Source organism: Nyctibius grandis, chromosome 5 (genome assembly GCF_013368605.1).
Source record: "Nyctibius grandis isolate bNycGra1 chromosome 5, bNycGra1.pri, whole genome shotgun sequence".
In the NCBI taxonomy this organism is placed as follows: domain Eukaryota; kingdom Metazoa; phylum Chordata; class Aves; order Nyctibiiformes; family Nyctibiidae; genus Nyctibius; species Nyctibius grandis.
Window position 1 is genome coordinate 68,692,180 of NC_090662.1, and position 144,179 is coordinate 68,836,358.

The 144,179-nt window shown below is 41.7% G+C and overlaps 1 protein-coding gene across 2 annotated transcripts; it reads left to right on the forward strand.

Annotated features, from left to right (window-relative positions):
* The first annotated feature begins 1,226 nt into the window (after window positions 1–1,226).
* PTN (pleiotrophin) lies at window positions 1,227–76,520 on the forward strand. 2 transcript variants are annotated; one of them, XM_068401849.1, is made up of 5 exons: window positions 1,227–1,448; window positions 56,700–56,809; window positions 58,804–58,977; window positions 60,034–60,195; window positions 75,410–76,520. In XM_068401849.1, exons 2-5 carry the CDS (start codon window positions 56,701–56,703, stop codon window positions 75,460–75,462), a joined length of 498 nt encoding a protein of 165 aa, XP_068257950.1. In that variant the 5' UTR covers window positions 1,227–1,448; window position 56,700; the 3' UTR covers window positions 75,463–76,520. The 2 variants fall into 2 exon arrangements, with proteins under 2 accessions (XP_068257950.1, XP_068257951.1); XM_068401850.1 differs by having other exon boundaries at window positions 60,037–60,195.
* The last annotated feature ends 67,659 nt before the right edge of the window (window positions 76,521–144,179 follow it).

Here is a 144,179-nt window from a genome sequence, read left to right on the forward strand (position 1 = left end):
TGCAAATCCTGAACAGCCATGCCAGAACTGAACACATAACTGCATGATGAAAAGAAGATGCCAAGGTGTGGATGGAAGGGAGTAGTTTACTTTACCAAGAAAGACTCCAGGTGGGTGCAATTGCCCACGCTGGGACTAGCCGCACAGTGCTTTTCATTGTCACAGATGGTAGGTGTTAGATGATGCAATGTGTATGGTGCCAGACAAATTACTTTTTTAGCTCATTCGTCAGGAAACAGGAGAAGAATCTGAACTGGATTTCCGTGCAAACCTGGAGCAGGAGCTGCAAGCTGCAACCCCAGCTGAGACCCAAGCAGTCAATGGGCTCAGTCTTTCAAACCAAGGCAGACACTTGCTCTGGGGATCAGGAATTACACAGAAATTGCCTGGAGTTTGGAACAAGTCCACTTAGTTTTAAGTTAAGCTGTGGATTGGGGAACGTGCTTATTCAATGGATGTAATGAACCTAAAAGTTGGAAAAGCCTGCTCCTAAATGAAAGCCTTGATAAAACTCCAGCAACCACGACAACCAGAACCATTGAAACGCCATGACAAAAGTTCAGCCCAAGTTGAAATTAAAAGCTGTGGTTTTTTGTTCTTTTTTTTTTATTTATTATTATTTTTTCTTTCTTTCTTTCTTTCTTCCCCCTCTCCAGCAGCATTTCCAGCCCAACACAGCCACGGTCTAAGTGGCAAGCTGGTCAGCGAGGCTGAAGTTAAAGCTCCCCACACCCCGACAGCCAAAGGCTACCGGGCAAAAGCTGTGCCTGGAAAGGTAGCTGCAGCCCCGGCGAGCCCCCGCACCGGCCGGGGGGTACCGTGAGGCGCCATCCCTCGCCCCCGGCTCCCCCCCTCAGCGGCCGGGGGTGCCGTGAAGAAGAGGAGGGGAAGTTGCTTGGCCTTAAAAGCCTGTTGCCGGCCGGCGAGCCAGGGTCCGTGCCGCCCCGCCGTGCTTTCCCTCGGCGGCGGGCGCACGGGGAGCTGCCGCCGAGCCCCCTCCGCCGGCGGAGCGCCCCCGTCCCGCCCCCTCCACCCCCCCGGCGGTGAGGGCGAGGCTGTCCCGCGGGTGACCCGCCCGGCGGGCGCGCCCCCACCGCATCACAGGAGTGGGCAGCGTGGCCGGTCGCTCTGCCCCGGCGCCCGCCTGCCTCCCTCCTCTCGCTTGCTGGCTGCAGCCCGGGCTGTGTTGAGTCAAAGCGCGGATCAGGTTCCCTGCCTCCAGTATAAAAATCTCGGCGAGAAATCTCCGGCGGGAGAGAGAGACGGGGCGCGGGGCGTGAGGCGGCGGCCGGCGAGCCCGTCCGTGGGGAAGCGAAGGGTCGTGCTGCTGCGGCGGCAGCGGCAGCGGCAGCAGCAGCAGCAGCAGCAGCACCAGCAGCCGCTGCTCACCGGGGACGGCCGCGGCTCGCCCCTCTCAGCTGCGGGAGAAGAGCCCTTCGCCGCCCGAAGTAAGTCCGAGGGGGTGGCGGGGGCTCCTGGCGTCCGCCCGAGGGATGGTGCTCCCCGCGCTCGCTCCCCCAGGAGGGAGAGTGGGAAGGCTTCCCCCTTCCTTGCCCCGACTCTGGGGCACTTGTCCCTGCGGGGCTCCGCAGCCCCGGTCCCGTCTCGCCTCCTCTCGCCGCCCGGCGGGTGCCGGGGAGAGGGGCCGTGGAGTTGGGTGGGAGCCGGGACCCGGCGCGGTGGTGGGGGACACATGAGGCCCCGGAGACACCCGAGGGGCAGGCGGGGAGGCGAGGTCTGGGGGTACCCGGGAGCAGGAACCGGGGCGAGGGTCTGGGGGTGCCGGGGGCTCCGCGGTCCCCGCCGCGCTTTGCCGTGGTGCGGAGCGCTGCCGCGCCTGGCCGCCTGACGGCCGCCCCGCTCGGGTGCTGGCCGTGGGTCAGTACCTGGGAGCGTTAAACAGCCAAGGCAGGGTGAGAAGGATAGAGGTGGCGCTGGGGGACGTGACCCAGCGGGGAAGGGAGGCAGGAGCCCTCTGGCTGGTCCGTTTCGAGAGGACGAAAGGGCAGCGGAGTGACCCCGGAGCCGCAAACCCCCTGCAGGTCCCGGTTGCCCTGTGTCAGGAATGTCCCGGCTGAGACTCGGGATAATGAGGTTCAATTGTACCCTCAGACCGAGCGCTTGAACTGATATGTTTCTTGGGACTTAGCCTTCTTATCCCTAGTTTACCTTTGGTGGAAAAAATGAATCTAGCAAGTGCTGATAGTTCTTTTTAAAACTGCTGTCGTTAGTTTACGTCTTCCAGTTGTTTCAGAGGGATGGGTTGGGGGAAAATCTGAGTTACCAATGGTGAAAATACAGTTTCCTCCTGTTGAGCATACAGATTATTCTGCAAATGTGTTACAGTCTCCAACACTGATGATTCTAACTCCTTACCCTCCTTCATCCTCTCCTTTTTAAAAGTAGAGCTTTTTATAGGGAAAAAGTAGTCTTAATTCTTCAGGAGCTCATCTGCTCTTCTTACACGTTCCAGTTGGATGTCGCACACCTCTCTCTTCCACACTGCAAGTCGTTTGACTTGGCGGTGAATGCCTACCATGCATTAGCTTAGTGGTACGCGCGGAAGCTGGATCCTAGGATGTAAACCCTAGGGACTAGTTGGTTCTTAGGAGTATTGTGGAAATGTTTGTGATGTGCATTTAATCTGTCTTTGTGAGATAACCCTGCAGCTATGGCTAGTGGTAGGTGTTTTAACTAGATCCTGTTTGCTCTAAATGACTTTGTATTACAGTGGAAGAACGCTTTACCTGTGGCTCATCAACTCTTGAACTCTCTGCCCTTTCCTTGTTTTCCCCTTGGGGCTTGTTTGGCCTGAGTTTTTAGCAAAGTTCAACTTTTTGGAAAAGAAATAAGACTGAGTGTGTACCGCGTGTATTAGGGAGGAGGAGGGAAGGGATGGAGAGAGAGAAGGGAAGGACATGGGAAGTGTTGTTACAAAGAAATACTTGTCTTCTACACTTTCTGGACAGTGTGCTTGAGCTGATCTACAAAGCAAAATTTATCGTTTTTTTTTTTTTTTCTGTGTATTTCTGTTTTCTCCCTGCAAAGAAATAAGAATAAAAAAAAAAAAAAGAAAAAAAATCTGAACTTTTAATTACGAGAAATAGTCTGAAGGGGAAAAAGGATCTTGCATATTTGTGAAAAAATTGTTAATTTGCTGTAGTAATGAAAATTTGGCAGTGAATGGAGAGGGTACTTCATTGAAGACAAACCAAAACAACAAAAAACCTGCTGCATAGTTTAGTGTCTCTCCCTAAAGAGAAGGAAAGCAAGGGTTTAATATACCCCTGTCTCCAGGCTAAGCTAAACTCTTTGGTGATTTACGAAGCTTTGGATTAAATTGAAGGACAGAAACTTAATGACTTTAGCGTGCTCCAGAGCAAGCTCTTAGGTGGAAAAAAAAGAGAAGCCAGCGAGAAATCTTTCTTTGTTTATAGTGTAGAAGTGGCCTAAGAAAACCAGACTTTTTGCAATTATCCAGATGGTCTCCCACAGCATCCTTGCAGCTAAACTGGGGAAGTGTGGTCTGGATGATCGGGTAGTGAGGTGGATTGTGAACTGGCTGAAGGAAAGAAGCCAGAGAGTGGTGGTCAACGGGACAGAGTCCGGTTGGAGGCCTGTGTCTAGCGGAGTCCCTCAAGGGTTGGTACTGGGACCAGTTCTATTCAATATATTCATTAATGACTTGGATGAGGGATTAGAGTGCGCTGTCAGCAAGTTCGCTGATGACACAAAACTGGGAGGAGTGGCTGACGCGCCGGAAGGCTGTGCTGCCATTCAGAGGGACCTGGACAGGCTGGAGAGTTGGGCGGGGAGAAATTTAATGAAATATAACAAGGGCAAGTGTAGAGTCCTGCATCTGGGCAAGAACAACCCCATGTACCAGTACAAGTTGGGGGCAGACCTGTTGGAGAGCAGCGTAGGGGAAAGGGACCTGGGGGTCCTAGTGGACAGCAGGATGACCATGAGCCAGCAGTGTGCCCTTGTGGCCAAGAAGGCCAATGGCATCCTGGGGTGTATTAGAAGGGGTGTGGTCAGCAGGTCGAGAGAGGTTCTCCTCCCCCTCTACTCTGCCCTGGTGAGGCCGCATCTGGAGTATTGTGTCCAGTTCTGGGCCCCTCAGTTCAAGAAGGACAGGGAACTGCTAGAGAGAGTCCAGCGCAGAGCCACGAAGATGATTAAGGGAGTGGAACATCTCCCTTATAAGGAGAGGCTGAGGGAGCTGGGTCTCTTTAGCTTAGAGAAGAGGAGACTGAGGGGTGACCTCATTAATGTTTATAAATATGTAAAGGGCAAGTGTCATGAGGATGGAGCCAGGCTCTTCTCAGTGACATCCCTTGACAGGACAAGGGGCGATGGGTGCAAGCTGGAACACAGGAGGTTCCACTTAAATATGAGGAAAAACTTCTTTACGGTGAGGGTGACCGAACACTGGAACAGGCTGCCCAGAGAGGTTGTGGAGTCTCCTTCTCTGGAGACATTCAAAACCCGCCTGGATGCGTTGAGATGCAGTCTGTGGCTGATACATCCTTGCCGGTAGAAGGTTGGTCTTACTATAGTATTACAAAACATAGTGCTGCTGTCCCTGTGCCATATGCCTGTATTCTTCTATGGCCATACTGACACTGAGGTCACTTTGGAGGCTTATTTTAGTCCTGACACAGCTGTACTGATGGATGTTTTGTGTAGATTCATCTTTCTGTCGCTAATATTATGACTTTGCTGACTTCCAGCAGTCACAGCTCCAGCAAGGTACATCTTTGACACGTCCTATGTTTCATCTTGATCATTCTTGGAACAGTTGTTCCTGAGTCCTCAGATAACAATTAAAAATAATCTTTTACAGGAGCTCTGAAAACGCACTCATTTAACTCATACTCTATTTTATTTTAGTGTGTTTTTGCAGTGGGGAAGATATGATTTATCAAGTGTTATAGTGTAACAAGTGTTTTAGTGTAACGCCAGGGCATTAGAGATGGAGCTGGCATTGCTCATGAAACATCCTGCTCTGTTCAAGCCCCCTCATTACCTACGCTCCCAAGTGTGGTGTTTTTCTGTGGGAACTGATCTCTAACAATGTACACGTTGCTTCGATATTTACAACCTCTTGCTGATCAGTGTATCAAAAGCATTTTCATTTAGAGGATTCATTTCAGGACTTTAATTGAGGAAATCTCTTTGTTTCAAGCCTCTATAATAAACCATTCAAAATGCTGTCTTTGAACGAACTAGGTCACTGTAACGTGCACACACAGAATGATTCTCCTCTGCTTAGGGTAGCCTGCATTTGGTCGACCCATATCCCTGGTGAGCTTGTCCCTGATTTATCCTTCTTGGACTGGCTTGTTCACAGGGAGCTTATGCTGAAAATTCACTGCTGGAGGTCATTCTCCATTCTTGGCATCTCTGGCAACCTTAAGCTTAAATTGCAGCCTCATTTTCTATCCAATCAATACCACTCTTATGTCGCTGAGTTTCCATGGTGCCCCCAATCTTCTGTCTACATATTGATGTCTGACAGCAGGAATAGCATTCTGTGTCGCTATATATACTTACTAAACCTGTCAAAACTATTTAGGGTCTGTCGCACTAATTTATATCCATATCCTGATATTATTTGTATCTATTGAGCTTTGACTGATGGAACTCACTGCACTAAGGATTCAGCCCCAACAGTGCACTCCAGGGATGGCTGAGGGGATGGATGTTTTGAGAAAGGGGAAAAAGATTCTCTTCTAGAGTAGCTGGGGTAGTCTAGAATCCTTTGAGCACAATAGAGTCATTTTGAAAACATCCAAGTCTCAATGGCTCCAAGTTAATGCTTTGGAAATCATTCTCCATTGTGCTGCTCTGAATGCATAGAGTGTCCTCTCCGATGGAGCCCTGGAGAGGAAAAAGAAAAGTGGGCATTGTCGAGTGTTCAGTGTGTGTTTGAGGAGAGTTGGGGGAAATTTGTTGTCTCACATCAACTTTCTTCAGCAGAAGCACTGTGGAAAAATGAAATTAAAGGAGCGAGCAGTGTCGTCTTTAATGTGGATGTTTGTGTTTTACTACAGTAACCCACAGAGCATTGTAGTTGCATGAGAAACGGTATGACGGTGTCTCTGTGGATTGACACAGCAGCAACTAAACAAGATGAGAAAAGGCATATCTTCTGTGTGTCATTAACTTCCAAGGGATTGATACCTGTTATTTGTGCCAACAGTAACAGACACTAAATAAAGACCAGTAAATTTTTTTTTATTAAATTTAAATATGCTTTGCAAACCATGGATCTTGTATCAAACAGAGGTGGTCATCAGCTGGAGAAACTCTTTAATCCCGCTACCTTTAACATGAGCTTGATCTAACCCATGAAATAAGAGTTGGCAGTCAGTATGGAATTTGCTGCTTAAAATTTTGTTTGCTCTGAGTTGCCAGAAGAACCGGTTTTGTGATGCCAAGTTCATGAATACTTTTCAGACCCTCTTCAGGCTCCTACAGTCTTTTCAGTAATGAAAAGTAAGAACCTTTAAGACTTAAAAGGCCCTGTTGCAGGTGGTGTTTGACATAATGGTATTAAAGTAATACAGTTTGTTAAGTTTTCAGCAATGGCTTACCTTATTGTGGTAAAAAGAGTCAGTGGAACTTTACCAGACTAGACTCCCTCTTGGCCAATATGTCTCACCTTATTTTATTCCAAGGAATAGAATCACTGAACCATTTAAAATATGTGGCTCTGCCTCCTGCAGTGGCACTGTGATTTTTTTTTTTTTAACTTTTCTCATTTCCTTGATTGCTTACATACGTGGGAGTGACTTTTTAAAAACTGTAGTCATCTTGCAGACTGCTTTTTAATGTCTTTCAGATCGAAGGTTGAGAGAACACAGCTGTAGGCAGTTTCATGGGAGATGAGAAGGGGGAATGTGAATGTAATAAAGAGCTAGATAATATTACTGATGCAGCCAGGTGATTTCCACTCCCTCTGTCCCTCTGCTCCAAAAAGCCTCTGCCCTTCCTTGCCTTCCCAGAATAGCAGATTCTGATTGCAATGTGGATAACCTCTGGAGGCAAGGAGTAGAGCTGACTATGAGGCAAAATCCAGTTTTGTTACATTAAGAAAAATGTATCGATATGTTAATTTGGGCCCTAGGAGCATGGTAGCTGCAACAGAGGGGTAAAGACTTTCAGAGCAGAAGAGCATTACAGGAGCTGGGGATTTTCTGATTAAAAACAGTCTCTGAAAATAAATAGTATGTGGGGCTCCAGTCCACTGCCATTTAGTAAACTGCAAAGTTCAGTTTTAAACTGGACCTTTTTCTTCTGAGGCCTGCCAGCCCTATTTCACAGCTTATTAAATGTTTCACGAGAACGTTGTAAAAATCTTCCTTCCTCATTAGTTTCTACAGAGTTCCAGTGTAGCTTGGACCTTGTAAACATCCCCTGTTTAGTTGTAGATGATGCCATCATCAAGTGCCTGTGGGGCAGGGAAGAGAAAGAGGAGAAATTCTCTAATACCTCGGTCTAAATGCTTGTTTTGGGACTGGTCCACAGCTAGCTAACAGCGTAAATGAAATCAAATTTTTTGCCATCTTCAAACAATATTTTTGGAGCAACTCACCATCTGCACAAGTTCTCCTCCCAGGAGTAAAACCAGACAGAACAACTGGGAGGGAAAAGGAAGCTGAATGGGCTCTTCTTTCCTTCAGCAAGGCTCTCTCTATGCACCTGGGCTGATGCTGTCTTGTCTTGGTGGGGCTGGTCCAGCTGGCGGTGGAGACGGGCACGGCACTAGGGATGCTGGCAATGAGGTGGAGGTAGCCTGTTTCTCAGGCTTGAGTGCAAAGTTGGTCTTGATCTTCTGAGCTCATTAAGGAAGATAGACCACTCTGCTGTTGTCTTCACCATCTGACTTTGCTACCTGCAACTGCCTGTTGTCTTAGGCTGTCCCTAAGGATTAGAAAGGTAAAAACCAGATAATTATGCTCTATATAATGTGTAAAAGATAGGAGGAATTCCCTGTGTATTGACACAAGCAGTAAATATATAGATACCTGTGGAAGTCACAATATCCCTGTCTGATCGCAAGAAACGAAAATGACTGAACTGGCTTCTCAAATTCAGTTCCATTGGATATCAGGCACAAAACCTGTTTTGTTCTTGTGTTTTGTTTCTCAGAGCCGTGTGAACAATGGCATTGGTTTCATAACCAACTAAAGATGATCTGACTATTGCATTTAAGGCTTCCTTGTTTCGACTGGATCACTAGTACAACAGATTTATTTGTGTATTTATTTTTTCAGCTATAGTTCTCACACATCATGTATCTCAAAATGCAAAAGAGCCTTAGAAGTGCAGTGCAAATGTATGCGCCCATCTGTAGCCAGCAACAGAAGGCTCACAGTCTGGAGCATCTTTATCTCCATGACAGGAGCATCCAAAATGTGCTTAATACGGTGTGTAAATAGTTCTCATATCAAAAACTTTGTATTTAAAAATAACTATTTTACAGGTGTTTTGTCTTTTTTTACAGGTTTACAGCATGCAAGCAACAATGGGAAGAGTGACATTGGCTCAAAATGCCTACTTTAACATTTCTGTGATGATTTTCTAGGCACTTCGTTAAATGGTATTGGATGGATCTTTTAAGAAAGTTCTACTTTCTATCTTTGAAAGTGATATAGGAAGGGACTTGGAAATAGCCTTGGTAGAAAGATGGCGTCTCTAATATGATGCCGCTTCTGCAGTGTTATGGCACTACATGGTCACAGCTTGCTTTTGGACAACTGAACTTTTTCCATTTCCATATTGTTATCTTTTTCAGCTCACTAAGAATCATATTCTTCCTGTCAAGCAGAGATTAATACTAAACTAGGCACACCTCCTTCAACCATTATTCAGGCGAAGTTGGTGCTTCAGCATGAGCTTCATCAGAATAAGGACTACAGAATTCAGCCTAAGATTTAGAAAGGGTGCCCACCCCTTTGTTTTGGTGACAAATTCTTCAAAATAAGACACACATGAATTATGCTGGTAAATGGTTGTGACTCTTGCACTTCTTGCAGCAGAATCTCATTACTTTCATTGAAAGTGCCTTTGGAGTGAAGCACCTTTTAGTAAATTAGAGATAAATCAAGAGATCGTTCTGATACTCTGCCTCAGTTCTGGTAGGAAAACACTTTGTTCCTTTAGTTTGAACAATAAAAATTATGTGTTCAAAAGTAGCCTCCCCGCCCCCGCCATATTAAACAGAAATAATTTGAACTTCTTGTTCTGCCTAGGGTGATTTCTCCTGGAAACCCAGTCTTCTATGGTAGTGGCTTAGCTTTCCTTCTGGTGCTGACGAAAGGCCCCTGAGATGCTCTGATTTCTTCCCAATAGCTTGTGCCACCTGACTGCCTGGTTGTTTGCTTGGATTGCTGCCTTCCCAGAGGTCACAAAGATGTTTTTGTTTGTGCAAGAGTCACTTGCTTTTATTAGAAGCCTGCCTGGGTGCAACTGATATTCAGTAGGGACCGAGGGATGGAAAAAATCTACTAGCTTTCCCTTTAAGGCTGACACATAGGATTTTCAGCAATCTTCCAAAAACACTACAAGCTTTGGTTCAGGAACTTCATGTCACTTCACTTATTAAATCCTCACTTTCCTAAGCTGTCCTTTCAACCCATGTTTCTTCCCTGATTTGCGCGCTGTCAGATGCTTTTGCTAATCTCTGTAGTTGATGTTTGCTTAAGTGATTATTTGGCAGAAGCGTGTGAGCGGGTGTGTGTGTGATTGCTGTTGGCATGGCAGTTGTTAGTATGATATGGCATTAGCATAGTTGCTCCGTGCTGCAGGCCTCCTCCTTTTCTAGATTTATTTGTGCAGCAACGGGACAAAAAGAAAAAAAAAAAAAATGAGAAAGCCGTGGGGGAGCCAGTTATGGTATGGTGATCCTCTGGCCAGTTTGACCAAAGACCTACAGAGTTCAGAGGAGTCTAAAGGCTGCTCTCGTTTTCCTTCTATTACTAAACATAAATGTATCATCCACCAGCAGAGGCTTTATAAAGAGCTTCAGGGATTATGGGCTGACTAAATAGGGGTATCTACATTGAATCTAGTTTTCAGGAATTTCCCTGTGCTCGCAAAATATCATGGGAACTGTGTTTATGGGGTGATAAGAAAAAGCAAGCTCTACTGCCTTTGTGTTTGTTAGCTCGAGAACCTGTCTTTAAATGGGACATGGAGTTTAGTTTGTGTTTTGAACTCATTCATATTGAGTGGCCGTTGGGATTATAGGTGTATGTGTTTTAAGAGGCATCAGTCTCTTCTCTCAGTCGCTTGTAATTTGAGGTACAGTCTCATGCATTGGAACAGATTTATGGGGTATGAGTTACCTCACTGAGAACAGTGGGATTTACTTAGACAACGTAAATGTAAAAGTGCATGTGAAACCTTTACTTGATTAATCAGTGCCTTGATTATTTCTGCTGTGTTAAACTTATTAAAAAATCTCTGATGATACAGTATGTGTTCAGGTGCATGCCCTTTATGAGTGGGTGGGGATGAAATCTCTTGTGGTAAGTTTTATAGCAATACATTTACCTGTGGGGCCTTTGGCAGCTTCACTTGATATTTTTCTGGACATCTGTTTAAGCATGAGCTGCTCTTGTATTGTGAGGTTTTTTTTTTTGGTAAAAGTCAAACTATTGGTGATCTGGTTTTCTCCACTTTCCGATGTAAACTTCTTCTGCCGGTCCATGTTAATAACTGTACCTTTCCAAGGCACGGTGTGGGCCGGGCATAACCTCTTGCCAAAACCTGTCCCAGTATGACTGTCTGGTGCTGTGAAGGTTCTGGCTTTATCCTGATGAGAGGTGGAGGCTACCATCTTCCCGCTGGGATCAGCCCTTGATTTTACCTCCAAAGGGAGAAAACTTCTGGGTTTAACATCTGAAATGGTTTTGTAAAGCTGTCTGGAATCAGAAATGTAGGAAAGCAGGGAACATTTTCTCTCCCTGTCCCTAACTACCTGCAAAACTGGTCATGTTTTCATGATGAAAAAATCTGAAGATCAAAAAGGGATCGGAATGGGAAGAAAAGCGGGCGAATTCCCTGCTCTTACTCATAATTTTGATCTAGGAAATTTATTTTAAGGCTGCTTTCAAAAACTTTTATAGATCCTTTTAGTATTTTGCAACTGAGATAATATTTACAAACACGTCTTCTTATTCGGTAGCATAACGTACTACATGATCCTGGCCTTTCTTTGTCTGCTTCTCTGTGCCCAAATACAGCATCTCTGTGTGAATTTTCTCAACGGGTGAGAGCTCTTGGAAATGGCTGGAGATTGAATACTGCCTTGCAAGGAAAGCACTAAAAAACAAAGATGGTATATTACAGCACGTACTTTGTTCATTTAATTGCTATGTACTATAGTTTAGTTTGAATTATTTATTACTATATCTACAAGGAAGTAGTCCTTTACATAAGAACACTTCTTGTGCTAACCGCAACTGTAGGTTGAGTGGATATGGAAACTGCGTTTTTAAAGAGAAAAAATATGAGATGTGTGGACACTTTGTCCCAACATTGTGCTTTACATGTCAGAAGTGAGTCTCCATTTGGAGAAGTTTTCCGAACTGTAAGGATGTGTAGCAAAAATGTGTAAACACTTTAGACTTTCCAATTGCACAACATGTACCGTAAATGACAAGTTCACATCCTTCTGTATTGACACTTTCAGCATGTGCAATAAGGCTCTAATTCTAGTTGGGATTTTACCAACTGATATTTCTCAAGTAATTGTAGGTGGGAATTTTTTGTCTTATTTAAATATGAGATTCTGAAACAAACAAAAAAAACAAAGCAAGCAAAGTCTGTGATGTGTAAATTATGTGTCTAAGTCAAGAAAAACAGGTTGAAATATTTCACATCAGGCCTATTGAAATGGAAATTCTTGAGTTACTGAATCCAAGATTTCTAATCCAGGTCAATGAAATTCTAGTGTGTATCTGAACACTTGCAGCACTTAGTGGGTGTTGAGGGAAATGGAAACAAGAACTTGAGCCTATATGTAAGAGAGTTACATTGGCTACAGTAAGCTCTTCATGATGCCTTATGATGTCCAGCTGATACTGTTCATTATGGCATTTTGGATTATCATAATGTCTCACATTATGGTAGTGGTATAGTATACATCATTGGGAAATGAGCAGCATTTTCTCAAATTTATCCTTTCCTGATAAGTTTAAATTTTTTTTCGAAGTATACCTTTTAAAATTAGAATATAATTGTAATAATTGTAAACACTTGTAATAATTGTAAATTATTGCAAAATTATTTGTATTACAAAATTATTTATTCACAAAACAATTGTAAGCAATTGTAATACTTTATAATTATTATTTACAATTATTACTACTATAATTATAGACTTTAATAAAAGTGGAATTTTGATTCCATTTTTTCCCAAAGACTTCTGCATGTTCTGTTCAGTTGCTCCACAGGACATGGTGTTTGGGATTTTTTTCTTTTTTTTTTTTCCTCCCCATATAATCATAGCTTTTGTTGCAAAAGACATTTTAGCCTTTGTTCAGTGTAAAGTAGACCCTTAACCTAGAATAAGTATAGTTTTCACTGCCTGATGCAGTGTGTGATTTGTGTGAAATGAAAGGGATATTTTTTTTAATCATCTCATTTATATCTGTCTTCCTTGAAGTTTAAAAAAGTATTCTAGGCCTAAAAACTTTTTGGAGTAGCAGAATTTACAAGCTGCGTCAGCTGATCCCAGGTGAACTGCTCGCATTGCGCAGCCTCACCTACTTCACTTACTTTCCTTGCTCAGATTCCTGTCTGGTCCCAGTTTTGGTGCCTTGCAAAACTAAGTCATTGAAGGCTGCTACTGCTTCTATAGCAGAAGCTGTATCAGGTTGAGAACTCGGTCTGGATTTTTCTAAGGACATGGATCATGCCCTGTGAGTAGCAGTCCAATTGTACAAGATACGAATATGGATGGGAAGAGCATGGGTCAAGTTCTGTAAAACCAGGGTTATGTGGACTGCTTAAAACTCTTTGCAAGTAGCGTTCATCTTCCTTAGCTTTAAATGTGCATAGATCTGAAATGGATTTTTCCCCAAACAGATAAACCACACCCAAGATGTTTTGGTTTTGAAAAGATGTATTTCCATAACTCTGAACAGCTGAGGTTTCCTTAATCTTAATTCTGAGTTCCTGTGTCTCTAATGTCCTTATTTTCATAACCCTAGCTTTGCTTGGCTTTAACTTCTCTCCTATTTAAATAGTGTAGTAGACCTACTACATAAATATTTCATAATATTATGAATTCATAAATATTATACATTTTCTCATGTTTCTTGTTTTCAGTGGCCTTTTACAGCCCCACGCCTAGCTCTAAATCAGCAAAATGCTTCAGCTTGTTTATTTCTAAGTGTGCTCACAATTCATGCCCTTATTTTAGCAAGCACATTTAGTTGAAATTTAACCTGGCATTCTATAATTGCATTATAATTTCCGTAGTGAAATTTTTTTTCATATTAAAGTTTAAAATTTTAGAAGTGCTATTCTAAAGTTTTGTCTAGTCTGAAATGGTTCTTCCGCTAACCACAGGGATGTGACATCTTTTGTCTCCAGAGCTTTTTTGATGTCTAGAAGTTAATTCAGTAATCATTGGTATATAGTGGTATGTAAGCATATGCATATATTTGTTCCATTAGACTTCAGTGTGTCTGTGATGAATTTTATCTGATATTTGTGTTGTCCAGTGGCCTGGGTAGTTGCAAGGACAAGGACCACCACACTGTTGACTAATACCATTTTATATGGGCAGCACATTTTGTTACCTTGTTTTTCATTCTTTCTTTCAGATACTTCATAAATGCACTTGACAACGCTCATCCTAGGTTGAACTTTGGGTGCTACAACCAACCCCCTCTTCCGTACAAAGAACTGATGATTGTTCTTACCCTGGGATTCTCAGTTCCTTGACTAATATTTAAAGACTGTCAGGACCTTACCTCTTATCCCAAGATTACCAAGCTCTACTAATAGCTTTATTCAAAGTCTTTGAAAATCCAAACAATTTACTTCTAGTGAAAAATAGCCAGGATAAGTTTCCAAAGGATTCTTGTAAATTAGCGAGGCTTGATTTATCCCTGTGAAAAATGTGCTTTTCTAGACTTTTATAGTTTGTGGGGCTTCTGTTTCAGTCTAGCTGGTTTACACCTGCCTTTAACTGATTTTTCTCAGCTCTGGAAATACAATTTAGTGCAATCGAATTACTAGAGTTGTTTCTTTTTTTATTTACTTTATTTTATTTCCCCTAACTCTGTCTGACAGTTCTGCCTCGAGTTCTTTACTTGTATCACTCTAGGGCATGCATCTCTTTTCCCTGCTTTGAAGTGAAAACTGAAGCAGAGGAGCCATTTAACTTCTGTGCAATCTCTTTTTCCGCCCTCATTGACTTTGCATCAGGGTAGTTTGCAGTACAGTCTGCAGGACCCACCAGCTCTTCTGGAGTTCCAGTTGCCCATGTGTTTAAGGAATGCCTTATTACTTGTCACTATGTATTTGCCTCCTTGTTCCTCAACCTTGCTCTTGGACCTCTTAATCTCCATTCTGCGTCTCTCCTGCTGAAGTTGTTCTCTCCCATTAGTTTCACTTGGGCTGGATTTCCATTTTCTTTCTCTTAAAGCTGTTTTGTGAGTGAATAAATTCTTAAACTGCATTTGAGAAGTCTCTTTTTTTTTTTTTTTTTCCTTTCTTTGAGGCTAGGGGTATCATCAATGATTGCACTTTGCATCCTTTCAGAATATCCTTGCTCATTCCTTGCATGCTTTATTACAGGAAGGCTCACAGGGAACAGAAGTGACTCCCAAATACTGTGCTTCTTGAAGCCTGGTTCTCTTAGGACTGGTGACGACCTCCTAGTTGTAGCACCCACCATAATAATGTAGTAACTTTGGGGTGATGATTTCAAAAGTTTGAGATAATTCTATATTTATATCCCATGGAAATGTATCCAAACTGTGGCAATTTCCCCTTTGGAAATTAGTCTAGGAAAGTAGCCCTGTCCAATTCCGGAATCAATTATTTTCCATTGTCTGGCACTAAGTCATTGTAGCCTTTCCTTCTGCAAGCTTCAAACCAGCTGCCACAATAGGAATTGGTTATGCTGACAAGAAAACATTTATAAAAATTATCGCATTTTCACATTTCTAGAAAATGGTAATGTTGCCATCATTTGATCACCAAGTATTTTACATCAATCGTCTCTGGGATGAATTGGAGGCTTGTATTCTACCATCCTCGAGACCGTAGCTCAGAATTTGTAGTTAGAAACTCTCCCCTAAAGTACCTCCCTGTGAGGAGATGCTCATTGAAGAGAGCCTGAAAAGTCAGATTTGTACTTCAGACTTCTTCCTCTTTCTTACTTGGTGTGCATGCAAGTACAGCCCAAGATTGTATGTTTTCTCCTTTTAGAAGAATCTACTCTAAGGATTTTAACTAAAGGCCTGACCTAAAGTCCACTGAAGCAACTAAATACATATATAAATGTATAGATTCATTGTGATTTAGATTGGGTGTATAATTTATCATTAACACTTTTTATGTTACTGCCTTTTTTTTGATTAACACTTGAGCAAACTGTGCTCCAGGAAGCTGTTGTGATACCAGAAATGCAAGCTGATTGCACTGGTGTACGTCTAATTTGATGCCCTGATGCTTTCCAGCTGTGGTAAATGGACAACTATTTGAAAATGAGTATGTTGTCAAGAGTTGGAATATCCTGTCAAAACTATCCATTTTCCCTTAAGTCTGGCTGTGTTCAATTAATCTGATGCTGACTTAGTCTCCCTGCATCTCACAGAGAGTGTTTTTAATATTAACTTGTTGTAGTAACACTTATACTTCTAAAACGTCTTTCATTTAACTCCTAGAATTATTCACATTCTGGGCAAAATTGATGCCTCCCCTCCACCCTGATTTCTATTATGGAAAATCAAGACTTAGCAGGTTGAGGTTACAGGTACTTTAAGGTTATTACCTTTTAAGTAATGGAACTCAAAGCAAATCTTTGTTTTTTTGAACAGAAGGAATCTTTTGTTGCACCCTTCATTTCGGAGCTATCCCTTATGCTCTGTGGTGGTGGGGAGGAGAGGGTTTGAGGTGTGTATGTGTTTGCTCCTCAGCAGAAGGTCAGGAACAACCCCCTCCCCAGGCTGCATCTCTGTGCCCAGATGGAGTGAGGGATACAGGGGACAGTAGTGTGTTATTACCAACTAATGTCACAACAAACAATCTCAAAGCCTCTGTGCATCTCTTTTTCTATTTTAATGCATGCAGGCATTTTTTTTAGCAGAAGCAAATCCACTTACACAAACATATGCAAGAGCAGGAAGGGAAGGCTAATTGATCAGGAAGACAGAAATGGGCTTCTGTATTTAACAGGATTTTTTTTTTGTGCTAGTGGAACAAGATTTATACTAATGATTGCTAATCACAGAGGTCACTTGAGCCCTTTCTTCAATTTGTATCGTTAGAGAAAAGCATCTGTAAAAGAATATATGGAGAGCAAAGAGGCACTTGTGAACCTCAGCTAGGCAGTGCATATAATCGTTCTGCCTTAATTTTTAGCAAACTAGTGTGTGCTAGTTCAGTGCATTGCCACTTGTAAGAGCTGTCTCTCAGCATTTCCATATAAGCCTGTTAACTGGATTGGGCTGGACTTAAGAAAGAGCTCATTCCTATTGATGACCTCAGGTGGCTTTTATGTAGGGTGTTGTGAATGGGCACAAAGGCTTAGTGCTCCTTGTCATCACGTGAGTTGCTAAATGTGGTACGGCTTTTGCAGTGACACACTGAGCATCAGGAGTAACAGAAGCCAGCCAAGGTTGCAGTTAACCTCCTGCTTCTAACGATGGTGCTTTTAGATCACTAGTCTACAATGCCCCTGAGTGTGGCAAATGAAGGGGTGTCAACAAGTAGCTTTTGTTTAAAGTAAATCATTGTTTAGGTGGAACGAGAAGAAAAAGGTGCCTGGTTTTAATGGTACTGCACTGCGCATAGGCTTTGGAAATGAAATAACTTGACCTTTCTTAATAGTACACCCGTGTTTCACATCCAACTGCTATTGCCGTGGGACTTGAACCACACAGTTAGGGGATTTGGTGGGGGAGGGAAGAGAATAACTTAGTGTGCTGATCAGAGCTCAGCGGAAATGTTTTTGTCAAATGACAGGTAGAAACAAAGACCACTGGCCTCCTGGGACTGGAGTGAGCCTTCAGGTTTAGATGGTGGGTCTATGGGATTTGGCAGCTCTGTTAACAAAGCAGTGTCATATTAGCCCACTGATAATGCTAGTGTGCTCTGGTGTTCATCTCCTGGCCCATGCAGGATTCATGACATTGTCTTACGGTGTGCTTTTCCATACGTGTGGTTTGCAGGCTGCTGGCAGCTCTGTGAGGTCCCGGTGTAGCCTGCTATTGATCCCTTTCTCCTCCTTCCGTTTGCATGGTGGAGCAGAAAGCACGCATGTAGAACTTGCAAATCACAGCAACAGAGGTCACAAGCACAGTAAAAGTTGAAATGATCCTGGCAAATCGGACAGTTTCTCTGCAATTGAGAGAGTTTTTTCACAGAGAAATGAAAGATGCTGTCCTTTGGGGTTAATAAAATGTGCACACATAAAGTTTGGAAACATGGTTATAGGATAGCAGGAGAAGGTCTGACAGCAGTTTCTGTATGCTGCTGAGGATGCTGAGTGTTTATCTGTTAACCCCGTCACTCAGGGACAGCTGAGCTCTAGTTGTGGTTTGTATGGGTCACTAATAACTTCGATGCACAGGGACTAACCTAGCTGCTGGATGCTTTCAGTCATGACACGTTTTGGCCTGAGAATTTGTATCTCCAAGTGAGAACTGAGTGTAGTGGCTGGAATGTGTTTGACCCCATTTGATACTACTTCATCATCTGACCCTTTGAAGGCTGGGTTTTTTAAGTGGAGACCTCTCACGGCATTTCGGTTTGGCATTTTTGATTCTTGTGACATCTGCCGTAGCTATCAAGGCAGATGAAGATGGTGTCCAAGAAAGGACCAAAGAGGATTACAAGGTGCTCTAAACCTGAGGACAGAGAACTTCTATGACGTGCCATGACAAACCAAGGCAGGACAGACCAAGAAGCTCCCCCCTGCCTGACGTTCATTGTAAAACCAGCTGAGCTGCTGTGCTTTTATGCCCTTTTCCCAGGGCCAGGCCTGGGACTGAGGGTGGAGCGGTTGGGCTGGGCTGCAGGGCTGTCACCCTGCGGGGAGTAGCAGATACTGCAGATAGTGATTAAGAAATGCTGGCAATGTGGTGGTAGGGACTACAGTGGCACAGATGGCAATGCATCATTTTTTTTTCTCCTTGTGGCTAGAACAGGACTGTGAATACAGAGGAGGTGCTGTAGGAGAAGACACACAGTTTTATGGAAGTCTAGGGCAAGAGGAATGAAATGGTGCAGACACAGTGTGAAACACATTTGCAGAGCTGTGCGTGGGAAGGTTGCATTTCATTTGCCTGCAGCCAGCTTGGTGTAGCTAATAGTATTTAATGCTCTGTTTTTTGTTTCTTTGTTTTTGTTTTTGTTTTTTTTTTCTCCCTTTAAGCAATGTATTTACCTCATAAAGGAAAAAGAAATCTTATTCATGTACGTAGTACCTTCCTGGGAACTAGGAAGAGCACAGGGCAGTTTGCAGTTGACACAAACAGATTTATTCCTGGCTGAATAAGCTGTTCCTGAGATGCTGCGGGCCTGTTCCTAAGCAGGCGTGTGATCGGGCTTCCATGGAAATCTGCCTTTCTGTGTCATGATGTCAATTCAAAAGATTTCAGAAGCTTTTTAAAAGCTGGTCGTGATCTGGGCCCGTTTCTGGTTGTTATCCCACATTCCCTTGGCCATTCTAACTACTACTTTTAATTTACAGCACCTGAGGCTTGAGGAGAAATCCCATCACAAAACTACCTGGAGCCTCTGGATTCTTTACTGCATACAGAGTTCAGTCTTTCTCTTGCTCTCCATTGGGGAAAAAGAATAATAAAAAAAAATCTATTGCTGACAGCAAATTGGGTTAAAAAGGCAAGAGATGAAATAAATATACCTTATGCTCCCTTGGATGTAAGGACAAGTGGGTGGAGTACCAGACTGCAAGGGAGATCAGAGGCAGAGCTCCTTCAAAGATGATTTTCCAGGCAGGTGAGGAGCTGACTGGTCTGATGGCAGAAAGTTTGCAGACTCTTTGAGGAGGCTGGAGTTATGGTGCTCCTCAGAAGCCTGGGTGTTAAATAGCATCTCTTTCCCATGTCCTTGGTCACATGGCTGCATAAGATAAAAGCTTCATCGAGCTCCTAGACCTTGGACTTGTCTTGCAAATTCCAGCCAGCTGTTGCAAGAGGGGTTAATTCACACCGTTGCCACAGAAGACAAAATAGATCTTTGAAACAAATGTGGTGGTGGGGGTAAACCCATCAATCATGTGAATACTGCTTTACAGTAGTTCACAACTGCAGTTTTTTTCTTAAGCAAGGGCTGGCCGAGTCCAATCAATCCCTTAGCTCTCAAATAGGTCTCAGCAGGCAGTAGCTTGCTCCTTGTGGGTTTGTATGTACATGAAAGCCCACTTTATATTAACTCTGTGGAATAGTATTTTTTTCCCTCCCTCTAACCCCCTTAGCTCTAATTCAGTGTAATTATACTCATTGAATACAGTCCTGACAGCCCCACTCCTCCCCCTTTCCTGTCAGGATATTGGCCTAAAAATCACTAGATGAAGAAAATCCAAAACAACGATGGGATTCTTTGTTCTGGCTTTCTACATAGGTTTTTATTATTTTAATGTAACCCATTGGTCACACTTTCAAGTATTTTCTTTAAAGCTAAAGACTGAAAATGTATTTTTATTTTTTTTTCTTTTAAAAATTAATGAAGAATTAGGCTTTAGTCTTTAAGGAAAATGCTAAATATTGCAAAATTTGTTACTAACTAGAGCATTGGCATCGCTATTACCAGCCTGAGGCTGCTGAGGACCTCCTTCTACCTTTTTGGAAATGGGGAAAGGTGCCAGGAAAATGCAGGGAGCCTCTTTCCACCTGTTCCTTCCTGTGTCGATGTCTGTGTCTTAGGGATGGGTGACATTTTCCCCGTCGTGTTTTCAGGGCTGAAAATAAAGATGCAGGTGTCTTAGCACAGCATGTTTTAGTCTTTTCTAGCTCCATATGTATGAATGAAACTTATATGGTGGTAAATGTCTGGAAAGCAGAAATTAAAAAGGATTTTAGGGGTCATAGGAAGCAGGCATTGGGAGATGAGCTCTAAATATAATGCTGTAGAGAAATGTCTAAAAGCAATTCTCAGGCATATACATGAGAGGGCCAGACTAGGGCGATGGTGCTGATGAGGGAGATACCAGGGTAAGGCATTCTGTGTTGGTGTTTTCAAAAGGTGCAAAAAAGAAAAAAGAAAGGAAAGAAAAAACTCTCCAACAAACTAATGTCAGGAGAAAGTTTGCTCTGTGGCTTAAAGAGCTTAGTCTGCCTGACAGACTCAAGAAGAACAGATAACCACATTATAAATAACTTTTAGGGAAGAAAAATAACAAGTACTGAAGGCCTCTATAACTTACTGGGGAAAGCCATGATAAGAAAAATTCAATTACAAACTTAATTTACTGTTTTACAGTGTCGATGGGGGAAGGCAGGATGATAATTTCACAAAAGCTTTCATGGAAGACAGCGAATCCCTCATCTTACGAAGCGTAGATGGCGAATGTGGAGTTGTGGATTCCAGAAGATTGGTACAAGGAACTCACTTGGGGCTTTTTCATAAGGACATGCATTTTGTCTTGACAGAAGAGTTTTTCTCAGCTGCTCAGAGGTGAAATGTGGGTGAAACAGAAGTCTGTGTTTTAAAAGATAGCAAATGTGTCCTGCTTTAACAAGTAACGGTTCTCTTTTTAACTGTAATAAACAAATACTGTAATTTAGGTGCCAGTTTGCTTCCTACAAAGGCTGTAAGGTGTTGCAAGTCACACCTTCTGTGTTGCCCTTTATCATATCAAATTGTAACTCAGCAGCTGTAAACCTAGTAGAATAGAGCCAAACATCATGTGAAAAACAAAGTGAACAGGGAAACACGCATTATAGAAACTAAAAGGGCCATGCTGGGAGGGCATTTACCATCAAAGTATAGTGTTGCTTACTCCTTCCTAAGTGTGTGAGGGTGGGTTTTTTTTTTCTTTTTTTTTTTCCCCCTGATTACCTTGCCTTAGTGGAATGGTAGCTTTCCTTTCCAATCAGGAATTATTTTCTTAGCAGACAGGCAGGCCACAGCCCTTATGCCTGAAACCCTGGTCCTTTAGCACAAAAGATCTCCATCCAAGCATTGTCTTACTGTCTTCAGGTCTTGCATGTGTAAAGCCTCTTGGAAAAGTGAATCTCAATGAAGAAAAACATTCATTTGTGAGATAGGTAGATTGTGTCAATTTTTTAATGTAAACAAATCTGTTTAGAGTGAAATAAACTAGATCAAACTAAGGTGTTGCCAGTTCAAAGAAGAGTATCCACACCATTGTGTGCTATTTCTTGCCCACTTTTAGTTGGGGAATGTGCAAGCTATGCAGGGATAAGGAAGTCATCTGGATTTTGCAAGACTGAGGAAACAGGCATTATAGAGGAAGAGAGTGTCAGCTTTATTGTCTTCCTTTGCTCATGGGATTGAGGGATCTTTATTTATGCTTTTCTAGTCATGTGGATGAGCTAGTTCTGTTTCCAGAATCAAAAGAAATGCTGTTTTTTCTCTCATTGAGAAGAATGAAGGAACTTAGCAGCTTCGAACTCTAGTTCAATTTGAGCACTGGCTATAGTTGTAATAAATTGCTGGCTTTATTTAAGAAGATTCTGAAAGATCAAATCCCAAATAGGATTTTCCCAAATGGGAAAAACTTGTTTGTTCCTCTCTCTGAGAATATGGAACTGTTCCACAAAGTACATTTCCGTAAATTGGGTTTTCATGTGTAATACAACTTGCGGGGGGAGGACAGGAGGCAAAAAGCAGAAGTTGTAAGCCTGTGATGTGGAAAGTGGTTATAGCCTACATCAGTTCTGCAGACCTTAGAGCAGCCTCTGTTCTTTCTTTCTCCTGCTTTGTTTTATGCAAAGGTCATGCATCCCCAGTGACCATTAGGACCCATTACCATTTGTTTTATCTCAGTGATTAATGTTGCCTAATTTAATAATGATGTTGATGTAGTGGGACCATCTGGTGATTCAACTTCAAAAGGCTGAAGCTCTAGGCTGAAAACTTTGGGTAGAACTGCCAGCGTTGGGCCAACCTGGCTCCTGTGGAGCAGAGGGAAAGTCATTTTGGGTTTCTAGAGCTGATGAGATATTTCTTCTCTAGCTTTATGCAAGTAGCTCCTTCTATTGCTACAAAGTGTTTTCTACATGTTTTGTTGTTTAGGTGAGGGAATGTTAATTTTGAACTTTTTTCTGTGAGTAGTTGCCTAGATAGCAAACCTGCTAGCATAAGAGGGAACTTTGTTTAAACAACACAGACAATAAGTATTACCAGAGTCAGATAATTGCAGGTAAGCAGGCAACTTGATGAGATTAGAAGGGCAGCAGTAGATAAAACAAACAGAGGCATATACGTTATGAGCTATTCTGATTAGCTCCTAATCCTTAGACAGACTTTACTGAACTCTGCCTTGTTGAATTGTTTGCTCTTGGGACACTGTTTTTTGATTTGTATTGCTGACACAGAAGATCCATCCATGCTACCTTTTGGGTAATCGTGAGCTGCAAACCCTGGAGCACACTGAATTGGGGAACAGCAGCCAGGAGCTGGTGCTCTTGCTGAACAGATGGTGACCCAGAAAGCTGTATGCTCAGCATTAAGTACTTAATGACATGCAGGTGTCCTTCATGGTTTGGAGCACTGAAGTTTTAAAATTTACTGTAGGAAGCTGGTTACTTTGAAGACCAAATGAGGCTTCCCACCTCTGTGGAGCCATTTGTGGCACAATTTACTGCTACCAAAATCTGTCTGTTTAACGTAAACAGATGTGCAGCACAGAGCTGACCTGAACTTCCCTACAGTAGGAATTAAGCATGGATCAACCAGAGACATCTTCATTCAAGACAATTCAAAACCTTACCCTGAGGCCACCAGAGAGAAGAACCATTTAGAGGGTAATTCCTCACTGAGATATTACTGTTATCTGTTCTTAACACTAACACAAGTTGTTTCAGACCAGAGCTGTGTGGTTGCTCTGCCTGTGTGGACTAGCATCATCCTATTAACTTCTGCCATACCCTGAATAAACAGTCATTTTTTATAACTAGCAAAACCTTTCCTCAGTGATCCCTTTCTTTTTGTTTGCAAGCCAGCTTTTGAAGAGGCGAAGCTACAGGTCCATGGGGGTAGTGAGGGAGGAAGAGGTCTGCAGGTCAGAGGAGTGGGGAGGATGAGACAAGGTCCGAGGAGCAGCACTGTAAGGTTGCGTAGGCTCTTTCCTCTTTTCCTCTACCGTGTTGCAGTGCTATGCCTACTGTCCTCAATCTATGAGCCTGTAGCATTACTTCTGGCTCTTCTACATCTGCAGAGCTGCTTCTCATGAAGGGTGAGGCGTAGAGAGGTAGCAGTGATTCTGCATCGTGCCTTCAGTGCTGGCATCCTTCTGTAGTGAAATATGCTTCACTAGCTTTAACAGGTGATACCAGCAGTCTTAGCAAGCCTTTGAGTATTTGGAGGGAATGAATCCCCAATAATGGGAAATGAACAACAAGGTAAAAACACCACCTCAATCGTAGGCATTCAGCAGGTGAAAAGGAGCGTAATCTGTGTCTGCTTCCATTTTTGATAGACATGTTCAGATACCTGTGAAAGAGAGATTTGGGAGCAATGGCGAATGCCAGCTTAGTTTCAGTTTATTTGTATACAAGTTGTCACTTCTATTTTTGTTTTTTTTCAGAAGGCTTTGTGAACATACTGGGTCCCTCTTACTGTGACTCACGGGCTGTATATACTATATATACTGAAGTGAGCATTTCTCCTTGTGTGCCTGAACTCCCCTCCTTGGGGAATCTGCAGGCAGCTCAGGCTAGAGCTACAGTATGAGACACCATGGCAGGTCATACAGATTATCGAAAAGCTGAAGCTTAAGTATGAGCTCTGGGTCTGAGCTTACTGGCCAGCAGAGGTGCTAATACCACTCCCAGGAAGCTTGGCTTGGCATTTTGTTCACTGAATTAACAATGAATAAAGTTAATGATTTCTGCCTCTTGGGTGATACATTTTCACTAGGACACTAAAAAAGGAATTAAATTGTGGCAAAGGGATTGGGGGAATGAAAGAGAATCATGCCTGATTAGCTTTTGGAAGGAGGAAAAAGAATCTCGTGGTTCAGGATAGTAATTGCTCTGCAAGGGGCAGCTATCTCCTGGAGTTATCACTTAATCTCTAGGTAGGCTCTCTTCTGAGTTGTACTTAATGGGTAAGCTTTGAACTGGTCTTCAGTGAAAAGGAGAGCTGCATTATCATTTCTCTGTCAGGCTAAGGCAGGAAGGCAGTCTTAGGTAAGAATTTGCCTCTTACTGAGATCTTCCCTTTACAGCTTTTCTCCTATAACCATCCCAAAGTGCCCTGCTGGCTTATGCCTAATTTTTGATAGGCTTGAGATGAATTTTGACTGTTTTTTCTGGGAAGTCATCAATGATATAAATATTTCAGTATAATCTATGACACACTTATCTAATACCTTTGCAAAAGATTCTGGGTTTAGGGAATAACTTGCCACTGCTTCTTGCCTGCCTTCTGTCCTGCTTATCTCTTTTTCAAGTGATGCAGGCAAATAAGCTCTTTGGAGCTGCTGCATCTCAGACTTCCCTTTCTTTCCCTCTCCCTTTCTTTCTGTCACTGGCATCGTCAAGCTCCCTCAGCTCTGTAGGACAGCAAGCAGTAGCACATTTTCCTTCCTATGATGTTGTGATACATGGTGTCATTTAACTTTTTTTTTTTCTTTTACTGTGCATCTGTTTCAGATGCCCTGAAAGAAGGAGCTCTTTGCCAGTGCAGTTGTAGTGAGGTTGTGAGAAATGGGGAAATTAGAGGAACACACCAGAAAACCAGTTCTATGTCTGGGTGAATAAGCTGTTGCCTCTTAAGTACATTTGCTCCTTACTGCTAAAAATTGCCTTGATACTTGATTGATATCACATATCAAGACAAATCAAGCTATGTGATGCAGAGATGATGGGGAGGAAAGGCTAGTATTTGCACTGGGGGCAAAATACCTCCAAAGTAAGAGATTCAATGAAGGGAATTTCAACACTACAAGCACACCTTTGTTTCTAATTATATTTTTTCCTTGCAATGAGTTGCCCATCCTTTAAGTATTCACTGCAATTTCTTTTCAGGCATTTCTCCCTTCTCGCCTCCATTTTCTATCCTTTCCTGGTAATCTGACAAGAAATTCTATCTCGGGAAGGGGCTGAGGGAATAACCCCTCCTCCTTAAATAACAGCATCTTTCTCGGTGAACTCTGTAGTTTTTGCAAGTGGACTATATTCCCTTACACCTCCTGTGCTTTTCTTTTTCAAATCACATAACTTCCTGCATGAGGTAACCTTTTCTATCTTGGTCTGTCTCTCTCCCTTGCTTGCTCTCCCTATGGCTTGCTTTTCAGTCAGTGTTGCTCTCTGGATCCCTTGCTCAGGGATGAATGAGTTTCATTCATCTTTCTTTTGGGGGCTCTGTGAAAAGCTTTAGACTTTGCCTGCTCCCATTTTTTTGCTTGGCTATTCATTTCCATGGCAATGGAGAAAGGAGGGGGGTGGCAGTGTGGGTGGCAGTGGGGCCAGAGGTCAAGAGTGGCCACTTTCTGAATTAAAGCTTTGAATTCAATTAAAGGTGACACATCGTAACCTGGAGTAACTCTCCAAGAACTTGGCTGTCAAAGTCATCAAAGCAAAGGGAGAGGGAAGCAGGAGAAAGAGAGAGATCAGAGGAGGAGGAGGAACTCAAGCGCTTGGAGTTGCTGTCAGGATTACATCTGGTGACTTAATATAGGGGTAGTTCATTTGTGTTGCCATACACTGGGCTTCAGTGAGGCCTGCTCTGAAATCTGCATGTAGATGGGGTGTGTGAGGTAGAGAGGATTCCCCTCATTCTTTGATCAACAAATGTAATCTTCTGATTAAGTAAATAATCTTTCCCCTCCAAGAAATGGGAGGGGAGAATTGAATATAGATAAGTATCCTGGCCCACTCTGGGATTTCGTTAGGTTATTTTTTAATTTCTTTCGCAGAGGTGCCACGAGGACTCAGCCAACAAAGTTGAGGGATGTTTTCTTGTACAAATAGTCACTGAGAGAAATTCTGTGTCCCAGAAGACAGCATGTGAAGTAGAGCAAAGTGTATCAAGTTGTTTCCAAACATCCAAAATTTAGGTGTTTTAAAAACATTAAATTTGGAAACTTGCCAATCCCTATATTAAAAAAACAAAACCAAAAGAAAATCTACGGAATTTTGTCGTTTGCAGATGTTTCTTCTCTGAAGTTTGATTACAGGAGGGAGGAATCGGAAGAAGGCACCAGGACCTCATGCCCTGTGTGCGTGATATGTTCTGAATTCATGTCCCCTCTTTGAATGGTCTCATCATGGTGGTAGTAATCAGGGTCTGTGTTACAAGTCCCCTTTCTTACTTGTGCCACCTGATGAGCAAGTGGTTCAAAGTAGAATTTTCTGTTAGTTCCCAAGCGTGTGATCTTGCTTTTGGCACTGTTGAGTTTCAGAACTTGTTATCCCTCCATCCCCAAGGTTATCCAGTTCTTTTATGGTGACCCAATCCTAATGTGTACTAGCAGGAAAGCCTGCTAATTTTATAGTATATAAAATTTTTCATTCTTGGTCTCATGTTTTCTGTATTAAATGAAGATGCAAAAGTTTGGGGCTAAACTCCTTGTGGAACTCACTTTGAAACCTCCCTCCAGCATTATATTTCTCAGCTTGCTAAATCTATCTAGATCCCAGACTGGACAATACTGTTCCTGCCAGTCCTGAGTATGCCACTAGCAAAAACTGTGCTGTGCGCTCAGCAACCAAGATTTATAAAACTCTCTCTGTATTCTGAATCACACTTGATGTGAAGCCTTCAGCATCCAGGTCAAGTTGGGATGTCTGGAAAGACTCATTTTCTCCTCTTTCAGGGTGCTTGACATCTCTTAGCTGGGTCCTTCTAGTCATTATGGTTCCTCTGCCTATGTTACCATTCACTAACATTCCTGAGCTTCCTTGCGGCACTGTAACAAATGGCTTAACATGTTTGAGGTGAAGGAGGATTCTGGGTTTTTTCTTTGGCTAGAAAATTGTGGCTTTTATTGCTGGAGGCTGTTAGGGTTCTTTACCGAAAGTAAACTGTGACAGACTGTGTCTTCTGTGTCTTGCTGTTGTGTTTTTTATTATTATTTATTCCTTCATATGAAAAATTATTTGCAGAATCTTTTAAAATAACCATCTTAAAGAATCTTTTTTATTTTCCAAGTCCATACTTTTGTCGTCTTTACCCCCCCATGTGTGGTATATAAGACAGGAGTAGCCAGTAATCGGTCTAGTAAGATAGTGAAGTATTTTTTTCTCTTTGGCATTTCTTCACTTGCTTCACTAGCAGCAAGGAGGGACTCAAATCAAAAGGAACACTGGATTTTTCAGAACGAATTGCAGAAATCCTGCATCTTTTTGATGCAGTAAAAGTAAGAACTGGGACTGTGTATAGTGACCACAGGAGGTACAAATGAGGAATTAGGGAAGTTATTAAAAAATTTTGACATTCATGTGTAAGGTGTTTTTTTTTGTTTGTTTGCTTATTTTGTTTTTTTTAGGGTAGAGAACATAGGGAAGGAATAGCTTGAGGTGCCAGAAATACCCTAAACTGAGAATCAAAGGAGGAATGGATGCTTACATTACTGAATGAATGAGAACTCTGTCAGTCATATGTAACTCTGAAGATGTTAAAAGTCCTCTAATTAGGGAGAGAATCAGCTGTAATATGTATTATTCCACACTAAAGGAGAGACTGCTGACAGAAACACCTCTGACTTTGGAGACATGCTGCTGCTCATAAAGGCAACTAAACCAGCCAGGGAAAGGATCAAAACCGTAACAGCAGCCACTGGTTCAGATGTATGCAAACTTGGGCCTAAGGGACCTCAGAAATAGGGCAGAGACAAAGTGAATGGAGAATAAAGGCATCATAGGTCTTTTTACATGAGAGGTAGAAGGAAGCAGTGCAGGGACTGAGGGTGGAGAGTTTCTTGTTTCTTTGTTAATAAGAAAGATATTGACCTACTTTAGTAGACTCAGACTCAGTCTGCTGGCACCAGAATATGAGAGGAGTCACTGTCATATTTGTAATTATGGCATTTGATATGGTGATCTCTCTGTACCTGCAGGATGGTGACATTTCTTGCAGCATATTCTCAATGCAAGGGTGCTGTGAACGGCCCCAACAGCAGCTCTTGTACCAAGTGTACTGGTTGGTGAACAAGGGCCATTCTCTTTTCCCCCTTAAGAGCTTTGGCTCCTTTTTTAATCTGCTTTTGCTGGTGACACGCTTGTTTGAAACAAAACTGCTCCAGCAGGACTTTCGGTTCTGTTTGTCCTCTCTCCATTCCTTCACCTGAAACAGAATAAACAAGAAATTAAGACAATGTGGGGCAAGCGTAGAGAGTTGATTTAATGTGGAGACTTGATTTACCTGTTCTGCTGTGCTTATTGTACTTCTCCACATACACTTTCCTTCATGAGACAGTCCTGTAGTTTCACCCTCAGGGGTGCTGCCTTGCTTACTCTTCTTACATTTTTCTGTATTTTCATACCTGCTTGTAATACATTCTTCCCCTCTCTGTAGCAAACCCAGCTGTTAATGTTGACTCGCCTTTCAAAAGCCAGTACCAGGAGTAATCACAAAGCTGACCTCGTTGTTAATCTGTGTATTATCTGAGGAGTTGGAGTAGTCTGCCTTGCAGAGGCTGTAATAGGATTGATTAGGTAAAGCATGAGCAGTTTCCCTTCTTCTGTCAAGCCATTTTGAGAATTAAAATGCAGACATACAGCACTAGGTAAGCTGTAATAATTATGACTTCCATTTAGAGATGTATCTTGCTGAAGAGTAGACATGACAAAACTTTAAATCACAGGACTTTTGCCTCCCTGTCCAGTTGGGTCTTCACTGTAAAACTTGCACATGTTAGCATGGATGCCTTGCAGGGATGTGAATGCTCCAGGACTGGGAGAAGTAAAACCCCACACCACACTAAGGGAATTCAACCAGGTCTGTGAGTGTCCAGCCTTGTAGAAAACCAGGCCTGCTGGTGGTGTCAGGAGTAACTGAGACACTGGATCTCTTCCTGGCCAAGCACAGTGCTGGTGACCGAGCACTGGCACAGGTTGCCTAGAGAGGTTGTGGAGTCTCCCTCCTTAGAGATATTCAAAAGCCATCTGGACATGGTCCTGGGCAACCGACTCCAGATGGCTCTGCTTGAGCTGGGGGGTTGGACAAGGTGACCCTCCCAGAGGTCCCTTCCAGCCTCAGCCATGCTGTGATTCTTGTACAGGCTAATTCTGTGACTCTTGAGCAATTGTCTCATTCAGGCTTGTACCCCATCTCTGTCCTTCTGTTGGTCAATTTGTATGTTATGGAATAGCGGTGTATGCTAGCAGAGGTGAGGAGCAGGGCATGCACTGTGTGTTGTGTTAGAAGAGAAAGGGGGAAATGATACTAAACTAGCTTTTTACTTGGAGGAACTACTAGTAGAAACATTGCCATTTCAGCTACTGTTCCAGCCATGTGTACAGACTGACATTCCGATGAAGAGTCGTGTCTGGAGGGACACTGTTCTTACTCCTTCAAAGAGACTTTATTGCAGTGTAAGACAGCCTGGACCTGCAGGGAAATTAGTCCTGTGTTGTGGTTTATACTGATGTATCACTTAAGACTGGAATGCTTTCTAGGCATCCTGCATGTCTTCTTTGGCCACAGAGCAGGGAAGCCAAAGTTGCCAGGGGCTAGCTTTGGTGGAAAGCTGTCTAAATCAGAATTGTGTTTGCTTTGGAGGAAAGCAGAGGCACATTTGTATCTTTTGTGCGATCTGGGTGGTGTGCAGAGGTCCTGACTGCAGGAAGTGTTTAAACGCAGCTTTCATGAAGCTGACGAGAATGAATTGCTGCTAGAAAAACTGGTAGGAGTGTCCTGGGAACAAGGCTGCTGTCAGCTGGGCACTGGAATGGCTTGAACTCCTCAGATGGATTTGCTCCTTCCTGCACCTAGTCTCCAGCCTTTGTCACTTAGAGCTCTGCTTTTTCTTTCTGAGGTAATTTTTGGGTCAGTAAAGAGGGAAATATAATCCATCAGCCTTGTGAGGTAGGTAGCTTAATCATCCAACCTTCTTCTGGCAGAAAGCTGCTTACAACAGCCTATCCTGTGGCAGTGAGAAAGTGGGGGTGGAAATGAGGTGGGGTAGCCTGGATCACAGACCTGGAAACAGGTGCTGGAAATCCCCGTCTTCTGATGTAGAACCCCCATCGTTAAATCCCTCAGCAGCGTCTGACTTATGTGTTTATATGAGGGGGAATCAAATTACTCTGATCTTCTAGCGGTTGGAAATCTGACATCTACCTGTAACAGTTTACAGTTAAATTCTGTAGGGTTTAGGAGTAATATCTGTTAAATTCTGTTTCCATCCTTTGAAATCTTACAGGGTACTTCTCTTTGAAATCCAGCCCTTAATAAGTTCCAGCATAATTAAGCTATCGTCATCTTGGGTTGAGAAGAGAATCTTTGGAAGGGTTTATTTTTCTCCATTTCCTTCAATGAGTTTCTAAAAATGTCAGAACACAGAAACTAGTTGCCTGCTTTCGAGGTGTTTGAGCAACTGCCTCAGCCCCTGTGTCTTGAACATAGTTGACTGTGCTGATCTTCTATTCAGATAGTTTCTGTGTCAGCCTTCCGCCACAATGCGCAGCCACTTGTCGCTGTGTCTCCTGGCCCGCTCCATTCCTGATCATAATCTTCTTCCAAGTCCTTTTCATCCCATCTGTTTTAGGTCTTTGCCATCTGTGACACAGTCCTCTACCCTGAAAGGTTTCAGAGTCTTTTCCTTGAGTGACAGAGTTGGGACTGATTGTTACTCTGTTCAGTGTATCTAATGTATAGACAGCTTTTGTCCCATCCCTGTCAGCTTTTGGAGATTGTTTCACATAACATGTCTGCATAACATATATATGCAACATCTGTAGAAGCAGAGCCTTATTTTTTTCCCCCTTGGGAATGTCTTAGCTGTAATAGAGAGTCATCATTATGTGTTCTTTGCTGGCTCACTCCCATGGGGTGGCTGTAGCATAGACCCTGCGTGCCACTGAAGCAAGGGCCCTGTTGCTCTTCCTCTGCTACAAATGTCTGCAGTAATGCAAATATGGGGCGTAAGATGAAGAAAGGGACATGGCACTAGGCTGCATCTTGGAATTGTATCCCTGGGAGAGAAGGATTGGTCTGACACTCAGCTGAACTGAGCCTTTGTTTGTGCCCAGGTGCAGTCAGTCAGCAAGGCAGCATTCACTGGGAAATAGGTCCAGGTCTGGGGGCTCAAGGAGTGGGGGGAGGAAGGTTACAAGCATCACAGCCAAACTGTGTGAGATCCAGCCCTGGCTCTGGGAGGGCTTTTGGAGGGAATCAACTCTTAGGTCTCATGCTTCATGTGTGACACTTGGGAGAGATCTGTAAAAACAGTTTGCTGGGGCTGCTTGCATGCTTACTTCTTTCACATCCCAGATATAGATGGTATAGGTGTAAACTGTGCCATGCTGTCTACATGCCTGCTTTTTTTCCTATTTATAACTTGAACAGAAGTGCCCTTTTTGCAGGTGAGGTGTGTGTGCTGAGACTTTACATTGTATCTTCAGGAAGGAATAAGATCTCGGGTGACAGGTCCTGTAGAATTACAGTGCTATAGGATTTTTGCCTTTTTTTTTTAATTAAAAAAAAAATCTGTCTAAAAGGATTAGTAGACAAGGAATACAGACAAATTTGAATCCAAGTACCTGTCCACTTCTCACCCTATTCATTCTGTGAGGGAAACATGACTTTTCTCTGCTTCTGGAAAACTGCAAAACAGGCAAATGTTGACTCAGAGAAGATCAAGCAATCATTTCTGCTCTTCTTTGGTTTGTACTGTTGCAGCATGAGGGCAGATCAATGGAGTGAATCAGAAGTCAAATGTCTGCCCTGGCCCATAAAGAAACATGGTCCTTGGGGTGGAGAAAGATGCTGATAGAAGACACGCTGTCTTTATTCCCATCCATTCCAAGGGCAGACTGCTGTGAAAGCCAGTGCTAGTATGGTAGTGAGGACGTATTGCAGGTCTCTGTGCATCAGAGCATCACAGTAACCAGCAATGCTGCTCTAGGGATCTAGGAAGAGCATCAGACTAGCTGCTCTACCGAAGCTCTAATTTGCTCATCACTTTTGGCTGACGTGATTAGCAGTAAAGGCTAATTACCTGCAGGAATGCTCCCTCTTGCCTCCGTGAATCCACACATGAGAAAGCTGGTGTTATGATCCTTGGCAATATAAGCTGTTCTTCCTTCTTGCCATCATAGAAGATGATTCGAATATTAATGAAATGGAGACAGGGGAATGCATCAGGATCAAACGCTGGCTTTCCTCAACTTTTCTGCTTTCGGTGTTCTGCTTTGTGTGGTTTTGTTTCTCCTGTTGCTAGAACAAAGAATGGCAGAAGTATTCTCAGAAGCAGTCCCATATACCCGTTATGTGAACAGATACAGGTATGCTCCATGCCAGCACTTTCTACTGTTGCTGAAGAAAAGAGTGAAAGTAACTGGCAAACAGATATACAATGTGTTTTATTTCCTTGTAAGTAAATGTGATGCAGTGACCTAAGGAGAGGGTGGTAGAGAAGTTAATTGAAATGGTCTGGAACTTCAAGCAAGTCTGAATTTAACCCCGCCTTTCTGCGTGCATGTATGTCAGCTTCTCTTCGTCAGACAGGGAGGCAGTCTTACCCAAAAGCTGAATTTCTCTTTTCTTCGCAAAAAGTAAAAATAGAAAAGGTCCAACAGGTTTCAGTATACCCTGTGGATCACAAAGTATCCAGAAGGAAAAAACTAACATGTCTAGGCTGGGTTTGGGGTTTGATCCCTTCTCTCCCATGCCGGCACACGTCGCAGAAGGTGCTTTCAGCCTTGTTGAGCTAATTGTTTAGATGTGGAATCAAGAATCATTAAGATTGATGTACAGGGAGAATTAAGAGCATATGACTGAAATCCATAAAGGCCTGCTGACTGAGCCGTAGCTTGGGTGCTGAAGATTGTGTGGCTACAGTAATACAAAAAGGTAATGAGGTAAGTTAGCTTATAATGAACCCTATGAAGCCAGCGATTTCCAATATTCTAGCGATTCAGGATAAAGCTGCTACATTTATATTTAGCTATTTTTAAACTGCGTTGCCATCTGAGACATTATCAGCACTAGCTGGTCACTGAGCAGAGGTACAAAAGACCCACATCTTATCAATCTAGGTGTCTCACATGCTAGTAAGGTCATAAGACCCTCCAGACTTTGTATCTGAGCACTTGCCTGGTTAACCCTATCAGCACAACAAGTTACCAGAAGAAATCATGGAGTTTGTGGGATCTCCGCACTCATTCATTAAAGGCAGCAAGTCCATTTAATGTGGGTTTTTACCTTCTAAGGTATGCAGCCTTACAGAAATGAACATGTGAACCTGTAGTTGCATATGGGAGACAAGATCCGATACTAGGTCCGTTGAGTGTTTTTGGTTTTTGATTTGTTTTGGGTTGAGTTTTTTTGTGTTTTATTTGTGCAGAAGTTGAGATGGGAAGGGAATATGTGTGCATGAAATTGTCCAGTACTTTAGGCTTTGTTTGTAAGCAAAGCACCTTTCAGCTCTGCTTTCTCTTGGCATGTAGTGAGCAATAAAAATAGCATAATTTTCAGAAAGTTTCAACAGTGGAAGGTTGTTCCTTGCCCTTTTATCAGCATTGCTCTTCCATTTTGGATTGAGAATGGACTGAGAGCAGTCCTGAGGAGAAGGACTTGGGGGTGTTGGTTGATGAGAAGGTCAACATGAGCCAGCAATGTGCGCTTGTGGCCCAGAAAGCCAACTGTAACCTGGGCTGCATCAAAAGCAGCGTGGCCAGCAGGTCGAGGGAGGTGATTCTCCCCCTCTACTCTGCTCTCATGAGACCCCACCTGGAGTACTGTGTTCAGCTCTGGGGCCCCTAACATAAGAAGGACATGGAGCTGTTGGAGCAAGTCCAGAGGAGGGCCATGAAGATGACCAGAGGGCTGGAGCACCTCTCCTATGAAGACAGGCTGAGAGAGTTGGGGCTCTTCAGCCTGGAGAAGAGAAGGCTCCAGGGAGACCTTCTAGCAGCCTTCCAGTACCTGGAGGGGGCCTACAGGAAAGCTGGAGAGGGACTTTTTACAAGGGCGTGTAGTGATAGGACAAGGCGGAATAGTTTTAAACTGAAAGAGGGTAGATTTAGATTAGATATTAGGAAGAAATTCTTTACAGTGAGGGTGGTGAGACACTGGAACAGGTTGCCCAGAGAAGTTGTGGATGCCTCCTCCCTGGCCGTGTTCAAGGCCAGGTTGGATGGGGCTTTGAGCAACCTGGTCTAGTGGAAGGTGTCCCTGCCGTTGGCAGAGGGGTTGGAACTAGATGGTCTTTAAGGTTCCTTCCAACCCAAACCATTCAATGATTCTGTGATTCTTCAAATTTCCTTAAGAGTCATGGTGCCAAGAAATCTGGGTGGATGTAGGTCAGTCAAAAGGTTTTTCTGGTTGAGCTTGGACTGTACTACCTTACTCACACCTTACTGCAGTTGAACTTGATTCTTATAGGTATTTTCTCTGATAGGGACTAAAAGAAAGTCTCAGGAAAGTTTAACTACCACTGCCTCTTTCAGGCAAGATATTTTGAAATCCACCTTAAGACTTTTTCCACCTGCTTGTTGGCAATAATTTCCAAATTCAGTTACATGGTGTGGCTATAAAGAGAACAAATTATTTTTTTCCTTCCCTTCCCTATTGGCAACAGTTAACTCGAAAGGAGTCTGCATGTTGCCAGAGTCCTCCCACTCCAGTCCTGGCCTCCAGGGACTCTGCTTTGGAATGTGCCAAGACCTTTGGGACAACTACACCCTGGGAGAGAAAAGAAGGATCAGCAGTTTGGTAGCTTTCTTGCATTGGTTTTCTGACATTGCTATTAAGAAGTATCAGGGATATATTGTCACTGTTCTATTTGTGGCCTTGCAAAGTCTTTCTTTTTCTTTTTTCCCCTGTGGATTTTTACCTGCAGATAGGTTCAAGACAGGACAGTGGTCACGTGGAGACTTTTCACATTCTGATATATCGTCATCGCCTATCATTTTCCAATTTAAAACACAAATAGCTAACGTTGTAGAAAATGTGTTATAATATAATCAGTCATGATGTACAGTGTGTCTGTAGTTGAAGAACATAGTCTTAAGTAAATTTTGTCTTTGCAACTTACATTTTAAGTAGCAATGTTTTTTCATTTGAAAGGTTGTGCTTTAAAATATAAAGTAGGGAATGCACCTGAGTGTGACATGTTCAGAATTTTATATATTCCCTTGCATCTCTGACTGCTTTGCTGAACCATTTGAATTATGAATTATTCCCTCCATCTTAAACTGGAGATGTCTGCATCACTGGCCATAGTGACTGCTGATAATTCCAAAACAATTGATAATTGGTACTGTTTTGGAATTACTGCTTATTTAGGTTTCTGCCATCATTACAAGATCCATTTTATGGCTTTGCATGTTGTTCAGTCACTGGTTCAAGGTGAGTATAAAATGTTAATGGATCATTTTGCCTGCTCATTTGCACAGGTATACACAATTAAATAAAGCACAAGGCAGTGAAAAATTGGGCTGATGCTGTAAATTGTGTTATTTAATGCCTGCCTGATCCATAAAACTCTATTTTGGCATCTAGGTAAACTTTGTATTTAAGGATTGAGTTCTGGATAATATGAACCTTATCACCATTTTTTTACCAAGTGTATAATTCTTACCTTCCATCTGTCAGTCTTTTAGTACATTCTTCACATTTTCATGTCTGAGTGCTTTCATATGTAGTGACACAGACCTTTTATTACTTTGGGAAGTAGGAAACTTAACAGTTTGTAAGCTGAAGTTGCTAAATTATCAAATCTTCTTGACTCTTGGTCCTAACTTCTTTCAAGAGATTGCACAAAGTGGAGTTTGTTTTTTATTTTCATTACATGTGTCTGGGGTTGATAATTTTCATATTAAAACCCACTCATTGCCCTCAGCTTGACAGTACAGGGAGGAAAAAAGAAGCAGGAATAGGGCAAAGTGCTGTTTGATGCTTTGGAAATGCAGCATAATGAAATGGTGAGATGTTATGGTGGCAAAATTTAATTAGCGGTAACATAAGAGAAAATAAATCATGACATTTATTTTTTAGGAAGAAATTTCCCACAGAGAACTTCAGAATACCTTGCAGGGAGAAGCAGACTAGAGAGAGCTTTTTAGATACTCTCATCAAGCAACAAAGCAAGAAAGTATCTTTGGAAACTGAGTTGTTTGTTATTATTGTTGTTATTATTATTAACACCACCACCCATGGAGAAGAGAGAGTTGCTCCCACAGCAACCAGTGCAGAACAGATACATAACAGAGTTGGAATCCTAAGAAAATGAGGGATATAAGCAGCTGCTTTTGCAGACTAGCTGTTCTGAAGAGAATATGCAGGATGTATTTTTGGTGGAAGAGGGAAGAGAGTAAAATGAGTAAAATGTTAAAACGAGACTGGAATGGGAGAATAAGGTAAAGACTGAAAGAGAGAAAGAATGGTGGGAAAAGCAAAGTTAAACCCAATAAAGGACCATTTAAGAAGGACAAGGGTAGACTATGGTTTGGAAATTAGTATAAATGGAAAAGAGCTTTCTTTTTGCACTTTCTTTTTTTCTGAAAGAGTATTTTGCTAACTCTCAGTTTCCCATATATTAGTCTGAATTAGCAGATGTCCTGATTCTCTGGATGAGGTCCCATTTTGCACAGCATGAAGCTACAGGATGCAAAATGCCCTGCTGTGTCTTTTACATGATCAGCAAGAATAATAGCTGAAGAAGTACAGAAATGGGATTTGTTGGCTTTATCTAAATCATATGGTTATAATTAACCCATCTCAGGCAGCTGTGTTCAAATATGTATTTACACAGATAGGTATACCTGTATACCTATATATATGTGTGCATTTGGTTAGTTATATCAAATGTCAATAAGCCAGGGAAGAGTCAGAAAATGATAGTTGCTGAATAGCAAGAACAGATGAAATGATTTGCCTTACATTGTAGTGCTGCATCCAGTTTGCCCTTCCTTGTTCTTGTCATTCTCATTATACATCAGTCTACACTGAGGTAGTTTCCATATTCATACCTATGAAAATATTGTAAATAGCACTTGACTTTTCATCAGCAGATAGACAGAAAGGAGTTGGTGGCAGCAGGCTTTTCTTTAGCAGGAATGCTGTGTGCTGGGAAGCACCTAGCTGGATGTGACAGTCATGTAAGATGGACCACTGTTGTAGGTACCAGAACTGTGGTATGCGTTTAGCCAGAGTTCATATAAAATTCAGCCTCTGCCTATTTAGATGTTGTGGATCTGATTGTGCACTGATTCTGTTCAGTGTTTGGACTCTGGGGAGTGCATAGTAGTCTGTGACTGTTGCTAGACCAGGCAAGGGCTGAATGAATCAACGCTGGCCGTGTCTGAAGGAGTGCTAGTCCTGTGAAAAAAGAAAGACTTAGGAATAAGCATTAATTCACTATTTCATTCCTTATTTGGTGACACGGTATTCCCTTATGATCGTGCTTGTTTAAAAATCATCCTTTATAGCTAAGCCAGAGGCAACTTTTGCACGAGTAGGCAGCTTAAAATCCAGCAGAGGGCAATGCTGTATTGCACCTATACAGATATCGCAAGTGAATCTACCTCGAGGATCTTTGAATTATCTTCCCTACTGAGAAATCATGCATTTAATTAATGATAGATTGTATAAACTTGTGGTTGCGGTTTTGCAGTGAAGTCTTGGAGCATTTCTGGGGAAACTGCTCCCATTGGTGGTAGGTGTGTTGCCAATACAAGAATGGACTGATTGCATTACATGTTTGAGCTGCACAGAAATAAAACAATCATGACTTGTCATAGCTTTCCACCATATCAAGAGTTAACATCCCCCACTTTTTCTTGTTTCCTTCCTCCAACTCTCCCCAGTACTTGCCTATTAACTTCTTCAGCTATTGCAGTTTTATTAAGGTTTTTTTTCCCCATCATTGTTTCTTGCAAATTCACAAACATGAGAAATGACAAAACTCAGTAGTTAAAATTGACCATGTTCTTGGGAGTCTCATTGAAACTGAATTCTCATTTTACAGAAATTGTAACAACCATGCATACCATAATAATTCTCTGTCCATGAAACATCTGGGAAGACATTAAAAACAAAGGACCAATGGGAATTGCCATTTAGAGTTACAAATATATTCAGCGCTCTACTGCCTCATGAAGAATACAAAAAGCAGTGGAGATCTTACAAGGTCTGGTGCTTTTAGTTTCATTTTTAGACAGCTGCAATTTCACAGGTTCCTATGACTCTGATTTCATTTGAGGTCAATTGCACATTTGCTGTCTCAGGACTCAACTGTGTGTAGTTCTGGTGTAACCGAAGAATCCAGAGCCTTCAGGAGCTCTTTGCTCTGACAAGGGTCCCTGGACCCAGAGAGGAGCCCATGAAACTGGTCTTTCAGCCACACACCAACTGCCCTTTGTTACCACTATGGCAGCTCACAGTAGTAGTGCAGTCCCTGGAAGGCTGTTTTTGCCATGCTATTCTCCAAATTCCTCAACCAGCAATAACAGTAAAGGGCTTCAGTTGGGTTTATGGGAACACAAACAAAAAGTGTTCCCAAGGGATTCTGTCTGGAGTAGAAGCACCACTGCGAGAAACCTTCTGTACTTTCCCTGTCCTTCCAGGTTGGACTGTTCTCTGTAGCAACCTGCAAAGTGACTAGGAGTAGCAAATGGAGAAGACTTTAGAAGTCCAAAATACATATGTGTTTTTATCACACTTTTTTGGTTTTCTCCTGTTCCTACTTCCAAAACAAGTCAGCAGTGACTTCCACATCTTGCAAGCCAGTTTGTTCCAGGGGACCAGCCACCCTTATTAGGATGTAGGGCAGATATTCCATTTTCTGTGGTTTGCATATCTGATTATAATTGCAGAGAGCAAAGGAGAGGAGAGCGTAGAGGGGATGAGAATGTGTTTCACTGGTGCTTCTCTCTAGGACAGTAAGGATGGCATGATATTGATGGATCATACATTGGAAGGGAAGGAACATAAATACAGTGTGAAGCCTTACTAATTTCATCTATGGATGATACACCTTTTTGCTAAATGTTGGTTTCCAGAGTCTGCCACCGTAAGTACAGTAGCATCCAAACTGTACAAAGAGAATTTGCTGCAGAAGAGCAGACAGATGCAATCCTTGCTGTGTCTGAGGTATACATGCCACTATTCCTGCCCTGCACAAACCCAGCTCTCTTTACGCAGCATAAAGACATCCAGCCTGGGGCCAGTAAATTGCTACGATTAATGGCTTTTACAGCTCTATTGTGAAGAATAGAAAATCAAGAACATGTTAAATATTAAGGGATTTATGACAGTGAGGTACATGAGGGAGGTGGCTGTGAGCTTTTTCAGTGGCAAATGCAACAGTCCTGAGGTTTAAAAGTAATCTGTGGGCAAAATGTTTTGCTTAATTGATCTGTGCAGCAACGAAGTTGACTTTGGTTCCTTAAAATTCAAGGTCTGGAGCCGGTCACCTTCCTAATTCAGTGTGTGTGTGGTACCCTTAGTGATACAGACTGCCTGCTGTTTTCTAGAACTGAGGTGCCTGGATGAAAGCTGTAAAGCCCGTGCTGTACAGATAAGCAGCTTGAGCTGCCTCCTCAGTAGACACCAGGTCAGTGGAGCAGCCGTGAGTTGTGCCCCAGGAGGAGGAGCTGTCTCAGGTGCTGTCACCGTTCGGTACCTACCTCAGTGGGAGCTTCAAGGTGCTTTTGTGTTTTGGGTTTTTCCCTCCTGAAAATCTAGCCCCAAAAGTAGGTGGTTAAAAATGGATGAGAAAATGAAATCTTATTAGTGCTGTAAACAACAGGCATATGCATGCAAAGAAGCATGAAGGCAGAAGACTGCTGTCACATTTCTCTTCTAGTGAGAACCAAAGCTTCCAAGTGTTGTTTATAAAACAAGCCTCAAAATCCAGCTTTTCTTAAGTCTTTAAGAGTGCAAATATAACTTGGAGTCAACGAAATTCCATTGTCTCTACTCTGTGGCAAAATAAGTGTTTTAATTAATTTTTTTTTAAGGACATTCGGACTGGGTCCCTGAATACCAAGTCCCAGCTGAGCTTGAATTCAAATGACTGAGGCCTGAGCCCCCGATAATAAGGGTTTATTAAGGAAGCACTAACGGAGCTGAACTGGAGTGGACAGAAAGGCCAAACTGAAATAATGGAATGCTTGTGGCAACTAGAAAATGATTGTTTATTGGCATAACCCCATGATAAACTTCTGCCAAGAGCACACAGTCTTTCCTTGCCAATTTCTTCATATGGGGAAATACAGTACTGAATTTCTGCACATAATAGCAGTGCAGAAGAATGGGAGGAGGAGAAGTGGCAGTTTGTAAGAGGAAGGGAAAAAATGTACATCCCAAATGGTGTAAACAGTGTGATCCCTAGAGCTCTGCTCATCATCAGGGTCTAAAGAGACCACCTGGGTTTCAACTTCAGGAATATAGTCTGAAAAATGGGTTTTAGGCTGTGGAGTTCTCACTTAAATCTCTAAGTATCCCTGAGCGCAGCATCCAGGGAAGGGAAAAATTTGGAACTTTGTTCCAATAATCCTGCCTTTATGATGGTTGAAATGCTTGCAAGCAGTTTCTTTCACACATGAAAAAAGACAACTGTCTTGCAACTCTGCTGAGAGACACGTTCTCAAGAAAATTCTGTTGAATCACACCTGGCAAATATTTTATTCACTAAGAAATGCAGTTATGAGATGCAGCTACACTTAACTGCAGGTTAAGTTAAAAAGTTTGTGGAGTAACTGCTGCTCATGCAAGGGAGAAGAGAGCAGTGAAGCTACTCTATATTGTACTGCCTTGCCCTTATCTAGTGGTCTTTTGTATAGGATATTTAATGAGGGAGTCCTGATTCACATCGCCTTTCTGTTGGATTGGAAACATTTTTCTTTTCAGCCAAAACTGCATGTATCTGAATGCCGTAAATACTGTTCTACAAGGCACTTTATAGTGGTACTCTCATCACATCTCCTGTGGAAGCTAATCATGTGGTATAAAATACTTAAATATTCACTAGGGTATAATAATCCTGCCTTCCAGGAAAATGCCTTTGAGGCCACTAGAAATATCTGTAGTATGAGACAAATTCTCTACATGGGTGATCGCAATGCCCGCCTGAGAAATCTTTGAGATGTCGCTAGGGCTCTCTTGAGGAGTAGGAAACAGTAATCAAAACCTCAGCTATCAATCACAGACAGGATCTGAAGACAGATCTTCCCAGCTTTCAATTTTTGTTTTGAAATCAATACAAAATTCAACAAAAAAAAAGCATAACTGTACATGATTTTTCTCATTCTTTTAATTTCTGCTGGTGAATTAGCACTAAGTTTGTGTGACTAACTGATTGTTCAAAGTTCCAAAGGGGTGGTTCTCAAAGAGCTACAGCAGGAACTTGGTTGCTGTGATGTAAGGTCCAAAGCTGAAAAATAGTCTAGTTTTGAGAGAAGTGGGAAAGGATATTGTCTGGAAACAATCAACCAGTAGATCAACAACAAATCTGAGCTGTTCTCAGCCTGCATTTTTTCTTCTAGTTATGAAGAATATATTTGGATATGACATAGATATAGCTTTTAAAAATTACCTTATTTATATGTTAATAAGAACTCAATTTCAATAAAACCTGCCTTACAGCAGTAGTTGAACCTTCTCCAGGGCTGCAGTCTCCCTTTGGAGGTTAAAAATGCCAACTTCTTTCTTCCTAAATGCAATCTTACCTTTCTGGCATCTACTGGCTTATTCTGTGATACTGTGATGATACAATATGTCATAAATATGACTTGTGTCACACAAGTCTGTGGAGAATCTGGACTTTATTTTAAAAAAAGAAATAAAAAGGGAAAAAAAAGCTCTTCAGCCATTGTGGTTTGGAAAGACAACTCTGGGGAAAGCTTTTCATGTGTGACCTGTTGCATTTTTACTTATCTGGATCTTTAGTAAACCAAAAAATAGTCCTCGGATCATTTTGTTATTCTCAGCCAGCTATTAACTCTCTACACCAAAGATGATGGTCTTAAATTCCAACATGCTTAATACTTTTTTTTTCCTTTCTCTTTGAGTATACAGTTCTCTTGTTTGGACCCCCAGGATAACAACGGGTCCAGTCCTCCCTCAGCTGCCAAAATCTCCAGTTGTCTTCCTGAGAATTTCTGTCTCCTACTTGCACAGTGAAGGCAGAGATCTCTGCCAGATGCAAAATGAAGATTATGGGAACAGTGTGAAATATGTGTCTGCCTGCCCACATTTTAAGAAGAGTTTCAGTTTTGCATTGCAAATTTTGCATTACTGTTACTCAATGAATTTTCAGTTCTCTTATTATTGGTGTGTATGATCTTCCCAACCAATGAGTCTGTTAAATATGTAATAGTATAAATAAATCCTCCTTTTTACTTTTTTTCCTTGTGTTCTTGCTCAATGTTCTCCCAGTGCTAGAAGGTATTCTTTGTTACAGAAACATAGATGGAATAGGATATGTGTCTAGTTTTGGAAGGGCATGGCTTCCCTTAGGAACTCTAACCTTCCAGTGGTTTGGTGAATGCTATCTTCCAGTTTGGAGAGAGGACTTTGTTTATTTTTTGTTTAAAAAGAGTTTGTTTAGTTTAAAAAGAGTGTTTTAGAACTTTGTGACCTGAAGCAGCCATAAGGTGGAGAATGACTCATAGGAGATTCTCTTTAAAAATGTGTGTACAAGGCACGAAGAGGAGGGGAAGCATCATCTGGAATTAGAGAAGATGAGACTTGGAAGGGTAATTGAAAGAACAGGGTGAAATGGTGACCATCAAATTACAGCCAGGATGTCAGATGTCAATAATTTTTAATTTGAATGGAGTTTCTTCTTTTTTTCCAATACCTTCCAGAAGATGAGTATGATAGCAGAGAAGGCTAATCAGTCATGAAAACACATCCCCACTCTCCCTGGGTAGATGAAAACAGGCATTTTAAAAAATGGAATGTGTTTTGACCTGTTGCATGGCTGGAAAGTAGCTGTGGCACAGTGTCCTTTGAATAGTACCCCTACAGCAGCATACAGGTTTGTTCTGTAGCTACCAAAATTTTGCTGCAAGTATGTATTGACTTCCAAAATTGAAAGATTTCATGGAATATAGCAAAAGAGCTCAACAGTCTAAAAGCCAAAAAGGCTGCTCTGAAGTCTCACCTCTTAATGCATTGCACACTGTACAACTTCATCCTCTGCTACCTGCATCAAATAATATAGCTACAATATCCTTTGACATTTTTCCTTGGATAGAAATAAGAAACTTATTGCAGATAAGGTAAGTAACTGGAGCAGGGGCAACTCTGTCTTCCTGGCCATATTTGAAAGTGGGATTTTATGTCTAGGATGTTTTTCTGAAAACTAAATTTGACTAAAATTTTCTGAAAAAAGTTCTCTCTCTGTCACACACGTTTTTGGATAATTACAAGCAAGTCAATTTGTGTCTCTCAACCTCAGTTTCTGTTCTGCCAAGTGAAGGTGATGGCACTTTCCTCTCTTCCCCTGGCTTGATTGTTTCTAGGACATTCTTCTGTGGATGGAGGCACCACTTTGAGGTGCTGTCACAGAATGCAGCTGTTCACCATCAGTGCCTGACAGTGCTTCACTGCAGCAGTTGAAAGGTGTTGCTCATTACTAGCACTAATATGGTCATGCTGGACATTGGACAGGCTCCCTTACCTGAAAAGGGAGTAGCACTGCATCCCAACTCATTTTTTGCTACCATTGAATGCCACAGTACATGTCCTTTTGTGAATTCAAGGTCGGGTCCGTCCTGAGTGGTTGTTAAATTGCACTGGAATAAGAAAGGCAGTTCTTAAAGCCCTAACTAAGTAGGGCTGTGAAGTACCTGAAAGGAGGTTGTAGCAAGGTGGACGTCGATCTCTTTTCCCAAGTAAGAAGTGATAGGACAAGGGGGAATGGCCTCAAGTTGCACCAGGGAAGGCTTAGATTGGATATTAGGAAAAATTTCTTCACTGAAAGGGTTGTCAAGCGGTGAAACAGCCTGCCCAGGGAAGTGGTGGAGTCACCATCCCTGGAGGTATTTGAAAGACATGTAGATGTGGTGCTTAGGGACATGGTTTAGTGGTGGACTTGGCAGTGTTAGGTTTATGGCTGGACTCGATGATCTTAAAGGTCTTTTCCAACATAAATCATTCTGTGATTCTGTGAATATCAGTTGCAGAAGATGAGGTCTGGGCTTTTCTCTTTGCTGACTGGTATCATACTGGAGGGCATATGTGCCTCAGAGATGCCATTTGCTTTCTGACTGGCAAAGAGGAGATAACATCCTACACAACTGCTGCCCTCTGCTCACTAACTGCTTTTGGAGGAGCATGATTTAAAAAACACGTTCTAGCCCTGTATTACAATGTGGCCAAAACACAAATTTCATTTGCACGTTGCATTTGTTCTGGTTGAATTAATTTTTTTGTCATTCATCTTTGCATAGATGTCCCAATATCCTGGGATTTGTCACTTGAATCAAAGAGATAATTTCTCTAAAAAAAAAAAAAAAAAAAGTAGTCCCTCAAAAAGATTAATAGAGGGCATAGGTGAGAGGCCATGTGCTTTCAGCTTAAATAGGTTTCTAGGTTTCTGACTGCGTTGTGTGTTTTGGAGTGACGTCTGAATAGACAGACAGCAAAGGAGATGGAATCATAATGAGTAAAGGAAATAAAACGGGCCATTTTCTTTAGCAGTACAGAGTATTTCCTGATAGGAAATACTCTGATAGGAGGGGAAAAAAAAGTCTCCAACCTGACAGTCAGCTCAGGCAAATCAAAACTTAAGTATTTGACAAAATTTGATTACTTTCAAGGAAAGATAGTTATCAGGGATAAAGGGGTTCTGCTGTGTCTTGCAGCTTTCCCTCAACAACATGCTGAGCCATTGGGAGATGCACAGTGTTGCTACTGCTCTCCTCTGCTTGGGGGAGTCTGGCCACCCTGTTCAAAGCCTGGAACCATGGAGGCATGAGATCCAGGAAAGCAGAGCAAGCTGCAGCTGATGCTGGATAATAAAACTATCCCTCCTTCATGTAATCATTTTTATTATGGGTTTCTCAGTGCTTTTTGAAGGAGGTAAGTGCTGTTTTCCCATTTCATAGATGGAAAAACGAGGACAGTGATAGATGCTGTGATTTGCCTATTGCCATTGAGCTGAAAATGTCCTCATTGGGGCAGAGGGAGAAAAAGAAAAGGAGAATACAGTGGAGGCATCTGCCTGGCTTGTACAGTACAGCTGTTCATTCTGAAAATCATGTCACAGCTTAAACAGCTCTCAAATCATGATGCATTCACAATAATGGTATGACCACTGGGGCTATGGTGACATCAGTGTATACGTGCAGTTTTTTTCCTCATAGTAGTAGTAATAATGATCTTTGGCTGTGGACCTAATTACAAAAATAGTTATATTCATTGATTGCTCCTGTTTTTTCTGACTGTGGTACCCGTAGGACATTGTTACAACTGCTGCAGTCAAGAAAATGAGGCTTCATAAATTTATTCTGTTTCAATCAATGAATTTATAATAGTGAAGAAAACTTTCTCTTGGCCAGACAGGGACAATCAGAGACTCTGTTCTGCCCTCTGTTTAGCAAGTGGATGGGAATATGCCACTCCTTACTCTAACACTTTCAGAAGGTACTCAAATTCACCTCTAGTAGATGAAAACACATTAGCTGGCCAAATAGATGTCAGCTGTATTCCTTATACCAGAAGACTCTATTACAATATTTATTTGCCCTTTTCTGGTCCTGTAGTGTCATGGTGTCTGAGTAGTAGGGATCTGAACACTTGTCAGAGGCATTGCAAAATGTCAGAGGCATGAAAAAATACAGAAGAACATTAGGTAGAGCAAAAACACTAGCCAATTTGGGGTGGGAAAGGAGGCAGAAAGAATAACTGTAATAAGAGCTTGTTTTCCCTCAGGTAGGCATGCTTTGTCCCTCTGCCATTATCAGGTAATTATGTCTTTTGCACATTGGGGGAGTGGTGAAGATGGAGTCAAAAGAGAATAGAGAGAAAGGATGTACCACTAGTTATGGCTGGGGAAGCTCATGACCACAACACGTGGATTGTCCAGGGGAGACACATTGATGCAGATCGTGCACAGGAGAGTAGAGTCAGCAGCTTGGTCTCGATCTCTCTGAAAGGAGAGTAATTGGAGAGAATGGAGGTGAGTCTCCTGTGGTATTCCTGGTGGGTTATTGGCTGGTCAAATCCAGGACTGTTTAATCTTATCTTTAGTCTTGGAGAAATGAAAGTGCAAAGAACCCAAGTATGACTTTGTAGATAGTGACACAGCAGCTGTGATCGTTGTGGGAAGAGCAGGGGGGGAGAAAAAAATCACAGTAACAGAAGTGGCTTAAAATGTCTTTTGTGGTTAGGATCTGGAAATACAGCAGAACGAACTGAAATATCAGCCTTGGTTTGGGTTTTTTGTTTTGTTTTCTTCAGCCTCTCAGCTAGAGCAGTGGGAGAGGAAGGTTAATAGAAGAGGCAGTTGCAGAAGTCTGTATTAGTTATTGCTCGAGAGCGCTGGCTCGCTCAGAGCCACCACGAGCAAAAGAGAGGAAGAAAATGTCTCCATTGTGGATGAGAGCAAAATAAAAGCTCGGGGAAGAAGGAGAGAAAACTTATTTCAACAGTGGTGTTCATTTCAATGATGCAGTTTCTAAGAGAAATTTTGAAGGCCAGCACTAAGAAAATGATCTCTATACACTGGCTGGGGACCAACAGAGAAAATATCAACTACCCCTTTTACCTTTAGTAAATATAATGCTTCTCTGGAAAGGACAGCATGTTTTTTCACCCTTTTATTGACATGGCTAATTTCTTAGCATCAGCTTATGGTACTGAAAATGTGGGGATTTTTTGCAACTATGACTTTTTTCAAAAAAAATAGATGTGTTCTCTAGGCTTTCTGAAAATAAAACCACTTCTGTAAAATCTTGTGTTGGAAATTTGGAAAGAGAGAAGCATAAAATTTTTAATCCCCTTTGGAGAGTTTTGGTTGTCTCCATTAGATTTTTAGCTCCCTGGCCTTTTAACCATCTGTGTCGCCTGTTGTGTTTGTTTAGCACTGCGTTTCCACTTACTGCGCTTTTCCTCTCAGGAAGAAACTTATTTGTTACCACTATATTTTTGTTCACAACACTACTGCATGAATGTTAAACTCTCACCCAAAAAAATGACGCCTTTTATAATTGGTTCCTTCTTCTGTGATCAGATAAAGGCTTGTAGTGTCCTGGGTTGGCAAAATTTTGGTTAAAACTTGAAATGAAGGAATTGCACAGCTCTTGGTGCTTCCTGAGAGATAGAGCTGGCTGCTAAGAAGTCTAAATGGAGGTTCAGATTTCTAGATCCAATATTATGTTGCAGAAGTATCTGGAGATTCTGCCTATGAGAAACAGTAGGATCCTTTGTAAAGCTTGTGTAAAATTATATTTTTAATGGAAGGGAGTACAGTTTAATATTAGTGAAAAAGAATAAAAATAATTATTCATTAAAAATGCTTTCAAAAACTTGCCATCTTGTTGAAAATGGTGTTCTCCCATGAAACATTTTAATTTTGGCAAGACATTTTGGAAAAATGGAAGAAATGTTCTGTCTGTATTTGTTTGGATGGCTTTTTACTTGAGTCTCGAGTCAGTCTAAATTATACTCAGTACTAAAAGGCAGAATTCATGTGCCCAGGGGTATCTCTTATCAACTTGAACCATTAATTTATGTCTGGGGAGCTAGAAATATAAAATACCCAGTGTGTGTGTTTGCCTCAGCCTGATGTGAGAGACAAACATGCAATCAACTATGCAAATATCAAAGATTAGGGAACCATTATCCACAACTTAACTAATTACTGTAGCTTATTTACTTGAACAAAGCTAGATGGGGCATCTTAATTGATCATTGGTTTTGAGTTTTTGTTGTTTACATTTTAATAATTTTCTTCAGTCGTGAAACTCTTGGTTCCCTGCATATTTTTATGGCATTGGCATAACTCATTTTTCTGGCCCTTAATAATGTTCCTGTTGAAAAGAGAACATGAAGTTGATTACATATTGAAAAATGTTGTCCCCGAGCTGCACACTGCAATTTTTGAAGTGTTTGACTTGGGCTTGTCAGAAGGGTCATGCTGTGATTTTTTTCCTTTTTAGCTAACTGTTTAATCCCTGTGCTGTAGCTGAGCATAAATGCTGGTTTAAAAAAAAAAAAGAAAGTTTGCCAAATATCATTTCAGCCTTTTAGTGTTTTCTCACTTCTCCCTGGCTGATCTGCAGCAAGAAACAGATAGTTACACTTGATTTTATTTTTTTTGAACTTGACACTATAGTGCTGAATAAATTGCTGCTTACCCAACTCCTTCCAGTACCAGCTCACCTTACAAGCAATTGCCTCTTCCCTACCAGCTGCTGCTTGCTAGCTTCCCCCTCCTGCATGAACAGAGAGCATCGCTGGAGCTGCCTCCGTGTGGGATGGCCCTTCCCTCCCCCCACATACGGAAGCAAAGGAGAGGATGGAAAAAAGAAAAGCTGAGAAGCGCCTGCTAGTTGAAACTCCCTGTTTCTCTATCATTTTGCTAGACAGAGTGACCTGCCGCTGCACTGTGTCATGCGCGTTGGAATGGTGACCTGGAGGCTGGTGCTGAGATGCTGGCCCCGCTACCCAGCCATCCTCCTGTGGCTGAAATGCAGGGAGCTTTTTTTTCAATAGGGTTTGGGGTTTCCTACACCGCTTTGAACTAACTTGTTAGCACACAGACTCAGACTACTGGTGTCCACTGTTCAGTGTTGCTGATGCAGCTCAGAAAATGTCATGACTATATCACAAGAGAATACCAGTCCTTCACAGGAAGGTCAAAGGAGTAAGGGAAATGAGCACACCGAGTTTGCTTTGGGCAGGATTGCAGTAGCTACAGATCTCTGAATTAATTTGAGGGGGGGGGAGGGTTGGTACATTGACTAGCCCACCCCCACCCCCTAGTCCCCCCAAGAGAAAAATATCATTTCATTACTTAATTTGACCAAAGAAGGAAACTTGGTGTTTCATCATTATTCTAGTAGGTTTTCTTTAATAAAATCGTTCTGAACCATAGCCATGGTTAGAAACGAGAATGAGGCATGTTTTTAGTCAGAGATAGTATCATTTGGTAGAGCGATCAGTTGTTATAATTAAAGGTTCTTTCTTTCCTTAAACCTTGGCTCCTTTTAGGCTTAGACCACTAAGGCTATAGTAGTAGTTCTGTTTGAAATGAACACAGCATTTCTTTGATCCACGAAGGTGCAACTAAATGGTGAAGATCAGCAAGTTGGCTCGAGGCTTTGTGCTCTGAGGAGAGTTTGGGGATCTTTAACCATAAGGAAGCATACAGAGAAATGTATGTGGTGTCCATGTCTACTATTAGTACTCAGGAAGGACAGATAAGGTGAATAAAGGTTTAGCATGAACAGATAAACAACATTACAGTGGAAGGGTAGCCAAGACAAAGAAATAAAGTTACTGCTGTTGAAAACTGCAGTAGTCAGGGTGGAAAGACAGGCATTTGGGTGAGATCAGAAAGAAATATCAGATGCAGGTGGCCTGGGGAATTAATTGTAGAAGCTGGAAAGAGGTGTAGTATCTCCAAATGGATATTATTGGGTTAGGCCACACATACTCTCTCATGGTAATCATGACTAGTAGGCAGGAGTTGAAGGTCCAGAAATAGGTCCAGAAAAGACAGAAACCAGAGTAAAAGTCATATAGCTGTAATGGAAATTAATGATAACACTGTAAATAAATAAGAGCTACTGGTATGCCTAAGATAGGAGTCATATGACTCCTCCAACTACTTTGGAGGACTATGGAAAAATATCTACTGGTTTTGTGTCGACCCAAAGTTGGATGTGAATTTAGTTAGAAGTCCTTGTGGTGTTATGCATGAGGAGGTAAACGGTGCTAATAATAATAGGGGCTAGTTATTTGTGGATGTGATTTCTTCACTACCTACCATAGGACTATAAAAAGTTGATGCTATTTTAGAATTTAATTCAGTATGACCTTACAGCTCATTCTTAAAGCTCATCCTTAAAAATAACCACTTGTATCAAGTGTTAACAAACTGATTCAGTTTATATTACATAGGATTATGAATGTAAATCTAATTAAAGTTTTCAGTTTTAAAAGTTGATTTGTAAGAAGTAAACTGGTGATGTGTGTTGGACCAATGCAAGATTTTTAATAAAAGATTACTTCAAATCTCTTTGTATCAAAGTAAAAAAAAAATGAAATTTGTTTCCTCAAGAAAAAAGAGGGGAAAAAAAAGCCTGTAGAGAGGAATTCCAAATCTAACTGGGGATCAATCCACTAAAGTGCTATCAGGAACTTGCAGGAATTTATGAGAATGGTACTGATCATCCAAGAAAGTAGTGTCTTGGAAGTCCAGAAGTGGCAGATTGCTGAGACTCACCAAAAAGTAAGCTGACTTAAATCTTGCAAAGGAAATGAAATGCAAATCTAGATGATCCCCACCCCCCGCCCCCGTTCTGGAAATAACGAATATGTGTATGTGTATGTGTGTGAGGGAAGAGGGAACATTTTACAGTTGGAAGGTTACAGTTCACAAAGGTCTGGCTCCAAAAGTGCTTGAGCATTTGCCTTGGTTTTCAATATGGGAGATCAGGTAGGCCATAGGGGCATGCACCAGATGGTGAATGGGAAAGAGACCTGGAGAAGCAGAAGTCTCTGCAACTGTTACAGACATCAAACTCCTAAGAGCCGAATGCTCTTAACTTCTCTTTTATAGACAAAACTCTGTGTTTCCATCTCAGAGCACTGTAAAAATGGCACTTGACATTTCAGATTCATTAAGACTGTTAAAACATGCATCAAGTACTTCCTGCTGTTGTACAACTGGAGCATAGCAAATATAATATTTATATTTAAGAAGAGGGAAAGAAAGAGATCCAGGTAACTGCAGACATGTTCATCTGCCCTCGATGGACTGCGAAATAGAACACATTTTGAATAAGAGAATAATTGAAGAAGCAGAGGTAAATGTTAAGTTTCATTAAACAGAGCATGTGTTTACTGAAAGGAGACTGATTTCCCAAACTAGCTCATTTAAAAACTGATTTTGTAGACATAACTAATCTGGGACTAATCAAACTGTAATTTATTAAAGTATTTGTTATGGGACTTGATGAGAAATTATTCATTCAAGCAAGAAAAAAAGAAGAAATCATGCAAAAGGTAGTTCTAACATGGGTAAGGAGCTTAAAGAGGACTCAAAATGAGCAGTGTTGTGAAGAGAAATAATGGACTGTAAGAATTTCTTAAATATGCTTTTGGGGTGCATTTTATTTATTCATGATCATGGGATGAAAGTGATAGTGTACTAAAAGGTGAAATTGGGAGTCACAGTTATGCTCAAAATATTGTTTATGGGCAAAGAGGAACAATATCTTTTATATATATTTATATAAAGTAAAAAGTTTATTGTTAGTGTAATTGAAATCTTAACAGTCTAATCCAAGAATCATTATTAGTGTAGATGTAATTATTACAGAAAAAGAATATGTCTATGCAGATGTTATAATAATAACAATACCATCACCACCACAGTTAAAATTGTTATACATGCACTTAAATTCAACTGCTTTTCCCAATGTTATGCTGACCCTTCCCCAGCTCCTCTCAGCCCTAAGGTTAGTGGTTTCATTATGGTATTGGCGGTAAGAATGGTTATGGTGACTTGTCATCATCTGGAGTCTTCAGCCAGGAGGATGTTCATATTGATGGTTTCTTCTTCCTCACTTTAGGATCAACTTGGGGTTGTTTTTTGATGTTTGCTAGCATGCTTTTATGTCTTTTTCTTTCTTCATTGCTCTGCGGCTCCGTGTTATATCCAAACTTACTATATAAGTGTCTTCTCTTTCTTACTCCTCTATCCAGTTTTGTCCAGCTCCAGGTCTACATTTCTTTATCCGGACGTGGGTGAGTTGTTTATAGCTGGGGGTTCTCCACTGTCAAGCCTGTGCCCCATCTCGTATCTCCCATACCTGTACTCCTCTACACTGCATCCTGTGTCTCCACTTCTCAAGGCCTTTGCTAAGATACCAGTGCTGTATTTCTCTATAGTAGATTATTATAATAGGGTCGTAAAACCTGGGTAGCTCCATATGATAGCAAAGAAGAGTAAATCAAATTAGCCATAGCTAGCTAGTCAATTAGAAAAATTGCTGTTGCAGCTAACTCAAATGTGACGAAGCTGCGGACAGGCCAAGGAAAGCTCAGACAGAGCAAGCCTCGATAAACCTCAATCCTGAGGCCTTGCAGGCTCACTACAAAGCCCGTGGCCTGTCATTAGTGATGGCAAGACATACTGTATTGCAATACATGTAGGGTTGCAGGGTACAGCATTATCAACACAGCTGATGTTTGACATATTATACTGGAAGAGCTGGAGGATACGGGTGGATTAAATCATCTGAGAAAACCTGATAGTTCAGAGTGGGAGATTGCACTCATATGGACTAATAAAAAATACTTGCTGCTATAATCTGGGACCTTGCCAGATGCTTTGGAAAGAACAGATGAAGGGAAGGGCTTGTGAGTAATAGTTATTAACAGCAAAAAAACCACCTGCAAAAGGCATATGTGATCCTAGGATGTGCTGCATATGCTAGCTTCAGTAAGGCTAGGAAAAATAAACACTTGCTCACTGATAGAGCTTCATTTAAAATTGTCTGGGTTGTTCTGGATGCTTGTGTTCAGGAAAGACTTGTTCAGACGTGAGAAATGGAGAACCTGTGTATGAGTTAATTGCATGAGTGCAGAGTCACTCCAACGAGCTTGACTTGCACTAACTGAGATCAAAAGGTCTAAGAAGCACAGCATGAAAACACCTAGGCCACCTTGGGCTGCCAACTTGGGTACAAAGGAAGCAAGCTGTCTTGGGTTGTAAGGAATAAACTTTCTCATGGGCTAAAAAAGCCTGGCACTGCATGAAAGTGTCTATAGCATTTCTGGACCCAAATGGAAGTGTCTGCATGCCACTGTGCTACGCTACGTAGATACTGGGTCTTGGTAGAGCTGGGATTTGTGTGCTGCGGTCCATAGAGTAGGTATTTCCTAAAGGTGTTGGTACACTTAGTCATGTGGACTGTACTCGTCACAGCAGATGAATGATTTAATGAATCAGGTTCAGGAGAGATGAGTGTGATTGTAAAATCAGGTCAGGGGTAGTGAGGAATTTGGACTGGGAGGCTCAAGCTCCACTCAGAAGGTCCTTTAAACTGCAGGCGTAATGTGACTTCTGCCTGACTCTCTGGTGCTTGACATGCAGTTGAACTCATGGATGGATGGTTGATGAACTCATTAATTTTCTGATTGCCTACCATTTTTTAATTTTCCTTTCATTTTTGCTCCCAGCAGAGATTGACTGTGAAATCAGCTGTGAGACTGAAGTAATTCCTGTGCCTCCTTTTTGTTGGGAGAATCCACTTGCTATGGTGCATCTCAGCTGGGCTTCACTTCTCACCTCATTACATACTTCATATTTTCCTAACACTCTTTGTTTCAGTGTTTAACCATCATTAACTACTTATCTCTCATTCCTGTTTTGGTATTTTTTTCATGATCACTCACTCTCTTTTTCTGGTCTAGTTCCAGCTTACCATTTAAGCTGTTCTAAACTCTCTTTATCTCTTCTGAAGTTTCCTGAAGCTCCCCCCACCCCAAATGTCTCTTTTCTTTCCTTCACTTTTATTTTTATCTCCTCCTTTTTGTTGTAAATGCCACTGCCATTTGTTTAAAGGCTGCTGTCTTGCTCTGTTTGTTTTCAAAAATAAGTCCAGTCTGACAAGTTTTTCCTCTTCATCCATATTTTTAATGGCCAGATGAAATATTTGCAAGGAAAACTGAAGATTGAACTCAAAATGATTACTGATAGGTGGGATTTTCTGACCTTCTGAAAAAATATCTAATATTTAATGGGTACTATGTATAGGCCATTTGTAATTTTGTGGGAGCACCTGCCCTTGCTGATCTATGGTGTGCAAAACAATTATGCAATTTTCTGTAGTTATACTGGTTACATCAAATTCAGTGTTGGTGTGGTGTGAGGCAAGGCCTCCATCTGTACAACATGGCTTTTTGCTTGTTGGTAGTTAATAGCAAAGACACTTCAGGAAGCAGCCTGTCTCTCTCTGCCAGAGGGATATATATATCTCTCTGCAGGTTTAGTGTTTGCCTTAGACAGCTTGGCAAGTGTTTTGGCTGTAGGGAGACTTGGAGTCTTAGGAAAACATGCTATATTAAGGCTCTGTGGGGTTTTGTTTATAGGGTTTCTGGAACATTTCAGACTCCAAACCCCACTATTTTCCCTGCCTGTTTTGCTGAAAATAATGTTGATCAGATTTGAATTTGAGTCTCTGTCCACTTAATAGAAGGCAGCTTCCCCACAGACAGTTTATCCATGGCTCCTGGTGACTGCCAGCAGCCCGTGGGGTACGTGTGACCCCATCCAAAAGGCATATTTATTTTTTTATTGCTGGTTTTATTTATTTATTTCATTTTCTGTAAAACACGAGAGGCTCTACATGGAAACATGTAGCCGAAGAAAGGAAAAAACAAACCCAAGCTCATGCAGGACTCATGTGCGCTCTAGCTCTGGGCTCTGTTTGAGTTCACTGGAAACACTGGTGGTCCTTTCTTCACGATGGAAAGTGGTACTTTCTTTTTAAGTAAACCAAACTGGTGTTAATGACAGCCCTTTCAGACATTTGAATGCCAGGTCTCTTGCACTCTTCACATGAACTTTATTTCAACAAAACTATTAAGTTTTCTCATCTGGCTTCTAGTATGATAATAAAGTTGGATACTTAAAAGTCTCTGTGTTTGGGATTCCTCTCCTGTTTTCCATGTCAGTCACAATTATGTTGCTTTTGAGCAAGAGGTTGCCAGCAGGGAATACTGAGGATTGCCAAGTTAAATTTCAAATATATTTTGGGTTTTGTTCATAGTGAGAATTAATTCTCCCCTAAGGTGGCAAAATGAGATCAGGGTGCCTCTAAACTCGCTGTAACATCAGTCTAGTTGAGTTTTTAAGGCCATCTTAGTGGCTAGCAGTGTTGACACCTACTTGGAGGGCTGGTGTAGCATGAATGTCAAAGGCTGGAGAAACCTTCCATCCCAGCAATCTCTAGTCCACTGTCTTGGTACCCAGCCGCCTACTAAGAGGTATCTCTGGGAAATGGGGAGGTTGCTTATTTTTAACATATGTATTTGTTATGGCCCTGCTTTCCAATAAACAATGCCAAAATGAGACAATGCCAATTGTAGCAAAGTGAAAGGGGAATACGTGTGTAAGCCGTTGAAGTCAGCCAGCTCTGAATAACTTGATGGTTGGCTAATAACTGATGCTTCACCACCAAGCAAATGTTTTTAATACCTTTTTATATTTGAATATTTGCTTCCCAAATCCAGAATTTGGGTTCATTAGCATGCTATGGATAGCCTCTAGCTGTGTGTGCAAGTCCTATCTCTGTGCCCATTTTGCATTTCAGGCAATTAGCTTAATTTATATTAGGAAGAGACACTAATTGGAGGGGAAGGAAAAGGTAGGTAGAAGCATGCCAATAACAATTAAGATAATACATCACATATTACCTATATAAGTTTTCATGAAAGAAGCTCTTTTCAAGCGTCAAGTAAGCCTAATAAGAACTTGAACCCTTGCAAGGTGGACAGTGTAGCATTCCCTGCTTCATGTGAATGGGTAAACTGAGACACAAAGTATATGTTACGTTTAGTTTTGCACAATAAATCACAGCTGGAGGTCAGGAAAGAAGAGAGAAGTTCCAGGCCCATCAGGACCCTTGATTCTCTGACAGGTTTCTAGAAGGTGAGCAATAATTGCTGACCTTCCTGTGGTAAAACTCATCCGTAACATCAGCGATGCAGATCAGGGATTTGGTACACAGGCTGAAAAATAATTGTTAAAAATCTTTGTATTCTCTCTGGAATGAAGATAATTGCCCATTCTGCCAATAGCTAATTATGTTTGACCTGCTTGTTTCTTGTGGGCCTGAAGCAGAGCTTCCCAAAAATGCTGTATCTACACTTTAGATGGGGTCCCACTTTTTACAGTCTAACCAACCTTTTTTTTCCTCTCTCTTGTTAATCCCCAGAATGCAACAGCAACAGCAACAACGTCGAATGTTCACAGCTGCCCTCCTGGCACTTGTTTTCATTCTGGCAGCTGTGAGTACCACCGAGGCTGGCAAAAAAGAGAAACCAGGTAAGGTCCAGCGTAATTCAGAGTTAATTCCTGAGATAGATTGCATGTGTGGGAGAATCACAGAATCACAGAATGTTAGGGATTGGAAGAGACCTCGAAAGATCATCTAGTCCAATCCCCTTGTCGGAGCAGGATTACCTAGATCATATCACCCAGGAACGCGTCCAGGCGGGTTTTGAATGTCTCCAGAGAAGGAGACTCCACAACCTCTCTGGGCAGCCTGTTCCAGTGTTCAGTTACCCTCACTGTAAAGAAGTTTTTCCTCATATTTATGTGGAACCTCCTGTGTTCCAGCTTGCACCCCTTGCCCCTTGTCCTGTCAATGGATGCCCTGAGAAGAGCCTGGCTCCATCCTCATGACACTTGCCCTTTACATATTTATAAACATTAATGAGGTCACCCCTCAGTCTCCTCTTCTCCAAGCTAAAGAGACCCAGCTCCCTCAGCCTCTCCTCATAAGGGAGATGTTCCACCTCCTTAATCATCTTTGTGGCTCTGCGCTGGACTCTCTCTGGCAGTTCCCTGTCCTTCTTGAACTGAGGGGCCCAGAACTGGACACAATAATGTCAAATGCTTCTGGTTTTGTTATGAAATTCAGGTAATTCGTTAACCTTTTGACGTAGAGGGTAAGGATTTGTGGCTGTGACATATTGTTCTGTGTTAAATAGGAAAACAAAAGATAGTTTCCATGAAAGCTGGCTGCTTGACAGCCCTGGAGCCTGGAGTCCTTAGTTTATCGCAGAGTGGGTATTGCACGGCAGTTTAAAATTTGCTCTGGGAATAGGTTCGTGCTTGACTTAAGGAGAACCAAACAGGAGTGATGAAAGAGCAGTTATCGTGTCGCTCGTTCAGTGTTGTATATGACAATGCTACGCCAATGCTGTGTGATGTGGAAATCCTCTGACAAAGAACTGAACTAACTCGCTGCTGCAGATAGACAGCCGCACATCCAGTGGTAATTACTTTCTGTCAGTGATGAACTCAGACCTCATTATAGGAGAGACAGGCCTGGGGTGAAAAATTCATATCTACCGAACCCAGTTTTGACATTTTTTAAGGAACACATCTTTTGGTGTTTTTCTACTTACACACCAGTTAATATGACCTGTGAGTCTATCAGAATTAGTGTTCCCATTAGAAAAAAAAGGTGTTTCTAACCATTGTGGCTGAATGGAAATATGAGAAAATGTGAATGTAAATATGCAACAGCTAGAAGGAAAATAATTTTATATAAGGTTATTTAAAGTTACTTGTGATGTTTTGGGAGCCTAACTATTTTTGTGAACCCTTGGGTTTGATAACATTGCTGTCTTTTCTTGTCAGACTTGGGCTTAAGGATTTAAATGAAATCATGATCCTTACTTTTGTCCCTGAGCAGCAAACCCACTTATATTAACAGCATTTTGAGTACACTTCTCCATGTAGGTTTTTTTTTTGCCTTTGGAGTTTTGGTCATATTCTGACATAAAATGTGTCATGGTATACCAAGTGAAAAGTTCATAGCCCACAGCTGTTCCCTGGAGGTGCTCAAATCCTCTGATGCACAATGTCAACACATACATTTCTGATCTGTATAGTGTGTAGTGCTTCAGTTGGAACTGAAAATATTTGCATACAATCAGCTACTGGAGACAGAGGAGTGTCCTTTCCGAGTGAGTCCTCCTGCATGTTTTGATCAGTGATCCCTGAGGGTTTCTAGATGCTTCCCCATTCTGAAGAAGAGGATCCACTTGAGAATATCTAAGTGGACTAGTAGTCATGGTAGTGGGACTGAATTTGAATGACCCTGCTTTGGAGTCAAAGAGGCTGACCTGTCTCTGCAGAACTGGGAAGAGGATGCCAGACCTTTTGCTTTTGAAGCAATTGTTTTACGAATGTCTTCCTTATTCACCCTTTTGGTGCTGTGACCGTTTAGTGAAGTTTAGGAACTTCTCCACAGGCTCTGGGTACTGACCAGTTCTCTTGTTTGGCTTTGGTTCCTTGTCTTCATCCAGAGAAAAAAGCAAAGAAGTCTGACTGTGGGGAATGGCAGTGGAGCGTCTGTGTGCCCACCAGTGGTGACTGTGGCCTGGGGACACGCGAAGGCACTCGCACTGGAGCTGAGTGCAAACAAACCACCAAGACTCAGAAGTGTAAGATACCCTGCAACTGGAAGAAGCAATTTGGAGGTAAGCATCACTCTCTCAAGAGATTTGCTTTGGTGTTTACTTAAGTGTGGAGAAGGAAGCCTGTGTTTTCTGCTTAGCTCTGCAAATGTCTTGGTGAAGGGGCTACTTCTGTATTTCAAGTTCATCGCAGCTAGAACACGTAAGGCATCAGAAGGCAGCTTCTTCAGAGCAAAGCAGCTCCTCTGCAGAGAATCCACGTAGCCTACTTATTGTAAACTCAGTGTTCCAGCAGCATGTTTAAATCTGCTCTCCTGTGGTGTACAACCCTATTTAAGGCAGCAATATAAGTGTTGTGTGTTCTCTCACAGCTGTGAATCTCTGTGATGGTTACCACAGGCTTTACGTGACCTTGCGACGTGATTTACAGTATGCAGCATGAGTGGCTACCAGTGCGTGCAGTGAAAGGAGTGAATGAAGGCTAGTGTATTTTATCTATATTATTCAGTTCAAAAAGTTCATCTATAACAGTTCAGAAAGATATGTCAGATCTGTCCTGGACAAGATGTCTGTGCAGGACTCAGGTCTGATTACTCTTGCAGACTTGGCTTTTTTTCTAGTAAACAGCTTTTATGGCTTTGACATCATTGTGACCTTACGAAGGCAATCAGTGCAGCAGTTTCAGACTTGACAAGTTCACAGTTGCACATACATTCTTGAAACTACTCAGTCCTTATTTGGTAACCTTTGGCATCACACAAATGGAGGAACAACCATATAGAATGTGAATGACATTTCCCACTGCTCTTGTTTGTTTCTTTTTTAAATTTATTGTGTATCTTCATAGTTGAATGTATTTTCCTTTATATGACAATAATGCAATATCCATGCAAAAGCAAGAGGATTCCATTTTAAAGTCTTTTTTTTTTGGGCGGGGCGAGGGGGAGACTGCAATTGTCACTGCAAATCATCTTCAGATTTTTCTTGGGATTCTTTTCTTGCATGATCCTTTTGTCTACAAGCGCTGGCTGTCCATTGTATCCGATTAGACTTGTAACATTTTTGTTTTCACACTCAGTCATTCTGGTTTAAATATTGCCATTTATTTATTCATCGCAGCAGAGTGCAAATACCAGTTCCAGGCCTGGGGAGAATGTGACTTGAATACTGCCTTGAAGACTCGAACCGGGAACCTAAAGAGAGCCCTTCATAACGCTGACTGCCAGAAGACTGTCACAATCTCAAAGCCCTGTGGGAAGCTTACTAAACCCAAACCTCAAGGTAAATTCCATTTGCTGAAAGCTGCACAGCAGTTCATTTAAATCACTGGGTTTGTGAAGTCCCACATGCTTCAGTGGGAACTCAGTATTATAGGAGATTGTACTTCCATGACCTTTCCTCAGTTCTGCACTGCTCCTATCTCCTAGCTGTCAGACAGACAATATTCCTGAGTTTCTGTAGTCAAGGCAGTCTCACACACAAAAGGTGAGCTGAAGATTAGAGCTCTGATTCTAACCTTAGACCACCTGTACTGCTACCAGTTTGCTGATGCTCACTAGACCTCCAGGGTACAGGTGCTTTTCATAACTCACCTGTTGATGGGAACAGGCCAATAATACCATGCAAATGTCTTTTGATAAAGACACCTTTTATATAGGTTTTGTTTGGTATCGAATGATGACTAATTGAAAAAGGGACTGCTTTCTTCTTGACAGGTAGTATTGAAGGGATATTCTGCTCATCGCATGCTGAAAAGAGGATATGTGAATGTTCTGCACCCTTGGGGTTGTATATTCTTTATTCAAAGATAGCAGAAAGGAGAGTACGGAATGTGTATGTCTCATTTAAATGTGAGTGACAGTGTAATTCCTAGCACGCAGAAAGGCATATGCCCTGCATTTGTGTTTCCAGGTGTCCCTTAGACAAACTTATTTTCTTTCTAATCATTAAAGCCTTTTAATGTACTCTTTTGTTGGAGTAGCAGGTGTTATGTGTGTAGGATGATTTATAGTGGGAGCTAAAACTGAGAGATCTTGTTTGAGATACAGAAGTAATGTGTTTTAAGTGGATTATACCAGCTATGCTACCCTGGCATTTGTTTGCTTAAAACCATCTAGGTTTAACACATTCCAGGCTCTGCATATACTTGGGTAATTGTAAAAATAACTGTGATTAGGAGTGACAGGTGCAACTGGGACGAGCAATTTTCAAATTGTGGATGGTGGTGCACCACTGATCTGAGGGGTACCTGCAGGTGGCCTGCTCAGCTTGTGCAACCAGAGACACGTCTGATGAGGTTGCAGATGCTTTCTGTGTGTGTGTGTGCATCCGTCTGCTTTGCAGTCAGTACAGCTGTACCTGGTCTTCCTCGCACACCATCCATGGAGTTATCAGATAAGCACTAAGTTATCAGATAAGCACTAAGATAAGCAGTTAAGAACCTGCGTAGATAATGACAAGCTGTGAAGTAGAATGGATACAACTAGATTTTGAGAGACCAGCTGACTTAGTTGAGTTGGCAGCAATAAACGTCTTCATTTGGGGATGAATGTGACTGGGTGGGAATGCAGGTAGGGCTTTGAGCTGTGTGATTGTATTGTTTATTAGTTTGGGGGGAAGGACTTTTTTTTGGTGGTGTTGTGGGGTTTTTTTTTTGAGTAAGTTTCCATGCCTAAGTGGCATTTGGGAGTTTATTGAATGAAGCTTCCTATTGTGCTGCCAGAAGGCCTCTGCCACTCGGGCCACTAGTAGCTCTCTGCCTTGTTCTGCTCCCGCTGAGCCCGTATATTCTATCAATGGCTGTTGGGAGAGGGGAGAGGGAGACAAAGCAGAGTGTTGATGCAGCATTGTTTCGTGAGAACAATGTGTTGGGTGGTACAGGGTCGCTTTCAAGTTATAGTTTTAAAGGCAGAGCTTGTGAAATTGCTGGATTGGAGTTAACTTTAACTGAATCTAGATAGGAGTGAGTTATAGCTGAGACTGAAACTCAGATTGGGACTGACCGCAGCAAACATAGTTATGTGGTTTGACTTAATTGGGAAACCTGACTTCATTTGATTTGAAGGAATGCAAAAGGAGAAATAGGTACAAATGTAGGTTTGTGATCATAATAACTGTGGGTAGAAATTCTGCTCTCCTGATTTGCATTAGAAGTCGCACGGCATCTTCCTGCATGCCACCTGCTCGTTCATCTGCTGTTGGCATTAGTAGGAGCGGCACGCATGGAAGTCATGCTTGCAGCCTGCCTGGGCCCTGAGCTAAAGATAAGAAATCCATATTGCAGATCTGTGGGTATAACTACGTAGGAGCTGTACCAGACAGTATGTTGGCAGCAGTAGGAGAAACAAGAGTAAGAAATTAGATCAAGCAGATTAATACTGTGTGAAATGTTGTGCCCTACTGAACTTTATTTCTGAGTTAAAAATCTGAGTGCTGACATGTTAGCTGGAATGCGAGTATTTCTGTTTTCTTCCTCAGGTGAAGGAAATTATAGGTTGGAGGTAAGTCCCCACCCACATCTAGATAAAGGGAAAATTAAACTGTATTCAATCTATAGTTAGCATAGGACCCAGTTTAATTCTTTGGAGACAAGAAGTAAGATCTAGATTATTGTCTGAGCACTTGGAATGGACTGCAGCTATATATTAGCCTCCCTTTACACCCATAGCTTCACATCAGTGGCTCAAGACTACAAGAGAAAAAGCATATGATACATTATGTTCAAGTGCCGTACATTCCTACTGTGATTGCCTGGAGTAGCAGGGCAGTGGCTCTCTGGCATATGGCAGCTCTGGCAGCAGAATAGTAAGCGAGGGGCTTATTGATTACAGGAATCTGTTGTACTGCTAAACGGTTACCTTTCTGACTGGTATGTTCTTCAAGAACCGCATCACTGAATACATCTCTGACAGCAATAGGTTGGGAGTACCAAAAGCAGATGTGAACTGACTGAGAATATTGCACTGAAAAATACCAGTATATTCAGAAAAAAAAGGGTTGTTTTCATTATTTTCCTGACTAACCTCCTTTCCTGTGCACTGAAATTTTCCTTCTATTAGTTCGTGTTTGTAACCTCTGCATTACATCGCTTTTCCTTTTGATTTCATATTGTAAATGGGGTGAGTAAAAGCCCCTATTTAGCTTCTCCAATCAATTGTAGTTTCATATATCTTCTGTTACTTTTTGTCACTTGCCATCTTTTAAAGCTAAAACCTCTGACTTAAGTATTTTGTTGTATAACAATTTATCCACAATAAGAATACTCTCTGCTGGACTTACCTAAATTCCTTCTATTATTGCAAAATCATTTTTGAGATGAAAATTGTAATTGTAATACTTCCTTTATTGTTCATAACACCCACTAAATAACTTAAATATGTTTTTCTTTTGATCATTGCTTGCATGTGGAGTAGATATCTTTATCTGAGACCTTCACAATTCTCCCTAACTCTTATATTTTTTTAAAAAGTTAATTAATGCGGTTAGTTAAGAACCCAAGAAGGTGTGTGGGTAGGGCAGATTATTTTGTCTAGGCTTGCCCAGTGAAGTATTGTGTATCAGACTTCACCTGACACATTTTCTTAGTGTGGCTTGATGTCTTAAGTTTCTCCTCACCTTCTCTGTTCTTTGAGAAAAATGCAAATAAATTAATGTTACCTGTAACTGCTGCTCTCCTGTTGCTTATCCACCTTTCCAGCTCATGAGCATGCAGCAACTTTGCTGATAGGATGAATCCTGTGTCTCCTTCCTCTCACGTAACTATTTCGAAGGTGACTGCTGTTTCACAGGAGTTTGATCTATGCTTAACAGAAAGGAAAATTATACCTGCAGAAAAATCCCAAGGGTTATCATTTTGCAGATTTGCTGATAAAACTATATTTTGGTTTTCCAGGAACTTCTATAAGCATTGGCAAAACTTCTGCTAAATTAAATCAGGAGATGCTCATTAACCTTGGGAATCACTGCCTGCCTCATAAACTGGTGATCTAAGTGTTATGGATTTGTTTTATCATTAGTCAGCATTCATGGATAAGCCTGAAAGTCTTTTTGAAGCACTGTCATTATTTTGGAAGCTAAAAAAAAAAAATAATAAAAAAAAATAGAATTTTTCTTTATAAGCAACTGCTCTGATGAGTAATTTTTCTTCTGAGCAGCTGACTTTAAGTATGGATTGTAGTCTGTGACACTTGGACATTTTGGAGCTCACTGCTTGCAAGAGGAGAATTATTAGAGACACTCTGCTGTAGGAGAGCAGATGATGAATCAGGAATTTGAATTTTATCTGGATTTCTGACGAGCTCATTTCTCCATATCTTTGCTGAGGTGTTCTCAGATTGAAAGACAATAGCTTGGTCCTGGGCTGCTGTGCTGAAGTGTAGTTAACACAGGATGAGAACTGTTGTTCGTTCTTGAATATTGTGCATTTGGACAGAGACATTGTCAGTAACGTGACAGTGATATCCCAGACACCATGGTTTGTGTATTTAGTACACAAATGAGGTCATGAGAAAGCCTGTCACAAAGGCTGGAAAGGATGAATGGATAATTTTTATCACAAAATCCCAGCGGAGGCAGCCACCTCTCCTCTAGCACACACAATTGCATATTCTAATCAGTGTCTGCAAGGCCGGGGATGTTCAAGGTCTCCCTAAACTATCTTGACAGATGTGAAAGACTCAGGCACTTCTGTCGAGTGACTGCTCTAATGGCCAACTTGCACCAAAGAGCAGCAAACGCTTCCGACATACTCCATCTGGCCTACTTCATGGCCACCAAAACTTGATTGATGGTTGTTCGGGTTCCAGCCAGCCAGAAAGTAAAAGAATGGGGTATTGTCAGGATTCAGGAAACATTTTGCTTTAACTGCTGAGAGAGGAGGAATTTATTTTTATTGAGCTGGGTTGCCTGATAGGCTTTATTTCTTTTTTCACTCTTTCCGTCACTCTCATTCCTCCTCTCTTTCTCCCATAACTCTTGTACTTTTAGCTATTTATTCTTTTGATTAAGATAAAATAAAATAGAATAAGCAGTCTGCCTGCTCTTTCTGCAATGTACCCTTCATTTTTTGAATTATGGCTCCTTTCTGATAATTTCTTCACCTGGTTGTATTTAGTTCTTTTTAATAAATCTCCCTTCTCAACTTTTTATCCGTTTACAGTATATCTGATCTATGAGTTACTTTACCCTGGCTCAGCTCAGTCCTTGCCACATAGGAAAATAATTCCAACTAAGGTTGGCAAACATTAACACTGCTTACACCACTGTCATCTTTAATAGTTGGGGTGGCACCCAAAGATCACACCCTCCAACACGCAGTGTTTGGAAAGGTTTCTCACATGAAGGCAAGACATACTGGAATTGTTAACAGCTGTAATCTCTTTCCTGGAATGCAGACCAGGTGTATCATTGGAGGGTCTAGCAAGGTGTCAGTGCAGTTCCCTGTGTTTGGCACGGCGTGCGTGCTACTGCAGTGGAGGAAAGACTACACCTTGTATGTTTTTAATAATTTCATATTGTTTGAAGAGTTTTACTTAAGAGTTTAGTGCAATGTAAATAATCTGCACTACATTATTTCTTTTTATCTAGCAATCTTTACAGGTAGCAATTAGCTAATCCTCCTGTCACTCCTTGGAGCTGAGAAAGTACAATTTAAGAAAAGTAATAATTCAACGTCAGAAAGGCTGAATGGTTTTCCAGTTTGACATAGTATTAGTGGCAGGTTCAGGCACTCAGCTGGAAGCTGTTGACTCTTGGCTCCATGCTCTGACTAGTAGCTGCTTCTCCCCTTTTCCTAGTCTGCAATTACAATTATCAGAATGTGATGATTTACTTCAAGGTGCGTGTCTGAATTGCAGTCTTTAACTAGGGTCCTTGGTTTTGACATTAGTAATCACAGTGGACTTAAGACAGTGTTTGACACTGATTTACCTTGTGTCTTCTTAGGGAGCTTGGTGTCAAAACATAGAGCTGGACTTTTGTTAAGTCCTGTCCTTACTTTGGTGCCAGGAGCAGAAAACGTGGTTTTTGAGCACTACAGTGGCAGCCTTGATTTCTACCTGCAGAGAGAACATTTTACTCACAGTGCACTGCCAGGACAGACTGACTGTGCTTTGGCAGGATGACTTGGCTACTGGCTGTTGCAAGGAGCTGACAGTGATGTCTGAGTGAATTGCTCACCTGATAAGAAGCTATTCATTGCTCGGACAAACTTTGTGCTGCACTGATGAAAAGGACCACCTGTGGCCCACTCCATTTTGCATGTTGGACAATCTGCTTTTTCTGGGGTGCCCTCCCTCCACTTTGCCTTTGTGTAGCAACAAAGTGTCTGCTTCTAAAGAGTAGCTGGAGGGGACACAGGGGGAGAGGAAATTATTATTAGGACTGTGATTTTATTTTGTTTTGTTTGAAAGGTGCTGGTGTCTCCTGTTTTGGCATCACAGTCGTGCTCTATCTCCCTCTGTAGGTTTCAGAATTCCCCATCTTTAATGTAACTCATTAGTCGTGCAGGCATGCAGCTAGCGTAATAATTAGTATTACAGGAGGCAGAATAATAGGATCTGCTCAAACTAATTAGATATAAAAATGAGGGATTTTCTCATATTAGGAAACAGCTGTGATAGTTAAACAAAAATCTGAAAGGCAAAACTGGGAGGTTTTTCTCTTGCTGTAAAGGATGAGGCAGGTTTATTCAAGAATGGCCTGTGGCACTGACCAGTAGCCTGCAGAGAAATACAGTGACCTGAGCTCTGTGGGGCAGACACTGGCAGTGGATGCTCAGTGGCAACAACATAGCTGGCTGTTATTATTGTTGCTATCATCACGATTATTTGTATTGCATGAGTGCCCAGAGGCCAGAGGCCCCAGCTGAAAAATGGTGCCATTGTACTAAGCACTGCATAAACACTATGAGAGGCAGTTCTGCCACGAATAATTTATGCCTTATGGAGCTGAGAAATGTGAAAACCAAGAGAAGAAACAGTGGTCCAGAGGGGTGAGACCGAGTACTAAGTGCTTGGTTGTGTTTCCCTATGCCCCTTGCTAGTCTGAGGACAAGGCTTGTTATTTCAAGATGAAGTAAAACTCACTGGAAACTTTAGGCTCTGAGACACGTCTGTGATTTGGCTTCTGCTGCCATAACGTGAAGAAATAAGATTTTTCTCAATTTAAGTGGAAACAAGAGTAAGCCATATAAGAAAAATAAACACAGTGATGGTTACAATGTGGACCAACATCAAGCTGCTAGTAGGCTGCCAGTGCAGCCTGTAACTAATAAAGTTTGGAAGTCTTCTGTTGGTATTTCTTCTGTTTCCATTTCCTTATGTTTCTTGGAGGCTTTGCACTGTGGTCTCCCTTGAGACTGCTTTTGTACCTTTGAAAAATTATGCTGTTTGGATAAATAATTTGAATGCATCAGATCATAACATAATATCAATTTGATTGACACGGCCCTGATTCCAGGGAGCAGGAAATGCTTGTAGGAGAGGGAGAAAGAGAAATATTTTTTTAAAAAGAAATAATTTTAGATTTTTAGTTGTTCTGCAGCTTTTATGGGTGTTTTTGAAAATAAAAGGTTGGGAATATTCATGGAAAACCTAGACCTCCATGTTTTCTCACCCCCTGGTTTGTATTTCGGACATTTTTTTTCTGTGCTGCCCCAAAAGAAGAAAAACTGGATGTGACAGATGTTCTTGTTTAACCCTCTTGTGCCTGCAGGAGTTTCTTTTAGGGTTTAATATAGACCTTTGTGGGTGAAAGTTTAAATAGCCTTGTGTGTGCCAATTCTGTTACATGCTCATTGTCTCACTTTCCTGGCTTGCAAGAGCAGTCCAGCCTACTTGGCATTAGTCAGTGCCCTTGAGCCATGAAAATGCCTGAGGCTGTGGGACTTGCTGTGATAAAAGATATGCCATCAGTAAATGTTTACACTCATTACTGTTCCCAGCAGTGAAACAGAGAGAAAACTCTGTTCCTTCCTTTCTGTCCTTTCCTTTCTTTTTCTACTTCTTCACTTCCTTTCCTTTCAAGCTTTTTCCCCCCTTCTTTATCCCCCCATCTCATTTTCTATGTCACTGTCTCTCTATCTTTTCTTCTATCTATGCTTACTGCGAAAGTTTTGCAGGCAACTTTTCAGAGTGTGGAACATGGATCAAAGCAAAGCCAGTGTCCTTTGCCCTGAGTGTAGATCTCTTCTGGGGCAGATGCAGAAAGCACAACTGAGAAATGTGTGTGCCTGGTTTTCAAAAATTGCCTAAATAAAATAGAGTCTCTATTCACAGTGAACCACAAATAACTTTCTGCTAAATAGCTATTTGCTGATCTCAGTTTAACATATAAACTGCCTCAATGTGTGATCTTTTTGCTTCTCTGTGGGTACAGGTAAATGCCAAATTCAAAATGGATTATTAATACTTTTTGTTTTCAGCAGTCTCCTGCAGACATGTGAATGCAGAGAGTAAACTCTGGATGTATCAGTCTGTGCCTGCACCTGTCTCGCTGGCATTAAGAGGGATCTTGTGTACAGCCTAGTCAGAGGGCTGAAGAGCCAGCTGGGACTGGGTCCCTCTTGTGCTGAGCATAGAACATGACAAAGAACAGTAAGAAAGTCCATACCCTGCAGAAGCAGCAGTACAAATGTACCAGAGGCAGATGAGAAGCAGCAGCAAACGGAAGAGCAAAGTGAGTTACTTCTGAAAATCACTTTCCAGTTAGCCAGACCTCTTCAGCAGTCTCCAAGTGCAAAACAAGCTTCACTTGAAAAGTTTATCCGTTGCAATCTTCCGAATACTTACTCCTAAGGCTCTAATGCCTTAGATACCCGTGACCCAGAACTAAAGAAAACGAGATGAAACTTTCCTGATCTTTGTCTTTGGGCAATTAGGCCATCTAGCAAAATCAGAAAATGCATGTGTCTCTGTGTAGGCAATTTTGAAGCTTTTTCTCCTAAATTTTTCAATTAAGGAAATCACCAAAATTAAACTTTTCTGATGAAAATCCTTGGCTTCAACAAATTACCTCTTAAAAAAAAAGTTTTCTGTAATTCCTGATGAGTTTTATGTAAGGATGTTAAAAGTGCACATTTTTTAGGTCCTACATCCAAATGTCAGGTTCAAGCAATGGCATGTGACTGTCTAAGATCATTTCAGAGCTTTGTGGATGGTTTTAGAAGAAATTGGATTAATTTTTCCCTGCATTTATTTCTTTTGCAATTCCAATGAGAAAGAAAATGAGTGAAACTTTATATGAGTGGCTCATTGGTCCATTTCTTTGTCAGATATGTTAGTGTTTGTTACAAGTATAAATCTAGCTGTTTCCCATTCATAACACACATTGCAGTGTGCCTTCCTGGTTTATGCAGTACAGTTCCACCGTTTAGGTTTGAACTGGATTCATCTTGTGTTCAACTGGGAACAAATCCAAGTCTGTCCCAAATGAATATTTAGCAAAGTGAGAAGCAGAACCAAACCTGCTGGAGAGGAGTGACTGGAAGAGTGGAGACATTAAGAAACACTTAGAACTAGAGAAAGTCATTAAACAGCACAGAGCTAAAGTATAGGGGTTATAATCAATTGTAATATATTAATGAAGTAAAAGTCACATCAAGGTCATTGATTCATTGGCGGGTTGCCTTCTACTGCTGTTTCGCTAGTGGAGTATTTCTTTTTTTCCATTCGGTAGAACTGCTTGTTGCTTAAAGAGGCTTTTCGGAAGAATTAATTCTGGAAAAAAATTGCTATTTTAATATAGTTTTTCTTTCTTAAACTCATTTGGAACACATAAATGCTTTACATAAGGCAGGAAAATAGGAGGAAAATTGATTAAATGTTCATGAAAGGTTCTCTAGAAGCAGAAGAAATATCGTATTTAAAGAGTATTGCAGAAATCAAGTGATTTGTTTCTACAGTCATGGAAATCACAAGGGAGTACAGTTTCTGCTCCTAGAGAACAGAATGAAGCTCTTTCGGGTGAGATTTTTTTCATTAAGTGATAAAATCCTTGGCTTCGTCAAAGTCAAGACTGCTCTGTTCCACATGGGTTGGCATTTCATCTCCAAAATTGAGAAGTGCCCTGGACCCAATGGCACCATTGCCCTGCACTGCCATAGCAGCAAGGCGCTTTGGAAAATTCGCCCCAGTGAGAGGTAGAGAGCCCTTTAGAAAACTTGCCTTCCTCTCTACTCAGTGAGACTGAGCGCTAGTTCCTGGGAAAACTGTGTCCTGAACACCTGGTGTTGAAATTCTTCGCTCTAACCTTCCATCAGCACAGCTTTTGCTATTTCAGATGATTTGTATTGCTTTTGGAGACACTGCTTGACTTTTATGTATAGGAGTTCATCAGTGCCATGAGTGAATTGTTACCTTCTTCTCAACAAATGAAAATAAATACCTGCAAATCTTGTCTTACAGAGCTTGGCTTCCATTAAAATGTAATTACCTCCCTTTTGTGCCTTATACATTAAGAGTGGCTTCAAATGGTACGTGGCTCCTGTTCGACATAATTACTTTCCTTTGCTGCTTGCATGGTAAGAATGAGGCTGCAGAATAAAGATGACTATTTAAAGAGGGCTGCTGCCATTCCAAATTGCATAGAGAAAGTTCTGCTTATCAAAATGATTTGTTTACTCTGTAAGATCCTCACTGGAATTTTTGTTACCAGTCATCATGGACCCACAGAAGCAGGTCCAGTGCTAATCCCGTGACCACACACCTTTTAATCCTGCAAATAATTCTTAGGCATACAACTATTCGTAGGGTTATTCAGGTGATGAATGATTAGATAATCCAGTGTGTGCGCATCGACACAGTTTGCTCTTGCAGGGGTATTTGTACAACGCTATGTAGGTGTTTTTGTCTTGCTGGAAGTACTCTGGGTTCCAGGGGGGAGTGGGGTGGCTGTGCAGTGCTTGGTTACTGCTCCCTAGAGGGACTGCCCAGTATTCTGAATTTGCTTTTTGCATGTGCCCCTGTCCAGGATCCAGGCCTCCATCTGAGCAAGAGCACCGCTGGGCAGCCTGTCACTGTGGGATAAGAGGGACGGAGAAAAATATATGCTGTAAAACAGGCACAAAAATTGACAACTGGTTTGTCATCCTCATTAATGTTCTGGAGCATACATAGCTCACTCTTCTGGTGCTTTTGTTTTGCTGCAAGGCTGCGCAGGGATGGTAAAGCTAAGTGTTTCCTTGAGGCGAAGAAAGCCCAGTCCAGAGTGGAAAAGGCATAGCTCCTGCTGCTGCTTTCCTCAGTGTGGCTGTGTGCTGAGCCACACCTGAGGTGGCAGGACAGTTTGGCTGGGGCACTAACACACAGTGCCCTTGGACTGCTAGGCAAACAGCTACCCTTGTCCGTTCCCTCCACTGCACAACCTGCTCGCCTCACGAATTGAGAGACAGCGAGCCATAGCACCCACTCCCACCTCAGTGCTGACCCTGCTAATGGTATCCGTAGGAGAAATACCTCTGATAAGGCATTTAATATTTTTAATGTGTTTAACTGTAAATATCAAACATATTTACATACCTTTCATAAATTCTTATATTGAGATGTTCCAGTTTGTGACCCGTGAGCCAGATGTGGCTGTAGGATAATTCTGTCACAGTTAGGCCCTTAGCCCTGCTGAGCAGGTCCCTGAACTGGCTGAAGTCTGCTCTCCTGAAATCCAGGGTTCTCATCCTCCTTTTTGCTTTGCTCCTTCCTCTACAGATCCCGAACTCCACTATGTGTAGCTCATAAAGATACCTCCAACTGGTGTCTGGCTCAGCACTGAAAAGACTGGATCCACCTAGCTTTAAAGCAAATGGTTCAGTGAGTAGATTCAGATTAAACTTCTGCCTGGTCTGCTGTGAACCTGGATTTCATCTGATCAGGTGATCTCATCATAGTGGCTCTCGATATTATTGGTAGCACTTGTTGGCAGCAAACACCTTCCCTGTAGCCAATGCACAGCTGATGAACAGATGCATGGCTCTGTCTTTGCAAATATTGCATTAATCAGGTAGGTAAGATGAAGGAGGCTGCTGTTGACTCAAAGTGCTTTCAAATGGCAGTGTTCTGCCCAGGGCAGTCCCTGTTTACTGTGTTGCTTTTCTTGCTTCCTTCTGGCTCAACAGTGAGAGTTGCTGAGATCAAGCTGCTTTGCAGCGCCAGTGAGATGTGGAGAGCAGCATAGTGGCTTCCCCATCATAAAGGCTGTTTCAGTGAGCATTGCTTGGCAGGTTACTATAACTTCTGATGGCAGGCTGGGGCCACGTGAAGAGACATGATAGGAAATGGCTGAACCGAAGGTCTTTCGTCCAATCTGTGCTAAGCTGAATTGAATTTTGATAATTTTCATGTGTGGAGTAGGAATCTGAATGGAATTATTGTTGACAGTGTATCTAGGGGATCTTTCCCTCACTTAACTAGTAGATGCCTACAGCTGGTGCCAGGGCATGGCTTTGTACACTCAACGAGTCAGGGATTTTGAGCACGGTGTCAGTGCTGGCACTGCTGGCATGCTGACCCTTTCAGTTAAGCCTGGCTACCCTGGGAAGAGAAGTGTTGGCAGACCAAGGGATCAGGGTGACATGGATCCCAGTGTGGCTGTGTGAGCTGACTAGATAGCACGTCATAAAAGTTGAAATAGTAGTGTAGGGTGAAGAGAGATGAGGACAGTGAAAGCCTGAATGACACAGATGCAAAGAGTAGGTCTGAGCAATGAGAAAACATGAACGAAGTACATCTTAAAGCAACTTTATACTTTGTTAGCCATGGATATACTGTAGTCTGTAGCCTGACCATAGTCAAAACAGGTGGAGGGGAGCTGTGAACAGACTTGGGCATGAGAGTATGAACAGCAACATTTTCATGGGTCAGTACCTGGGTATTGGTGTCTGTGGTAGGATTTTTAAAAGAGTGTAAGGACTAGGAAATATTTGAGCAGTTTTCTTTTTGTCTTTTTTTCTATTGCCACAACTCTGGGGGTGCATGTCATTTCATGGAGCAAATATGCTTTGAATCAATACAGCTTACCTGTCTGAAAGATTAAGCTGTGGTGGTGTGAGTACCTTTAATGTGAGAGGAATTACGTCCCACACATGAGGATTTTACTCTGCTGAGACACAAAGAAGAATCACATGTCTCTGTAGGTAGATGGGTTTGGCAGTTTGAGTTATATGCAGATTATCACAAGGTAGACAACAGGAAGGACTGAGCTTTTGCTAACAGGAGCAGATACAGACCCACAGAGGACAAGTGCAAATGAATAAACAAAGAGTTGTCTGGTACCTCAAGTCAAGTGAGGATAGGGACCTGATGCAATCACATTAGTCCAGACCAAAACCTTCTCCTGGTGGTGACTTCACCCCTACCGTGAACTGCACATACTCTTCAGCAGAGTCCTGTTAGTGGTCTGCCCACACTCATATATCTTGTTTGCTTTTAGTAAATTTAGGTGAAGTCTCCAGAGCACATTTCTGCTTGTGCTGGGTCTAAATAGATTTTACAGATTCCAGTGGTGGTCTGATTGATAAAATGCTGCTGTTTCTTTCAGAGAAGGCGGTGTTGGGGGGGGAAGAAAGAGTGTGAGAGAGAGCAATCAATACAGAATCCAGGAGGGTCAGTGATACAGAGGGAAAATTAGAGGAAGAGGCAGACGCGAGTAAAAGAGGATAGGAGGGAAGATAGCAGATTTGTAGGGGGGAAAAACCTTTAGCTGAAAGCAAATTTGTTATTAACTTCATGAAAAATGACATTTTGGAATGACAGCTTGTAGATTAGTGCCAGATTCTGTGAATGGCTCTGGTCCACGGGCGTGCATATACATGCACACACAAACACGGACATACATACAAAGGTGGGGAAATAAAAATAAAATAATAATAAAAAAATAGCGTTCACATTTTCAGACTAAAAAAAAGTACTTCTTGTTTTAAATTATTATCCCTTTAAATGTTATGCAAAGATTTTAAGGGAAAGAGATTTTAGAGCAGATTATGTGACTAAATGTGAAATAGGTATTTTATTTTGCTTTGACTAAAGGATTATTGGAAATGATTTTTTTCGTGTTGAAAAAGTTGAAGAAAAAAATGTTTTGAAACAGTAACAAACGGGAACAACAACTATCAGAGAAATGTGATAACCTCAGTCTGCCTTCTGCTGGAAGTAACCTGGCTCTATCCAACCTGGTGCTGAGAGATGTCAGTGTAGCTCCCTTGGCTGTAACACAAGTAAGCTGGTTTTACCAGAGCTGATGATTGCCTGACTGTCTATGTTACCCAAACTGGTCAGAGAGAAAAGAATAGTATCCACAAAGAGTACCACCCTAAGGGCCAAGTCCTTGTCTTCTCATTCATGGTGATATTTGTTATTTAACCTGACATGGTTTTTGTTGGTTTGCTTAGTTCTGGGGTTTTTTTTGTTTGTTTGTTTGGGCTTTTGGCGGGGGGGAGTCTTTTTTGAGAAGGAAGAAACAAAGGTAGGATTCGAAGGAGGAAAGTGAAATCTGGGTTAAGGCAAACATAGGTCTGCTTGCTTGCTATTTTGGTTCCAGGAAAGCTGCTTCACAGAAACACAGTTTCTGTCTCTCAGTAGTACCTGTTGTGCTGTGTTTTGTGGTGGTATCCACAAGGATTTATTCATGTTCCCAGTGAGACTGTTATTTCCCTCATTACAAGGTGTGATATAAGGTGTGATTACAATGTGATACAAGAATACCTAATCTCCTTAATTCATATTAATTTTTTAGGCCCTTCTCTGAATTTCCTCTACCTGTAGAACACTGCACTACCCTATAGCATAGTGAAAGTTGCTGCAGATGGTAGTATAATGTATAAACTTTCACTTGTACCTGCATATCATTCCCCTATTTACCTCTAATTAGTGAGAGAAGCAGATGCTCCCTAGTCCCTTCCCTGTTCTGTCAGTACCAGCTGGCTGGACAGACCATGCTCTCATGACTCCAGGCCAAACTTCAGTTACCTCTCAAGAGTATGTAGGTGTTTGTCCCAGGCGATGCGGGAAGGGTTGGCAATGGAGAAGCAGAAGAAACAAGTGAGCTTTCTCACCACGCTGGAGTTGCTCTCGTATTCAGAGAAAGCCAGAGACTAACAATGAAACAGAAAGGAAGCAAGGGAGGGGTATGTGTGTGGGTAGTGTGTGCAAAGCTTTCTTCCAGCTCTCCACTGAGCCATGACCCGGTTTCTCCAGGAGCTGCTTGCAGTTTTCTTATTTTCGAAGCAATTTCCTGAGACAATGCTTTGCATGCCAAACAGGGTCAGCTGCTCAGATAGGAAGGGTTCGGAACTGGGCATGCACCCCCCTTTCCATCTTCTCTAGTGCCTCGACGGCTCCTTTTTTTTTCTTCTTTTCCTCCTGTTTTCCCTTTCCTTGTTCAGAATGAGGAAAGAAAATTATTTCTTACGTGCATAGAGAAAACAAGGGGAACTTTCAGGGGTATTGAATTAAATTTATTCCAGTGACTGCTAAATGCTAATTTTTTGTGGTTATTGTTATCTTGACAGAATCCAAGAAGAAGAAAAAGGAAGGCAAGAAACAAGAGAAGATGCTGGATTAACGGAGCCAACTTGGGCAATGTGAGAAAGGGACATCAGCAAACACGATCAGTTAACAGTTTCATTTATACCTAGGCATTTTATCCTAAAATTATTTATAGCTTAATGGTACCATAGAAGGAAACAAATAAACACAGAAAAAAAATCCTTTTTTTTATTACTTTAGTATTTTTGATGTATAACCCTAACAACAATTTTTAGAGGCCTGTAATAAAGGACTCCAAACTCATTTAGAAAATTATGTTTATTGTATATTGAACAATGTAGAAGTTTTTAAAGTATTTTTTTCTCAAGTCTGCCATAGATCTCAATTTGGTAATTATTCCATACAAGCAGAACCTGAACCTGTGTGGAGCTCCACTGAAGCCAGAGGTGCCCTGTGTGAACATAGGAGTCTGGCTGGATTCAATTCTATTTCAGATTGGGACCTTATATCTGGAAGAACCCAGACTTGTTTCTTAACTTCCTATTACATCTGGGTAGCTGTATAAAATTTTTGTTTAAGGAAAGCATGGGGCATTTTGTTGAGTATTTACAGGCATAGATTTTTTTTGGATGTGTGGTGAGTGTTCATTCCAAAATGCCTCCATCTCTGGGTAAAAACCAGGAGCACTCCTATCCTTGGCCATATTTTGGATGCTGGCAGTAAAAATTCTGCAATCTTTTAACAGCTGGGTATAGAAGAGTCCTAGTTTTTCACGATTTTCTAGCAATGATTTTTCCAAGTGGAATGATAGCAAAACTTTCGATTTTTTAGCATATCAGCGCTGGTGGATGGTAGCGTTCTCTGTTTACCTATAAAAGCTGAAAAATACTTTCTTTTATTTGTTTATTTTGCCAGAAGGGAGAATATCCTTTTCCCAAAAATCTAGTTAAAATTGCTGCGATTCTGCCTGACCCAACTCCCTTTTGTATCAGTGGGAATCTTCCTGTTGATTTTAATGTTAGCTGGTTCAAAAATAGTATGTCTGGTGGGAAGTAACAGAAGAAATCTGTTTGGAAACTGTTTGAGATAGTTCATATTTTTGACTAAAACAGGGACAATTTGTGGGACTTGAAACCAATAGGAATGAAATTAATTTTTTTTCTCTGTTAGTAAAGCAGAAGGGAAATATAAAACCAGTACCTTTTGCTTTCTTCCATTTTTATATAAGCAAAAAGACTTTGGAAAAGCTCAGTCAAAATAAAAATAGTTCTGTGATTTTTATTTTTTTTTAAATGGTCTGCAGGGAAAAAAAAAAGAAAAATTATGACCAGCTGGTTTTCAGTTTCTTCAATTTTACCTATTTTAAATGATAATAAGTCCTGAGAAAAGTCACAAAGTAGAAAAAAGATCTGACAAAGGGCTGGTCTGTCCACAGGTGAAGGGTTAACAAACTAAACAACCAGCAGACCAGACTTTTTAGAGGAAACATAAGGGATTTCAGTGCCCAAATTTCTTTCAAAATCATTGCTTTTAAATTCTAAATCTTAAAATTCAAGAGCAAGAAATAAGCTTTACCATTTGTGTAGGCTGCACGCTTGCCTGCTGGTCAGGAGAAATAATCTCCCTTGTACTCCTGCAGATACCCACTGGCTTCAGTAAAGCTGCAGCAAGGTGTGTTCATCTGAGTAAATCACATTGCTCTTTTGGGATTAGCTTGTAGACAAGCAGGGAGTCTTTTTCCAGACTAATTTATCACTCCCCTTTTCTATGCAAAAAAAAAAAAAAAAAAATTGCAGAGATCGCCCTCTTTTTTTTCTCACATAGAGGGCATGGCTAATCTGAACTCACAGTGAGGCAATTCCTTCTGTAGACATTCCCAAACCCTTTTGAAGCCAGCTAGCCAAGGCTGCACATAGCTCAAGATAGATTAGCTGCACAAGTATTTCCCAGACTCCTTGGGTGTGTTTTGCAGTCTGTATTGATGTCCTTGTTATTTTGACTACACTGTTACACATACCTGAGCCAGTGGTATAGCTAAAATGTCCCCAGCGTGGTGGACGTGCAATGACCAAATCCAAAATATATCATAAAGGCTCATGTTTGGGTAGTTCTGGGTGCTATTCGGTTTGTTCATGGTCTAATCAGGTCTACCAGTGCTTGTGCCTCGGCTTAAACTAATGGATTGGTAGGTCTGATTGAAAGCAAAGGGAGAAAGCAGCTTTTTCACTCACCAAAGGTTTGTCTGTCTAAACGCTGCATCAGTTCACTTAAAGTGGTTCAGCTTTGAGTGCAAACACTGTTGCACAATTGTCTTACACTGGTTAATCCAGTCCATGTTTCATAGGGAGCTGGCAGGAATTGGGAATGATGCTGAGACCTTTGACTATCCTTTAGCAAACCTTAGATGTGACTTCTGATTTCCACCTCTGTGAGTAAGAAGAAAATAAATTCCCCTGTGTTTCCTCTGACACCTTATGGCCCTTATTAACTCCCCATCTGGCTTGTTAAAGGAACATTCCTAATAGTTTTTGAAGGAGGCCAGTCAAGTTCCCATTGTTGCTATGGTGGTGCAGGGCCTCCATGGAGAAAGTTTACAGAAAACAAAGAAACAAATAAAAAAATACCATGTTAGGACCAGAGGAAAGTGCAGCACTCCTGGTAGCAAATGGTGTGAAATAGGAGAATGCTTCCTCTGTACTACTCAGTCACATATGTTTGGATCTATATTGGCAACTTATTGTTGACAGTAATTCGAGTTGTATCTATCATAGTTTATAAACAATGAAGAAAAATTTAAAAAAAACAGCAGAAAACATTCTGTGGAAACTCTGGCTGTGAAGATAATAAAAGTAATTCATGGCAGAACACAGAGGAAGGTTGAAAAGAATAGGTCAGTCAGGTCAGCTCTGAAAGGAAGTACCAGGTACCTAAAAGGAGCAGTTCCTTCACTAGTGACGTTATCAAGAAAGCAAGAGGCAAGTATCTGAACAAAACCTCTTCCCACCCCATCTTGCTCAGTTTCCACTTGAGTCATTCTGAAATTTCTCCTTATTTGCTTTCTCATCTTCTAGCCTCCCTTCTTTGGGAGGGCAAGCTTGTCTGACAGTGCTGTGGGGGCAGCTACTTCAGATGAGATATGTATTTTGCCCTCTTGGTGCTATCCTGTTACCATGGAAAATGACTTAGCATAGACGTATTGCTTAGCTAGTTTAACTGACTGAAGCTTGTTTTATGAATGTCCCTCTTGAGAAGTGGTTTCCATCTTCGTTTGCTACTGGTATAATAGGGTATGGGGAGATGATAGAAATCCCCCAAATGACTGCCTTTTTCTGAGTGCTCAGATCTCTTAGAAAAGAGAGCGGTGAGTCATTGAGCATAAGCTAAGGATGAATCTGCATCCAGACTCTGGATTCTAGCAAGTTTAAACTTAGGGGAATTTGCATATAGCTCCTTTCCCTTCCTCTAAGTAGGCTGAGCTGTGCTTCTAAGCAATTAGGCCTGTCTGTATCTTGATTCAAAACAATATTTGAGGATTGGGGCATTTTCTGACTTCGACATGTCTTCTGACAGAAGTGCCCATATTGGAAGAGAATCGTTGCTTGTCAGCCTGGCATATTTAACAGACTATTAAGTGCAGCAAAACCATAGGGCAAGGCTCCAGGAAGGGAAAACATTTGTTGTACATGCAGGTAGATACTAAGTTGTAACTTACTGATTCTCGTCTTCTATTCCATAATGACATTCTGGACTGTACTGTTTTACAAGGGAGAAAAATTAGGAGAAATGAAAAAATAATAGTTATGAAACATATCAACAGACAGTGTTGGAGGCTTTGTCAAGAAGAGACAGATAGGAAGCCAGGAGCATTTTATAAAAACTTCTTTTGCATGCTCCTTGAGTAAGGAAGGCAGGATTACTGGCTGGCACATTTGATTTTATTCTTTGCTTGATTTGTGCCTTAATGAAAACTAATCAAATGTAGAATATGAGTAAAAATACGAGAAGTAAAGTCCCACTCCAACCACAAAAGATCATGTCCAACAGGAGGCAATGTCAAAAGGAGACATTAGTATGTCTGTCTTTTCTAGTTTAGGAGTGCAAGTTATGGTGATGTTGATAGGAGAAAACATAATGTATTTCTTTAACTTTGATGTATATCCTTCACCACTTCACAGAATCACAGAATCAATCAGGTTGGAAGAGACCTCTAGGATCATCAAGTCCAACCATTGCCCTGACACCACCCTCTCAACTAGACCATGGCACTAAGTGCCATGTCCAGTCTTTTCTTAAACACATCCAGAGATGGTGACCCCACCACCTCCCTGGGCAGCCCGTTCCGATGTCTAATAACCCTTTCTGAGAAGAAATGTTTCCTAATGTCCAACCTGAACCTCCCCTGGTGAAGCTTGAGGCTATGCCCTCTTGTCCTATCGCTAGTTGCCTGGGAGAAGAGGCCAACTCCCACTCCACTACAACCTCTCTTCAGGTAGTTGTAGACTGCAATAAGGTCACTTCTGAGCCTCCTCTTCTCCAGGCTAAACAACCCCAGCTCCCTCAGCCATTCCTCATAGGTCATGCCCTCCAGACCCTTCACCAGCTTGGTCGCCCTCCTCTGGACTCGCTCCAACACCTCAACATCTTTCTTGAAGTGCGGGGCCCAGAACTGGACACAGTATTCAAGGTGTGGCCTCACCAGTGCCGAGTACAGAGGGACGATCACTTCCCTAGACCGGCTGGCTACACTATTCCTAATAAAGGCCAGGATGCCATTGGCCTTCTTGGCCACCTGGGCACACTGCTGGCTCATGTTTAGCCGGCTGTCGATCAGCACCCCCAGGTCTCTTTCTGCCAGGCCGCTTTCTAACCACTCTTCCCCCAGCCTGTAGAGCTGCATGGGGTTGTTGTGGCCGAAGTGTAAGACCCGGCACTTGTTCTTGTTGAGCCTCATGCCGTTGGTCTCGGCCCATCTATCTAATCTGTCCAGATCCCTCTGTAGGGCCTTCCTACCCTCCAGCAGTTCAACACTCCCACCCAGCTTGGTGTCATCTGCAAATTTACTGAGGGTGCACTCAATCCCTATGTCTAGATCATCTATAAAGATATTGAACAGCACCGGCCTCAGAACTGAGCCCTGGGGAACACCGCTGGTGACCGGCTGCCAGTTGGACTTTGCCCCATTCACCACCACTCTCTGGGCTCGGCCATCCAGCCAGTTTTTAACCCATTTAAGAGTCCACCCATCCAAGCCCTGGGCAGCCAGTTTGTCTAGGGGATGCTGTGGGAGACAGCCCTGCCCTCATCTACTAAGCGGGTCACTTGGTCATAGAAGGAGATCAGGTTGGTTAAGCAGGACCTGCCTTTCATGAATCCATGTTGGCTGGCCCCGATGCCCCGATTGTCCTGCATGTGCCATGTAATGGCACTCAGGATGATCTGTTCCATCACCTTGCCTGGCACCGAGGTCAGGCTGACAGGCCTGACACTTGGCACATGGCAATGGACAATTCAAGTAAAACAACAGAGCATCAGGATGAACTAAGGGGAGGTAAATGCTTATGGAGACTGTTTATGGAAACAGGCCTGTAAAACCCCTGAAACTAACCATGCTGCTAGCAGGGAGCATCTGAAGATAAACATTGTGTAGCATTCCCATTTGTTTAATGGAATCCCTTAACATATGATGAACTTTAGCTAAGTTTCTTTAGTCTAATGTCAGTGATGAGGGTGGCACAAAAGCCAACCTGACTTTCCCTCAGTCTAGGAACTGCAACAATATTAACAATATAAACCTGCCACTTTTCTAAAGCAAAGTATTTGTGAGGTACACGATTTTGACATGACACAATAGTCTTTCACATCTCCCAAATTCTTATAGGAAGGGGAAGCAGTATGTCAGTGGAGGTGGGTATCTCATATTCAATCTTTTAAAACTCTCTAGGACAGCATCTTCTGTGAACTTCTGACTCTGTTCTCTCCTTTGTGGGGGCAGATTATACCTGTTGTCTGCCTTCCCCCCACTCATCCCTAATTTTGATAGTATTAGTAGGTTTTCTGTCAATTTTGCTAAGGCACTCTACGTCTCAGCCAAACTTCTGCGGATATTGTTGATCCTTCCTCATGCTTGAGGCTGTATTCTCCATTTCTTGCTGGATTGTTGCAAAACAGCCCCAGCAAGCCCCTATCATTAGATACCTCTCATTGTGTCCTTCTAAGATTAAAAGACACAGTAGCAACTTGTTAATCAGAAGATGACAAAGAACAAGAAAATATGAGAATGAGCAAACAGATTCCCTGGATTCTTTGGAGGGTGACTTGCTGGTGAAACCTTTGTCATAGCTCAAACTGGGCAAGACTTCTGCCCTCAAACAGAAAAATACCTTAGCTAGATAAACAGTGGCAAGAAGCTGCATCCTTTCCCACTGTGTCCTCTTTTACCATCAAACTAAAGGGAAGACACATGGCTCATAGAGCTGCAGGGATAGTGGAAGACTTGCCGGAGCTAAGTAGAGCGCGGGGAGAACCTTTTGCACCCCATGGGTATTTGCATTTGGAGAAGGCCTAGGTAGTCTTGTTCATAGCAGCAGAAAACTCTGTGTGCTTTTGGATCGAAACTAAATGATGCTGAAGTCTAATCATTCTCCTAATGTTCCCTTTCTGCTACTCTTCAAAAATGGCATTCTGCCTTGTGGCCGCATCGCTCTGACCTGAGCAAGAATTAGGTATTTCAAGGAAAACATGGGAATTCAACTATATTGAACTATCATTATCTCATTGGTGGGGCTGTGCAATCCTTTTGCCCTTTCTGCAGTTTGCCATTTAAATGTGGAGTGTCTTGGGGTCCCAAATGGCTTAAAAACTCAGTAGGTGTCTCCTAGCCTTTAAATCGCTCATATTTGAGTGAGTTGCCTATGAAAAAACTGTACCTACACTTCTTATTCCTTTCTTAAAAAAACCCACAATAACAAACAAAACCCACAACAGAAATGAAAGCATGTGTCCAGTGTATGAATTTACTGATGAGATAAAACAGAGGCTCCCAAGTATTCCTATTTCAGAAGGTCATTCAAAGTTAAAGACTGTACAAAAGCTTTAGCCCTGAAATCTGTGATGTAAAGCTAGGAAAATGGATAGCCTCTGCAGGGCTGTCTTACCCATAGCCAGTTTCATTCAATTAATTACACTATTTGCATTCCCTCAGCCTAATCTACCTGGCAACAAGGCATTATTTAACTTTTCTCATTAGGTCATTCATTACACTTCCTATATGATAATTACGTAGTTCATCTACATTTTTACAGCTGAAGGAAATGGCTCTGATAATCCAGAGTGTGTTGTGGTTGCTGAAGAGATCTGAAACAGAGGCAGGCTAGTACTGCTGCAGCTTGGAGCCAGAAATCACCTAATGAGGATGTCAGCATCAGACACAGCAGCTCTCTAAATATACATGCATACATACTGCATATATATATCCATATATGGAGAAGCAAAACTATAAAAAAAGTGCATCTGTAACTCAAAATGTGTCTCACAACTAGTGCTGCCATGTTCTCAAGCTAAAGTAGATGTGAAAGAGCTTTTTGTCCTGTGTTGTTATTTACACGAGGATACAAGAGTAGTATATAGGATGAAGAGCTAGATTTCTTTCCACTCCCCAGCATATCAGTTTAAGGATAGCAAGGAAAATGCAAAACACATGCCAATGAAATGGATGATAGGAATTAGTATCAGAGGGATGTTCTCTTCTGACACACCAAGTACATGGAAAGACTTTGTTTAAAGCTTCAAAGTGAATGAACTGCGTTAGGTGTGAACACAGAAACCCAGGCAGAAAAGGGCTTTTTCTCTGCCAATATAAAGTGAGGAAGATGGGAAAAAAAGATGGAAAACAAAGTAAAACAGAAATAATCTTGATACTTGTAGTTTGGTTGTTAAACAGAAAGAAGGAATGAAAGTCAAAATAACAAATTAAAGCCTGAACGTCATGTTCAATGGATTCCTATTTCTGTATATATCTATTAAATCAGTGCTATATAGTATCTTCTCATGGGTTACTCTCTTTTTTGTGTTCCTTTTCCTTTTTTTTTTTCAGTTTGTATATTGATTTTGCAAGCTAGCAGTGTGTTACCTTTTTGATTTTTTTAAACTTGTATGAAAGCCATATATCCATATTGTAGAATGAAAGCATTAATCCTGTAACATCCCTTAATGTTTCCCTTAGCTCTGTGGGATTGTGGGAGGCTCTAGCGAATGTATATGTTTACCAATTGTATCGACATAATTTACTTGCTCTTAGTGGCGATAAAGAATTAAATAAACTAATACACAGAAGCGTTGTGTTTTCATTTGTTTGTGGAAACTGTAGGGGACTTCTGAAGTTTCTTAATTAATCTTAGTGATCTTTCTTTATTGTATTAATTTCCCATCAGCTATAGGTGTTGTTTGTCACAGAAATACTTTTCTTGGTAAATTCAGAAAAAGTTTTAATCTGTAGACAGAAATCTGCCAGAAAAGGATTCTAGCAGAAAACAGCTCTTTGGTTTGTGCATACTGAAGTCTGTCTGCCCCAAATTCCTGACAGTTATCAGCTCTGTAAAGCAGCTTGTTTCAGTATACAGTTATTTCAACCTGTATAATATTGACACAATGATGGGTTACAGATGAGGAGTTTGATTTTTTTAAAAAAAAATACTTTATCAGCTAAGCAGTGGGAAAACCTTATTCCCAGCCCTGTCTTGCTCAGCTGTGTTACTTTAAGAGTGTCTTTAATGACTGTGTGTGTTCAGTGAGAGATGATTAAGCCTCAAGAGTAGAGCAAAGAAGTTAAATTACATTAATGGAATAAATAGAATTATGGAGAAATTCAGGTAATGCTCATTGTATATTAACATTTTCTCCTTTCTTTTTGTTTTTTTTTTCATTATCCTTTTTTTCCTAAATCTACTTTCTTTTCCAAATACTTTTCCTCGTTTTGTTTCTGTGTCCAACTATTAGTTAAAATGTTAGAATAATTAATTACTCCATACAAGCCATTCCATCACTCACTGCCAAAAGAGAGAGATTCTTTACACTGTTTACAAGACTAGGAGATTTATACAGGCTTCTGAAATTGTTTGGAAGAAAGTGAAGTATTATAAGGTATGAAAACTGACAGTGCATTCTTCAAACCACTAATGGACTCAGCAACCTAAATCCTGTCATTGGAAAGGAGACCAAGTACTCACTGTTGTTTAATTACAAAAGAAAAATTTTAATTCCTTTTTAATATGCTACTTAGCAGTTAGTTACTTTTTTAGGTTACTGAGTAATAAGAGAGTTTTATGATGCTCCTGTTCTTCCATGGGAGACATTTGGTCTCATCAGTAAGCCCGAGCTGCTCGAGGATTGTCTCAAGTCATGCTTAGCTTCCCAAAGCTCCATGATGCAGGGCACACAGGTCTCTGATTATTCCTGTCCTTTCCACCTCTGTCCTCAAATGCTGACTAGGCTATAAACAGGCCTGGCAAAGAGCTTTTAGATCAACTCTTTTCTGGTGGGTTGCCTTTATGGAACAGGGTCTTAGAAGGCCATCTCTGTCTTTATGTAGCTTCTTTTTGTTATATGTGGAGTATATGAATGGAGAGAGCTTCGTGCAGAAGAGACCCGAGCTCTGCTACCACTCTGTGCTCCAAACTTCTGGGAGTGGTGGTTCATTAAGTGGGTCTGTGGATGCAAGGAGGACCACCAGTGGTGAGTGGGACGAGATGTCCATGCAAAAGTAGATACTAGTAGTGCGAAGGCCACTTTGAGAACCGTAAGACCCCAGAGCTCAATCTGTGCACTACTACAGCTGAAGTTAAAAACCTGTTTGTACTTCATCGTCCCTTAGGTCTTGCACAGGGTAGAATTGTAATTAATACTCAAATGCATGATAGTCGCACATGCACACACACAGACACACTCACTTAATCCCTTGCCTTGTAGATGACAGAACAACACTTGATTTTCACTGAGAACAGAGAATTTGCACAATCAACTGTTCACGTTCAAGATGAAGCATTCCCACAAAGTAATAATGCAACCCTTTGTCCATTGTCATCTTTTATGGTGATGTGGGAAGTCACATACACAGAGATCCTCTCTCAGTTTATCTTACTTAGCCTGTACTAATCGTCTCTGGAGAAACCCAAATGGAAGAAAAAACCCTGTAATCTTATAGTAAAACAAGTCTGTTATAAAATCTTCACTGTTTACTGAGAGCATTTCATAAGAAAGACCATTACACTTGGCTTGTGGGCAAATGAGATTTGACATTAAATATAAATATACATACACACACACAAACGTGTATACACATACACACAGAGTGTCTTTTATAGAAAGTATTTCCATCCCTTCTGGGTACCCTGAGTTATAGAAGGCTCCATTGCTATACAATCACTGTTGAAACTATTGTCTCCATTGGCAAAGAATATTTTTTATTTGTATTTTTTCAATCTCTGTTTCAATCTCAATTTCTTAGTTACACTGTAGTCCTTTTAATTTGCTTCTTCACTCCATTTCTACCACAGGAGCAAGAGATGAGCATGCATCTGAAAAGGTCAGTAACTATTTTTTGTCCTGGTCAGTAGATAAATCTTCTCAAGACCAGAACACAAGAAAGAATCCTTCTTTTTTAAAAAAAAAAAAAACACTTAGTAAAAAGATAATATATATGAAATCATAAATGTTTTCAGTTAATTGATAGCTATTTAGCAGTTGCTAAGTGTTTGTTACTGGAGGTTCTGCAGGCAGAGTAAGAGAAAAATGTAGTATCCTGGGGACAGAGGAAAGGAAAAGAGTTTTCCATAACAATGATAATTAACTTGTATACTATTGCATTTTGAAATACAGGCTGTTGTTTTCTTTTGTTTTTTACCCTGATACACAACTTCAAAAACCTACTGTTCATAGTAAAAGAGTTCTGCACCCAAGTAATTATATTTTTTTTTCTGTCTGAAAAACTTTAGTTTTTCTATTGCATTAATTCTTGTATTTCTGTTGTTACATAGCACTACAGATGCTCATGGGACTTTTAGATATTCAGCCTCAGTCGAGTGCAGTTGGTGTCACTCCAGGGTGCACAGTGTGCCTCAGTTTGACGAAGTGTCTGCCTGGGATGTGCTTGATGCAAAGGGAATCTCCAGCTGCAAGAATGGACCGACTTCCACTTTCTCCTCAAAGCATTTATGGTAGAGGTAGTGACCAAAGAGATGTAACACAGGGCGATGTTACCCCTATTGGCCTTTCTCCCTCTCTTTCTTTCTCTTTCTTTCTTTCTTTCTTTCTTTCTTTCTTTCTTTCTTTCTTTCTTTCTTTCACTCTCTGCTTGGGCTTAGGCCACATACTGCTGACCCAAACTTGGGGAGTAAGTGATTACCTGGGGAAGGAAATGTCCATGATATCTGCAATTGCATGGAACCACTGCTGTAAATAGTCTCCAGACTTCTGTGGGGCTGGGAGTTTTGGGAAGTTTTGGGAAGAAATGCTGAGGAGGAGAGGTGATTTTGGAAGGCAGGAATAGAACCCCTGATCAACACAACAAAAAACTAGGTACACATGTCAGAGAAAGACATAAAAAAGGGCCCAGACTGAGGTGCTGAAGAGTCCCGTCCCAAAAATAGGGTTACCTGGGCAGTTGATGGAACTGGCTGCAAGGAAAGAGAGAGATTTCTCCTCTTGTCTTCTGACAAGATATACTAAAGAAGATTTATGTTGAATTCAGGACCTGATTTTGGATATATTCTGAATGTGAAATGGCCCATTTTTAGCCTGCAGAAATGACTTGTGACTCATGATATAATGTATAAAGATCCTAAAGTACACAACTCTGTCCTGTAACAATTTACACAAGTGCTGTGCTTTATACGCTGCAGATAGTCCTACTGATTCAACAAGACACTTCCCAGTGCAAAAACCTGAGAAGTGGCAGGACCAGGACTGCATTTATCCTTAGCTGGCAGTGAAGTACAACATTGTTCTCTTTGCCGTTCTCCTTTGATGACAGGGGTCCATCAAGCCGCCTGCACAACTGAGTGTTGCAAAGACAAAACATACACTCCCTGTGATAAAGACTGTTTTGTAAGTAGTTGAATTTGACTTGGGCCTGTGTATCATCACTGCTACTTGCTGTCTTATCAGGAAAGCTCCCTAAATAAGCCACTGCTCCATCTACCAGCATGGGAAGAAAAAGACCAGGAAATTTTCCTTCAGTGCAGCGCGTACCCAAAAGAGTAAGTGCTCTGCAACCTTAACGTAAGGGTCACAATAAAGTAGTACAATAAACAAATAAACAAGCTCTTAGAGGAAGAAAAAACAATGGAAAAGGCAGGCACCTTTCTACTTTGTAACATTTATGCTACGGATTCCTGGAGTAGATGGATTTCATCAAGGGAGATGAAAAACACTCTAATCTTAAACCCAGAAATATACTTTATTTGCTGTTGTTATTAGTGGCAATGACAACAACAATTTAAGAGCCTTTATTGTGCTTTGTGATGTGGCTTAGTAATACACCCTCAGTTAACACCTTTGATTCAAAATCTTCTATATGTATTTTGTCAATGCTAAGTGCCCACCATCGCTGCGTGTGAGGTGGAAGGTTAATCTCAGAGGCTGTCCTTAGACTCCGTCTGTAGTCAATGGAGCATGACAAGTCTATTCAGAAGGTGATTCAGAGTAGAGGGCTAATTTAGCAAATCTGAAAGATGTCACGAAGGACCTCTTCTCTCTAGCTGTAGAAGGAGCTTAGGGAAATGAAGTGTATTAGGCTGACCTGAGTTTCACCTGGTAGTTTGCCCTCCCATTAAGATAGCAAGCTGCAACACTGAAGGCAAACACTTCAAAGGTACTTATGAATTTTAGAAGTACGGCGTCTTAACAGCTCTGATGACAGGGGCCAAAAAAAAGTAAAAGGCAAGTGGGCTAAGGCTGTGGATTGTGGCAGCGAGTGATTGGATCTGAAGCCCCAGAGTAAATCTTTCTTGTCAGAGGAGAGGACTGCCCACACAGCATGGCCCCGAGCGGGACTGGAGAGACGGAGAGCTCGCTGCCTCCTTCTTGGCCCTGACATCGCTACTGAGGCAGAGGGGAGAGAAAGTCCCTGCTTTTGTCTGCTTGTTTGCCTGAGCCGAGGGAGGGAGGGAGGGCAAGGGGCTGTGCCCCCCCGCTGGGCTGCGGGTCCTTTGTGCTACGCAGCAGGTGCGAGGGGAAGCTCCTCTCCCCGGATGAATGCACTTGTGGATGCGGATGCCCCAGCTTCTTTCATGGCCGCACTGGGAACCAGAGCGAAACCGCATTTCTCAACAGCAGGCCAGTAATTCCTGGAAACAAGCGAGCGCAGGAAGGGGCCATGGAGCGAGAATGGGGATGGTTTGGGAACAGCTCTGCAGGACCACTCCTTATCTAGCATTGCCCACTGACAGATTTAGGGCTTCAGCCCACAAGGCATTCAGCATCTCCTGAGAGACCTAAAACTGGTATCTTAACTACTTTTCTCTGTGAAAAGATGATCTGGCCAAAAAATCTCTCTAAATTCTTCAGTTGAAAGGGGCTACATAAACTTAAAAAAAAATTATCTTAGGACCCACAGGCCCCCTCTTATTCACATCCCAGTTCCTTGCTTGTTCTCTGTTTGGCACAGGCGAGCTCTTGCCAGCCCGACGCTCTTTGCCCTGCATCCATATCAGCTGCTGCAATGACAAGAGCTCTAAGCCAAATGCCTGGTGCGCGGGAGCCTCTGCCAGGACAAAACCACGTATTTAGATCTGTGCTTTCAGTGCCAGGTGGGAGGTGTGGGCGTCAAAGGAAGGAGCCCTGAGGCTGTGGCTGGCAGGCTGTGCTGTTGATCCAGGGGGCCAGCCGCTGTCAGGGAGCTTCAGAAAAACAGAATTAAACTATGAGTTAGAGCTGATGGGTTGGGGTGCTGAATTTGCCACATGCTTCCCAACACGTTTCAAGTTGGTTCTGTTTTCGCCTCAAAGCCAAATCATGTCATCTCTGAAAAGAAAGGCTGAACTTCCTTTTAAATTCATCGTATTATTTAGCTCCAATGGCTGAATTAAGGGACCCATCCCCCAGGTGTGTTGAAGCACACAGGACTATGTCCAGATAGCCATAACTCTCCCTGTGTCCCTGAGAACAGTATTCCCGGCTGGTTGGGCTCTTCTGGAGGTGTAGAGCACATTGACAGGAACACGGGGTTCGGGACCTTAAGAAGGAACTCATCCAGATGAACTGGACCCTTAACACAAAGTCCTGAGCAGCGTCCACCTTCAGAGTGGGGAGAAGCTCAGAAAAACTTCTGGGTTTACTGTTTCCCTAGATCTAACTTCTTCTGCTGACGATGTGAGGATTATAGTCACCGTATTTTTTTCTTTTTCCTGAATCACCTGCTGAAACATTGCAAGACTTTAATTAGATCCCTAAAAATACCTTTGAGGGTATAAGCCAAAACTTGGAAATCAGAACAGACTTGTGTTTTTTTATGGATCAGATGCACCTAAAGATACAAAACTTTCCCTTCGTAAGTTAAAGAAACATACTTCTCCAGCATTTTGCTTTGCAGATATCTGAGAATGGAGCTGGAAAGAATCAGACCGTTGGCTGGCAGGATCGTTGTCAACTAGTGCAAAAAAGTGCTTGAAACTTTTGAGACATGGTGGTCAAGAAGCTGAACAGAGATGATCCTTTCAATAGTATGAATGTAAAGCTCTGTAGTCAGATGATTGAGTGTGATATGGTATTTGATGTAAAGATCAGGGCTGAGTGGGACAAGAGCAGGCCACCTCAGGCAGTAATTTCCAAAGGATGTGATCAGTAATGTGTTTTGGAAAAAGCACCTGATTTTCAGCATATATAAGTTGGTCTGGCTCAATCAGCGATGGAAGAAGTTTGTTAGTAAGCATAGCGGAAGCCTTCAAACTGTGATGGGGAATATGCTGCATCCTTAAAGGCAATAGCAGGAGTTGTTACTCCTGCTATTAGTTGTTACAGGCATAGTGGTTACTTTGTGCACATGTGAGCAGGAAAGTGGAAACCAAATTACATGCACATATTTATTTAAGCAATTTTGTTATCACAATCCAAAGTGTAGAGAATGCACATGGAGCACCATAGTAACATGGTCACTGGCTTTCAGAGCTACTTTCCTCAGGGGCTACAGACCTGATGACTAGCACACCAAATAAAAGTACCTTTATAAGGTCACTGTTCCCTCAGTGAGGGACTTCCACCTGGAAAGCAACAACAACAAATCAAGGCTGCTAATAAACTTCTTATACTTTATATCCTATATAATATTCCTGCAATCTCTTGTATTCCTGCCACACTAGTCTTGGTGCTAATATTTTTGTACACAGTGCCAGAAAAACATCATTCATTTTGGCTTTGGCTTACATTCCTGTGTGATATCTGAATTTGAGCCTTCTCCTTCTCATCTGTGCAAAAGTGGCTTGGCCTCTGACATATGAAATCAACAGGTCCCACAGATCTCTTGACAGGACCCAACAGTCCAGATTTTCAGGGGGGTGGAAGATGGAAAAAGGGATAGGAAAAAGACAACACACACAAATTCCCACCAGCAACAGGTACAGCAGAAGATAACACTACCATTGCACCTGAAGACACACTTTATACATATACATGGAAAAAGAATGTGTGTAAGAATCTGAATTTTTATAATGCCAACCATGTAATTTTGGAAGTTCTAAACTGATATTCCTAGAAGTCACAGCTTTCTATTTACAAAAAAAAGGCATTGAACCTCAGCCATGTTGTGGTAACAGAGCTGGGCAATTTGTAGATGTAGTTGGTCATTTGCAGTCATTCTACCCCACTGACAGAAGGGATAACCACTATCCACACCAGAAAGTCATCTTGAATTATGTGAGGAAAGGACAAAATGGTAAATTCTGAATAAACACTGGATGAGAAAGCTGACAGATTCACAGTGAAGTGCACAAAGAAAATGAGCCAAAAGAAAACCAAACTTGCAATCTTGGTCTGCAGTTTCAAGGAGGTTTCACCTGGCAAGTTGTAGAGATTACAGGATAAGTTTTCTTCCTATTTTTATCTAGTGCTTGCAGTGCACACCCTGGTCTCCTGCCAGAGAAAGCATGTTTTCCTGGAGAAATTTGTTTTCATAGTCTTCCAGGTAGGCTTGCAAAACAGCACTCATAAAATTAGACAGACTACTGCTCAAAACAGTTAGCAGATCTGCATCAAGAGACTTTAATGGGGAAGAGAATGGATTACAGATACCTTTTGGCTTGGAACAAAAAGCTGAAACAAACTCTGCTTCCTTGGCATCATTTGTCCCTGTAAACATCTAGCAAGACTTGAGCATGCCAGGCTCATACTGTACCAACGGCTTAGGGAGTTTAGCTCACTGTTCTTTGGTGAAAGACCTCTGCTCAGATATTCTGCTCTCTGTCATAGCACATTATGCCTCTTCAAGCCACTTTCCTTCTAGTCTTCGACTCATCAGAAGAGGCTGCTCCACGAAACATATTCAACGGTCATGGGATGGAGCTAAAGGCTTATCCATACTCATTGGCTTTCTCAGTGTGAGTTCTTTAAATTAAAACCTTCCATACTCCTTTTTAACTGCTTGCTTGCTGAAAAATTTTAGAACATCTGGATTTTTTTCCATGCAACTGAAAGAAACCGTAGCCCCTGAATGAAGAGCTAACACTAGTTGCTTTTAAAAAAGCTGGTCTGGAAGATCCCTGAGCCCTGCTTCAGATAGCTTACCCCATAATGACTCTTGGCCCTCTGGGAAATGCCTGGATTTGACCTAATCCTGGATATTCCTTTACCCAACTGCAGCATCCAAGAGGCACGACACTCTGCACTCATGCTGCTATTAGTTTCCAAAAATGCCCAGTACATGCAACTACCACCTAGACCAGGAGGTCAGCTGGAAACGTACCCCAGTAGCTCCAGCCAGGGAAGCTGTCAGCTACAAGTAGGGGAAAAACATAAAACACAATGGAGGAGTGGAATGTGAGTCATCAATGTTGTTTTCATGTACACAACGTAGGAGACAAAAGTCTGGGTGAGACGGGGAGCAGCAAGAAGCGGGTTTACCCAGTACAGAGGTTAATGTCAGAGTAGTAAAAGAGCCATAGGACAACTGGGTCTTCTGTCCTACAAGCTGGCCAACGTGCTAAGACTTGTACTGTATGAGACATACTGAGATGATCTAAGACCAACTTGGTTATGGATGAATATGTATAAGCATATAAATATGCATATATATAAGGCATATATACATATATAGATTTTAATACGTAGCCTATATCTAAATATATTTTTACATAGCCTATATATGCATTTTGTAGGTTCTTTTTTTGAAAACTTTGTGTTTGCTCGAGTTGTGGGACTATTTCTGACAGGCTGTTATGACAGCTAAACATTTAAACAGGTTCAAAGAGTGGTTGGACAAATTGATAGGAAAAAAAAAATCCATTCAGGACTGCTAAATGCAAAGTTACTGCCTGTAATTTAGGAATTCACCAAGATGCAACTATTGGGTTGGCAGTATACATGAATTAGGAATTGAGAGATTGTCTTACTCGCCCTGACCTTGTTCTTTCCCCTGGTGCCACTGGACAGTGTCTGGATTGACAACTCTTAGGACAGGGCTGATGCTTGACCTCTAAAACTACTTCACATAACCATCCCCACCAGGCAAAAAAAAAAAAAAGAGCAAAATATAGCTGCTAAACCAAAGGTGTTGAGGCATAATAACCAAAAAAAAGAGAAAGAAAAAAGACCACAAAACATTTTGGCCATGTGGAGGCAGCACACAGAACTCACTGGACTTCAGCTCTTACCTGGTTGTCTGTCCTCATGTTTTCTGTAATGTTTCCAATGTTTAACTGTAAGCCATTGAGTCCCTTACTTCAACTTTATTAAACAAGTTTTCCTTCTCTGCAACAGCAATCTGGTGTCAGCGAGCGTAGTGAAACAGAGCTCAAGGAGAGCAAAGAGAGCAGACAGCCCAGAGGTACCAGTGCCCAGAGACATGTCCAGGGAGCCTGGCAGTGCATCCTGCTGCTGCAGAGCACAAAGGTGAGGGCTGCTGCCACCCTTTCACATCTTCTGCCCTACTCTCTTCTGGGCATGAAGGAGAGCCTTGCCACAGGCTTGGGTAAAGCCTGAGATGTCATGTATCAGCCCTATGTTAGTGTTTTTAAGCTGTTGTATTTATTCCCCATTCACTAGTATTTTTTCAATGAGCAAATAATTGTCAATTTTTTCTTTTGTTTCCACTCTTCTATACCTCTGTTGTTCCCAAACAGCTCTTACTTGCTGTTCTGCATGGGAGGGATTCATTATTGGAAGTTAATTGCAAGCATCTTCCTGCAGGGATTTGCTATGTGAAATCTTGTGCTGCGTTGGCTGTTTTTTAGCTGAAGATATGCAGTATGTCATGGGCTGTGTCTCTGTCCCTAAGTGAGTCTGTGAAACTATTAGAATTGCCTCACTGGCAGGAATTATAACATTTTCAAATTCAAAAATTGACATAAATGAGCTATTTATTCTGACATTTCTGCCAGCAAACCACACTGCTGGATTCTTTCCAGAAAGCAAACAGAAAAAGGGCATCTGTGCATTCAGAGTGAACCCATTTATAATCTGAATTAGCATTAGTGGAAGACATTTTACACTTGATTTACTGAGAGGTTTTGCTTTTATCTGGGGCTCCCTGACTTTTTGCTTTTGGCTAAATTTCCACTGAGCTACATGGGAGCCTGACAATCAGAAGAATTGAACCATCATGCCCTCATTTTCATCAGTTATGAAATGCTTCGTTTGAGTTCTAGTAAACTGGCAAGTTTCAGTAACAGGTGAACACCCCTGTATAGCTAGTTATTTTGCCTTCTCTGAAATATAAACTGGAAGGTTGTCTTTCTGCCTAGGGCATGAGCTTATTTTTTTTTTTTCCCCATAGTGTAGTTACAATTTGAACTTGTGCTGATTTTATAAAGTGGTGGCGTATACTCTGAATGCAAACCAGCCATTGCTGACAGGGGCTGGCATGTACTGTGACCCCATGAGCAAACAATAAAATTTTACTACTGTGTCAATATATTGCTGAAGAGAACATGAGCTTTCCAGGAAAGTGGAAAAATCCAGGTGGTTCAGTGGGACTAGTAATAAATTGAAGAATTTCTGTTCAGTCATTGCTAAAAAAAAAATAGCTGGCCTATCATGCAAGTGAATTTGATCAAAAGACACATCGTTAGCTTATAATGAAATGATATGGTCTCCACTTATTTCTGTCTTGAATACATCATTAATGATTCTTTTTTTCATTACTCTCATTCTTTACATTGTCATGTAATTTTCAAGACAGAGTGCACTCCATGAATTTATCCCCTCTCATTATCATAGCTGTGAAAACACATTTTCAGCATTTAGCCGTCTCTATCGTGTGAGATGGCCTCCTTCTGCAATCACACTGACACCAAGTCAGTCTGCTCTGATTTCGCAGGCTTCCAACCAGGAGCCCGAGGGCTGATGGGCTCTTCCAGAAAAACCATCATCTCCTCCCCACAAGGAATAGACTAGAAAAATATCATTTGCTAGGTGGACTAGACAAGATGTTTTGGTGCCAGCCAGGCCGTGCCTGTTGTGCAAGCACACAACCTTTATTTTTGTTTTCCAAAGGTGCTCTGGCACACAGTGCAGTGCTTTGCACTGCTCAGGGCGGTCTCTGTCTGGGACACCTTCATGCTTGCTTTTGTCCCTTCTGGTCCTCCCTGATCTGGCAGCACTTGTGGCCGTGCTCTTGCTGCTTTGCCACCTCCAGGAATTCCCTGTTGCACTTGCGAAGAGGTAATATGGTCCCTCCCATCCCATTTTTGCATCTGGCACAGTCTTATCCCCTGCCATCTTTACTGGAAAATCAAGTGAGGATTGAGATAGTGTTGGGGGGAAAAACATGACTGAAAGTTATTGTATTGTGCTTATAAAACCTGAGGTAAGTGAGGGCAGATCTACCTTATGATCTAAGTAAAAAAAGCACACTACCGTCCTAGGCATTTTATTTTATTCAAAGTCCTTTTCCCATCCCAATGTCATTTGATTCTGACATTTATAGCAGGAGAATAACCAAAAAGCTTTCTCTCTGTATATTCCTCCATAAACTAACATTCTCTATGGGCAGTTAGGTAGGAGACCAGACAGATTGCCCTGGAACACTAATTAATGCAGAGCATTTACTGGCATTACATCACATTAAAACCTATTACACTTCCATTACACTCGTCTACTTTACCCCTTCCTGCGTATGTGCCTGTTGAATCCAGTCCATATTTAATTTGAGAGTGGCTTAGCTAATGAGGTGGTAGAATCAGTTACTAGCCTGGCAGCAAAGCAATGAAAGCCATCCAGCAAACACTTTCTGATTTGAAAGTTTTCTCTGAAGGATAGCAAAGAAAAAATAAATGGGAGCAGTCCCTCTTCATTAACCCAGCTTCCCTTAGGAATGATCTGACCATAGTTCCCTCGTGCTGTGAATTTTCTTCTCTTTCTTCTATCTTGTGGTAGTGTGGGGTGGTTGGAAGAATAGCTACTGAGCAAAAAACAGTTGTGCAATAACTATTACAGAGTAGAGAAGAGGTTTACATCTGCACAAACTGACTCCAGAAAAATCTGCTTCAGTCAAACAATAAATATTCTGGGACCAAAGTGATGGTCCAGAAATACTCTATCATCAGTGGAATTATTCTGGAATAATTCTAGTGCTGTATCTTTGTTTCCAGCTCTGTTCACGTGATTTTTACGTAGAGGCAGAAACAGAGCTTGCAGCATTCATAGCCAAGCAATCATGAGCGGCATCGAGCAGATCTGTGTCCCACTTTCTGGAAAAGAGCACACAGTGGCAATTAAAAGTGAAGCTCAGAGGTCCCAGAAGGGAGAGGAATTAGGAATATGTTAGGGAGGAAAGGATACTTGGTGCTACCAGGGAGAGAAGAGAAATGAGCCTGGGTCCATCTGGGACAAATAGAGTAGAAGGGGTGGTGGCTCCCGTCACAGCAGATGAGCTCTGAAGGCCACACGGTGCCTCAGGTATGTGAATGAACTTGATTTGAAGAGGAGCTCCGTGTGCAGGACCAGTGGAGCGTGCATCTCCAATGCTGTCCGAGCTTGCTCGTTGAGCCATATTAAGGGCGCGAAGGATAGCAGAGCTATGGAAAGCTGCAGCGTGGACCAGTTTTGTGGTGGTTTATGCTGGCATCGCTTAATGAGAGTCAAGAGAACCGAGCAGGGTTGCAGGAGCTGAGCATATTTGGGTCAGCAAGTACTGTAGGACTTTTCTGTTATAAAGCTGTGTGTCATTAAGAAGCGAGTTTTGAAAATACTTTAAAAGTAACAAAACTAGGAAGTCTGTGTGTTGACAGCAATGCTATGAATTCCATGGACTGAGAGGAGGGAAGAAAGAGGATGGTGCAGGTGTTATTACCTCAGCAAGATTTTATTCGCTGCTTAGTGTTACTCTCATACACTTTTTTTGCCAGGCTGATGTTGGTACCTGGTTTTTTGAATGGTGACAACTGTTAGGTACAGCTGTATCTAAAATGCACAGTCAAGAGATTGGTTGATACTCTGCCTTTTAAAAAATGACAGCTGATGTTAATTGCTTGTAGCTTTCAATCATGAAGGGAAGAGCAAACAAAACCTTTTCTGCTAATAATGTTTACATGAGTCCTAAGGCAGGCTATTTTATCCTTTCCTACAGTTGAGATAGATAAAATAAACCAAACCATACTGTCCAAAGAGGGGAAGAATGAAAGAGTTTTTTACCCGAGCTTTTCCCTCCTGTTCTCCACCTCCTATTCTCTACAACAAAAAATTGCTTGAATCGTGAAAGATGGGAAATACAGCATCACAGATTACAAGGAAATGCAGCATGTCTGCTTGCTTTATCAGGAGGCAGAACTGCCTCCTAGTCACAGCTCCAGCTAGCCCTTTCAGAGCCCTGTTAACAGCAGCCTGGCTGAGCATGGCAGTTTGACAGGGCTAGGCTGATCCTTATTGTCTTGCTATTGCTTTTCATTCCAGCTGCTGTCATTCTGCTCTTTGGCTGCTTTCAGTGGCAGTGTGCAAGGGCCGCGTTTTCAACTTGGGGACCTTTTTGTAGTGAAGTTGCATGCAACTTCACAGATGAGGATTTAAATGAGTGGCAATCACAAAATTGAGAGATGGAAATTACAATCCCCACACCAGTGTGAAGTCAGCCACAAATTCAAAACATGGCAGGAAATGGTGTGAAGAGGAAAATGAGAGTCACTTCAGCACGGAGTTTAGTCCCATATATTTTTCGTGACACCAAATCTATATTTTGCTTTATAGACAAACACAACTTGCTGAGGGATGAGTGTCTTCTGTTTCTGATATAATGCTTTTAGGTCTTCAGCTCTAACATCGCACTGAATTTTTGCTTTATTTCAAAGTAAGGTGCATAGGAAGGAGCAAATATGTGTATTTGTGTGGTGCTCCTCAGTAAACTATGGTTATATTCACTTTGCGCTTTGCAAATATCATATGAATATCTGAGGCAATTTTAATCATGGTATCTGATGGACTGGCCACAGAATCATGCAGTTCTTCAGCTACACTACTGCATGGATTAATTTACTCTGTGTCTCAGTTTATAATAGGTAGACTGCTGCCAGTACCTGGACTGGGTGGTTTAGAGGTCATCTGAAGTATGTTATAGTCCATACCAGCTGTAGGCGTGCACTAAATGGTGGATGACTGAATCAGAGTTCAGTATCAGCCAAAAAAATCAGTAATAAAGGGATTTGGCAGTAGGAATAGAAAGGACAATGTGAGTTTTGGATACTGCAAAGATTTCTAAGATGCTGGAGAAACAGCAGCCACAGCTATTAGCAACAATCTAAATACAAGACTGTAGGAGTGAGAAGAGAGAAGACAGCACAGAAGCTTCTGCTATTATTAATCATGGTAGAGATGGAGCAGGGAAGACAGGGAATTCAGGATCTGGTCTGCTAGATTTGAGCACATGGGGGAACTTGGAGCTGTGACAGTCTGGGAGGGCACCCTGCCACATTGTGCCTCACACTTTACCCTTCCAAGGTTATATTTAAAACTCTAGTGGTTGCATGCACTTCCTGGGAAGCCAATGAGATTTAAAGGCAGTCTAAAAACATTCAAGCTGCCCTCAGCCCTGCCTCGGAATGGCCAGTGTGCCCAGCACATCACCAAGCAACTCAGGGAGGGTGTACAGAGGGCTTTTTAATGCAAGACATTTTAGCACAGTCCAAAGCTGCTGTCATGACACATGCCAGCAGTGATTCACTGCCTCTCAGCTGCCATGGGATTAACCCTTCTCTCATTCACTCTCTCTAATTATTGCTTCTTTTTTTTTTAAACTATCGTGTTCTCATCTTTTCCCATTTAAAACCGTCAGCTTGTCAAAAATGAGAGGAGCTGGAAAAAATTCCTCTCCTTTTCACCTTGTCTGGCTTCTTTCAAACCAAGCTATGCAAAGCTGTAGTGCAGCCTGACTGCTGAGATTTCACAGACACTGGGGGAATGGTGGTGGGAGGGAACAGGGAAATTGTTCCTGTAAGGGTTTTGCTGCAAGCTACTGCGTTCTGCAGGGGCTCTCGCAGACACCTTGGGATTGAAGGAGGGCAGCTAAAATGGAGCAGAGGGAGTCACATTCAACAGGAAAGCAATGGATGTAGGAATAGAAAAATATGATGATAAATCTTCTGTTTCATCATAAGAAAAGCTGCTGATTTAAACAGCCAGGAAAAGTGGAAACTTATATCTATAATGGTATTTGCCCCTGGAAAGGAAGCAGAGGGTCTTGAGTCATTATTTGCTATGTTTTATTTTGAGGCAGAGAACTTATTTTACAGACTGAAACTGGACTGAAGGATTACTGTGCTATGAGCAGGCCATCTGTCCATAACTGTGTTAGACATGATAACGTTCTTTTCCTCACAGCTATTAATACCATGGCTCCAGTTGGCCTGCTCCTCTGCATCGTCTGCCTGGACCTGCCTGGTAAACAGGCGGTGGAAGAGACTGCTGTATTCCTAAGACAAAAATGTTGGTTTGAGTCTAAAAACTAGCATTGCAGAGTTGGTGAAGTGAAGGGAGCTTCTCTCTTCTGCCATGCAATATGGTAGCTGGAAAGTGTGGTAGGTCAGTGTCCATCAGCAGATCTGGACCTCTTTACACTGGTGGTGTATTTCTGACATTCACTGCATGATGTCAGCACTAGACCACGACAGTGCCTTCTTCTTACTTTATCCTTTCATATCATTTAAACAATTCTTAGCAGAGAGATTTGGAGAGGCATTCCTGATCTGTTACTTTCATGTGCAGGTCTCTAGTTCCCTACCAGATGCAATATAACTGTTGGCATATTTAGGAAGAAAGATAATATTTTATGGGTTACACAAGCAGGGTGGGGAGCAGAAACATGAAAGGGAAATCAGCAGAAAGCGTTCTGCTTTTGTAAAAGTGAAGTTTCATCTTATTTGCCTCTGATTTTGACACCTGTTGTTTTTGCAGAAGGAAGCAAGTTGTAAGTAGCATTTAATAATCAGAATACACAGAGATGCAAATACTCTGTGATTATATTGTGACTTTCTTCTGCCACCATTGGAACAGCAATTGAGTTTACAGATGGAAAAATATCTCTCTCCTTGTCTTTTTTCTCAATTGTTATCTTTCCAGATGGCAGATAGGAGCCAAGTTTCTCTTTAGTGGCCATCAAGTCCTATTTCTTAATCAGAAGCTGCTGTTATTAGGCATTGGAATGAGCTACCCAGAGAAGTGGTGGAGTCACCATCCCTGGAGGTGTTTAAGAAAAGACTAGATGTGGCACTTAGTGCCATGGTCTAGTTGACACAGTGGTGTTAGGTCAAAGGTTGGACTCGATGATCACAGAGGTCTCTTCCAACCTAGTTGATTCTGTGATTCTTTCTCCTAGGTTATACCAGACTCACTGTCTTTCAGGAGGCAGGAATTCACTCAGGAACCATCTAGGTACCCAACCTTTATGTCACTAGATGAGTAGCCATCAGGGGCATTGGTTATGACACTTCATCAGCTACAGTTTTTTTCTCCTCCAGGTTTGGCTTCCCAGATGGACACCACCTTCCCTTTCTTTTACATTCAGTATGCTTGTCCCCAGGTCCTGAGCTCTGGTTTTCACTTGCCAGGAGCTCAGAGCTTCTGGAGCTGTAGGTGGCAGGACAGGACTTGTGGAAGAAACACTTCTTCCATTAGCTTTCCAGAACAAGGGACATTTCTCCTGGCAGCCGTCCAGCTCCTGTAAGCTGAATATGCCAGAAAGGTCGAGTTTCAGGCTCTTCAAAAAGCCTTTCCTCTCTTTCCATTTGAAACATTCACCTTTGAATAACAGAGCTCTAAGCTGAAAGAACAACTTATCGTACAGTGATCTGCAGCAGCATCACCCTGGGCCTCCTTTGCAGACAGTAAGGAGTAGTGGGAGGCTTTGAGTACACTGCATCTCATCCAAAAGGAGGCACTGAAAAGGTTCAGAGGACTGCTACTCTGGAAGTGCCTCTGCTTTCTCTGTTGGCTGCAGAGTGAGCCTGACGTACCTAGCTCACCTCCAGATGTCCGCATTGTAGACAGTTGCAATTAGGTGAGAGAAAAGTCAGTCTCTCTCCTAGTCTAGACACCGGTTTGTCTTTCGAGGCATTGAATATATTATGTCTGTAGTATATTCCTTAGTGCTAGCCCTGCGTTTCATACAGTCCTCGTTAATCTTTATTCAAGATCATAATCATAACCTCCTGTGGTAACCTCATAGGTCTGGAGAAGTGTAAGCCTGCGTTCAGGGAAGATCACCCTAACTGCTGCCTCATGCTGAGCTGCAGCAAAGTGGCTCCCTGCTTCTGGTACATGCCTAGGGGAGCACTGACTGGAGGCAGAGAGAGCTGAGCCTGGCTGACCAGGGCTGCTGCTCTTCAGGGAAGGGGTCAGGGGTCAATGGGAGCAGTGGCTAAAAGGAGCCTGCCGGGATCAACTTCATGGGCAGGGAGAGCAGCTGGTGCTTTGAGGAGGCATTTAGATCCAGGCATACAGTACCATGAAGATAGGAACACCAAGGAAGAGCACACTAGAGCAAACAGCTCTAGGCAGTTTATGTCTTCTTGTTCCCTTCTGCCTTGCCATTGTCTTTGATTGAGACACTCTCATCACTTTAGTTCTTAAATTGTGAGACGTCCCACAGTGCAGGTTGTCTCAATGCAGAGGAAGTGCAGTTACACAATTACAGTGGGTGCAGTGTCATTATAAAAAATTTAAAGGCACGTTCTTTGGGCATAATGGCATCATTTTGCCAATATTCTGTAACTCAATAAACAAGCAGTAGAGGACTGATTCATAGCTAGTGGAAAAAAGAATCACAATTCTCACTAATAACATTTCTCATTTCTGATTTGACAATAGCTGATGGCAGCTTTTATAGACCAACCTCTGCTGAGCACACACCTGCAAGGAAATGAACCTGTGAGTTAATGCATTGTATAGACTTAGCTCAGGAATAATTTGTACAAATTGATGATAAAAGCCAAATCAAATGAAAGCAGCCTGCTTGTGACAGCAGCTAGTGAGGGACAGGCCTAGAGGAGGTAGGTGACTTCCCCATGCACTTCAGTCAGAGTCCACAAGGTGCCCTGCTCTTCCAGCTGAGCCTAGATCCAAAACAAATGTAAGCCAACCCTTTGCAACAGCTACTTTTGGTAGTGCGTTCTCCCTTGCATGTATGATTTCTGTCTGAGTAAATGTTCCTCACTGCGAGGAAGGATTAAACAGTTTAGCACCAGGTTGAGGGAGGAGATGAAGAAATATCTTCCCTGCGAGGGAAGATACCATATGTGTGGAACGTAAGGGGCAGTGTATTCCTGGGCCCAAAGGAGATTTTCTCAGATTCTCCTTGACTCAGCATTTTAGGACAAAACATCATCTTGAGGAGAGCTACTTCTTGCCAGGGTTGCTCTTTGTGATAAAATGCTTTTGCAGTTCTGTTTCTGATGGAGGATGTGTAAGGCTCTACGCTGGTCAATGCTTTGTATTGAAGGCCAATTTTTACCATAAAAGGCTAAGTTACTGTCATGTCTCAGTCTGCGTTGAGCTTCAAAGGAAAAGCAGTCTTGATCACTTCATGCTTCTTGTTTCTCCAGGTGCTCACTGGACCTTTTAGCATAGTCTGAGTGGAGATGCTTCACAAAACATGTCTCAAGTTTGTCTCCGGTAATCAACCAAAAACAGTTCTAAGGAAAAAAGGTGCTTTTCCCTGGAAATCATTGCTAGGTGATTTATAACACCAGTATGTGTGAGCCTAAATCAGCTTGATTGAGAGAAGACAGTGAACTGGTTTTCTGTGTGCATCAGATCATTTGAATAGAGAAACAGTCTCAAGAAAACTGGCTGTAGCTGTTCCACTTTTGTGGATTAACTGTTTATTAGTGCAAGGAGGACTGACTATGCCACTGCTTTGAGCATGCAAATGCAGTGTGGATGTTGACGGCCCCATGCAAACAGTAAAACGTGGGAAAAGGTGCAGTGTTGTGTCACCAGAGGAACAGACAGTCCTTCCTCAGCGGTCCTTCAGAGATACAGGCTAATGTGTGAAACAAACTGCTTTTGAAGTTGTAGGAGTTGTTAAGGGATGCATGGGAGCCTCTTGGTGGTAAAACCATGTAAGTGTATCTTCTGACGGAGTTACTCTGGCACAGAATAGTCTTGCTTTGTCTAAAATTGAGTCAGGATCAACATGTTCCCAGAAAAAAATAGTCACTCACCTAGTTCTCATTCAGGCTTGAGGAACCTGTTTAATAAGTTTTTCTTCCCTCTTTCAGGAGCAAAAATGCATGAGTGTGTTTTTGGAGACATGTAAGTTCTCAATTCCATCAAAAGAAACTGCCCTCCTGTGGGTATCAAATGTTCCTTTCCCTCGCCATGACCAATCTGCAACAAAGATATGATGTGATACTGAATGCTGAAGATTTCTTGTCCTGAGGAAAGATGATATGTGAAAGGTAGGGTCAAGCAAAATGGAGATCTCTTCTAACCTAATGAAGTGCAATGCCTTGTACTAAGTGAAAATAACCTGCTTGGTACCTTTTCTGGAGAAGAAAAGAAGAGCAAATCAGGAAAACTGCTCTAAGAAAACGTTAGTCAGTGTGTAGCACAAGAGGTGGTTTGTTTTATTTTTCTTCTGTGTGCAGATTGAGCCTGGCTCCTAGAACACTCCACTTTTTCCTATATGACATCATCAGCTCTCACTCACCAGGGGAAATATTCTCCTGGTACATAAAAACGGATTCCTTACATATATGGAGGAACCTATGGCTAAAACAGTAGAGACTGAAAATTTTGTTCTCAGTTTCTACTTTGGAGGTACCTCAAGGGTATATTGTTCATTGGGGAGGATAAATTCACAGTGAAGAACTCACCTAGAATACAAATGCTATAGACAAAATAAAAATGGCAAATACTGTCCACTGTGCCAGTTCTCATCCACATTTTATTAGCTAGTTAATCTATTCTGCTCTCATTAATTCTTTTTGAGCATGTCTTTATCTCTCTTCATTTTGCACTCATCCTGAGTACGTTGTGCTGCAACAAGCAAGAACTATTCAGCAGATGTTTCTGCTTTGCGAACTCTGGCATTCCTACTTCATTGTTTCTTGACAACTAGAAATCCTGACTGGGAAGTTTCATTTTTCTCACATGAGCTTTGGGAGCACCACAGAATAACATCTAATCAGTACTAATTCCTGTAGCTTGTATTAACATTAATTACTCAACTTTGGGGACAGAAGGTACCCTTAGCAAATTTGCAGATGATGCTAAATTGGGGGGAATGCTTGACATGCTGAACAGCAGAGTTACAATCCAAAGAAACTTGAGTATTGGGCCAAGAGGAACTTCATGAAGTGCAAAGCTCTGCACCTGGGGAGGAATAACACCAGGCATAACACCAGGCATCAGTTCACACTGGGAACAGACTGTCTGAAAAGGACCTGGGAGTTACAGTGGGTGCCAAGCAGTGAGTTAGCAGTGCGCTCTCATCGCAAACAACACAAACTGCGTAGCAGGCAATGTCACGGGCAGTGTGGTCAGCAGTCCAAGGGGAGATGATAATTTGACACTGGTGAAGCTGTATTTTAAATAGTTTAAAGTTTGCAGATTCTGCAGCCCAAGAGGGAAGGGGAGAGACTAGAGAGGGTCGAGTAGAGACTAATAGGCTGATCAGGGGCCTGGAGCACAAACCTACAAGGAGAGGTTGGGGAGCTGGGCTAGCCTAGCCTGATGAAGAGGCTATTGGTCAAACTAACAGAAGTGTACAGCTACTTGGTCGGGAGCTACAGAGATGCCTGAGACAAACTCTTCTCAACAGTGGCAGATGGTATAACAAGGAGCAACAGTCACATGTTGCAGCTTTGGAGGTTCAGGTTAGACATTAGGAAAAATTTTTCCCTGGGCCGGGGGGTGGTGCAGCACTGGAACAGGTTACCCAGAGAGGTCAGGGACTCTGTCTTTGGAATTTCTCAGGACTCAGCTAGGCAAAGCAACAGCTGATCTGATCTAGAGTTGGCAACAGCCCTGCTTCTTATGGGAGGCAGGACCAGAGGCATCCAGAGATCCCTTCCAGCTAGCACTTCAATGATTGTATGAATTTGAGGGATGCAATAGCCAATTTAAAAGAATCCTATTGCAGTCAAACTTTAATTGAACAGCCTGTAGTTATGAAGTGTTGCTGAGAAGTGAACTGTATCTTCATGTACAATGGGGAAACTATTCTCCCAAATCGTGCTTCATGTGTTATAAAGCTGCAACAGAGTACATGACTCCCAGATGAGTTTAACATAGGGCGACTTTTCTTACTGGCTTGTGCCCCAGTTCTGGAAGACTTGTAGTACATGCCAACGTTTAAGTATGGACTTTGTTTTAAGCCTTTGCATCTATTTGTCATTTGATTAAAGTCCAAAAGTATGTGCATAATTCTTTGGTGAATCAAAGCATTTGCAAGTCCTTAGCTGGCTTCTGGTGGTTGTTCTATTCCTGAGGTACCTCAGCTGTGGCTAACTCTGAAGAATTAAGTCAGACAAACTGCATGTACATTTGATATAGTGCACATCTGTGTACCATATTCAGGTTGCCGGTTCACAAAATAGCATATCTGTCTTCCAAGTGAAACTTCCATGAATACACAAGCTGCTCCCATGTCCTCATAAGTGCAGTCCTTCCCAGAAGGAAACCCCCTCAGCATCTGCAGAAGCAATAACTATTTCAGCAAGAGTGTTTGCTGCCCCTTGCAAATTCCACCCAAAAACAGCTGAGGGGCATTTTTCAAAGTAAAGTAGAACGTGTAAGAAGTCCATGACACTCTTTAGTGCTTCATCAGATTCTTGCCTTGTTGCACTAAAGACAAGAATGTTATCGCTCTGGTCGACTCATTATTCATAAAACTGATTAATTTGCTGTCACACAGCCAAAGATATTTTTCCACAGTATCTTGTGTCAGTATGAGTGAAAACTGTAGAGCCTGAATTCAAAGTGTGTTTCAGGCCCATGGAAACCTTTGCTAAGGGTCTTTTTTTGAGTAACCCTGTACAAAGCTTGGGGGGAGGGCATCATGTGTTGAGATATTCTCATTTGACTGCAGCATTTGAATGATATGCATATACATAAGAGTGTATTGCTATGTGAGTTTAAACCTCTTAAAACTCAGATGCCCACTGGGAAGTTCAATGTAATTTTCAGAAGTATTTTGTGTTTCTCTTCTTGTTTTCATAATTTTTTGGATGTACTTTTCTGGTACTCCTATTCCTTGGAGATAGTGGTTATATCTAGTGTAGAACAACCCTTTGCTATATTCAAGACCCATTATGTGATGAATGCTTTCTGATGATAGGCTTGAAGGGGTTGCAAGATGTCATTTGCAGCTAAGAACAGGTAAGTTAGTGAATCTCCCATTTGATAAAGTCTTCTTATCACTAGAGAGATAAGAACTATAATAAACATTACATGCATGTAACATGAAGGGAAGTTATGGGGTACTGCTGACAGCTCTTGTCTTTTGTCTCCTTTCAAAATATAGTATGTTGAGGTTAAAAAGCTTCCTGATTTGAACTTTGGATTTAGAAATATGTAAAGTTATATGTTTTATTAACCTCAAAATCTCCCACAAATGCTGCATCCGGCATCTTGTTGTCCAGTATTATGTCTTTGGTTTCAGACATTGATATTTGGTTAGTGTAACTGAGTTTGCATTGCTGTAATACGAATTACTTCGTCCAGGAAAGGAAGAATAACAAAGTTCAAGTACTGTGACTTTTTGTTTGATCTTCACTCATGCTTTAATTTCCATACAATTCTGTATTTTAGGAAGCCAGAGACAGAATTAGTGTCAAGAAAAAACAGAAAGAAATATTTGCTTGAACATGTAAGATTCTCCAGAGTCAGCTCATTCAGCCATTATACTAAATACATTTGTACAAGATTCTTTTTGTCTCATCATTTTATCCTGAAGCTGTGATTTAGTCAAACAAAAGAACGGAAAAGTATTACATGCTAAAATGGACGTGTGTACAAAACACTCATTTGTGCCTTTTCCGAAGCTGTTACATTGTCCTGTTTTCAGCCTGCTGGACAATGTATGGGGCTCAGAGACTGTTTTGTACCTCTGCCAGCTGCCCTCTGTGCAATTATAACACTCATTCCCACCTTCTCTACTGTTACAACATAAGTGGCCCATCTGTGACAGAAGGAGTACGAAAAGAAATAACATCTGCAACAGTTGTGTGTCTCAGTAGCTACCCCTAAGAAGAACTCATGGCTGGACCCTTCAGAAAGGTTTAGATCAACATTTAAAGTAGTTGCAGTAACCCACTTCTTTAAGAGAGACACAATGTGTGTTTTGAAAAGGAGTAATTTGTGAAACAGCAAGTAAGTATTTTAAAAAAATGTTTGAGCCTAGGCTTCCATTGGATATTGCTGTTAATCTCTGCAGAGCTGCTGATCTTTTTAAAACAGTATCATCTAATTAATATAAAGCCATATGCAAGTATAATTAGGAGACTGCTACGTGAAATACAGCTTTTTTTAAACAGTCACTCATTATTGACATGAATACTTGATGCTAGATACCATTTGGTGTGTGGCTAAGCATAAAGACCCATAAGCAAGTATCCATGGTTTAGAAAGAGAGGCTGGAAGTGAGGATGATATTCAGCTCCATATTGTACATATCCACATTAGGTATCTAAAAGAGATATCTCCATGTGAGTTGGGTGCGTAACTACACATTCTAATCAGAGGAGAATCTGTGTTTTATTTAGCTCTCTTTTTGTAAATATCTAACCAACAGAAATTCCTTTAAGGTACCTGAAGTCTCATCTTTGCACTGGCAAATATGATACAGGACACAAGGGAATCCTGTGCTCTTCTGCACATAAATGAAAGTTGGGAAAGATACCATAGGATAATGGAAACAGTTCTATGGGCCTATATGTGGACAAATGAATGAGCCCTAGATCTCCAGTGACTATGTTAGGAGTTCAGACATCCAGATCACAGGTAAACACATACAGGTAGTCCTCTAGATTTCTGAATTTGAGTGGAATGAATAACCTAAGTGAATAGTCTTCACTGAAGTTGAGGGGAGGTACAAAGCCATTTTAAATACATGCCTAAAGAGACATAAAAAATTGTTCCTGCATTGTTGGACTTGTTATAGGTGAGGCTTTAATTAATAGTTATAGTGATCCAAAATCTGAACCTACCATCTGGACTAACAGTTGTGCAAGGGTAGCCCTTCTGGACAATGACATTGCTCAGAGGATCCATTCATGAAAGTCCTTAGCTTTTGTTCAGTGACTCCTTAATGGACCTCTCATATTTGGTGACTTACTAGGCTGTTCCAGCTTGTATAGGAATAAGCCTAAGTACTTATAAGGTTTCTTTGGTCTGGGTAAATTACAGTGTTCTCTTCTTTGATGTCTCTTGTAAATGGCCTGGCTATAGACTTCCTTCAGAGAAGCAAGCTCCTGGGATGCAATTATGTCCTACACCGTTGTAGACACACAAGGTTCACCAGTTGTTTGCTGTTTCCCAGAGCACAATACCTGTAGGCAGTCTGTTTAAAAGTTGGTTTTCCCAGAAACTCTGAGTATTAGAAGATTCTTACATACTAACAGTTTTCACTTCCAACTGTGTGAGAGACTCATGGACCTAGACAAAACAACGAAACATCTGAGATTCTACTCTTGCACTGTGTTCTTTGGACTTAGGCCAGATGCTTCAGGATGTCTATAATTCCTCCTATGCATGTCTTCTGTACAGCCCTTTTTTCTCCTCCCTGAGTATTCCCTAGCGTATAAAACCAAATTCCTTGTCAGCTGAAACAGGTGAATTGACTTCTGTGAGATTTTGTTCACATACCCCTAGCATTTTTAAAGCGGTGTCTGAAAAGACTTATCTGTTGGATCTCAAAGCAAATCAGTCTGCAGTCAGGAGCAGTTACTCTAAAAATATTCCTATACAGTTTTCCAGAGGTCTAAATCTCCTCATCATCACCTCCTGAACTGTTCACTCCCTTTCTCACTTGGTGTGACGGTGACATGCTGGTATTCGCAGTGCTTATTAAAATGTCAGTTGTACTCAAAGAGTTAATGAAGAAGACAACAGACTGACTTACACTGAGAAAGCATACATGAGGCACTAGGTACAATACAGTCTGTCCCTTATTCCTAATCTCTATCTGCCCTTTGAAGATTACTGTGTTAAATCTCCAGTTTAGAGAAACTTTCAGTTTTACACTGATTTCATCAAGGCAATGGCAATTTACACCATCTGAGGGCTTGGTTATGTTCAGATTTTTTAAAATAGCCCAGCAGACAAGTGTAGTGAATGTAAAGGATTATCAAATAACCCCTATTTGTGGTTCACTCTATTACAGATCTCACTGGTGTCCAAAATGCTTGTGTGGCTCTCTTTGAGGGAATAACTCTCCCATGTCAATTTCCGTTTCTTCATCCTACCTGCTGTGTTATGATTTTTTTCCAGAAAATTACCTTGCAGCAGAAGACCATAGTATCTTGGGTGAAACAGTCAATGGGCAGAAACTGCAATCTGGGCATTTTCAAGGGGAGATCAAATTTCACAGCTTGCTGTAGAAAGTACAAAGAAATTTTAGTCTGGTTGGTGCTTATCTATTTTTGCAAGTACATCACTTTGGAAAGAGACTTGCTCAGCTAACCTATAGCTATCATGGAAATGTAATTTTTCCTTCCTCCAAACCAATAACGGGCACCTGGCAAGCTTACTTGTGCACCCATGCATTCAAGTCTAGCAGTTTCCATGGAAACCCATCAAACTGTCGCACTAGTTTTCTAACATATTGCCACTTCACAAACACGGGACAAGCGGTTTTGCACAAAATTCCTGTATAATGTTATTTTTTTTCTCTCTGAAGACAATTCAGTAAGACTAAATGTTTGCAGACTGCAAGAATTGCTTCTTATTCCAACTAAAAGAGCTCATCTATATGAGAACATTCAGGCTGAGGTTTTCACAAACTCACTGAAAAATACGTTTTAGCCTATTGAATTCCCTATCTTTAGATGAGAAAAATGAAAAGTTCATTTTAAAATATAAGTATATTTATACTGTGATTTCATTAATACGCTACCTATGTCTTTGGTTCCCTTCTGGGAAGATATTTCAATTCCAAACTCAAGATGCCAGACATAGCTGCCTCTTTTGAGAGACTCCCATGCTAACTTTTAAGTTAGTTTGATAAATTTGTTCAAGGAGTTTATGAACATGATCTCTGTGAGAACAGGAGATGGGACTCAGAGATCCAAGAGGTCTTGTCTACTCTATGGCTTAAGGCCCATCTGGTAACTAAAAAAACCCCAAGGTTTCTTTGATTATGAATAATTCAGATTTCACGCTGTATCCTAACATACCCAACAAATAAGGTTTCAGAGGAGTTTCAGAATCTCAGAGGTACAGAGGAGTCTAGTACTGTCTCATCAAGACTATCCAGACGTGTAGGTTTCAGATATGGTCCAACACGTGTAGTCCTCTTAGGTTTTCCATTTGAGTAAAACTCATGGCATGTACTCTCCCCGCTGTGCAGCGCAACATCTATTTATCGTTCAGCCAGTAGCAAGGTTTTCCAGTGAACAAATATCCTGACATGACCATTTCTTGATTCACACAGTGCTCATTTTAAAAAATGATTCCTGAATCTTAGAAGCTGCCAGCTCCTATAAGTGAGGAGTATGTTATGGGACTGGTTGTCTTTTTAACAATATCAAGCCTTTTTCTGCATTTGTTTCTTCCCTATGAAGTACTATTTTATTGATATTAGCAGTTGGCCCTCATTTAAATTGGGGAAACATCAAACACTATGAATTCCTCCTGTGGAACAGCAAAAAATAGTTAACGGTACATGTGAGATGAAGCTCAAAGAAAAGGTTCAAAGAAAAGGACAATTAGTTGGCAGAAGCCATAGAATTAATGCACAGTAAAATTTTCAAGAATGTCTTATCCAGTGAATATTTGTAATGAAGATCAGATGGAGCTGGTAGCTAAAGGGGCATAAATGGGATAAATGCCCATTTATCAAGAAGCATCTTTCAGCTGAGGAAACCTGAGACTGAATAGTGCATACTATAAAAGATTGAATACACTTAATATTGGCTAGCTTAATGGAAAAGTTTGTCCATGCTATTTAGCACTGATTTAATGCTAATGTGCCCATTTAATAACAATTGATATTAAACAGTTTCCTATTTAATGCTAATTGAAAATCACTGCTCTCCACTTCCAGATAGTATTTAATATCACTTATTTCAACTAGTGACAAAAAATGCATTTTTATTTTGACCCAAAAACTTTGCAGGAAACTTAAAATACAACAAGCACAGATCAGTCAGTAGAACTCTAAAATTTAATTTAATTGTATTATTGTTAAAAAACATGACCATCAAAGCCTTTTTTTTTCCTTTTCCTTTTTTTTTTTTTTTAAATTTCTGGTTGAGCATGGGCAGAAAGTTGCTGTAATAAGGAAAGGGATTCTCGTTTGACTGCCACCTTTTCCAGATTAAAGCCTGTACTCACCTTCTGACTTTCCAGGGCAGATGCCACTAGCCTGCCAACAAAAACTGATGGCATAACCCCTTAATTTGCATTCCTTATTTGACTAGCTCTATGAATATATACTCAAAATATGCCTTGTGGGTTCCAGACTGTCTGTGAACTGTACAAAGATCCTCAGCACCCAACAGGCTCTCCCTATAGGTATCTGTGTTACTCAATGCTCAGTGCTCTAGGACCTAAGGTTCTTTTTAGATCCAGTGTCTAACTCTTTTTGGAAATTACATTCCATCTCCACTGCAGGTGTATTGCTTGTATCACATGGACTATGTGTGCAGCCAGTTCATAAATTATCTTTGTCCCTTCCCTCATGAATGTACACGCACAGAGTAAAAAGAATATGTCACACCTGAGGGTAGGTTCATAAATGAAATATTTTCATAAGCTATGTTAAGTACAGTTGCATCATTATTTACAAGTGGTCTGCCAGTCTAGCTATCTAATCTGCCACTGATGTCAGGGTCTTCTTACTGCCCTCGTTCTTGCTATGTTTCTTTGCTACCATTTTGTTCCGATTTGTGACTCCAGTTTGACACAAGGTATCATGGTTATGTTTTCTGTGCATTGTCTGACTGGTTTATTTCAAAAAGTACAATGAGTCAATTATACTATTGCCTGTTTTCTAAGTGCTGGAGAGAAGCTCTAATTGCTTTCTGTCAGTTGACTCAGGCATGGCTATTTCCTAAGTCATTTCTCTTCACCAGCAGAGTAGTCTCCCACTGAGAATACTCACTCTGTATCGTGGAAACTTGTATTTTGGTGGGTCATAATTAGTAACAGTGATGTTATTAATCTTCACTGCATTTTCTAACCTTTAAAGCAAAGAAAAGTATAATTTATAATGTTAAGGAATAAAATTATGGCCCACTCCTTCCCTGAGGGGAAATAGGTTTCCTGCACAATTCGCAATTGTTTCCCACAGTGAATATAGCCTGTAGCAGGCTTTTAAAAAGGAAGCTAATTGTAGAGGAGTGGAAGGCAGTATGGATGGCATTACTTTACTGTTTGCCTCATTGCTCTTGCACATAGAAAGTGAAGAATGAATTCAGGGATATGCTAATGGTAATGGGTCTATTTTGGATGGGAGCTAGATGCGTTCATTGTGATCACCACTGACAGATCATCCTGTTTTTGATTCTGCTGACACATAAATGTCCGTATATCTGCATCAGTCTGAGGTATTGCACACATCAAACTGTTACTCTCCCAGTGCTTGCATTGATAATTCATCTTCTGCACTAAAATTTGACAAGCATAAAATTTTGAAAAGGCCAAGTCTGGGGTCTCTTGAGATTATTTTTGACCTCAGCTTTGACAGTGAATGAAGGAAATCACTAGCTGTATGCATTTTGCGAGTCCATTAAGCAACTGAGGCCTGGCAAGTTGCAGTTATTAGTAGGATTAGTGATAGCAACCTTTCCATAGCTAATGGAAGCCATCGTTGACATTAGAGGCTTGGCAAACACAGAAGGGCTTACATCACCACCGGGGCAGAATAAATACATGCAGCGATCCATTGAGGTACTGTGTGGACAGATAGGGGCTTTCCAAACTGGAAATACTATTGTTTTGAAACCATGAGGCCATATCCTCATGGGGTCCTGGATCCCTGAGGTATTAGCATTTCTGAAGGACACTCTAAGACTTTAATGAGGTTTTCTGTATGTTCTTCTTCTTTGTGGTGACCTGAAATCTGAATTGCTTGTCTGATGACTGTGGTGTCTTATCCAGCTGGAACAGGAAAGTAATCCCCACCTGAACATGACTTTGCAAGGTCAAATTGGAAGGTTCAAGGAAATATTCCAGACCAACTTTTGCTTGAGGAGTGCCATCTCTGAAGACAACAGTAGGGAAGGAGGGGAAATCTGTGGGCTCACCCTCCTTGTGTCTTTGCTATTTGCAGAAGTGCTGTAATGGCACACCTTTCTTCAGCCAACATTTGCCTGTACAAAATGCTCTCTCTCCTCTTTCCGGTGTGGTCTCTCTGTCACTCCACCTTCATTCAAAGATTTATATTTCACCATTTCTACCAGCAATAAATTATACCTGTGGTACTGTTACTTACACTAACAGGTAACTTACTCTGAGAGGAACCAGTGTCAGTGATGGAGTTACTCATGCAGTAAAGATGTCAGAATCTACTCTTACATGTGCACCAGAACAAGAAACTACAATTAATTGAAGCTTAGGAAAAACATAAGAAGAACTGCATGTTAAGAAATGATCATGGCTGAGAGAGTTATCACTCAGAAATTAACAGCATAGATGTGGACTGGAGTCCTCTTTCCCAGTTTTACCTTTTTGATGTTAGCCTTTATGTGATAGTTGCAGAAAGAGGAGGAATGACTGTGACAGGAATACTATGAGCTTGGTATTAATAAGGAAGGAGCTCTGTGCTCTCCCCTTCTTCTGAGGGCAAGAGACAAGGAGACAGCAAAGACCACAAAAACAAGTGAGACTGCATTTTAACAGATGGAGATATTCTAGTTTAGTCCAGGAGGATTGGGGAAACTAAGGTGAAAGTTAACTGAGATGCTGAAGAAGTATATATATTGCAAAGTAGCATTGCAGATTGCTTTGTTGTTTCATATTTGTTAATGTTTCCATTTTATTACAGCCATGCTTTAAGATAAGTATCTTGTTGTTGTTCAAGTGAAGTGATAAAGCAGAGTCTGAGTAATTTGATTTGTCACTGAGAAACCTTCTGGCATAGTAGAATATTCTAAGAAGTACTTTGCTCTCCAACACTGGTCGAATAATAACTGTATGCTATTCTACCTGGCTTTCATGGGCTGATTAGAGCATCAGTGCAGCAAAGGTGCCTGTCACTTTCACTCATAGATAACAGATGCTTTATGCTTATACCTCCAAAGAGCAAACACATCAGAACTGATTGGCAAGCTTGCTAAACCCAGGTCAACAGAAAATTCATGAAGCTGCTTTTGATAATTTATAACTACTAATGTAGACTTTGACTAAATCAATATAAATATTATTTATTAATACAACCATACAGAATTTTGTGTAGTGGCTTGGTTTGGGTTTATAAGTCTTGTTGGTTTTAAGTCTTGCTTTTAGGGAACAGAGCAAGGTTCACTTTCTTTAGGATCATTTCTCTCTTTTAGGGTTTGATTTAGTCTGTTTAGTAGGGGGGATAAATCATATTCTCTACAATGAAAAAGAATATGACATGGGAAAAACAGAGCTGGAGCCAAAGCTGGTGCAGGCCCATAGACTGGTCCACTTTTTTTGCCAGAGAGTCAGAGATTTTTCACACACATTCCCATGCTGCCAAAATGCTGCCTGTATGTCCCAGCTCTGCCCATTCACCTCATCGGCCAGCAGTGCTGACTCCTCCTGCCTGCGTACCTGGCTCCAGCACAGCATTCACAATACAGAGAAATACCTCAACTGTCTCTCAGCACACGCTCTTCAGCACAGTTTTTGCATGGCTGTCTAGTAGCAGTGCATTTCCATGCCACTGCAAGACTAGGGAAAAGTAAGGAAGGAAGACAAGCAACTTCAGTCAGAGAGAATTGATTTCACTTCCAAAAGGAAACAAAAGTGAATTGGTCTCCATTAGGAAAAACTAACCTCAAGGCAATTCAGAAAGTTGCTGGAACTGCGGGCAATGTGGTCCTATTTTGTTCCCTACTCAACCTCTGTTTTGGCTGTAAAGAATGTCAGTTTATTTTTTATTTATAATTGTTTTTGAACTCACAGCCAGCTGAAATAAATGAGTTCATACTTAGAAACAGGCTATAATTTATTATGAATTGTCTTGTGTACCATGTAAGTTATCGCAATCTTAGACATGTGTGCCTTTTTAACATCTTATGGCACACAGAGTATAGTGATAAACCTTTCATATCTTCAAAGTTGTATTCTTGTTCTATGTTGTCCTAAAATCCTCTAGACTTAATCAACACTGAAGGTGGCCTATGATCTGAAGAAATGGATGAAGGAAGGCAGGAAAGAAGGACAGAGATTAACTTTCACAGTAGCAAGAGACATGATGCAAAGAAAATATCTCATTTAGGGAAGAAAAAGGGCCAGTTATGTTTACTGAGAAAAAATTATGAAATAATCAATCTCTCAGAAGGTGAAATAAAACTTCAGTCCAGTCTTGAGTTCTACTGTGACTATTTTATCCTTTGGAGGATTCCTTTAGGTAAGGGTAATCTTCTGATGACATTCAACTGTACAGGCAGCTTTGACAGTTTACCTAAAGACTATGGAAGAGTATAAGAGGAAGTTTCAGAAAATGAGGCATGTTTTGGACAGCATTGGCCTTCAGCACATTTAACATCTTAAGACGTTAAGCAGGTCCATTTGAAAACTATCTTGAGCGTATGCTGTATTTTCTCTTAGAATCATGCCTTTAGCATGATCCCTGGCTGTTTGTAGTCATTTGTAGTCCCCACTTTACTGTTTGCTAACATTTTACACTCACTTTACGTAAAGGATGACAATGGGCAAATACACCTGTGAGCTTCCAGTCATTTGTGGACATGTGGAGAGATGCCCTGTGCTGTGCCATTAAGAGTGATGTAAATGATGTTGGTGATGTAAAAAAGTTTTAAGTACATGGTGTATCACTTTAGCTCTGAGGGTTTAAAGCAATACAGCATCTGTGATGGATGATTTCATTGTCGTTAATAACAACTGTCAATGACAGTGGGAGGTGGCAGAGGGAAAGCATCAGTTTGATTTACACTTAATTGACTCTACTTGCAAAAAATTCCTGTTTCCTGTCTGAAGGGTTTCCAAACAATTACTAGTACTTTGCATTGGAGATAACCATTTTCCTCTTCTGTAAAGAGACTGCATCTTGATTCCGGGCCATCTGCTGACAGGGGCAAAGTTTTAGAGAAGCATCAGTTGTCATTTTGCTCAAAGGAAGTGAATTGCTCTGGATCCTGCATGACACTAACCTCATGCCCTCCTCAGGCAAAAATCTCATCACTCAGTTACACTTGAGCTGGAGACACTTTCTCACGGGATCTTCTGGTGAACCAGAGCTCAGTAACAATGAGTTAGTTCTATTATGTCTTTGAGGTCATATGGTGTCAATACCCTGGTGTTTGGATCACTGTCATAGGTCAATTTTTTAGTTCCTTCTGAAATAGATGGATAGAGCTGGTGTTGTGTTGTTACATTAACTTATCACATACATAAGGAATGCAAAAGTGTGTGTCTGTCCCAGACAGGAGGATCAAGGGCCACTCTAGAAACTGAAATCTTAGCTCTTTTTTATTCATAAGTCATAAACCAATTTATCTCTCACTAATTTTATAGATATTTGAAATTAAATTGGATCTTGCCTTCTGTGAACGCATCTCCTCCTTTGACTTCATTTGAGCTTCTAGTGAAGGAAAATTATGCTGAGCTTGTGACATCCATAGCAACATATTATCTTGACATCATTTGCAGGGTCAAACAAGGGTAGGTGACTTATTGCAAGAAGAATAAGCTCTTACAGGAAGCCTGTCCAGTAAGGTAAACATTCTCCTCACTTCAGGTTCCTTCAGGGGAGTGTTAACCAGCATACATATGTTATTATGAGTTCCAAGTGGTGCAAAGACTAAAGGAAAAGCAAAGGCCCTATATCGCTCTACAACACACCTCAAATAGATAGACTGGAGGTCAGGCAGATGTATCAGTTTGAGAGTTATATTTTTCAAACATTTAAAAACCAAAATAATAAATAGAAAGTATTATAGGAAAGCAATGCGTTCTGTCCTGCAGAAAGCTTATTTGGATTTTTTCTGAACTTGAAGCCATCTAATAGACTGAACACTTCAAATGACATTCCTGAGAGACAATTCTTTAAAATGTGAAGCACATTTTAAACCATGGATGTAGTTAAGCCTGGAAAAATTTCTACTGAATTGTGATGGATTCTCCATTCTTGAAAACTGTGACATTAAAAATGATCATTCTTACATAGAGGACACACTTGTCCAAACAGAAATAATTCACTCCTGAAAGTCGCATGACTTGTGTTGGGTTGGCCAGACTAGCCTGTCACAGTGGTACCCTGGGATTATTTATGGGTCTATCTGTGAGGCACTGCTTACTGAAGAAGCACTCACTTATTTTTGTTCAAGAATTTCTCATTGATTACTGGTTTTGTTTTAACTCAAATTTTCTCAGTAACCGTGCACTAAAAAGAAATTATAATTACCAATTTGTAGTGAGAAAGTGGGAAAATGTTTGTCTTCATTTCCTCATGCAGCTGTTTAGCTGCAAGCCAGAAGAGTGGATGAGAGAGCCAGAAAGCTGTAGGCAAGGGCTATCCCAGCCTGTTAGGTATATTGGGTGATGGATGCCTTTTGATGCTCACCATGCTGGAAGCTTTGGCATTTCCCATCTGAGCAAATCACAAGCACAACAACAGCACACACATCATATTTAAAGGATGAGGGAATACTTTTGCTGCTGTTTCAGCTTTGCGGGAGTGCTTTGTTCCTCTGTTCTCCAGAAAAGCAACTGCTGAGGGAAGTGAAGGCTAGGCTGCAAGCAGAGCAAGGGCTATGAGGGAAAATGCAGTGTTACGTAGTTTCAAATTCTCTTCCTGACACCAGCAACTAACTGAAATGGCGCAAAATCCGTAGTGTTGGTCCTGCTCCCTCACATGCTGCAGTTTGAGAAGAGCCATTACCCTGCAACGAGCTTTTCCCTGCTCTGGCTGTGAGCAAAGAGGCACTCAGCCCCTTTGCTGATATATGAATGCTTATGAGACTGCAGAGAAGTTTCTTGCTTTTAAAGTACTGCAAAATGCATCCAGGATGGTCTAAAATTTGGCTTTTCATGTTTGAGAGCTCAGATGGATCAATGAAATCCTTCTGTTCTTTCATATCTGTTCTTTCATATACCCCAAAGTTTTGCCTGGGCCAGTTGTCTTGAATGTTTGGAGTATTTTTGTTTGAGGAACGATCGCAGTGAAAACCTATCTATCTTCTTTGTTAATGTTAATTTATAGGCTCTTCTGACGAGAGCAATTAAACAGTTGCTATTAAAAGTGAATATATATGGCAGGAATTTATTTATACATATTCAGAAAGAGCTTGAGGATGAGCCCAGTGGAAAAATAAATACTGGCAAAGTTCTGAAATCTCAAAGTGAAAAATGCTGTGACTAAACCAATGACGCTGTTTTATGTAATGTCTCCTTTAGTGAAAAGAAAGCAGAACACATATTTACATGACATTATTTTTGCGTCCCCGAGACCTTTCTCAGGGAGCTAGAAAATTTGCTTTTGCTAGAAATTATTGTTGAGTTTGTGTTTTGTTTGTTTTTCAAATTTTCAATATTGTGGAGAAAAGCAAAAATTCAGTGTGAATATTTCCATCTCTGATGTGCTGCATCAGTAAATTAGTGGCCACATACTTCTTTTTTCTCACCCACCTACAACTTTTTCCTCCCCTCCAAAAAGTGAAGGATTTGAATTACCAAGAAATTTAAGAGAATATTTTGAGGATTCTGTTGAACAAACATCTTTTTCAGTGATTTGAACTAGACTTTAACTGAGGCACAGAAGAAGAAAGAAAGAAAGAGCAAGAAACTGTAAGAGATAAAGAACAAAAACTAGCTATCCATCCTCTATATCAGTCCAGCTTTTTTTAGAACTCTTCTAGTTTAAATTAATCTCTGCATTGACTTCAGTTTTCTGATTTCATAAATTCTCTTAATTAGTCTTAGCACAATTGTGGTACTCACTGACTGAGATCTTTTACAAGGCATTGTGGCATGTCATTACACTGAAAGTGCACTTAGCAGAGTTACTGAGGGATGCGTCACATCATCTTGAAAGACATCTGTCTGTCTCTGTCTTTGGAAGTCTACTTCCTGAAACACCTATGCTGTAGCACTGGTGAGGAAAGACTGTAACAAGTCAAAGATGCCTTTCAAATGTCATCCTTGTATCCTAATGGAGTGGTACCTGCTGATCTCCAGCTTCCGCACTGAGAAAATTCTCTAAATTGGTGGGGAATTGGCATAATTCAGAGGTGATGCAAAGAGATTGTGAAAGTGAAGATGAATTTTTGGCACATTGTATGTTTTTACCTGATAATATTCAAATAATTCCACCTTATTTTTTCCTGCATCTCTCAGGGAAGCTGAAGTTCCCTGCAGCTCTAGCAATAGGCAAGAATGAATACAATTCATTTGTCAATGTGTCACTAACCTATTTCAGAATAACCTGTAGAGTAGCTACCATGTTCCAGATTTATTTCTCTGGCGTGGCAGTGAAAGCGGTTTTATTGCAGATAAACTGACACTGGAAACAAGCTCTCTCTTTCCCTTCCAGCATCCCTATGGGCAGCTGTAGTAAGGGGAAAGCCGGGGGAGGCGCGCTCGCGGGTGCTGGGGAACGGTCCGGAGTAAGCTACAAAATCTCAATGTGAGTATGGAAGCTTCTCGTTTATTCGCAAAGAAAGCAGTGGTTATATAGACTATGCATATGTTAATCACGCGCCCCGATCGCACTTGTGATTGGTCCATAGGTTTACATATTCAGAGCCGTGACCGCCCCCACCCCCGGATGTAGTTTTGCTTCCCGCCGAAGCAGGCACCACGGGGTTCTTTGTTTTGCACCGTGCAAGGGGAGTCCAAGGTCGCTAGCTCTGGGCTTAACCGTTGCTCAAAGCCTGGGTTGCTCAGACTGCTCAGTGGCACAAGATCGTGCCCCTTCTCACTTAACCAAACCTCTACAGGCAGCAACTCTTTGCCTGCAAAAGAAACGCCAGACAGTACCATGGGAGCCTTTGAAGGACTGTGTATGACTGAAAGTTTTAGTGCACAACAAATGAACATACATAAACTATCAGATGCCACCAGATAGTCTTCTGGAAAAGTAGGCCGCAAAAAGAGATGCACACTCACACACTTACACAAGCATCAGCCTGTGTCCACATATATGCATATATACACAATATATAGGCACACGTTCACATACCCCCAAGCGCATGTAAGATGAAGCAAAGGTTTTTCTGTTCCACTGTAACCATAAAAGTACAAAAGCGTATTACTTTCTCACCTTCAGAACATAATATCCACACAGGGAAGAACAATTAGCCAAATGTTAGCCTCATACATTTATCATGTCAGTATTAGGGGCAACTTATTAACCTTGACAGAGGATTAAAAAGGGGGTTATCACATTATATTGTCTTGGCAATTCCCTAAAGAGAGGGAAAGTGAGGAAGGATTTAGCAAGCCCTTTCCCAGTAGGTTCCTGTAATTTATGATCTCCAGGAGTGTAGAAGAGAGGTGGGAACAAGCTGGGACTTTTGAATCTCTTTCTTTTCTCCTGTGGCACATGCCATCCCCAAGACAAGTGTAGCTGTAATTATCTCACTTGCTTGAGGACCAGAGTTGTTTATCAGGAAAAATCTGTTTCCCATCCTTCCTGCATTTGGTGGGGAAAAAATTGCTCCTACTAGCTTCATGACATGTAGCGCACTCAATTTAAAAGAGATCTTTTATTTTTCTTTTCAAGTGCCTTCTCTGTCAGCCCCATACTTTTGAGACTATCCACAGAGTAACAGCATGGTGATTGTTTTGTAAAATCCTCTTGAAGTTTCATTAGATTTTGATGGATCCTGTAATAAGCTATGATAAATTCTTTGAGACCCACAAGTGCATTTATTTTGCTAAACTTTATTTTGCTCTCCTCTGTTACCCAGGGCTAATATTTGTTTCATGTGGCACCTTGTAAAAGTATTAGAAGACTGTGGGCATACATAGAGGGAGGTTACTGCATTTAGTTAGTGACCCTGCATGCAAAGAACAATATTCAATTTCTCGTTGATAACACCATGAAAGGAAAAAAGAAAGGTAGGGAGGAGGTGGTGGTGGTTTCAAACTTCTTCATTAAAACCTGCAGGGGAATTATCAATTATATCAGCCTCAGTGTTGACAGAGCAGATGAGTTGAAGCGTAAGCAGCCAGCCCAGCCCCTCCAGCAGTCTCTGGCTTGTACTGGGGCAGCTGAAAATGGAGAAGACTGAAATGAAGGAATTGTGGAGAGTAGTTTGAGCAGCTCACACCTTCATGGTGCTTGGCTTCAGAAAGCCATCTGCTCACAATGCTTTCCTAAGACATGCCCATGTTTCCAACGGAGAATAGTTCATGTTTATAATCTCAGTTTCTCAATTTCCCTTTCACAGGTGTACAGAGAAAATGCAAGGTGAGGCAGAATCAGGCACCATGCCTGGGATCCAGAACCTAAAATTAAACTTTTGAATCCAAGTTTCTATTCCTCTATGTTCCAATTAAGTTAGTAGTCTTGAAAAGTTATAGAGATGATAGATAGTTTTCTCCATAGTAGCTTGTACCATGCTAAGTTTTGGATTTGTGATGAAAACAGTGTTGCGAACAAAGGGACAGCATCAAGGCCTTTTCTGCTTCTCATGCTGCCCTGCCAGCGAGCAGACTAGGGGTGCACAAGAAGTTGGGAAGGGACACAGCTGGTACAGGTGACCTCAACAGACCTAAGGGATATTCCATGCCATATGATGTTGCGTTCAGCAATAAAAGCTGGGGGAAGAAGGAGGAAAGGGGATATTCAAAGTTATGGTGTTTATGTTCCTAAATAACTGGTATGCGTGATGAAGCCCTGCTTTCCTGGAAATGACTAAACATCTGCATGCCAATGGGAAGCAGTGAATGAATTCCTTATTTTGCTCTGCTTATACGTGCAACTTTTGCTTTACCTATTAAACTTTTATCTCAACCCACAAGTTTTCTCGCTTTTACCCTTCTGATTTTCTCCCCCATCCCACTGGGGGAGCGAGTGAGTGGCTGTGTGGGGCTGAGCTGCCAACTGGGATTAACACACAACCGTCCTTTTTGGTGCCCAACGTGGGGCACGACCCACGACCCTGGGATTAATAGTCCCATGCTCCCATGCCAGTAAAGTCTGTCTCTTTGGGCTTAATGTTTTTGTCTTGAAACATCATTTGTTTACAGCAGTTCAAAAGGGGCACAAAAAAGACCCTGTTTAGACATGGCAGTAAATATAGACAAGTGCAAGTTGAGCGTAAACCGGGTGAGCAGCTCCTTTTTTTCAGGAAAATGAGTCCTTGTTCTATGTGCTGAAGGAAACTGGAAGTTGGACCCTTCTCTGCCCTTGCACTGAATTAACTGGGTATCTCACCCATGATGATGTAAGGGCATGTTCTCTTCAGAGGGGTAAAACTTTTGTACCTTGGCGATTCACTATCAGTTCATTAATCAACAAAAAACTGACTTCTTATGCAAAACTGAGCTTCTAAAATTTTCATGATTGCTTAATGGAAGGGACCAAAGAAAAGCCAGCCAAAGCCTGTCGTCTATTTGGGATTCAAATATGCATACATTTCCATTCATAATTAATGCAGTGGTGCATTCTGCGTGAAGAGCAAAATCACAGGTTGTCCCTGAAATGATTTTTAGATGACTTGGAGGCACCTGGTTTTGTTCTTTGATTGTGTACTTAGGACAATAAATGGCCCAAGGGATCCTAGAGAGGACATATCTTGGATCTTTTGTGCTAACTAATTCAAAGTGAAATGTCCAACTGCTGGATTAGAAGCATTCATCACGTTAGTAATTTGTTTTAAAAAGTTTGTGCTATTTCTTTCTGCATTTTTCTTTTATTTAAAAATTCAAAGCCTCATTAGAGCAGAATAGAGAACATTATTTTAATCTTTTTCAAATTTATAGTAATAAATGTTATTCAACATATTCCTTCCATAACAGACATAACTATTTTTTTTTTTTTTTTGCGAAGATACTGCAGATTTGCCAAGATGGCACATCACACTGAATGGACTTCTGGTCAAAGTGTACATGTACATTAGCAGAGCTATCATTCAAATCTAAGTCTTTTGGTAGGTCTAATTGTAATATTTTGTGTAAGACAGTATAGGAAATAGTATATGGAAACCATAAGGAACAAGATAAAAACAGGAACAGTAATTTTGCATAAATGAGTAACAATAGAGGCAGTTCATGCCAGTTTAACTTGTTAGTATATTAGGAAGTTAGAAAACTGGGAAACTAGAGACACAGGTCAGAAGAGCTTGATCTGATCACAAAGCAGCCAGTAAACTTGTTTTATAACTTACTTAGATTAAGATAAAGCAGTATTGTAATACTTGACCACTTTATATAAGGTATATACTAAGATAACTTTATGCAAATAATTAAAATAAAAGAAAGACCATCATGGAGAAAGTGCTCTCCTCCTATTAAGACTGTGCTCATGTAGAGATTCTCACCTATTGATACTTTAAAAATACCTCTGTGACTTTAGCTCATGAATAACTTGGGCAAGATTTCTGCCCTAATAAGTTAATCTCTTCAGAAATAATCTTTACATTTGCTTTGTATAGTCCTTCATATCATATGCACTTTTCAGTGTAATTGTTGGCTGCATACCCTTTACATCTCTGTGTGATAGGATATGTATGAAATACTATTTACTTATTTAGTCATTGCATTGCAGTTTCAAACAAAAATTCTTTTTATCTCTTACAGTTGCTTGGGGTGGGTTGCTTGAACTCTCTTGATTCTCAGCTTATGTCAACATGTGAGGGTGACAGAACCTGTCTGGTTCATGTTCTCTTTTAGTCAAAACTTATTTGTTACATGTGCAAGGAAAGTGCATCATTGCCAAATGGATAACCCCATGGAGATTGACATTATATCTTGCTGTGGTGGGCTTGTGCTTGGGACAAAGCAAATTCCAGAGCAGCAGGGACCTGAACTTGGGCACTCTCCATCCTGTGCTGATCTTTGAGCACAGATCTGTCTGATTTTACTGAATATCTCAAAGAGGTCTAGCCTTTAAACCAGTGCAGAAGGAAAACAAGTAGTAAAGCTTCAGGTATTTTCTCTGAATGGAATTCCTGTTTGATATTAATCTAGTCTCACATATTCTAGTGATCAGGAGAGCATTGCTGGAGGAAATGAACTACCGCCAGGCTGGATACCACCACCCCGCCCCCGCCTCCCTTAGGTCAGTCTGGCCAATAATTTATATAATGCTTAGAAACAGCATCCAAGAGTTGCTTTAAATGGAGGGAGACCTGTACTCATATTCTTGCTAAAAATCCATCATGTTTCTCCCTCAGCAATCACTTGTTTTCTGTGAAAGCTTGAAACAAGCTCTCTGAAGTAAACGGAAGTTCTTTGGTTCACCTCAGCTGGAGATAAATCAAATGCTCTTCCAGTGCCATTCTCCACAGACATCATAGCAACTGCAAACTGGTAAGCTAGGAGCTCTGTCTGACTGTTTCCACTGTTCTGTTTCCATTTCACCTTACACAGGGCTGCTAGTATTTTACCCATATTTTGTATTTGCCCTAACTCATACACTGTTCATTATCTGCAGCATCATCAATGCCGGTTTTGGGGTTTGTTTGTAAAGTGTTGCTCAATAGAGTCGAAAGCAGTACCTCAGTAAAAATGAAAAAAAAATCTCATTTTATATTCTTATCTAGTTTTGAAGCTGAAAATCGAGTTAAAAAAGGGATGTTAAACTTGAAGGGGACACACTTTCTTTTCACCCAGAATAGTCTTCATGCTACACTTTGAAGATTTACTTCATTTGGAGATTGTCTGTCCCCCTTCCTCAAGAGCATGGATCAGAGCTGTTTGCCCTTGAAGGCTGCTTCTGGTTAACAGGAGTTGTCCTCCCACACTCTTGGTGGTGGATGAGTGAATTAAAAAACCAAAAGCACTGGAAATGTCAGAAATATGCTTTTCCTTGTGATATTTTAATGAGGTTGCAGCTTACGGTAATCAAGAAATTCCCCACTCTGGAAAAGAAAAGGGGTTTACGTTAATCTGCTGTGACACTGATTGTTTTCCTAGTGTGACATGATGTTGTGCCTGTGTAGCTGTGTGACAGCAGCTGCAGCCCGTGCCACCTCACTGCTGGGCCTGGAGGCTCAGAGGCGGATTTGTGAAATGGGTGATAGAGAGCTACTCTTATTTGACATGAGCTGTCTAGGTGTCTTTTACAGGCATTTTATTAAAGGTCCTACCTTTGACTACTGCCTCAGGGAAGGTACAACTCTCTGTGTTTTCTCTTTGCACGTGCAGTGGTTTGTGAGACCAAGAACATATTACACCTTTTAAAACATGCAATTACAGTTAATGTGAATCTTCTGTTGAAATATAGTTTTATGGGTATGTTAACTCTCTCCCTTAAACATTGCTTTCATAAAAGCTGTCTGTTTTCCCTGGGAATTTTACTGGCTTGTATTTAGAAACTTTGAAAACCAACAGGTTGGTCTTTCATTATAGTTAAAGAAGGAGAGTGTTGGGCAGTTTTGGATAGAAATTTTTTAATTGTGGGATTTTAAAAAATTTTCCCAAATATCGCCACTTTGAAATGTGGACTCTATAACTAACTAGGAATGTATTTCAATGAGAAGTGGAACTGTTTTTCCAGTAGAGACTGGGAGAGCCTGGATTAACCTGTAGTCACAACACTTGTACATATTGAACACGTTGCCTTGTTTACCCACACTATGTTTTCCCATGCAGGCATATACCCTTCTCCCTCAGGCTGTGCTCTGTGGGCCCTGGAAGTCCATTGGCTTTGGGGAGATGAATGAAAGGTAAAGGAGAGAAGAAAGCTTATTGCTAGTTGGCAAAAATGAGCTTTGTAGGAGCCTGCATTTCCAAGATAAACTTTTTGTGTGTCCATAAATCAAAAAAAGACAGAAAGTTATTGTCTTCTGAAATGGAGGGGTAATTCAGGAGCTTCAACAGCACACTAAAGGCTCCAGGGATTGCTCTCTTGATAAGATGGTGTTAGTTGTCTTGGGAGAAAAGCTGGGGTGAATAAATCCCTTGTATTCATCCAGAGCTAAATAGGAAAAACACACTGATGAGAGGAGTCCATCCAAGCGGATGAATTACAAATAATCTACTATATGTGAGTATATTGAAAAGACAAACTCCACAGGCAAACTCACATGTATAAGGTGTAGTCCTACAAGAGTGCTCATGCACATCTTTGAAAAGCTACACTTTATACAGAAGGAGTTGGGAATAGAGTTTCATAAAGTACAGGCCAAACTGAAAAGGCCCCTTTGTACACCCATGTTGCTTGGGACAGACAGTCACTTCACTAGTTCCTACCATTCTTCTGAGAAAGTTGCTCTGTATTAGGAGGCTGGAACAAGTACAAAAATACACAGCAGAAGTTGGATAGTCATTAAGAAAAACCCCACACTAAATATTAAATGCCACCCTCTGCTTCAGAAAAATAACCTGGCTTCCATTCCTGGGACAGGAATTAGCAGGGCTCATTCGGAGAGCTTTAAACTAGATTCGAAGGGGGATGGGGTGGTAGCTGGGCTTGCACCACTGGGGCAATGCTCTAGTGTTGAGGTAGACCAGGAGGCCCCCCCCATCCCCCTGGGGTGAAATCAGGGGGTGATTCTGGGACGAAATCGGTGTGCCCAGCTCGCTCCCTGAAATGCCTGTACACCAATGCACGCAGCATGGGGAATAAGCAGGAGGAGTTAGAAATCCGTGTTCGGTCGGGGGGCTATGATCTAGTGGCAATTACAGAGACTTGGTGGGACGCCTCGCATGACTGGAATGTGGTCATGGATGGCTATGTCCTGTTCAGGAAAGACAGGCCGCTAAGGAGAGGTGGTGGAGTTGCCCTTTATGTGAGTGAGCAGCTAGAATGTATTGAGTTCTGTCCAGAGGCAGATCAGGAGCGAGTTGAGAGTTTGTGGGTGCGAATTAAGGGGCAGGCTGGCAGGGGTGATACTGTTGTGGGTGTCTATTACAGGCCACCGGATCAGGATGAGGAGGGTGATGAGGCCTTCTACAGGCAGCTGAGAGCAGTCTCGCAATTACAGGGCCTGGTTGTTGTGGGGGATTTCAACTACCCTGATATTTGCTGGGAGGCCTACTCAGCCAGCCATCCCCAGTCCAGGAGGTTCCTCCAGTGCGTTGATGATAACTTTCTGATGCAAATGGTGGATAAGCCAACTAGGAGAGGAGCGCTGCTGGATCTTATCCTCACTAACAAGGAGGGTCTGGTTGAAGAGGTGAAGGTTGAGGGCAGCCTTGGTTGTAGTGACCATGAGATGGTAGAGTTCAGGATCTCATGTGGCAGGAACAGAACAGCTAGCAGAATCACAACCCTGAACTTCAGGAGGGCCAACTTTGGCCTTTTCAAGCAATTGCTAGGGGAAATCCCATGGGACAGGGTACTAGAAGGTAAGGGGGCCCAAGATAGTTGGTTAGCGTTCAAGGACTGCTTCTTCCGAGCTCAAGATCAGAGCATCCCAACAGGTAGGAAGTCAAGGAAAGGTACCAGGAGACCTGCGTGGTTGAACAGGGAACTGCTGGGCAAACTCAAGTGGAAGAAGAAGGTGTACAGATCGTGGAGGGAGGGGCTGGCCACTTGGGAGGAATATAAGTCTGTTGTCAGAGGGTGTAGGGAGGCAACTAGGAAAGCTAAGGCCTCCTTGGAATTAAACCTTGCAAGAGAGGTCAAGGACAACAGAAAGGGCTTCTTCAAATACATTGCAGGTAAAGCCAACACTAGAGGCAATGTAGGCCCACTGATGAATGAGGTGGGGGTCCTGGAGACAGAGGATAAAAAGAAGGCAGAGTTACTGAATGCCTTCTTTGCCTCTGTCTATACTGTTGGAGGCTGTCCTGAGGAGCCCTGGACCCCTGCGGCCTCAGAAGAAGTCAGGATAGAGGAGGAATCTGTCTTGGTTGATGAGGGCTGGGTCAGGGACCAATTAAGCAACCTGGACGTCCATAAATCCATGGGCCCTGATGGGATGCACCCGCGGGTGCTGAGGGAGCTGGCGGAAGTCATTGCTAGGCCACTCTCCATCATCTTTTCTAAGTCATGGGCAACAGGAGAGGTGCCTGAGGACTGGAGAAAAGCGAATGTCACTCCAGTCTTCAAAAAGGGCAGGAAGGAGGACCCGGGTAACTATAGACCAGTCAGCCTCACCTCCATCCCTGGAAAGGTGATGGAGCAACTTGTTCTTGGTGCTGTCTCTAGGCACATCAAGGATAGGGGGATCATTAGGGGTACTCAGCATGGCTTCACCAAGGGGAAGTCATGCTCAACCAACTTGATAGCGTTTTATGAGGAAGTAACCCGGTGGATAGATGATGGTAAAGCTGTGGATGTGGTCTATCTCGATTTCAGTAAAGCGTTTGACACGGTCTCCCACAGCATCCTCGCAGCTAAACTGGGGAAGTGTGGTCTGGAGGATCGGGTAGTGAGGTGGATTGTGAAGTGGCTGAAGGAAAGAAGCCAGAGAGTAGTGGTCAGCAGGACAGAGTCCAGTTGGAGGTCTGTGTCTAGCGGAGTTCCGCAAGGGTCGGTTCTGGGACCAGTTCTATTCAATATATTCATTAATGACTTGGATGAGGGATTAGAGTGCGCTGTCAGCAAGTTCGCTGATGACACAAAACTGGGAGGAGTGGCTGATGTGCCGGAAGGCTGCGCAGCCATTCAGAGAGACCTGGACAGGCTGGAGAGTTGGGCGGGGAGAAATTTAATGAAATATAACAAGAGCAAGCGTAGAGTCCTGCATCTGGGCAAGAACAACCCCATGTACCAGTACAAGTTGGGGACAGACCTGTTGGAGAGCAGCGTAGGGGAAAGGGACCTGGGGGTCCTAGTGGACAACAGGATGACCATGAGCCAGCAGTGTGCCCTTGTGGCCAAGAAGGCCAATGGCATCCTGGGGTGTATTAGAAGGGGTGTGGTCAGCAGGTCGAGAGAGGTTCTCCTCCCCCTCTACTCTGCCCTGGTGAGGCCGCATCTGGAGTATTGTGTCCAGTTCTGGGCCCCTCAGTTCAAGAAGGACAGGGAACTGCTAGAGAGAGTCCAGCGCAGAGCCACGAAGATGATTAAGGGAGTGGAACATCTCCCTTATGAGGAGAGGCTGAGGGAGCTGGGTCTCTTTAGCTTAGAGAAGAGGAGACTGAGGGGTGACCTCATTAATGTTTATAAATATGTAAAGGGCAAGTGTCAAGAGGATGGAGCCAGGCTCTTCTCAGTGACATCCCTTGACAGGACAAGGGGCAATGGGTGCAAGCTGGAGCACAGGAGGTTCCACTTAAATTTGAGGAAAAACTTCTTTAGTGTAAGGGTGACTGAACACTGGAACAGGCTGCCCAGAGAGGTTGTGGAGTCTCCTTCTCTGGAGACATTCAAAACCCGCCTGGACGCGTTCCTGTGTGATATGGTCTAGGCAATCCTGCCCCGGCAGGGGGATTGGACTAGATGATCTTTCGAGGTCCCTTCCAATCCCTAACATTCTGTGATTCTGTGATTCTGTGATTCTGTGATTCCATGTATTCTTGGGCATGCAACAATTCAACTGAACAGTACCTTTACCTGGAAGGGTTGTGCAGTACCTAGTTAAGTTGTGAAGCTGGGTGCCTTTAGGCACACTTTTTTTCTGTCTCTCTTTCTCTTTGACTCAGGTCCAGTAATTATATCTGTATTTTGGGAAAACACAGGCAGATTCCCACACTGATGTATAAAATCTCCCATCTGGACTGCTTTTTATTTCTTGTCACAGAGAGAGGGAGAAGGGCATGATTAGCTTTTAAAACTGATTGCCTGTATGAGGGACTGAAGCGGCAGGAGGAATGAATGATATTAATGCCAATTTACAGAGTGAGAGAGGACTCTAGAAAGTGTGGGATGCTCCACATTTCTCAGAGGCCTGGTTTTCCTGGATGGGAAAGATAGTTGGTAGGTGATTAAGAACTAGAAATCTTTTCACTGCAGTCTTCAGAGTTGCCTGTCTATATGCAAGTAAGGGAAAATCTCCCTAGCATTCCTGTTTTCATCTCTTTGTCCTGATCCCTTTCCCTTTGCTCAGTTCCCTCAGTCACATAAGCTGTGGAAATCTTGTCTCCAGCTGGAAGGATGAGATGTATGGAAACTTTCCAAAGCTGTATATTGATGACAGCATAGGGGGCTCAGTTGAACAACAAGCATCTTTTTTAATACAGCTAAATGCAAGGTTATTCATCTAGGAATGAAAATTGTAAGCCATATTTATGTAAGATGAAGGCTGTGTTTTAAAAAGCATGATTGAAATAAAGGACTGAAGGATCAGAGTGGATAATCATTGCAACATGAGCTCTAAGGATGATGTAGTAGCAAGATAAGAGTCCATGAAGTCTTTGGTCATGTAAATAACAATCAATCAGAAGTAGAGGTGCTGTTACCACTATATGTAGCAAGACTGTATACATCTTTTATATTTAAACCAATATTATCTGAAAAGCAGGAATTTTGTTTCTCAGGGTGTTTCAAGGCATGGTCATTGTTTTTAGCACTGAAAACTGGAATTATTTTATTTTCATTGTGTGAGAGCTAGAGAACACAAAAGAAGTCAAGCTAGCCTGTGATAAGTAGTGGTACCACTCCGCTGGCCACTCGTGGAATTAAACTCAAGTGGCTGGATTGAGTGCCCCATGGGGTGCCTTGGATCTTGGGTACATCTTGGCACCTGGCGCATTTGAGCCTCTTTGACAGTCCCAAGCCACAGCTGCCTCCTTTCCCTGCCACTGCAGAGCTCCCATCACGCGGGAGTGCTGCAGCAGGGCCTGGGTGTGTTTGCCCTTTTGGATAGTCCCTCAGAAGGACATCCAGGATGGTGGTGCTTCCTACCAGGTTGTAGCTCAAGCTTTGCGGGTCTCTGCTTTGCTGAGTTTGGATGAGGAATTTGAACCTGAGAGTTTCATGCCAGGAGTGGTGCCAGGAGAGGTCTTTCACAACACATTATGAACTACTATTTTCTCAGTTTGGGTCCACTGAGCTTCCCTGAGTACAAAAACTGCAGTAACTCCAACTGGAAACAATGTAGAGCACTGCTCTCTTAGTGATTAGGTCAATCCCTTGGATTAGGGGAGTTAAAGAGTCAAGATCCCTGTTTTGAACTGGGATGACTTGAACATGTGTCAGCCACGTCCCTGAAAAATATTTTCATTGTTGGTCTAATTCTGAGGCAGTTCAGAAATCTCCTGTAAATCAATATGTTTCCGTGGAAAGCTTTGGCTTTCATTGAGAATAGGTGTTTCAAATAAAACAGTGTTCACAATCAGCTCTATTTCATATTTTAAAAAGCATATTGGCAAACTGAAGTGTCTCAGAAAGAGCTACAAGAAATACTGAAGTTCTGGAAAATTTTCTTTACTACAAAATGTCATGACATTCATTCTTTTTAGTTTATCTTTAAAGGTAAACGGTGCCTGTTCACAGTAGATAAGTGCCTATAAGAGGAACAGATTTACTAGGAGACAACATTTTAACCTTCTGAAGGCATAAAAAAACTGCAAAAAGGCTCTCATGGCTGGGAGTTGAAGCTACTCAAATTCAGAACAGAAATCAATGGCAAATGTTTAAGATAAGAATAATCAATCACTGAAGCAGCTTTTAGAGAAATGGATTATATCTGCCAGCAACTGCTGTCATTAAACCAGGATTATTTTAAAACTGTCTCAAGATCCACCAGAAAGTTTTTCTATAAAATAAGTTTTAATGCAAGTGGGATTTCTGAACTTGCTGTAGGAATCACTTGATGGTATACCATGGTCTTATCCCATGGTCTTATGCCGAAGGTTAAACTGGGTGATCATATTAACCTTTTCTAGATAAAGTTTTGCAATTACGTTTTCTGTCTCCTAAGTTACTGTGAATTATAATAATAAAAAATATTAGGTCAAACAAAATGATTTCTCACTAGACATCCTCTCAAGATCTATTTAAATGAAACAAAGCTTGTTTTTCCTTTCCTTTCCTTATTTTTTCCACTTACTAAAATACAATTTCAGTGATTTTTCAAAAATATTGTTTTCTTTTGACATTTTCCTGAAAATATTTCAATTATTCATTCTAAAACTTCATCTTTCTTCTTTCCCAGGTATAATTTTTGAGAAAATTTAGACAAATAGCTTTGCTAGACTCAAATATGTATTTTTCATTCCAGCACGGAAAGAGTCTGTATCTTGTCATCTGAGTGTAAATGACAGAATTTTGAAAAAAGAATCTGAACTCTCTCTCTGGTACTGAAGGGCACGGAGGCCCTGGGCTTACATGTCAGCTTTCTTCCCTGAAGATTTGCTAAGTAGCAGTCAGTTCTAGAAAGATGACAGAAAAAACGTGTAGATACTTGTTTATATGGATGTTCACCAGTTATAGTTAATAAAAAGTAACAAATTGCCATGATAAATGCAGATAAATAGATGACTTAGGCAAACTAGTATCAGACCACCTCACTGCTGAATAGGGTTATAGCTGGCTACAAGAAAAGACTAATGCTGAATCTCACCAGTATCAGCGATGATTCCTGCACAGGAAATAGACTGTCTTTTCACTGAGATTTTATAGGACAGTTCCAAAGGGTATGCAGAGAGGTACCCATGCAACTTTCCCCAGAGATGAAAAAGAAAGGTTATGATACGATTTTAACCATAAATGTATGATGATTTGTTTTCAAAACATCCTCTTCTTTGTTTTCTATTAAGCATTACAAAGATGAGGAAAGCTCCCAGGAATATGGAAAGGTGGTGTACCTGAAAACACAAGAAGGCATTCTGGAATGTCATCCCTCATGCTTTCTTACTGTGTGGTGAATCTAACGCACTATTAAAAATACATTTCTTTTGAACATTCCCTCATTTAGTGTAAAATGAGAAGTTTGCAAATGGATTCAGTTTCAAAGAAGGTTCAGTACTCACTTTGGATTATCTGAGTCTCTGCCTGAACTGGTGTTTTATTTCTAAAATAAATAGTGCCATCTAAGAAATGTCTCTGCTGGAAGACTGCAGTAATCACCTAATCTCATTATTTTCAAAAATTTGCATGCTGTGACTTCGGAAGAGAAAAACCATTCAGAATCCACCTCCATTTGGTTTGGCATCCCATTTCAGATAGCCCTAAAGATGAACAGGGGTCTCATAACCCCTGAAACTTAGTTTTCAAGGAAGATTGCTGCCTACGTGGAAGCAAGATCATGTTAAAATGCAGCTTCTTGCACAGTGAGAGCATCACCAATGGCATCTCCATGACTTCAGAAGCCTATGCCCCTCAGCACAAGGCAAAGGATTGCTACTAGGTCTTTCCCCAAGATGAAAGCTGAGGGATGGGAGGAGAGGAAAGAGGAGGGGTAGCAGGGCTGGGAAGGGTTGGGTGAGATCAAGAGCTTAATTTTATATTCAAAAAAATAGTGCTGAGTGATGAAACATGAGTTGATTTGTCATCTCAGCTACCATGAGGACTGTTTCTGTGTGTAATTCTTATTAGCCTACTTTGTGTTTGTGGTCAGCTGGCAAATCAGGTTACAGAGCTGCATATGAAACATCCTTCTTCTAGGACAGGAGAGAAGAAAACACTTTGGATCCTGGTTTGAAGAGCCTGAAGCATTGGACTTGTGGCAGAGCATCCTGGGCGACAGCCTGGGGTCCCCAGCTGGGAGAGCTGCCTCTGAAACTCCTCCACGGGAATGATTTATCATTGCAATGCATTTCCCTCTGATTAAACAGCAGGCAACAATCACCTCCAGCTGCAGACACATTTGTAGTGATAAATGTGTCATGAGGAATATACTGCCTTCTCGGAGCACTGAAAGAAAGTGTTAACTTTTTTCTAGGCTAATGCTGTAGTTACTCTGTTGGGTTTGAATTGCTCCCAATATATGTCATGGATAGGAATGGACCTTCTGGGATGTGTTCAGATGCAGACCTTCAAAACGTCCATCCATCTACCTCATTAATAAACTCAGAGCCACATAGGGAGCTGGGCACTGCAATGCCAGACCTTTTGGTATGCTTCCCTTCAATGACAGGGCCCTGAAAAGCTCCCTTTGTAAGGAGCTGAGTGCCTTGGAGAGGAAGGCCTGAAAGCTGGCTGCTTTTTTTGGTTAACTGGAGGCAGTGAGGAAAAAAAAGAGGGCTTAATAAAACTGAACACTTTCTTCTGCTTTGTATTGCTAGATGCAACTTTGCCCCAGCTTGCTGCCTGTTTCTCAGACTTGAAGCAATATTTTTGTGGCCCAGGAATGCTTGCCTAGCACTGGAAAACATTGGTTCACATCCCTGTCTGCCATATCCAAGAAGATTCAAGCATCCATCTTCCATTCCAATCTATAAAAGCAACAAACTGATCCAGCTAAAACTCTTCTGCTTATCAGGCTAAACAAAGTGACCACCTAACCTTGTAGTTGGAGCACTGACAAACAATGGGAAAAGTCAGTGCTGGTAGTTGGCCACCTAATATCTGGCATCCACAGGTATCTGCTGCCCCAGCTGAGTATCCTAACTCCAAGTATCCAGTGGGTAAGGAGTCATTCTTTTGCTGTGTACTAATTTAAGTAGTTTTTGAAAAGTAGGAAAAGTTCAGCCAGGAGATATGAGGAGACACTGCTGACAGCCTGGTCTCACTACCAGTGTGGAGCATGGCTGGGAGACACCATCCTGAATTGCTTTGGGGGCGTGGGAGCCCAGGCTGGCATGCTCTGCCCAAGTGCCGTGGCCATGGGGAGGACTGCCAAAGGTGGGTTGTGCTGCCCAGTTGGTAGTGTGGGCAGCAGAGCCCAGCTGACAGGTTTGGTCCAAGAACATCTATTGCCTCAGGCCAGACAGGCAGAAGAATATTTGTTTATGAGTTTTGAATCCCAGCAGAGCTTGGGGATGAACAGAGCGCCTCCTTGGTCAGCACTCAGCAGGCAGAGGCAGCTCTAGAAATGCAGCTGCAAGTATTTAGGCACTAGGGATGTTTTACCAGTCCTCTATTCAGTCCTCTACTTGCGGTCCTACTACTGCACAGGGAGCCTGCACCCAATACTTGCGTACTCAAAGTCCTTGCTCAGCTACCATGTAAGTTCTTCTTAGCTCCTTTAAGCAGATTATTTTTCTCTGTCATTTTGTATGGCTGCTTCCTTGTCCTTATAGCAAAAATTGTGGGTATGTTGGGTATATTTTGTTGTCTTCCTGTATTATAATTCTTGCTGAAACTTCTGGACTATTTGTTTATTATTTCAGAAGTGTGGGCACAGGGAAAACGAGACCTGTTCACTAGTGCTGACTTCTGCTGAAGATGCTTATTCACTTTTTCCCCTTGCTGTGGACTAAGGACCTGAAGTCAATCACCTTTCCCTTCTCCTTTGCCATTACAGTCTTACTATGAGAAATGTGATAAAGCCAGGATGGAAGTTGCTTTACACAACAGAACATAGCTAGGACTACTTAAAAGTAATTTTTTATTACTAAGAAAAACAACCAAGAAAAGAAACCTTGTCTTGCTTTTTCCTGAACATAAAGGTTACATCTATCTAGCTCTTTTTTGCACTGGTCTTAAGATCAGGTGAATTTGCACTGTGTTTTGGTACCCTTGCTTTTTTCACATACACCAACAGTAAGCTGTTAAATCAAGCAGTGAAAATGGGATACTACACATTTCCTCATACCTCCCTTGGAAGGCGCACAACATTTTGGGGCTTTTTGGCCAGCAAACAGGGTTTGCTCCTTACTGTGAGCCAGCTGTAGATAATTTTTTTTGTGTGTGTTTTGTTCTCCATGCTCCTTTCAGGCTGTTGTAGTTTTCTCTCTCACTCTTGAAGACCACACAGCAGTCAATCCAGGTTGCTAAACAAGCAGGGACCTGGGGAGCTGATGGCTCTGTGCAGGACCACCCCTCCCGCACCAGACAGTACCCGCGAGGGGCTCTGTGACCCTGCTGAAACCTCCTGATTAAGACACAACAGCGTCTGACATCTAATTGCTTTGTGTGGGAGTTTTCAATGAAACATCCTGAGTGTAATAGCTTTTGCAATTGATGGCACTTCTTAGAGCCCTTCTTGTTATTTAATTGATTCCATACTGGTACTTACTAAGAAAAATGCTGTTTGTGGGTGCTTGAGCTGTTTATTATCCATTAATAATCACGTGGGTGGACAGCTGTATTGTGCTGATCAATACACAGAGCTGCGCTCCTGAAACGGAGGGGTGAGGGGAATTTGGCACCCAGGTTGTGCAGAGAGAGGAGACCTCCCTTCTTGCCTTACAAGGGTCTTTCTTGCCCTTGCTCAGCTGGCATAAACCCTTACAGGGTCCATCACTCCCAGGTGTCTGGAGAGGCACATTTGCACCAGGAGTGAAGGACAGGATGTGTGTCAGTGCTGAGCCACCTCCTCCAGCTGAGGAATAGAATAAAAATGGGACAGCAAACATCCATGCTCTAGACTGGAAAAAAGTACTGCTTTTCAGTGTTTTCTTGAGGTTTAAAACAGCAGATTTCTTTTTTGGTCTGCTTAAACCATACTCACTGCACAATTACATTGAATACAAATTTTAATATAAATCTTGAAATAAATATTTGTACTAAAGAGATGGTAGTTATTTATACTTCAGCTTCTGTGCCTGCTTTTGCATAAGGTCCATCATGTCAACATCCATCTTCAGCTTTTTCAATGAGGCTGAAAAATATTTTCAGTTGTGCCTATTCTGTGTATATGCATATGAAGAATACATGCAAATATTAGAGACATTGAAATACAGTTTTCCAATTCATGGAAAACTAGAAAATTATTATTTTGGTTTGTTTCGTTTAGGCTTGGAACAAAACCTTGTCTCTACTACTTCCTATGAAATGAGAAATCCTGAAAAAAATCTGTTTTCAAAATTGTATGTTGTATGGTGCATGACTTCCACTGATTTGTCATAACATCATATAGAAATATATACAAAAAGCAATGAATAAATTATGGAATTGTGTTAAATGAAATTTTAATTTTTACTGAATTTTTCATTTCTGTTTTTTGAATTGCTTTTCTGATGCTTATGTCACTACAGGCATGATACTGCAAAAAAAAACCCAGTTTCACCCTAATACAGTTTCCTGACAAATATATGGGTGAGATGTATTCACAAATTGTTCCTGGGCTCATGTTTGCTCTGAGATGAAGGTTAGTTTTGAATTTGTTTCAGATGAGCTGCTGACATGATGAAAACCAGCAGAAATTAAAGATAAAAATCATAGACCTCCCTACCCAAGTTCTAAATTTTCATCTATGTTCTTCCTTTAAGTGCTTTGCTTTGGGGCAGCAGTAGCCACCACCATTAACATATTTTGTCATCAACAGATTGTGATCACTTTTAGCCGCTGAGGAGCTAGAGATGATTTCAAGGCAGTGACCTAGAGATGAGAGGTACTTTATCTCATTAGTAGATAATCAGCCCCTGAGGAATCACTGTTTCATGATTAGGCCTATAACCTAATGGAAAATAAGCCCCTTGGAGGAGGTAACTTTGAACAGTAAGCAAAAGGTAATATAGCAGTAGATAGGCTGTGCAACTGAAATTACTTTAAACCAGGGACTCAGGGCTTCTCCTGGCAAATGAACAACCAAGGATGGATTTTTTTTATTCAGTGTATTTATTGCTTGTCCATCACAGTCACGACCTAAGTGTCCAGCATAACAGGAAGAGCAGTGGCTTGTACAGAATTGAATCCAAATCTGTTAATTTTTTGTCCCTTCTGCACAAAATGCAAAATAGGAGAGGGAGGGGAGGATGGAAATGGAAGAGTGGATGGAAACTGCTGCCTCTCCTTTCCTTGTCCTTTAGGACCTTGTCACTTTAGGTCTTTGCAATCAGATTAGCAGTTTCCTTTGTAAGGCTCCTCTCATTTCAGGTTAGTATTCATATGCAGTAATGTTATTCAAAGTGACTTTCTTAGCACCTTCGGTAAGATGCATGCTAATAGGGAGTGATGGAGAGGAGCTAATGTGATGGGGTTGTCAGACAGTGTTAACAGCGCAGTGCTGCTCTGCTCTTTCCAGCTTGCGCTGCACCAAGCTGGAGTTCTTTGCCATATTTCTTTGTTCACTTCACATGAAGAGCCTTTGTGGGGGATGAGAAGGGCAGCTCCATGCCAACCATGACCACCGCAATCAGAGCAGGGAAAGAAGACTGTCCTCCTACGCCCTTGGGAAACATCCCAAAGGTGGTTCTGTTGCGTTCAAGGGCACGCAAAACTGGACATCACAGCATCAGCAGTAGCTGTTGTGAGAACCAAATGTTCTCCCAGAGGGATGTAGACTAAAGACACTCCTAGATGCAGAGCAAAGGCATAAGAACCAATTAATTTTTTTTTCTTCTTCCACGTAGTTTGCAACTTTGCATAATGGATTTCTCTCCTTTCCTTCTCTCTCTACTTTTTATCTCATCCCTTGCACAACCCATGTCAGAAAGAGTACATCTGAGATTGTGCCTCTGACTGTAAGCACAAGCAACTAATTAATCATTAAGCAGTATTTTTTTTCCCAGCATAATAGCAGTTACTATAATTATTGTTACAGCTGCATCTATAAAATCTAACAAATTCTGAAACCCTGGGGCTGTGCACACCTGGGCTGGGAAGAATCTCATTTAACTGTAGGTGTTCAAAAGAAGGTCTTCTGAGCTAGTCCCCTTGGCTCTCCCTATTATCAGTATAGGCAGAAACAACTGTATCCAAAGAGGCCTTCAACCCACTTAAATAAGGATCCTGTTCTAGAGAAAATTATGTTTCCACAATGCACCTAGGAGGGTGCCCTTACGTTTGACAGATGAACCGTGACATGCCTCATCTTCATTTCTTTCTGTGGCTTCATAGTTCTTTGCAAACACCATTGACTTTCACTTTTCAACCCTTTCCACTCTGAGCTCTCTCTGCCCAGGGTTTAACATGTGTTTTAGCATTTATCTTCTAAAATAAATATTTCTCCCTTTTATAAATAATTCCAATTTGCAGGGTCCAAAATATTAGAGCAGCACTTACATAAGCATTCATAACAACATAATCATGCTGATTGTCTACTTTGGAGAATGTCACAAGCAACCCCAGAACAAAAAACATGGTCATTTCTGTTCTCTGTGAAGTGCTATGGAAATCTGCTTATGCATATTTTAGTATGGTGCATCTCTGATGTCCTCTGCTCAAGGCTGTGTGTAAGGCATACAGCCTCTCCCTGCCCTGTGCAAATTTACAATGAGGTGTTTGAGTAGCAGTGCTCATCTGCCTTTGTCACCAATATCTATTTGTAGCTCTGTTATATGCAGTTTCTCTAAGGGTTGCCTAAGCAGGACTGATTCCAGGGCACTGCCCTGATGTGTAGCCCTCCCTGACACCCTGTGCTTGGCCACCCACACCATCCCCTCAGACAAGCTAACAATGTGGGAAAACAAGGTTTGGAGAGGATTTTAGAACAATGTGGAAACAGATCTGTTGCAATCACATGCCTGAAAGCTATTTTTGCTGTTAAATGGCTCCCACACTGCTGTGTACAGGCACTGGTTGTATGCCCAGTGATGGCAGATCAGGGCTCTTGTGTTCACTGCACATGTGAAACTGTTAATGGACAGTTGAATGAGAAAGAATTTTTCCTTTTCCTCTCCAAAATCTTGGTGGACAGTCAACCTCTGAAAAATTCTATGCCCTCTTTCCTTCCACTCAGATAAGACTGGATAAACCAATATACCGTTTTTAAAAAGCCTTTGCATTTTTCATATTGACTTTTTTTGGTATTTAAGCTTTCTGAGTGAAAGGTAATTGAACCAAAAAATGAACTTTTTTTAAAAAAAATGTTATGATAGTCTCTTAAGGCAAGTTTGATTTTTACCTAGAACATTTCAAAACCAGGCAATCCATTGAAATTGACCCCTTCCCATCAAAAAAAAAAGAATATAACAAATCAGCATTTTATGGTGGAAAAATGTTTCACAGGAAAGTTCCCAACCAACTCCATTATTTTGTAACTGTGTAGCTCATGTCTTCTCAGCATGATGTGAAAGCCACCAAACAGAAGACATTCCACCTCCCTTGTATAAAATTATGGGTTTTTTCCATGCATGTAATGGAAAATATACCAATTAAAATCATTGAAATATTTTGGTTTCTTTGTTTTTCATTTTAGGAAGACAGCATAACAAAATCCAGGATTTGATGTCCACATTTGAAATGTCTTACTTGTATTTTCTATAGAACATCCACTGTTTTAATAACTAAGCCTGTATACACTGAATTCTGGTCTCATCCTTACCTGTTGGCTACTGGCAGGAAAGCTGAAGCCTAACCTTCCTATTGTAACACATGCAATTATTGGCAGTAGCTTAGCCCGTGTTGCCTAAAATGACAGCCTGGCCAGATGACGCAGAGTATCTTAATTTGTGCCAAAGAATGTGACTTTTACAGAGGGAAGTTCTTGCTCCTTTGAGCTGCTGGCACTTCTTAGTCTTCCCATCTGTAAGGGGAGCTGAGCTTTATCTTCTGTGCTGGAGGGATTTAACTGCTTTGACCTTGCTCCCTATTCTTTTTTACGCTGGAATTTTAACAAGAAGAATTTTACGATGCCACAGATCCATTGTGCCCATATTCACAGAAAATGAGTTGGTGCAGCTGCCACCAGTAACACTTCCATTTGGGAATATTGCTCCTGTGCCATATGGATCCAATCACCGCTGCTCAGCCCTGCTCCTGAGCATTTTTCAACTGCAGGCAAAATCATAGTAGTGATTATGGTGGGAGTCAAGGAAAGCCTTTGGTGTCTAACATTAAATGAATTAATTCAAGAGCTTTTTGAGGGATTCCTCCTTGCCTCCTTCCCTCCTACATCACTTCACATTTTTAAGCTAAAGGCTTTGATTTCATAGTGGTTTATTCAGCACCTTTAACAAGCTGTTAATGAGAGAGTGAAACCTGGAGAGCTAGCTGAGACACTTCAGAGACAGGAGAGGAAGAAAGGGACAGGGGGAGAGAGGAAAGAGCAAGGGAAAGGAAGGAAGGAGGAGAGAAAGATGGAGCAATGAATGAGGGCAGAAGGAAAGGGGTATTTTTGTCTCTCCATTTCTTTTATATGATTCTTGCTGATTTTAATATTCTCCCTGGTTCTGTGAGTTGGTAGAAATGAAGTTGGCAAGCTCCATTGAGAAGAAGGCAGCAAAGTCAATTTCCTAGCACTGCCAAGTAGGTTCCCATGTCTAGATGGTGCATGCAATGGTTGGCAAAAGGTCAGAAGCAGAGTTAATGGATTTACAAAATTGCAGCATTTCTCTGTATTGATTTTCTCAGGGTGTTTCCAGAACTCAGGGAGAAGTAGGTAATTACACTTTACAATTTTTTCTGCTAATAAAAGCCCCCAGAGGGCAGCACTTAATAAAGACACTTCTGGTCTGGGAGACATTGTCTAAAGATGTCTCTCCAGAGGGGAAAGGATGAATATTGTTAGATATTACATTAACTGTAAATATTACTGGCTGTACATGGAGGTTAAGATGGCAATTTTTATCATGCTTGAGTGTGATTCTACTCTTTTAAAGAAAAAGGTAACCTTATTCACAGCCCAGTGGTGAAACTGTGAGTCCAAGTGAATAGCTTAGGCCGGGAGATGAGTAATTTGGCACCAGCCATGTCCCTTTTCCCCTGTGTGTGATCAACTCTGTCAACAAAGTTTTCAAAATATGTGTGGTCAGTGAAATGCGCCTAAGCCTCCTCTAGGAAGACAAACAAAAGTTTAGATTCAGTGCTCTGAATTTACAGGTAGCCTTAGTTGTAGGCTTCCTGTAATGTTAAGTGAACTTAAATACACGTAAAAATAAAAAAGTGCGTGCTGGAAAAAGGTTTTTTTTGGACTTTGATTTCAAAACATATCACAGAATCACAGAATCACAGAATCACAGAATGTTAGGGATTGGAAGGGACCTCGAAAGATCATCTAGTCCAATCCCCCTGCCGGGGCAGGATTGCCTAGACCATATCACACAGGAACGCGTCCAGGCGGGTTTTGAATGTCTCCAGAGAAGGAGACTCCACAACCTCTCTGGGCAGCCTGTTCCAGTGTTCAGTCACCCTTACACTAAAGAAGTTTTTCCTCAAATTTAAGTGGAACCTCCTGTGCTCCAGCTTGCACCCATTGCCCCTTGTCCTGTCAAGGGATGTCACTGAGAAGAGCCTGGCTCCATCCTCTTGACACTTGCCCTTTACATATTTATAAACATTAATGAGGTCACCCCTCAGTCTCCTCTTCTCTAAGCTAAAGAGACCCAGCTCCCTCAGCCTCTCCTCATAAGGGAGATGTTCCACTCCCTTAATCATCTTCGTGGCTCTGCGCTGGACTCTCTCTAGCAGTTCCCTGTCCTTCTTGAACTGAGGGGCCCAGAACTGGACACAATACTCCAGATGCGGCCTCACCAGGGCAGAGTAGAGGGGGAGGAGAACCTCTCTCGACCTGCTGACCACACCCCTTCTAATACACCCCAGGATGCCATTGGCCTTCTTGGCCACAAGGGCACACTGCTGGCTCATGGTCATCCTGTTGTCCACTAGGACCCCCAGGTCCCTTTCCCCTATATAGAACAGGGCATTAAGCCTTGGCCTGCCATGCTGTGTTTCAAATAGGATTGGCAACTCCACCCATTTGGAAGTTAACCCTCATATTTGCAGAAACATCTTCCATCTGTTAAAACTCTCACCACTGACATCTTGAGGCCCCTCTGTAGCTGTATGTTGGCAATCATAGGATGGTATAGTGTAGCTGTATGTTGGCAATCATAGGATGGTATAGTGTGTGTGTGAGGGAGTTATTTGGACTGTGGAGGTATAACGACAATTCGAGTTATGTATATGGTCTGTGATGTGATGGTTAGCATAGCGGGGTCTGAAACAGCTAATCTGTTCTTTGAAGGGAAAAGATGAATCAGAAATAAGTAGACTGTGGCTTGGAAAGGCAGACTTCAGGTACCTGTTTGTCCTCTATTGTGATCTTGACAAGTGTCTTCTGACCATCAGGATCTAACTGTAAAAGAGACGTAATAGTATTTTCCCACTTTACAGCCTATCAGTAATGCGCTTTGCAGAGTGCAAGGGATTAAATACGGGCAAAGCAAAGGAATATATTCACATGAACTTACCTGATTATTTTGAGAAAAAGGCAGATAAAAAAGTGACTTTCATTCTGGCTTTCATTGTGAAAAGCTTATGGACAGCAAGGTGGTGAAATGGCTGAAGGTGAGCTTGGACTGAAGAAAAAGCAGAGCAAATGGCATTGGTGGGAAGTCTTAGACAGAGAGGACAAAGATAGGTATGAAGTTCTGAAAAGGTGGAAACCGCGAAAATCCTCAAATATTAACAAAGGTAAAATTTAGAAAGAAGTAGTCTATATAAAGCATCTTATTAAAATTACTTCTTTCCATTCTGGAGTTTCTTGTCTGAAATATCCTGATCCTGACAGTGCTGATGCTCCCACTATGCCCAGGGGACCCACTCTTCAATCACTTGTCAAATTGCTAGACTGACTGTGCACCAAAAGCCAGATTTACCTGGGCAGGGATGGTCCCCAGTCACTACCACTGGCTTCTCCTGCTGCCTCTGAGCCCTGTCTGCTCCTGAAGTGGGGTGAGACAGTATCCTGAGACCCTGAGGAGCTGAAGATACGCAACATATGTTCTTTATTCCTACTCCTAGATGCTTTCTAGGTATGCCGTGCAGCTAGGTTTGCATTCATAAGGCAAAGGGAGCTCAAA

What these genes read in the sequence shown, in the direction of transcription:
- PTN (XM_068401849.1), top strand. Translation starts at nt 56,701, where the DNA reads ATGCAACAGCAACAGCAACAACGTCGAATGTTCACAGCTGCCCTCCTG. An exon ending in TGGCAAAAAAGAGAAACCAG is followed by an intron (nt 56,810 to 58,803) that starts GTAAGGTCCAGC and finishes GTCTTCATCCAG; the next exon opens with AGAAAAAAGCAAAGAAGTCT. An exon ending in TACTAAACCCAAACCTCAAG is followed by an intron (nt 60,196 to 75,409) that starts GTAAATTCCATT and finishes TTATCTTGACAG; the next exon opens with AATCCAAGAAGAAGAAAAAG.